This window comes from Saimiri boliviensis, chromosome 17 (genome assembly GCF_048565385.1).
Source record: "Saimiri boliviensis isolate mSaiBol1 chromosome 17, mSaiBol1.pri, whole genome shotgun sequence".
Classification (NCBI taxonomy): domain Eukaryota; kingdom Metazoa; phylum Chordata; class Mammalia; order Primates; family Cebidae; genus Saimiri; species Saimiri boliviensis.
In genome coordinates, this window is record NC_133465.1 from 66,464,337 (window position 1) to 66,605,024 (window position 140,688).

Genomic DNA, 140,688 nt, shown 5'->3' on the forward strand with positions numbered 1-140,688 from the left:
TTGGTGCATTCCACATCTGCCGATTCAACCAACTGAGAATGGAAACCATGAAAAAACAATACTAAAAATACGATATTTAACAATAACACTGGCCAGGCATGGTGGCTCATGCCTGTAATTCCAGGACTTTGGGAGGCTGAGGTGAGTGAATCACTTGAAGTCAGGAGTTCGAGACCAGCCTGGCCAACATGGTGAGACTCTGTCTCCACTAAAATTACGAAAATTAGCCAGGCCTGGTGGTGCCCACCTGTAATTCCAGCTACTTGGGAAGCTGAGGCAGGAGAATCACTTGAACTTGGGAGGCAGAGTTTGCAGTGAGCTGGGTGACAGAGCAAGACTCAGTCTCTTAAATAAATTTTAAAAAATATGATGAACCTTAATCTGACACACACACACAAAAGAAAAAGAAAAAAATAATATACATTTAAAAATGCGGTATAACTATTTACATAGCATTTATGTTGTGTTAGGTATTATAAATCACCTAGAGATCATGTAAAGTACATGGGAGGATGTGTGCAGATAACATGCAAATATGATGTAAGGAAACAGCATCCTTGCACTTTGGTACCCGCATGGGTGCTGAAACCAATCCTGTGTGGATTCTGAGGGATGACTGTACTTAGCACGTCAAAGCACCGTATTCTGGGGTGTCATTTTCTGAGTTCCAGCACTTGGGGTTACATTAGGTCTGGAACAGTGAAAAAGCAAAGAACGAACATCACTCCCTCCATTTTTGTTTAAGAGGCTTTACTCGTTCCTGCACGGCTGCTGGGATAATTTTAGAGCACTGAGACAAAATGCAAAACAGCAATCATGTAGTTTTTTAAACTAACTCTGGGATTAAAGGGGAAGTCTGTAAACAACCAGCTATGTTTTGTTAAAGATTTACAGGTGCACTGTCACCTGACCAAGGACCGAGAAGTTCCCGACCTCTTCCGACCCTCACTGATGTACAGATGTCTTCTGTCCCTTATCACCTCTAGATCCCAACGCCCACCCCTTCCCCGTACCCTCTCCCGTAAAAACTCTCTGGTTGGCCAGGCGCGGTGGCTTACACTTTGGGGGTCCGAGGAGGGCAGAGCACAAGGTCAACAGATCGAGACCATCCTGGCCAACACAGTGAAACCTCGTCTCTACTAAAAACACAAAAATTAGCGGGGCATGGTGGCGGGCACCTGTAATTCTAGATACTTGAGAGGCTGAGGCAGGAGAATCACTTGAACCCAGGAGGCGGAGGTTGCAGTGAGCCGAGAATGCGCCACTGTACTCCAGCCTGGTGACAGAGTGAGACTCCGTTTCAAAAAAAATAATAAAATAAAATATAAAATAAAAAAACCCACGCTTCTGGCTAGCCTAAAAAATTGGAGCTGTTACTTTAGAACACTAGTTCACTGTCTTCCTGGCTTTGCGGGCTTCCTGAATAAAACTGCTTTTCCTCCCTCCGAGCTTACTGCTCATGTCTGGCTTTTGGGTGTTGGGCAGCTGAACCTAGGTTCCGTTGCAGGCCCACTCAGATAATCTAGAATAATCTCTGCTTTTTTTTTTTTTTTTTTTTTTTTTGAGATGGAGTCTTGTTCTGTCGCCCATGCTGGAGTGCAGTGGCATGATCTTGGCTCGCCACAACCTCCACCTCCTGGGTTCAAGCAATTCTCCTGCCTCAAAAGGTACGTACCACCACGCCCAGCTAATTTTGTATTTTTAGTAGAGATGGGATTTCACCATATTGGCCAGGCTGGTCTCAAACTCCTGACCTTGTGATCCACCCACCTCAGCTTTTCACAGTGCTGGGATTACAGGCATGAACCACCACGCCAAGCTGTTTTTTTTTTTTTCTTTTCTTTTTTTGAGATGGAATTTTGCTATTGTTGCCTAGTCTGGAGTATAACGGCACAATCTCGGCTCACCACAACCTCCGCCTCCCAGGTTCAAGCGATTCTCCTGCCTCAGCCTATCGAGTAGCTGGGATTACAGGAATGCACCACCACACATGGTAATTTTGTATTTTTAGTAGAGACAGGGGTTTCTCCATGTTGGTCAGGCTGGTCTCAAACTCCTGACCTCAGGTGATCCACCACCTTGGCCTCCCAGAGTGCTGGGATTACAGGTGTGAGCCACCGTGCCTGGCCTAATCTCTGCATTTTAAACTCAGTTGATTAACAACCTAAATTTCATTTGCATCTTTAATCTGATTTTGTCATGTAAAGTAACATACTCATAGGTTCTGGGGATTAAGAGGTTGACATCTTTGGGACCATGATTCTGCTGATCCCATATTTCTGCAGTGATCTGTGATGCAAACAGAGAAACTATCCAGAAACAAAAGGGAGTCTGTATTAGTCTGTTCCCACATTGCTATAAAGAAACATGAGAGACTGCATAATTTATAAAGAAAAGAGGTTGGCCGGGCGCGGTGGCTCAAGCCTGTAATCCCAGCACTTTGGGAGGCCGAGGCAGGTGGATCACGAGGTCGAGACCATCCTGGTCAACATGGTGAAACCCCATCTCTACTGAAAATACAAAACATTAGCTGGGCATGGTGGCGCGTGCCTGTAATCGCAGCTACTCAGGAGGCTGAGGCAGGAGAACTGCCTGAACCCAGGAGGCGGAGGTTGCAGTGAGCCAAGATCGCGCCATTGCACTCCAGCCTGGGTAACAAGAGCGAAACTCCGTCTCAAAAAAAAAAAAAAAAAAAAAAAGAAAAAAGAAAAAAAAAGAAAAGAGGCTTCATTGGCTCACTAGTCCACAGACTGTATAGGAAGCATGGCTGGGGAGACCTCAGGAATCTTACAATCATGGTGGATGGTCAAAAGGAAGCAGGCTTGGTTTCACGGCAGGAGCAGGAGGAAGGGGTGGGGAGGTGCTATATACTTTTAAACAACTGTACGTTGTGAGAACTCACTCACTAGCAGAAGAACAGCAAGGGGGTTATCTGCCACCTGGTCCAGTCACCTCCCACCAGGCCCCTCCTCCAACAGTGGGGATTGCAATTTGACATGAGATTTAAGTGGGGACACACATCCAAACCATATCATTTAAAAAAAAGTTGCTCTGCCAAAGCAAATCTAAATAAAATAACAATGTGAATATGGTAATACGTTTAGAGTCCCTGGTTCATTTCCTGGTTGCAGCAGTTTGTTTTCACACTGGTATAAAGATACTACCTGAGACTGGGTCTCAGAAAGGGTTTAATTGAATCACAGTTCTGCGTGGTTGGGGAGGCCTCAGCAAACTTACAGTCACGTAGGAAGGGGAGGCAGCCACCTTCTTCACAAGGTGGCAAGAGAGAGAAGAGTGAGGAATGAAGGGGGAAGAGCCCCAGATCCTGTGAGAATGCACTCACTATCTCTAAAACAGCATGGGGGAAACCACCTCCAGGATCCAATCACCTGCCATGGGGTTCCTCCCTCAACACGTGGGGATTATGGGGATTACAATTTGCAATGAGATGGGCTGGGAGGGGGGGACGGGACACAGAGCTGAACCATATCACTGGCATATAGTAGATGCTCAATAAATGGAATCACATGATCATGATAAAGCGTTCACCTGTGTTGCCAGCACTGGGATGGGGTCTATGTGGAGCGGGAGGGCTGCCTGTCTGGTGGGCGCCTGCTTCGCTGGCCACACACACTCCAGACACAGTGGCTACCTTTCCTGCAGAACAGGGCAAGTACAATAGCCCCGCTCCCAGCTCCCACAAGCTATGACGGTAGAATGGCCTTCTATCATAAATAAAAACAAATCCTAGCCTCTGCTTTTCAATCAGAGGATTAGCCTAAATGTTGTGAGACAGAAAGCATAAAATATGCATTGGAGCAGCGGAGCTCCCCACCTCACGGCCTCCATGCTCGAGGCTGCTGGCGTGTGCCAGCCTGTTGTTCCCGCACAGGGCCTCTCCTGCTGATTTGTACAGGGTGTCAGTAAATGCTGTTATGACATTATTAATGCTGCACACTCCGGCAAAGGACAATGGCCTATTGCCTCGTAAGGTGCTGTGTGCCACTGCAGTCGGTGGACATTAAATGGCGTTAGCAAACATGGTAAATGGCTTGTTTCTCTTCTCCCTCTGCACACCCCGGGCCCCATCTGTGAGCTCCAAAAACAACCTTGAACGCTTGAGAAGGCAGGAGTGGCAGTGGAGGCTCTGATGCCCAGTGAGGCTGCAGGGGGCCCAGCAGGGGGTCCAGGAGTCCCTGGGAAGCAGCCCAGCCCTCCCCCTCAGAGTGCACCTAGGAGTGTTGACTTTCCTCCCTGGGGCAGGGAGCTGTCTGGGCAGCTTGGACTGAGGCTTGAGGGTGGGGATCGTTCAGGGAAGCTGGACTTGCTGGGTGGGCGGGCTGGTGGGCTTGCTTCTCTGCCCTCCAGTGACACCCGCAGGGGCCCAGATGGCAGGCGTTCCAATGGATTTTATTGGTCTTGCACGAAGTTCTAAAAATACTGAGCCTACATTTTAAAATTATGCGACTTCACAGGAGAAGCCCAGATTTCTAGCTTTTCTTGAAATAACTGGGTCCACAGTCACACGAAACAATGGGAGTGTGTCCGCTTCAGACGCTGCAGCCCTCGACCATCTTTACCCATGCAGGTCATTTGAACTAGGTCCCTGTAGTGGGTTTAACAGTGTCTTCCCCAATCCACGTCCTCCCAGAACCTCAGACTGCGACCTTACTGGGAAATAAGAGTCTTTGCTGATATGCTTGTTAAGATGAGGTCCTGTTAGATTAGGGTGGACCCTAAATCAATGAGTAGTGTCCTTAGAAGAGGAGGGAGATTCAGGCATGCCGAGATACACACAGAGAGGGTCAGAGGGAGATAAGGCAGAGGCTGGAGTGATATAGCTACAAGCCAAGAACTGCCTGCGGCTGCCAGGAGCTTGGGGGGAAGTCTGGGGTGGTTTATCTTTGGAAGAAACGGATCCTATTAACATCTTGACTTTAGACTTCTGGCTTCAGGAAGCTGAAGCAGGAAGATCACTTGAGCCCAGGAGATCGAGGCTGCACTGAGCTGTGATCGCACCACTGGACTTCAGCCTGTGCGTCAGAGTGATGCCCTGTCTCATAAAATAATAAATAGGGCCAGGCACGGTGGCTCATGCCTGTAATCCTAGCACTTTGGGAGGCCGAGGTGGGCGGATCACCTGAGGTCGGGAGTTCGAGACCAGCCTGACCAACATGGAGAAACCCCGTCTCTACCAAAAATACAAAATTAGCTGGGCATGATGGTGCCCACCTGTAATCCAAGCTATCTAGGAGGCTGAGGCAGGAGAATCACTTGGACTTGGGAGGTAGAGATTGCAGTGGGTTGAGATAGCCCCATTGCACTCCAGCTTGCACAAGAGCGAAACTCCGTCTCAAATAATAATAATAATAATAATAATAATAATAAATAAAAACTGACATCAGGTGTACCCATTTTCCAATCCTATCCCTCTTCACTGTTTCTCTTTTGAAGCTATCAACAGACCCACGACCAGCCAAATGCAGGGCTAAGCAGCACATTCGCCCAGCTGCCCTAAATACAGCACTTCAGCCCCTCCCCTTGGGAGGGGGCGAATGTGAAGAAAGAAATTCCAATTGCTTTAAGCCACACAGATTGTGGTGGCTTGTTCCGATTGCCTGGGAAACACCACACTCCTCTTTCCCTGTTTCCTGGCCTACCCTCTCGGTATTTTGAGTTTGGAACTCTGAATGGAGGGACTACCCCACCGCACCCCGATCCCTTCGCTAAGTCCTCTGCCTTTTTGGACACAGGCCTCCGCTTCCTGGCCGGGGCTTTCTGCTGGCTGTGGGCTTCTTCTGACCCTTCCAGCCAGGCCAGCAGAAACCAAGGGCAGGGGGAGGGGCTGGAGGTGCTCTATTTAGGGCACCTGGGAGAATGTGCATTCTAGCTCTGCATTTGGCTGGGGTGTGTCTGTTGATAGCTTCAGGAGAGAAACAATGAAGAGGGATGGGGTTTGGAAATGGGTTCAACCTGATGTCAGTCCTTATCTGTTTACTATTTTATAAGAGAGAGGGCAGCTGGGCACGGTGGCTCATGCTTGTAATCCCAGCACTTTAGGAGGCCGAGGTGGGCAGATCATGAGGTCAGGAGTTTGAGACCAGCCTGTCAAACACAGTGAAATCCCATTTCTACTAAAAATACAAAGTTAACTGGGTTATTTTAACTGTGGTGCAGGAGCCTGTACTCCCAGCTACTCGGGAGGGTGAGGCAGGAGAATTGCTTGAACCTGGGAGGCAGAGGTTGCAGTGAGCCGAGATCACGCCAGTGCACTCCAGCCTGGGCAACAGAGATAGACTCCACAACTCAAAAAAAAGAAAAAAAAAAAAAAAAGAAAATGGAGAGAGAGCATTGCTCTGTCACGTGGGCTGCAGTGTAGTAGTGAGCTCATAGCCCCGCAGCCTCTGTTCTCCTGGGCTCAAGCGATCCTCCTGCCTCAGCTTCCTGAGTAGCTGGGACTACAGGTGCACGTCACTACACCTGGATAAGTTTTAAAGTGTTTGGTAGAGATGGGGTCTCACTGTGTCGCTCAGGCTGGTCGTCTCAAGCTCCTGACCTCAGCATTCCTCCTGCCTTAGCCTCCTGCAGTGCTGGGATTACAGGCTTGAGCCACCGCGCCTGGCCCACTGTCAGTCCTCGACTGCGCTCTGCAGCAGTGCGGCCATTCCTACTCCCCCGTTCTCCCCTGGCTTGCTTGCAGAGACTCCCCCGCCTCCTCAGGAGGCCACAGGTATTTGTCCAGAACAGCGCTTTCCCACCCTGGCCTGTGTTGGCATAACCTGTGGCATTAAAGCACCAACGTGCCCAGGCCGCACCTCAGCTATTAGATCAGAATAAGGACAATCTTGCTAAATTCTGCAGGTGACTCTGCTGGAAGCCAGTCTGAGAAACATGAGTCGATGAGGCAGGACCTTGGCATCTTGGTGTGGGTCCCCCAGAAACAGATTCTGAGAATAGGATTCCGAAAGTGGTTTATTTGGGAGGTGACCCCAGGAGCATTGACCGCGGAGCGGAATAAGACAGGGGAGAGAAGGGAGTGAACGCAGGTGCATCAGAGGGCTGGTCACACCACAGGCAACTGGAGCTCAGACTTGCTGGGAACCCGGGGAGCCATGGGGTAACGCCATGCAGAGGAAGTACGGGTGTCTGTCCACTGCTTGAGTGCTGCTTCCAGGGTGCTGATGCCCTGTCCGGGGTCCCTCTTTCTTTCTTTCTTTCTTTCTTCTTTCCTTCCTTCCTTCTTTCTTTCTTTTCTTTTTTTTTTGAGATGATGTTTCATTCTTGTTGCCCAGGCTAAAGTGCAATGGCTTGATCCCGGCTCATTGCAATTTCTGCCTCCCAGGTTCCAGTGATTCTCCTGCCTCAGCCTCCCACGTAGCTGGGATGACAGGCATGTGCCACCATGCCCGACTAACTTTGTATTATTATTATTATTATTATTATTATTTTTAATAGAGATGAGGTTTCTCCACGTTGGTCAGGCTGGTCTCGAACTCCTAGGCTCAGGTGACCCACCCACCTTGGCCTCCCAAGGTGCTGGGATTACAGGTGTGAGCCACTGCGTCCGGCCCCAGGGTCCTTCTTTCTTACCCCTTCATGTTCTAGCACATTCCCAAAGCCATTTAAAAAAGTCCTGAGGCAGAGAGCGGAAGGCGTTCTCAGCAATCAGCCTCTTAGCTTGCAGAGGTGACTGCAGCAGGGGGCACCAACCGCATCTGTTCCTGACGGACAGCAGCAACAACCAGCAGAACCACCGTGCTTGGAAGGCTCTGGAGGGCCCAGCAATGGACCACTTGCCTGCCTTAAGTGGCTGGATCCTCGGAACAGCTCTATGAAGCAGGTTATAAGGAGCTTGATTTATGGTTGAGGAGACCGAGGTGCGAAGAGGTTGTATCCAAGACTGCATGATATGGCATTCACAGCTTTTCTCCTAATTCCTACAGCGCCGCAGGGAGCAAGCAGGACTATTTACATGGAACTTTACTGCAGACAAGAGGCCAAGGAAAGGGGACAGACTCCACAAGGGCCAGGCAGCTGGACAGTCTGGCTCGCAAAATGTCACTGGCTGGCCTGGCACGGTGGCTCCTGCCTGTAATCCCAGCACTTTGGGAGGCCGAGGCAGGCGGGTTACCTGAGGTCAGCAGTTTGAGACCAGCCTGGCCAAACATGGCAAAACCCTGTTTCTACTAAAAATACAAAAATTAGCCGGGTATCGTGGCACATGCCTGTAGTCCTAGCTACTCAGGAGGCTGAGGCAGAAGAATCGCTCGAACCCAGGAGGCGGAGGTTGCAGTGAGCCAAGATCATGCCACTGCACTCCAGTCTGGGCTACACAGCGAGACACCATCTCAGCAAATACATTTTTTAAAAGTCCCTGGCTCTCCTCTGCTTGCTTGCCTCCCAGGCCCCAAGCCGGCCATCAAATGGCAGAGGGGTTCCTCCAATCCAACCTCAAAGTCCAGATTTAAGAGAGTAGGACCCAGAGAAAGTGGAAAGCACCCTCCCCTACCTTCTGAATTCTGGCTTTTGTGGAGGGTAGGCCACCTCCCCAGATGGCCTGCTCCAGAAGTGACCATGCCTTCTAGGGAGCCCCATCTCCAGCGCTCAGGAAGGGGCTTCCCCTTTGGCCTAAAATGGCAACCGGGTATAAACGCAACCCGCTGAGCTTACATGAGAGAGACGCCCAATCAGAAGGGCCATTTCGTTTCTTCGTGTAGATACAACTTTGGCCTTGACATCCAGGAAGTAAATTATTGCCAGAGTTTGTGGCAGATGTAGGCACCCAGGCATGAGGTGCGATTTAGAGGCCTGGCAGAGACCTCTGCCCTCCGACATCTCCTTAGCCAACCTGCCATGATGCCCAAATTTCCTGCCGTCATCCGTCACTCTTCTGCACAAAGGCACGGTCAGCATGTCCTTGTTCAATGCAAATTTGTTACCTAGCTGGTGTAACACATCCTTCTGCTAAGACCAATTTATCACCCATTTTCACATTAGCAGGGAGCAAGGCAGTGAGATAATGGAACTCAGGACAGGTCAATTTTGATGAAGAAGGAGCAGGAAAAGCAGAGAGCATGAGTCATGGCCAGTAAAAAATGGCCCAGGAAGGGGACAGGAAGGTGGGCGGGACAGACCACAAGGGGACTGGGCATGGGGGATTGGAGGGGACCAGGACCAGCTGGAGGAAAAGAAAGTCCCCTCCTCGCAGAAGCCAGGCTGCCCCATCAGGGCCTGAGCTGGGAAGAGCCTCAGAGTCATTTGACACATGACCGAGGCTTTGGGCACTTCCCAGGGTGGGGTGGTCAGGTCTGGCCCCGGGAAGCGCTTTTGAAGCCAGAGAGCTTTCTTCAGACTGGCCTTGCGAGCTCCCAAGAGACTCTGTCCATCTCTGCAACTGCAAACACATTTCAAATCCAGGAAGGGCAAGGAGCGGGGAGGGGAGGACGCCTAGATGCTAAGAGACCACACGAGATCCTACATGTTTAGGGTCGTCAGGGGCCTTGGTGAGCTTCTGGTCCGATCATTTCATAGTGGAGACTGTGAGATGTGCACACTTGATAGCCCACTGACTGGTGGGGGATCTGGGACTAGAACTCAGTGCGCTCCTGCGCCTGGCTCTGAGTGGGCCCCGGCGCCACAGGCCGAGTTTATACTCAGATCAGTGAGCAAAGAAGAGCCACGGGAATTTCTGATCAGGGAGGGACAGAAGATGGGCGGGTGTCGCCAAGCGAAATCCCATCGGTGGGAAGCGGCTGGTGCGGAAGCCTGTGGGGGCACCTGGCGGAAGAGAAGTGTCTCCGCTGGGCGCGCATCTCCTCTGTACTCTGCGGGAGCCAAAGCGGCTTTCGGCCCTCGGGGGTGGTGGCGCCCGGGGAAGTTGCTCGGCTCAGGGGGAGGAGCAGGGACCCCCGCCCGCCGGTCCCCAAGCAGGTCCTCCGCGCCCCAGCCCGGCACGGCTCCGGGCAAGGCGCACAGCGAGGCTGCGGCCACGAGGTGGCGCCGGCGCGTCTTGGAAGCGCCGCGGCCGCTCCCGGGCCGCCCCAGCGCCGCTCTGCCGCCGCCTCCGAGGAACAATGCGGCGCCTCCGGGCGTAGCGCGGCGCGGCGCGGGGCCGGACGCCGGACACCCTAGCGCGGGCGGCGGGCGCGGGCTGCCTTCGTCGAGAGCCATGGGCGCGGCGCGGCGCGGGGCCGAGGATCGGCGCGGCCCGAAGGCGCCGGGAGCCGGGGCGCGGGCCCGGGGCCGCCTCTAGCCCGCACCGGGGGCGCAGGGCCGGGGATGAGGGCGCCCGCCGCGGGGAGCCCGTCTGCGCGCCGCGGCACCGTCCCGCCCAGCGAGCGAGCCCGAGCAGGCAGACGCGCGGCCGGTAGTCTGGGGGCGCGCCGCCTCCCGGCCCCCAAAATGTGAAGCTGGGAGGGCGGAAACGCAGAGACGGCCCGGCCGGGCGCCCTTGCCGCCCTCCGGCAGCCGCGCCGCTCCCTCCGCTGCCCGCCCAGGCCCGAACAGCGAGTCCACCCGGCCGCGCGCCCCTAGCTTCGCTCGGAAGCGGCTTCGGCCAGCAGAGGGTTCGCGGCTAGGACGCGGCGGGAGCCGGGCCCAGGACGGTGCGTCCGGCCTCGCCTGTGGCTGTTCGCCCCGACAAGTTTGAACAATGATCACCGTCAACCCCGATGGGAAGATAATGGTCAGAAGATGCCTGGTCACCCTGAGACCCTTTCGGTAAAGTTCCCTCCTGGTTGGTCTTTTCCCCCGGGGGGACGCGGGGTGGAGGCGGGCGAGGTCGGTTCCTGAGAGGGTGCAAGCCCCGGTGGCAGAGGGGGCGGTTCGCCCTTCAACCCTTGGCGATGACCAGTGGGGCTGGGCTGGGGACACGAATGGGGTTGGGGCTCAGGGTGCGAGTGGGGAGGGGTGTGTTATTCTGGGACCTGTCCCGAGTTGGGCAGGGTTGGAGAGGACTCTGGGGCGGAAGTGAGAATGGGGGCAGAAAACACCTGGGTGTTGGTGGTGGTCCTGGGCCCAGAAAGTCGCCCCAGCCTGCGTGCCCCTTCCCAGCCCCTCGGGGTCCGTTCTCACCCCGCGGACCGCCCCATCCGGGCGGCAAAGTTAGTGCGCAGCGCCCCGTAGCTCCCCCTCCGGTCCCTCCCGTCCTGCCCGTCAGCCCCTAGGTCGCTCTCCCCCGCAACCTCCCCGCCTGTGCTCCCTTCTCCCCCGCCTTTGGTGGCACTGCCCTCCTCCCCGCGGGGCTCGGGCCTGGCTCTGACGAGAGGGTCCCGAGATGAGGGCGAGGACCCCCTAATCCCGAGATTCGTCCCCCGACCGCAGGTGTTGGAGAGGCGGGGGCAGGGGCGGCACTGCGGGGCTGGGGGGCGGCGGGCGCTGGGGCTGCGGCGGAGCGCAGCCGCGGGCAGTGGCGAAGGAGACACACTTCGGGCGGCCAACACCTGGGGGCCCAGGCCAGGCAGGTCTGCGGCCGCACGGGACTCACCCAACCCAGCCAGAGACCCCCAGAGCCCAGCGGTGCCGGGCAGCCCCCTCTCCTCCCAGGCACCCGCAGAGCCGGCCTGCAGCGGGGTGGGAAGGGGGCGCTGCCCGGTGGGCGCCCGGCGGGGTCCGAGTGTCACCCCCTGGGTAGCTGGACAGCCAGGACGCTGAGGGAGTGGCGGCCCCGACGCCGGGGCCGGACTCGGGACGCGGCCACAGGTGGGGTCCGGGCGCGGGACGGAGCTCGCGAGGACGGAGCTGGCAGGGAGCCTGAACCCCTCAGGCCGCGGCCGGAGCCCTGTCCCGCCCAGCCCCGCTGTAGTCTCCCCAGAGGGGGATGGGGGCGGGGAGACGGTGGCTCACCTGGCGCCCGCCTCCCAGCACACCGGGCCTGTCTGCTGGGCCGAAGAGGCAGCCCTCAGGGACGGCAGGAGTTAGGCTAGACCGCCGCGGTCCGGGGGTGCGGGAGGCCGGGAGAGCTGGGGCAGGGCCTGGGCGGTGATGGAGGCGTTGGGAGCCCATGAGAAGCAGGCGTCTCTGGAGAGGGCCTTGCTCCTCCAGGGAAGCCCTTGAATCCCTGGCCTGACTGGGAACACTGAAGGATCGTCGCCCCTTTTTCCCCCCACCCCCGACCCCCGACCCCTTGCGGGTCCCGCCCTTGGCGCCGCTGGGTGTTCCTGGAGCGACTGGGAGCAGCCGCGGGACCCCAGCACCACGGACAGCGCTAGCGCCCCGGAGCGGCTTCCCTGTCTGGTCCTGCCCTGGTTTTTTTCAGGCCCTTATCTGAAGGCAGGATTGGGGGTGGAGCTGCATGGGTCCCCAGAGTTGTGTAACTTCACCCCAGGGTGTTCCTGGGCTGCCCAGAGACCCACAGTCATCAGTGAGTCCCTTCAGTTGAGGGAGGTGCAGGCTCCAGTCCCAGCACCCCAGCTTGTTCATCCTCAAAGGCAGGCTGGGGTCCTGTTCCCTCTGGTTTTCCCAGGGCTGCTGGCAGTGTCTTTATTCCATAGGTACCCCTGGAATATTGCTTGAGTGGATACATGGATGGCTGAAACCATTTTAACTTGAGTCCACTCCAAATGGTCCCTAGCTGCCTTGGGGGACACTGAGCCCCAAGATGGGGGTCTGGCAGAGGGAGATGCAGATGAGGTGTGCTGGGGGCTTCAGGTTCTGGGCTGAAGAGGGCAGACACCTTTCTCATAGCAGGGTCGTTGGACCCTGGCAGGCAGCCCAGGTCCCCAGCTCTAAATACAACTCCCTGGCTGGGGAAGAGACCAGGGGAGTGAGGTACTAGAGACAGGAGTGGGGAAGGTCCGTCCTTGTCCTCAGACTGGGAGGACAAATAGCTTATTTCTCCTGGGATCTCCCTGGGCATGGGACAGCACCTCTCTTACTCTGTTGCTGTGGCTGCTGTCTCCAGAACCACCTGACTTCCTCCGAGGGACCCCAAGATCTGAGCCCCAGCCCCAGGTTTGGTGGAATTCAGCAAGGCATCCCTCTGCACCTAGGGAAGTGTCCCTTACGCGATCTCGGCTACTGAATCATGTCTCCTGTCCTCCCTGTTGGGGGTGTGGTCTTCGAGTCTCTCCTTGGGGAAGATCCCAAGGCCCTCTCCGCTTTTGGGTTCTCCTCCTCCCTGCCCAAATCTTTAACAGCTTCCTTTAACTATGGGCTGGGATTTTGTTGTGCTTTTTATTTTCTTCTCCAATTATGTCTTTTCTTTAATGGACCAAATTTTAATTAAATACTGCTCTGCCAGTTTCAGATAATGAAGATTAAAATGCATAAAACAAGCCTTGCGTAAAGATACAAACAAGTGTGGAACTGGAGGGCGGAGAGTGGAGGGGTGAGGCCCAGGGGTCTCTGGTGTGACATGTGGGGCTCTCCCCAGGAAGCCTGGCTCCACACAAGATGGGGTTCCTCGCCCTGATCTGGGGTTGGTGGGAGGGTGCCCCTCTCAGCTCTGCCAGTTCATCAAGTCCTCTGATTGGTTCAAGGTCCCAGAGGAGCCCCAAGGCTGTGCTGCTGAGCTCAGCACTCCTGTTTTGGGCCTAGGATTGACGAGGGAAGCAGCAGGACTCTGGGTCTGGACTTGAGGGAGGGAGGGAGGGTTCTGTGCCTCGTTCCTTCCTGTACTCCTGGGGTTACCCCAGAGCCTGGTTCCTGGTAGATAATCAACAACTACGTGTTGAAGGCATGAAGAAGAGAGTCCTGTTCTGGCCAGCCCTCCCTTCCACCCAGTGTGACAGCACACACACCTGTCACACAGGTGTGAGGTCACAGGTTTGAGGACACCCTGGCCAGTCCATGGTACAGGCTGATGACCCTGTGTGTGCCTGCCTAGGGGAGATGTGTGTTGGGGGGATTGTGGGCACAGGGCCATGTGGCCCTGCCATGGAGATGTTACCATCTAGTAGTGGACATGAATGGGGGTGTTCAAGCGACCTCCTGACTGCTGCAGCAAGGCCTCTGCACAGCGCCCAGGGTGGCCTGGGTGATTGATAGGATCCGGGTGGGCCTTGTCTGGACCAATTCCTTACCCTCTGGCTGGCATCGGGCCCTGCAGTGTCCATCACTGGTTCTCAAACTTCAGCATGCTGTGGAATCTTCAGGAGACTTTGCTTAGACAGCTTGCTTGTCCCACTCCCACAGTGTCTGACTCAGTCATTTGGGGTCTGGATCTGGCACTGGCATTTCCAAGGATTCTCAGGTGATGCCGACGGCTAGTCTGGGGACCACACTTTGAGGACTGCATCTGTTAATGAACCAGCTCTCTCAGGAGGCTAGAGCCCCCCCACCCCACTGCCTCACGCCTGAGTGTGCGTCATTCCGCCTCGTGGTTTTCCGTGTGGCTGTGGGCCAGCTCCCTGTAGTCGAGCTCTTTATCCTATAGTGAGTGGAGCCCTCCTGGGCCTGGGAGCTCAGCCCCCGCCCTTTCATTCTCCCTCGCCTCCTTCACTCATGTACTCACTCATAAAGCATTTGTGCAGCACGTACTTGGTGGAGCGCTGGGGCGTGATGGCGCTGCCTGCCCTTCTGACCCGCCTCCTTCCTCTCCGCAGGCTTTTTGTCCTGGGCATCGGCTTCTTCACTCTCTGCTTCCTGATGACCTCTCTGGGAGGCCAGTTCTCCACGCGGCGCCTGGGAGACTCACCATTCACCATCCGCACAGAAGGTACCTTGGGGGGCAAGGGGAGTGTGAGATGAGGGAGGGTGTTTGTGGGTCAGAGAGGAAGTGCCTCGGAGCCTAGCTCTGTTCCTGGCTTTCTGGCTACCCGGTAGGTGGATGTGAGCAGTGGGGGCCTGGGCTTGGGCTGTATGACCCTCAGTGTGCTTCGGCTCTGGTTTGGCAGTGATGATCAGGCCCCTCCTCTCAGGCTGGGCTGGGGCCTTTAAGCCAGCGTCTCCCAGGGCTCAGAAGAGGCTGCAATGTCGCTTCTATAGTTGGGTGTTGTGGGTAAGAGGTCTCTGGATATGACACCTGTCTCGTTGAGGCATACATATCCTCGCCTTTGGCCCAGCCTGTGGCCACAGTGGGGACAGGCCCAGCCCTGGGCTTAAATCAGGCGTCCCCAAACTACGGCCCCCTGAGGCCATTTATCCGGCCCCCCGCCGCACTTCAGGAAGGGGCACCTCTTTCATTGGTGGTCAGTGAGAGGAGCACAGTATGTGGCGGCCCTCCAACAGTCTGAGGGACAGTGAACTGGCCCCCTGTGTAAAAAGTTTGGGGATGCCTGGCTTAAATGTTTTATCTATGAGTTCTAGGGACACAGCTCCCCCTTCCCGGCCCCATCACTCTCTGCCCACACGATATTTGCAAGGCAATGGAATGGAGATCAGAGCATGGGCTTTTGGGGTCTGGTGGGTCTGGGCTTGCATCCTAGACATCACCTACCAGCTGTGTGCCTTTGGCCGAGTCACCTGCCTTCCCTACAGAGAAGGGCAGCAGTGACCTTCTGCAGAGATTAGATTGAAGGAGCTCACACGTGGACATCACCCAGCATGGTTGGAGCCACGTGGCATGAGAGGGACCAGCTGGGAGCCCTCCTCCTGAAGCTGGGCCTCGCCGTACCTCATCTCACCCAAGGAGGGGTGAGGGTCAGAACTAAGTCCTGACCCCTGTGTCACGGGGATTCTTCTGGTCACTGGTCTAAAGGAGGAACATGGGGTAGTGGGGAAACTGAGGCAAGTGGGTTTCTGGAGCTGTTCCAGGGCTGGCTCTGTGAGATTCCCCTGCCCCTTGGCAAAGTCTCTCCTTGAAGTCCACCTTCTTGAATTTGCAGGGCTTGGCTACCTGGCTCCCCGTTCCTGGCGATGAATATCGTAGACATCCCAAGTTGAATAGGTTGTCATCTGGGGTAGTTGCTGAGGGCCTCTTATTATGCCATCTGTCATCTCATCATTAGATTCATTGCTCTGGTTTCACATGCACTTCTTTAAACTTGCAAAAGCTCTCAGAAGGAATCTCACACTTATTAGTCATTCAAGCCTGAGTGTAAGTTAATTTATCCCGTCTCTGACTTGCAGAGATTTCTCAATCTCTTAGGCTCCAAATTTTCCTCTGGTAAATGGAGATGGTAATACCCACTTCCCAGGCTCATCTCGAGGCTATGCTAAGATAAAGCATGGGAAGGGGCCTCAGCAGCATCTGTCAAATGGCGAGCATTCCATCAATACTTAATGGATGTGTCAAGTCTGAAACGGGGGCACTGCAGCAAAGCGTGTTTACGAAAGAGGACCAGGGAGATGCCGGAATGTCTACGTGTGAGAGGCTGGGGATTGAGGTGGGCGGGGGTGGGATGGGGCAGTTGTGAAGGTGCACTGGAAGGGTGGCTTGGGGGAGGGCTGGTGGGAAAAGTGGTGTATGGGAAGATGGGCTGTAGACAGAGATTCATAAACTACCTGGGTGCCACCCTGGAAAGGGGATGTGCCCATCTGGGTGGGCTGCTACAGAGGCCTTGTGGAAGCTGAACCTCCAGAAAGGTCAAGTGTCTAAGAGGTGGGAGTTGGGTGGGGAGGAGGGATTTTTGATGGGGTTCTGGTTTTTCTGCTCATCTCCCTAAGGAGGTTGGAGAGTCAAGGCAACACACCTACCCCATGGCTCTGGCCCCATCTGGGCAGGATCAGGCTCGGTGGCCCAGAAATGCCAGGGGTGTGGGTGCTCTGTTGTGCTCTGTGCTGTGCAGTTTTGCCTGGGTATGGGGGTGGGGGTCCAACCCCAGCTGCGGGTCCGGGTCTAAAGATGGATGGAGGCACAGAGGCCAAGGTCATGCAGTTGGACTAGAGATGTGTGTGTGTGTGTGTGTGTGTGTGTGTGTGTGTGTGTGTGTGTGGTGAACAATCTATACAACAACCCAGATCAAGGAACAGAACATGATCAGCCCCCAAGTGTCCCCATGCTGCTTCACAGTCATTACTCACCCAAGGATGGTCGCGACCTGACTTCTGATCGCATAGAGGAGTTCTGCCTGTTTTTTGGACTTTATGAGAATGAAATCGTGTTAGGAGCTGATAGGGTTTGGCTGTGTCCCCACCTAGATCTCATCTTGAATCGTAATTACCATAATCTCCACGTCTGGTGGGGTGGACTCTGTGGGAGGTAATTGAATCGTGGGGGTGGTTACCTCCATGCTGTTCTTGTGACAGTGAGTGAGTTCTCACAAGATCTGATTTTTTTTTTCTTTCTCTGAGAGGGAGTCTCGCTCAGTAGCCCAGGTCAGAGTGCAGTGGTGCGATCTCACTGCAGCCTCCACCTCCTGGGTCCTGGTTCAAGTGATTCTCCTGCCTCAGCCTCCCGAATAGCTGGGATTACAGGTGTGTGCCGTCATACCCAGCTAATTTTTGTATCTTTAGTAGAGACGGGGTTTCACCATGTTGGCCAGGCTGGTTTTGAACTCCTGACCTCGTGATCCACCGCCTCGGCCTCCCAAAATGCTAGAATTACAGGCATGATCCACCATGCCTGGCCCTGATCTGAAGGTTTTATAAGGGGCTTTCCCCGTTTTGCTCAGCACTTCTCCTTCCTGCTGCCATGTGAAGAAGAACATGTTTGCTTCCCTTTCCACCATGATTGTAAGTTTCCTACAGCCTCCCCAGCCGTGCTGGACTCTGAGGCAATTAAACCTTTTACCTCTTTAAATTACCCAGTCTTGGGTATGTCTTTAGCAGCAGCATGAGAATGAACTCATACAGGAGTGTTCTTTTGTGTGTGGCTTTCCTCTCAGTAGCACCTGTGTGAGACTCACAGTCTTGTATGTGGTTGTAGTCATTTGCACTTCCTGTTTTCTTCTGCTGTTAGCCTCCCATTGTTTGAGTACACCACCATATTTTTATCCATCCTACCATTGGTGGGCATTTCGTTTCCAGTTTTGGGCTTTTGTGAACAGGGCTGCTATAAATATTTTAGTGCACATCTTTTGGTAAACACATGTAGTTATTTCTGTTGGGTATACCTAAGAGTAGAGAGTCTATGTGTTGTAACATTAGTTCTCAGACCAAGTTTATCCAAGCTGGTCTTTTTACATTTCCCAGGCCTCAAAAGCTGAGTGCCTGGAATACAGAACTAAAGTCTGGGAGAAGGAGGACAGACAAGAAAAGGGGCCGCAGAGAACCCGGGAGAGCTGACCCTGATCCAGTTTAGATCCAGATTCACAGGGTCCCCTGTATTTCTTTCTTTTTTTTTTTTGAGATAGAGTTTCCCTCTTGTTCCCAGGCTGGAGTGTAATGGCACGATCTTGACTCACAGCAACCTCTGTCTTCCAGGTTCAAGTGATTCTCCTGCCTCAGCCTCCCGAGTAGCTGGGATTACAGGCCTGCACCACCATGCCTGGCTAATTTTATATTTTTAGTAGAAATGGGGTTTCTCCATGTTGGCCAGGCTGGTCTCGAACTCCTGATCTCAGATGATCCACCTGCCTTGGCCTCCCAAAGTGCTGGGATCACAGGCCTGGCCAATTTCTTTCATACCCTTGGATGAAGCTAATTTGCTTGGGCAGACCCAAGGCAGGGACTCAGGCCTGAAAAGCAGTTTGCAATGTAGGTTTACCATCCTGACCCTGCAAGAGAAGCCCCTCAAACTCCATCCCCACACAGTGCCTGGGGCAGCCCTAGGAGATGCCCGAGGGAAGGACTGGGGCTGCGAGGGAGGTGCTTGGCAAATGCTTGGCTGAATCAGGCCTGGGGAGGGATCCTGGAATCCTGGGCCAGGGCTGGGTTGTTGGATAATACAGTTTGTTGCGCAAAAGAAATCTGTGGAGTCTAGATGACCCCAGAGTAGAATCAGAAGGAAACCCTCTAAGGCCCTGCTATTAAAAAATAAAAATCACTGGATTGGTCAACAAAACAATCTGCATACAAATGGGAAAAACAGTCTCTCCTCACCTGTCAAACTAGTGACAGAAGTGGGGTCCCACGTGGACAGCGGCTGCGAAGGGGCAGGGAGGAGAAGGCTTTCCTTGAAAAGGAGAGGAGGGCGCCATTCAGCCTCTTGTGGATGGTGGTCTCTGTGCGGGGCCTCCAAATTCTCCTCTGTGCCTGTTTATACTTCATGATAAACTCCGCTTAATTCGGGGATGAAATGTGACTGACATCTCATTCTGTATTCTGCACACTCATCTTTTTTTTTTTGAGTCGGAGTTTCGCTCTTGTTACCCAGGCTGGAGTGCAATGGCGCGATCTCGGCTCACCGCAACCTCCGCCTCCTGGGCTCAGGCAATTCTCCTGCCTCAGCCTCCTGAGTAGCCTCCACGCGCCACCACGCCCAGCTAGTTTTTTTGTATTTTTAGTAGAGACGGGGTTTCACCATGTTGACCAGGATGGTCTCGATCTCTCGACCTCGTGATCCACCCGCCTCGGCCTCCCAAAGTGCTGGGATTACAGGCTTGAGCCACCGCGCCCGGCCTGCACACTCATCTTAAAGATTCAGGAGAGGAGGCTGGATGGGGAATCATGACTCGGAGATCTGACTTCATTCCCTCTTGCTGCATTTGGGCCGGGCCTGGGTCCTGGAAAGGGCTTTCCAGCACTGCCCCCTCCCGGGCAGCTCTGCCCAACTTCCCACCCCAGGCCCTCCTCCTGTCTCCTGCCCTTCCAGCCCTTCTCTCCTCCGAGGGAGGGACTTGCTCTCCTCCTAAATTGACATCTGAGGTCTCCTTTCCCCTGTGGCTGCAGATAGGGCTGTGGGGCTGTTTCCTGCTCTCTGACTTGCCTTGAAGATATAGTGGTAGGAGGCCGGGCGCAGAGGCTCATGCCTGTAATCCCAGCACTTTGGGAGGCCGAGGCGCGTGGATCACCTGAGGTCAGGAGTTCGAGACCAGCCTGGCCAACATGGCAAAACCCCGTCTCTACTAAAAATACAAAAATTAGCTGGGTGTGGTGGCGCACGCCTGTAATCCCAGCTACTTGGGAGGCTGAGGCAGGAGAATTGCTTGAACCTTGGAGGAGGGGGTTGCAGTGAGCCGAGATCAGGGCACTGCACTCCAGCCTGGGCGACTGAGTGAGACTGTCTTGGGTTAAAAAAACAAAAAAGTAGTGGTGGGAACTGTCTTTTGGGAGGGTTCTGTAGGCTGGAGGTCCATGGCACAGCTGCGTGTGTCTACTGCATCCTCCCAGACCTCCCAGGCCTCCGTCAGGAATGAACCCGGGGAAGGCCTCCTGGCTCTGTGGATCGCTCTGGCTCTGGCCCTTGGTGCTAAGAGGCCCTGGGGCTCTTCTCTCAGGGGCGATGGATGGGGTCCAGGGCCCCAAGGGCTGAGGAAGAGCCTCATGTGACCTACCAGCAGTCTCTGCTGCCCGGAGCCCAGAGCTCCCGTGGCCTCAGCTGGTTTCTGTGGTGACCAAGTACAGAGAGACAAATGTACGCGTTTCTCCAGCTGTGCAAACACCAGGTCACAGCTCCCTTCTCAGTGCCAGGGGGGTCTCTGCTTTCTGGAGAGATGGGGGCTCATTCAATTTCCAATGGTAAAGGGTGGGGATGGGGACGCGAAAAGCGGGACGGAGGAGGATGGGAGGGACAGAGCGAGACAAAGAGCGTCTGCGGAGGGGCTGTGCCTCCATGGGTAATAAACACACCCCGTCTGTAAATGAGAGGATCTATTTGTATCTCCCGGCTCCCAGCTTTCCTTATTTATATGGAAATATGAAGGGAACATGTGCCTGCTCTGAGATGTATCACTGGGGCCTCACGTTAAATATATTTCAATTTAGCTGACGCCAAGAGTGGTGAAGTGACTCTGGGGAAGCGGTGTCAGCTTGCTCTGCTGACAGTCCCGGGGCTAATGGTGGCTTTCGGGGGAGTGGGTCACTGGGGGAGGGTCAGCCTGACCTGCTTCCTACCTGGGTACCCTACCCCCATTGTCTTTGGACATTTCTGGAGCAGAAAACGTGCCTGGTGCCCCGAGGACTCATTGGGAAGGGGTGGGGGCTGTCTCCCCAGGTCTCAGGGATTTCTGGGGTTTTCTTCCTTGCCACCTGCAGAAGATGGGAGCAGCTCCTGAGCCCCAGGCACTGGGGGGTGGGACTCTCACTGCCTCAGGTCCAGTCTGATGGGGTGGGGCTTGAACTACAGAACCGGGATCTGCCTCCATCGGGGTGGCCATCATTAAACCCAGGCTGCAATGACCCGTGCCTCTGTAAGTCCTCAGGGCTTTTGTTTGTTTGTTTGAGAGAGGGTCTCGCTCTGTTGCCCAGGCTGGAGTGCAGTGGTGTAATCACAGCTCACTGCAGCCTCAATCTCATGGGCTCCATCAGTCTTCCCACCTCAGCCCCCCAAGTAGCTGGGATTACAGGCACATACTACCCTGCCTGGCTAATTTTTGTATTTTTTATTGAAAGGGTTTTTTTTTTTTTCACGTTGCCCAGGCTGGTCTTGAACTCCTGATCTCAAGCGATCCATTCACCGTGGCCTCCCCAAGTGATGAGATTATAGGTGTGGGCCTCTGCACCCGTCCTGCTGCCAGCTTTTATAGGAGCGATTCTTTCCTTTCTCGTTTCTCTGGAGGCAATTAGGGGAAGACGCAGAAACGGAAGTCAGGGCGATAGAGACTCAGAGCTCAGCGAGTCTGAGCCCCCCGCGTTTAACATGAGGGTAAATTGAGGCCAAGAGAAGGATGGTGACCTGCCCACCCGTCTGGTCCATGGTAGAGTGGGTCTGGAGTCCAGGCTTCTGCCCTGCCCCCCTTGGCAGGGCCCAGGCCACCGTGCTGCTGCTTCGGCTCTGCTTTGTCGACTCTCAGGGGCCCCTGCAGCTTGAGGCCAGACCTCGTAGTCTTCGGCCCGCCAGCTGTTTCCCAGCCTGCGGAATGGGGCTGGGAGCGTGGGGTGTGGGTGGAGAGCTGTGACTGAGAGGTGTCTGGGAGGGGCTCAGGCAATGGGCAGGGGCAGAGGAAGCTTGGGGTGAGCTTGGAGAGTGGGACCAGTAGAGCAGCAGGCAGGGCACCAGGCCCGAGGCGCTCCAGCGAGCACAGAGCCACCCCAAAAGCCGTGCTGTGGGCTCAGCACTGCCAGGGTGCTTCGTCTGCAGGAGCGAGCTGCTTAACAGGCTCTGTGGTCAGTCAGGCCTGAGAGCTCTGGCCAGGGCAGAACCACGATGTTCCAGCTGTGGCCTGCTATTCCATTTTTCATCTCAGTCCTTTGGAGAAGGGGCTACTCCAGCCCGCGCTATGAGCGACAGCCCGCCAGGGCTGTCCAGTGAGGCTGGGCAGGCTGTGCACTGCACAACTCCATGACACCCTTTAGGTGGTCAGGGGACCACTGGTGTCCCCAGGAGTTGTGCAAAGCAGTGACCAGGCAGGTCATCTGGTGTCCTCCTGGTTTTTAGCTAAAATGATGGGAATCTCTTCGTTGACTCCAAGCACTGGTTGCAAGCTCGGCGTTGAATTTGGCTGATGGGCTTGGGCAGGCGTCTCCGAAATAAGAGTGATCTGAAAAAGCAAACCATTGACCCCAACTCTGGGAAGCCCCCTGCTCTGGGAAGCTGAAAGAGAGGGAGCCGTCTGTATCCTGTTTGTTTCATCCCACTCCTTTGGAGAAGGACTCCAGCCCAAGCTATGAGCGATGGCTCACCAGGGCTGCCAGGATTAACCGACTGACTGTGTGAGTGTGTGGGGAGGGCTGGAGAGGCTGGAGAGACCTGGGTTAGTCTCGTTTAATGCTAGAATGAAATTTCTAGCTGATTTTTTGAAAATCCACTCTTTTCTGAGAGGGACTTGTGGGGAAGTCCTTTGCTGCTTCAGCTCTTGGGGTGGGGAGGGAATATGCCCATTTTCTCCAATACCCAACCCTACCTGTGAGCCTTCTCACTGACCCCCGCTTCCATTCATTCGTGTTCTTCAGAGCCAGGAACACTATGTCTTTTTTTTTTTTTTTTTCTTTTTTGAGATGGAGTCTTTTTCTCTCTGTCGCCCAGGCTGGAGTGCAGTGGCACAATCTTGGCTCACTGCAACCTCCGCCTCCCAGGTTCAAGCAATTCCCCTGCCTCAGCCTCCCAAGTAGCTGGGATTACAAGTGCATGCCACCTCGCCTGGCTAATTTTTGTATTTTTTTTTTTTAGTAGAAACAGGGTTTTACCATGTTGGTCAGGCTGGTCTTGAATTCCTGACCTCATGATCTGCCCACCTCAGCCTCCCAAAGTGCTAGGATTACAGGCATGAGCCACCTCACCTGGCCGGAACTCTGTGTCTTTAAAGAAACTGCAGCTTCTCCTCTTTTGCAGCCTGAGCCTGGCTGGTGTTTCCAAGGTGCGTGAGTGGTCCCTCCCCAGCTTCTGTGGGCTCCCTTCTGACCTCAGGCAGGCTCAGCTGTCAGGGGTGCCCAGCCAGTGTGACTTATATCAGGGTGGGACTGCAGCAGCGGTGACTGGGGCTGGCTGCAGCCAGGTAAGAAGGGCGGAAGCAAAGCAGAAGTGTGAGAGCCGCCGTGGTGATGCGGGGGCCGCCGCCCAGCCAGCGCCTCTGCACCCTCTCGCCTCTCCCTGCTCTGCCTCTGCTCAGTGGCCTCTCTCTCTCGTCACCTTCCTGGTGCTGTGACATTGGTCTGCAGACGGGGCCTGGAATTCTTGCCTTGAGTTGGGGATGCTGAGGCTCAGAGCCATCCGACGACTGTGTGCTGGTCACACGAGAGTCAGAGGGCGGAGGCCGGTGAGAGCTCACGCAGTGCCTGCCTCCTAGCCCTGTCTGTCCCTCTGAGCCGGTGTGTCCAGGCTCCTTCTTCCCTGAGAAGTGGATGCTGGTGGTGCTCACACCCTCGGCCCTTACAATTCCGGTGCACACGGACCAGACTTCCAGCTGCCAGCATCTGTGTGGCCTTGCCTGGAAGTTTCCTTTAGCCACCCCATGGTGGGGCGGGGAGGAGGAGTGGGGAAAGTGCCGGAGAAGGTTGGTCTCTGGAACAGAGCAGCCCTCACCCAGAGACTGGTGGGAGAAGGTGTCTGAATGTCCCAGTCCCCTCGACCCCCCCAAGTCGTGGTGACTGCAGCGTGCTCTCCACGGTCTCGGGCCTCCCCTGCAGTGCTGAGCTTGGGCCCCCGGCTGGTAACATGCCTAACATGCTGGGCAGTGCAGCTTTCCCTGCTTCCCTGCTTCCCTGTCTCTCTTCACCACTCTCCTGCTGGGGTTTCCATCAGCTCTTGGTTAAACTACTTAACCGTCAAACCCTTGTCCCAGGTGTGGCTTCTGGGGAGCCCAACCCATGGCATCCTCCACTGGGCCCCTAGACCGGCAGCCTGGGAGCGTGGAAGGTTTGTGTCCCCAGGTGACTTGGCTCATTTTGGGGGAGTGCTTTCAAGCCCGACCCATGGTGGTTTACAAGGAGCCGAGTTGGGGATTTTAGTGCCTAGAGCCCAGCTCCCTATGGACTGTTTGGAGGGGCAATGTGACGCCTTCAGATTTAATTAAAAAGGAAGGCGAGAACTCAGTGCTGCACACTGGCACGTGCGGCACTAATGATCAGAAATGATGAGCAAGGAAGCCGTGGAGGCTTGCAGGCTGCCTAATGGGATCTTGGTCGAAGCGCCTCATTTTCATTTAATTCTGTTCTTCACAAGGTCTCCCCTGCCCAGGCTGGGAGCAGAGGGAAGAGCAGCCGCCTCGGCCCTAGGGAACCTGCCCTTGTCAGTCGACCTTTGGGAACCCAAAGACCAGCTTGAGATTCAGGACACATGCATTATGGTTTCCTACTGGAGGGTCCAGGAAAAGGGGATGGGGAAGAGACGGGGTCAGGGCCCAGAGACTGGACAGGAGGGCCGGGGAAGCCACAGGGCCTTGGGCCCCTGAACACAGGCTTCCAATTGACCCACAGCTCGGATCCATGGGGGGCAAGGAAAGTGCAGATTCCCGGGCCCCGGGCCCCAGAGAGTTGAATTGGCAGATCCAGACCAAGGCCCGGAAATCTGAATTTTAACAGCCTGGCCAGAAGATTCAGATGCTGCTGGGCAATTGGCCACCCTTCTGGGAACCCTGATCTAGAAGTTCCACCTGGGGCTTGTGTTGGGGGTCCCAGGGCTTTTGCCCCAGTGCTGGGCCTTCCCTGCCATCTCACGGACATGAGGGTTGTTGGGGCCCAGGGCACCTCAAAGATGACATCTAAAGCTCCATTTTACAGTTGACAGAATTGAGGCCCAAAGGGCTTAGGAAATGATCCCAATGTCTCATGGCTGGTGGGGAACAGGGCTGCCCAGGGTTCTGCAGTCCACGATGAGAGCCATGATGCTGTTCTCTGCACCACAAAGCAATGCAGCAAAGGGGTCAGAAGTGCCTGGGAAGATGGGGGTGAGGCTGGGGTCTGGGGTTGGTGTTGGTGTTGGGGCTTTGGGGCCAGCTTTGTCTGAGATGCCGCAGCCTGGACACCAGCTGGCCTCAGGCGGCCTCCAGGCTGCTCGGGCCTCCCCTAACCATACCCACACTCTGCCCACAGTGATGGGGGGCCCTGAGTCCCGCGGTGTCCTGCGCAAGATGAGCGACTTGCTGGAGCTGATGGTGAAGCGCATGGATGCACTGGCCAGGCTGGAGAATGGCAGCGAGCTGCACCGAGCCGGCGGCGACCTGCACCTTCCTGCAGACAGGTGAGGGGACGTGGGGAGGAGGTGCCCGGAGCTGGGGATTGGTGGCATCTGCCACTCTGCCCAGGGTGCTGCCCGCCATCTCGTTTTGTGAATCTGGAGAAAATTTTGATCACACGATAATACAGTCCAGAGCGCATTTCTACCACCCAAATTTAATAACCGTTAACATTTTGTTGCATTTGTGGCCTGTTTTCCTCTTTAAATAAAACATCACAGATGAAAACTGAAGGGCCCTTTAACAACTTCTCCCTAGAGACAAGTGCCTCCCTGAAACTGATGTTTTTCCAGTCCGTTCCAAGCACATTTGCACATATGTTTAACACACACACATTATAAATGCACAGTGTGTGATTTTAACAAATCATGTAAGTGGCATCTCACAGTACATATTCTACTGCCTTTTTTTTTTTTTTTTTTTTTTTTTCTGTCACCCAGGCTGGAGTGGCGTGATCTTGGCTCACTGCAACCTCCACCTCCCTGGTTTAAGCAATTCTCCTGCCTCAGCCTCCCGAGTAGCTGGGACTACAGGCATATGCCACCACACCCGGCTAATTTTTATATTTTTAGTAGAGACAGGGTTTCACTATGTTGGCCAGGCTTTCAAACTCCTAATCTTGTGATCCGCCTGCCTTGGCCTCCCAAAGTGCTGAGATTACATCTACTGCCTTTAAAAAATTTTTAAAAATTGTTTTTTGAGACAGTCTTACTCTGGGCTGGAGTGCACTGGCACCATCTTGACTCACTGCAACCTCCGCCTCCCAGGTTCAAGTGATTCTCGTGTCTCAGCCTCCTGAGTAGCTGGGATTACAGGCATGCACCACCACACAGGTTAATTTTTCTGTTTTTCAATAGAGATGGGGCTTCACCATGTTGGTCGGCTGGTCTTGAACCCCAACCTCAGTTGATTCACCTGCCTTAGCCTCCTAAAGTACTGGGATTACAGGCGTGAGCCACCGGGCCTGGCCCTTCCTTTCCTTTTCTTTCTTTTTTTTTTAATGATGATTTTGAGCTCTGTGTTGAGGGGCATGTGTGGATACTAATGTATCCCTGGCCATTTTTGCCAAGTAGAATTTCTGGTTTGTTTATTCTAAATATTCTCCTACTTTGGCCAGGATATCTGAGAGCCCAGAGTGTTGCTGCTCTTCTGTGAGCACCAGCAGCATCTCCAGAGACGCATGTGGTATGCCATCTAAGTCATGTGTCCTAGGTGTATAGGCATCTCCTGGCCCTCAGGGAACAGGAGTGCGTGAGGTCAGGCTGCCCTGACTGGGAAGCCCTGGTCCCTAGAGGTGGGTGTGGAAGGAGGGGGCTTTGACCCCACCCTATTCAAGGGAGAATGAGCTCCGCTTTCCGTCTTTTACGTATTGGGGTTCTTTGTGAGATCGATGTGCTAAATGTATTCTAGCTGCTAAAAATTAAGCTTGAAATGAACTTTTAGACAATTTGCAGAAAAGCTATTTCTCAGCCAACGTGTGTGATGAAAAGCCAAAGCTCCAGGCATTTCTAAAGTACGGAGTTGGGAGAAATAGAGGAAAATGATGACCCACAGGAGGTTGCTGTGCCCACGGGAACTTGGAGGAACGCCTGCCTGAGTCAGGCCTGAAACACGGTGGGCCCATGTGGACTGCTGTGGGATCCTGTGCCACGTGGCCTGTGGTGCTGGGCTGCTGGCTGCCGGGCCAACCTCTAACTGGCCTTGCCGACTGAGCGAACGTCCTGGATGCCTGGCAGGCCAGCCTGGTGTGAGCATCATTACCCTCACATCAGCTGACATTTACTCAACGTGCACCGAGCACCTGGCATGGTTCCTACTGCGTAAGCTCCGTGATTTTACCCATCTCACAACCGTCTTATGGTTTAATCTTTAATGAATGATTTAAATCTTTACTCTCCCAGGGGAGGAAACTTTATTCTCCCAGAGGAGGAAACTGAGGCACAGAGAAGTTCAGAAACTCACCCAAAGTTGCACAGCTGTGAGCGGCTGGACCTGGCTTTGGGTTCAGGCCGACTGGCCTCACAGCCCACTTTTCTAAGCACTGTGCTCTTGATGATTCATTAAACATGTGGTTATGTGTGGTATGGTTTTCGTCCCTTTTTAAGAGGTTTTATTAATTTATTTATTTTGAGACGACGTCTTGCTCTGTTGCCCAAGCTGGAGACCAGCAGTGGCGAGGTCTCAGGTCACTGTAACGTCTGCCTCCTGGGTTCAGAGGATTCTCCTGTTTCACCCTCCTGAGTAGCCGGGATTACAGGTGCCCAGCATCATGCCTGGCTAATTTTTGTATTTTTCGTAGAGACAGTGCTTTGCCATGTTGGCCAGGCTGGTCTTGACCTCCTGACCTCAGGTGATCTGCCCACCTTGGCTTCCCAAAGTGCTGGGATTACAAATGTGAGCCACTGTGCCTGTCCTCTGAGAGTTTTCTTTCTTTCTTCCTTTTTTTCTTTCTTAAGAGTTTTCCTATCAATTATTTCATGAATCAGAAAAAAAAAAATCCTTCGTTAGATCTTGCACTGTCATGTTTTTGGTCTGGAAAATGTAAGCACGAAAATTGCGGTCCGGGAACGGAGGATGTAAAGTGATACCGACGTGAAGTGTCTGGTGCGGTGCTCGGCTCACAGTGGGGTTCGTCGCCCCCAGGAAGCCAGGTCTCCTTGGCAGGCTCCACTGCATCAAGGCGATTTCACCTTCCAGGGATTTAGCACCTGATAGACGGGATGAAAGAGATCTACCCATGCCCTGGGGAGGGTCAGGGCTGCAGGTGCTGGGGGCACAGTGATGAGCCTGAGAGCGCCTTGTCCTCATCTTCTGGAGGGGGAGACAGGGAATCACCAGGAAGAAGCAGCAAACAGGATCATTTCAGATCCGGAGCCATGCTCCAGACACTGGAGAGTGAGTGACTGGGAAAGGGGCTGCCTGTGCTAACGGTGGTCTGGAAGGCCCTCCCGAGTCTGTGATATTTGAGCCTGAATCTGAATGAAGGGGAGGTATCAGTGGCAGGTGAGGAGCTGGGAGCAGAAAACATGAGGTGGAGAGAGCAGCAAGTGCGAAGGCCCCGGGGTAGGAACGAGCTTGTTCTGTTGGAGGGAAAAAACCAACAGGGAGACCGGGCATGGTGAGGGGCGGGAGAGCTCCGTGGGGCCAGGTTATGGGCTTCGTTGGCCATGGGATGCCATTCCAAGAGCCATGGGAAGTTACTGGATTTATTTATTTATTTATTCATTCATTTTTGTTATTATTATATTTTGAGTCTAGCTCTGCCACCAAGGCTGGGGTGCAGTGGCAGGATCTCAGCTCACCGCAGCTTCCGCCTCCCAGGTTCAAGCAATTCTGCCTGTCTCCTGAGTAGCCGGGACTACAGGTGTGTGCCACCATGCCCAGCTAATTTTTGTTTTTGTTTTTTTTTGAGACAGAATTTTGCTCTTGTTGCCCAGGCTAGAGTGCAATGATGCAATTTCGATTCGCCACAACCTCCACCTCCCGGGTTCAACTGCTTCTCCTACCTCAGCCTCCTGAGTTTCTGGGACTACAGGCATGTGCCACCACACCCGGCTTATTTTTTGTGTTTTTAGTAGAGAAGGAGTTTCTCCATGTTGGTCAGGCTGGTTCTGAACTCCTGACCTCAGGTGATATGCCCGCCTCGGCCTCCCAAAGTGCTGGGATTATAGGTGTGAGCTACCGTGCCCGGCCTACTGGATTTATTTTTTAAAAAGATCGCCCTGACTGCTATGTGAAAACTGGATTAACAGGGTGGTAGGAGGGGAAGCATCAAGGCTGTGGTGGGGATGCAGAGTGCCGGCAAAGGGACCTGAGCTTCCCCGGAAACCCCCTGGGGCAGGAGGCCATTTTCCTGTCTGTGTGCACGGATCCCTCTTCTCTGACACTGTGTGCCCTCAGATCCAGCCCCTGTCCCCTGGCTCTGTCTTTCTCCCTTGGGCCCAGCCGCTTGCCCCTCTCATTCTTTCAGCTTTCCTGTCTGTCCCCAGCTGTGCAGCTGATGCAGCCGCTGTCCGCAGGCTGTTCCCCAGGTCAGGAGCAGGCCTTGGTGGTCTCTGCTGAGGATATTGCCACAGGCAGCAGAGCTGAGGGGCCGGTGGACCTCGGGTCCAGGTCTGTCTTCTTAAGCTGGGGATGCTATTGCCGGCACATCCTAGGTCTCTGATTTTTTCCAGTCCTGGCCTGTCCCTCCCTCCCCTGCCCTGCCTTTTGTCTCCTCCTGGGGAAGGAGGGAACTTGTATGGGGAAGGGGGACATGCGCCACCTCCCAGCTCCCTCCTGGGAAATAGCAACCATCCATCACAACCGGCAGAGCCCATCACACCCACAGGCAGAGCCATCAGTTTCAGGGACACTGTGGTTACTGGTTTCAGGGAGAAAAACGGTGGGTGTGTCCAGGGCCTGTGAAAGCTGCTCACTCTCCCCTCCCCTCACGTGCAGACGCTGCTGCCCGCTCCCCACCCTCAACCTGACTCCAGGTTTACCAACCTGCAGCTAGACCAGCAAAAATCCTGCAGGAGTGCCTGCTGCTGTGTTTCCAGAAAACTCTCGGGTACCTGCACTTGGATTCTCCACTTAGAGATTTCCTGTGGCTTAAAAAACACCTCCAGCCGGACGCGGTGGCTCACGCCGTAATCCCAGCACTTTGGGAGGCCGAGGCGGGTGGATCACAAGGTCGAGAGATCGAGACCATCCTGGTCAACATGGTGAAACCCCGTCTCTACTGAAAATACAAAAAATTAGCTGGGCATGGTGGCGTGTGCCTGTAATCCCAGCTACTCAGGAGGCTGAGGCAGGAGAATTGCCTGAACCCAGGAGGCGGAGGTTGCAGTGAGCCGAGATCACGCCATTGCACTCCAGCCTGGGTAACAAGAGCGAAACTCCGTCTCAAAAAAAAAAAAAAAAAAAAAACACCTCCACTGCTCTTCTCCAGCCGTTTCCGGAGCTCCTGGGCTGCCGCCTTCCACTCATGGCTGGTGTGTCCTCGGGGAAAGTGAATTTGCGATTTTAGCCCTAGGAAAACGTAGTTAGGGAGGTGGATTTGCTGCGAACGGCATCCTATTATGTATCCTAAAGCCAAATAGTAATGATCTTTGAATTTTCCATAAGGCCATAACCACTGAAACTTGAGGCTGTCTGGATTGAGGAGGTCAGTCCATATTTGTTGAATGCCTACTGTGTGCAGAATCTGGGCTGGAGGTTTGAGAGCAGGTGGAGGACAGAGAAGAGACAGAATTCTGCTGCGTGCCCGGTGCCCAGCCTGGCCAGTGGCTCATGGGAGTGGGGCAGACACGGGCAGCCTTGAGATCTTTTATGAGCCAAAAGTTCTTCACGTGGGCATTAGAGATAATGATGACGGGAGGCCTGGGCCCTGTGCCCCGTGCTCAGGAGGATGGTTTGTCTTCCTTGCTTTTCTGGTACTGTAAGGGTCCAGAGAAGGGGGTGACCTTGCCACATTGGGGGAGGCTTAGATCACCAAGTCCCCATGGCATAGGGGGTGTTCGGGATGAGTCTTGAAGGCGGGACATTTTGACTGGGGAGACAGAGCCGGTGCTCTGGACAGTGGGAAGGAGCAGATGGTCGGCAGACCCAGAGGTGGCTGAGCCCGAGGGAGGAGGACTAGGGAGGAGGGGCTGCCTGGGAGCGCTGTGGCCGGAGGATCTGGTCAGTGAGGGGCAGTGGTGGGCTTGAACCCTGAACTTTGATGTCTCTAAAAACCACCTTTAGCCCAGGTGCAGTGGCTCACGCCTGTAATCCCAGCACTTTGGGAGGCTGAGGTGGGTGGATCATTTGAGGTCAGGAGTTCGAGACCAGCCTGGCCAAGATGGTAAAACCCTGTTTCTACTAAAAATACAAGAGTTATCCAGGCGTGGTGGCGCATGCCTGTAGTCTTAGCTACTCCCGAGGCTGAGGTAGAAGAATCGCTTGACGCCAAGAGGCGGAGACTGCAGTGAGCCGAGATCATGCCACTGTGCTTCAGCCTGGGTGACAGAGGGAGTCTGTCTCACAAAACAGAAAAATAAAAAAGCACCTTTGTCCTCTAGACTCCGCAGTTTACATCTTAAGCTGGGGCCGTAGCCCTGGATGCTGCTGCTCTCAGAATAAGCACCTGCCGACCCACGTGGGTGTCCAGGGAACACTCAGATGTGGGGTGTCCTGATTGCATCCAGAACCCCCTTCTGCTGCAACCCCCATCTCAGGCTGTATCAGCACCATTATTGCCATGGCTCAGACCCCAACCTTGCAGTCACCTGACTCTTCTCTCTTACACCCTCGCCCAGTCCATCAGCAAATTCTCCCACCTTCAGAGTATACCTAGAAGCCCACCTCTTCTCACCCTGCCGACTGACCCCAGCCAGCTGTTCCCGACTCAGTGGCCACCGGAGTTTCTCTTTCCTTCTTTTCCTTTTTCTTTCTCCTTCCTTCCTTCCTCCCTCCCTCCCTTCCCTTCCCTTCCCTTCCTTTTCTTTCTTTCTTTCTTTTGACAGAATCCTGCTCTGTCACTCAGGCTGGAGTGCAGTGGCACGATCTGGACTCACTGCAACCTCGGCCTCCCGGGTTCAAGCAACTCTCATGTCTCAGCCTCCCTAGTAGCTGAGATTACAGGCGTGCACCACCACGCCTGGCTACTTTTTTTGTATTTTCGGTAGAGATGGGGTTTCGCCATGTTGCCTAGGCCAGTCTCCAACTCCAACTCCAACTCTGCCCGCCTTGGCCTCCCAAAGTGCTGGGCTTACAGGTGTTAACCACCATCTCTGGCACAGTGGGGTCTTTCAAAATCATCAATAAGGCCAGGTCCCTCCTCTGCTCCCTCCCGCCTCTTGCCCCCCAGCTGACTCAGGTAAGAGCCCAAGTCCTTCTGGTGGCCCCACCGCACCTGGCCCCATGTCCCTTTGGCTCCTCCTGGCAGCACTGTCCCTGGAGCACAGTGATTTCAGGCTCTGCTCCCTCAGGCAGGTGGTAATGACGTTGTACACAGCCCAACCCCAGCTCTGCTCCTTTCAACAAAGGGAGCACACGTGTGCACGGGTGTATTTACATGTTTATTTTTTGTTTGGGAGAGAGGAGTCCTCTCTGCTCTCGCTTGGGGAGGGGGCCTCCCCAGCATTGGAGGGGGGACTCTGGATGGGTCAAGGAGGAGCTGAAGCAGAAGAGAGCAGTGTGAATGCAAGCCAGGCTGGAGCTGGGGCGGGGGCTCCACGTCCCGTGTGGTGTGTGAGAGCAACAGAGGTAGACACAGAGACACAGTGACAGAGAGGCTCTGTCTCCCTGGCTGCAGAGCTCATGTGTCTAGCTGTGTGCACTCAGGTCTCCCGGTATGCATGTCTGTGGGCACCTGTGTACGTGAGTCTCTGTGTTTTAAAAGGAAAGTGATCAGTTTCAAATAAAATAACAACCCCAGCAAGCACCTTAGCCAGCGGCAGGGAGATCAATACCCCCGTTAATTGAATGCAACTCTCATAAATCAGGAGAGGAAGTTGGAATTGAACCTCCTTCCTGAGGTGGCCTGGAGAGCTGGTTCTCAGGATAAGCAGTAAGCAGACTGGACCAGAATCAGTGATTACCTTGTGGGGCCAGGAGAAAGGGGCTGAGCCTCAGGGGCCTTGTTAGGGGACCAGCCTGAAGGGAGCTGAGGATTGGGGCCTGTGAGGAAGTAGTGACCTGCCACCAGGCACCTGCAGAGCCAGAGTTCCCCGCTGGCCCTGGCCTGTCGCCCTAGGCCCCAGGTGGTGAAGGGAACAGAGCATCTGGGGCCAGCACGTGGCCTGCAGTGTTGGCTGCCTCTTCTGTCCCCTGGGACAGTGCCCGGAGGCTGGCTGCATCGGGTCAGCCTTGGGAAGAGGGGTGGATGGTGACCAGAGGCCTAGCTTGGCCTTCTTTTACTTTCTGAGTAAGAAACAATGGTTTTGGTGGAATGCCTGGGGCTTAGTGGGTGTGCAGAAAATATATTCAGGCCCAGGTCTCCCATGCCAGGTGCACTGAGCTGTTTTGCAGATGCAGTGAGAAGTAGCGAGGCTGGTGCAGGGTCAATGTTAGTCCTGGGGGCTCGCCGTTTGACCTTGGGAAAGCCAGTATATCTGCTCACGCATCCTGGGACCTTAGGACCCAGGCAGGCTCTTGAGGTCACAGTGGCCACTGGAAGTGACTGAGGCCACAGGAGGTCACTGTGATGGGTTTGGGCCCACCAGGAGGTGGCTCCAGCAGGCAGGGAGGGAAGGGCTCTCAGGGAGTACACTTGATAGCCTGGAAAGTCACTGTCGCCTCTCCTCATCCCTGCCCAGAGCTATATGCAAACCCCTGTGGTCTGAGAAGCTGTCTTAGGCCACCATGGGTCCTTTCACTAGGAGAGAGGCATCCGGTTGGCAGGTCAGGGGCCTCTTTCAGCCAGTGCCACACAAGGGCAGCCCTCGGCCCCCAAGGGCATGTTCTGGATCCCAGTGGACTTTGCTGCTGAGCTGGCTGAAGTAATCATTATTAATCATCATAATAATGAATGATGATAATAATGAATGATGGTAGTAAGTAACAGTAACAGCCACTCTCTACTGGGCACTTATGAACTTTGAACATCCCCAGCAGCTTGGTGAGGAGGATCCCAAGCAGGTCTGAGCCAGGCCCGCACTCTCTTCACAGCCCCGAGGCGCAGAGAGTCAGACCAGCCACGTGGCAGCCAGGTTTATTGGGGATGGGGTGTGACAAAGTCCCCAGATTCCCAGTGCAGTCTCTGCTGGGCTGGGAGGGAGGTGGGACTCTTCAGGCTGCAGCGGTGTCCTCTTAGCCCTGCGGGCTTCCTGATCATGACCAATATCCCAGCTTTTCTGTTGGCGGCAGGGTGGGACCAGAGACCTTCACTCGCTTCTCATTGGCTGTGCCATGGGTGGCCTCCTGGCCTGGCTTGGTAATAACCGGTCACTACAGGATCGTGTGCCAAGGCCTGGACCAGGCTCGCCACTGCCAGGGACGCAGGCCCCACAGAGTGCTGGGTCTGAAGGGGGACAGTGAGTGGTGGATTGCAGGGTCACTCCCTCAGAAGGGGCTGCAGTTCTGTCCTCGGTCCCTCTGAGCCATTTAAACCTCTGGTGGAGCAATTTCAGAGACGGGAGACTCACCGCTTTCTGGTGTGGTCCATTCTGTTGTTGGGCAGATCTAACTGGGACTTCGTCCAGAAGCGGATGAGACCTCACTTTGACTGAATGTCCATTACGAGTAATGATAATAATAGTAATAACACCACCAATCATCATTAAAGCTAGGTATGAGCGCTAGGTATACCTGGAGCTCTGTGTAGGTGTCTTAGGAGTTCAGGCTGCAAGAGCAAAGTTCCATAGCCTGGGGGGCTTGTAGACAACAGGCATTTCTTTTACTTTCTTTTTTTGAGACAGGGCCTCTCTCTGTTGCCCAGGCTGAGTGCAGTGGCATGATTACAGCTCCCTGCAGCCTCTGCCTCTCAGGCTCAGGCAGTCCTCCTGCCCCAGCCTCCTGAATAGCTGAGACTACAGGTGCACACCACCATCCCTGGCTAATTTTTATATTTTTGTAGAGAAGGGTTTCACCATGTTGCCTAGGTTGGTCTTGAACGCTTGAACTCAAGTGATTGGTCCACCTCAGCCTCCCGGAGTACTTGGATTACAGACATGAGCCACCATGCCTGGCCTCAAAACATTTATTTCTCACAGTTCTGGAGGCTGAAGGTCTGAGGCGAGGGTGCCAGCATGCTCAGGTTCAGGGGAGGGCCCTCTTTTGGGTTATAGGTGGTCAACTGCTTGCTGTGTCGTCACATGGTGGGAAGAGGCTGAGAGAGCTCTCTGGGGCCTCTTTTTTTTTTTTTTTTTTTTTTTTTTCCTGATACTGAGTCTCACTCTGTCACCTAGGCTGGAGTGCAGTGGCACTATCTCAGCTCACTGCAACCTCTGCCTCCCAGGTTCAAGCAATTCTCTTGCCTCAGCCTCCTGAGTAGCTGGGATTATAGGCATGAGCCACCATTCCTGGCCAGGTAGGAAGTCTTTAGAAGGAAGCTCCAGGACTGTGCTGAGCCAGCGGTCTGACCCCCATGAAGCCCCAAGTGCCGGGCAAGAAGGAAACTGGCAGACCCTGTGTGGAGAGGGGAAGGTGACCTCAGTCTGGTCCTGGGGCTCCAGACACAGGGCACTGGCACGGAACGTCAGGTCCCTGAGGCCACCCTGAGGTCCAGTGACTTCCTAGGAGGACCTCAGAACTCAGCACAGCCTTGTTCCTCTCGGTGACACCTCAATCCTGTGAAAGGATATGGATGAAAAGCAGCCAAGGGGAGTGGCGCAGGGGCAGGGCAGGTCCCTGGAGACCCGCCTGGAGCACTGGTGTTCCTCTCCCGTGGAGCTGTGGACAGTGCTTGCTGTCCCAGCCATGATGTGGGACCACACATGTGGGTGTTGCCAGCCTTGGTGTCCAGAGATGTGATGGGGGCTTGGTCTCAGAGACATGACTGACCACTCAGGGACTGGGCTCCGTCTCTGGCCCTTACAGAGGTCAAGCTGAGGCAGCGTGGCCCAAGGCCCCCACCACCAATCACAGAGAAGCAGAGACTGTCGGGAGTGGCCTAAGGTCCCAGGTAGACAAGGACACTCTTATCAGGGGGCTGGACACTCCAGGGCTTAGGGGTGAGCTCCCAGAAGTAGGCCCAGGTCAGGCCTTTCTTTGGAATGCGTGAGTGTGGACCTCCCAGAGCTGCCCAGCTCACCTGTTACTGCACGCATAGCATGGATTCTTGGGTACCTGTGTGTTCTTCCCTCTTGCCCTTGAGTGGCTCAGTGATACCCTGTGATACGCCCCAGGGCTACCCCACACAGACACACCCCAGATTGCTTTTCCCTCTGCCCCTTCGCCCTGATAACCCCACTCAGGGTGTTCTTGAGGCTGGGTCTGCATTTGGTACATGTGTGTTGGGTTCCTCTGTGCCCAGAGCCTGGCACCGAGCAGGCGTGTAGTGAATATGTGTGGATGCATGTGGCTGACGGGCCCTCTTCGGGGACACCCCTCCTGAGCGCTCCAGCCTCCCTGTCCCTGCCTCTCCTGACACGGGCTGGGCCTTCACTGCTTACATTCGTGCTGCTCTGCTAGAAGCCACCGGTTCAGGCTCACCTGGGTTAACAGCCTTCCGCTCTGAAAATGCATGTAACAAAGACATGAAAGGAAGGAAAGGAAAATGTACTATGAGCAGGACCAAGGGCCCTTGGGCATTCGCAGCAGTTGGAGAAAGATTGGGTGCATTCGGTGGTGGGAGTAAGCCCAGGGCATTGTCCGCTGTCCTGCTTGCCGGGGTAGATAGAATTCAAGGTCTGTACCCTGGTGATGGAGCCTGCAGGGTCAGGGTGGTTGTTGCCTGGGAAACTCCTTATGCCAGAGCAGTTTCGGCATCGCCTCCTGTGGGGAGTGTTGGCTGTTATCCCAGCGGAAACAGCCCTGAAAGTGCCATCCCCCCGGATGTCACTCTAGACCGGGGGTGGGGTTCTGGCCTTTTGCTGGGTGTTGGCCTTGATCCTGATGTCCTGCCCCGCCCTGTACGTGGACCCCTTCCAAGCGAAACGGCGCATTCCTGCCTGTGTCAGAGCCCACCTGTTGGCACCACCTTCCCAGGGTGTAAGAGGTGGAAAATGGATTTTCTTCCGGCAACCCAGCGTGTCTCCGGGCAGCCTTTTCTGATGTATTGAAGCCAGTGTTCCACTTGCGGCTCCAACCTGCTTCCCTTGCTGAAGACCAAGGCCTGGAGGCCCCTTGTAAGCTTGCAGGCACTGCACTTGTGCCCAGGGATTCACTAGGGCCACCCGGCTCCCTGTTCTCCCCCGGGAGCCTCCTCTCCAGCTGGTGCTCACCAGCTGTGTTGCCTGTTCAGCAGCGTTCTGGGCTGGGTGGGGTGAGCTTTGGGGCCAGGCTGCCTGGTTGGACTGATTTTCTTATTTATTAGCTGTGTGACCCTGAGCAAGTCACTCAACCTTGCTGTGCCTTGTTTCCTTCCTGATCTGTACAATGGGGCATTAAAAGGGACCGAGATGTTGTCATGGGCATTGAACGAGATCATACTATAGAAAGAGCTTGGCAAGCGCCTGCTCAATTCCTGTTGGCTGTGTAACTGCCATTATCATTAGTGGAAAGGTTTTCTCGTGTCCTCCAAAAAGTCTAGGAAAAGTCCCGCCTCCCTGGGCAGCCTTGTGACATGGGGTACCTTCCTCCATAGAAAAGATTTTAAACAGCAGGGCTGGTCTAACAGAGGCACAAACTGATTGTGGTAAACCAGCTGTCCCCAACCCCCTGGCATGGAGCGGTACTGGGCCACGGCGGGTTAGGAAGTGGGGCCCACAGGAGGAAGTGGCGGCAGGGAGAAAGTGAGGCTTCATGTGTATTTACGGCCGCTCCCCATCACTTGTAGCTCCGCCTCCTGTTAGATCAGCTTGGGCTTTAGATTCTCATAAGTGTGAAAACCGTCTTGTGAACTGTGCATGTGCGGGATCTGGGTGGCACGCTCCTGAGAATCTAACGCCTGATGATCTGTCACTGTCGCCCATCACCTCTAAATGGGACCATCTAGTTGCAGGAAAATGAGCTCAGGGCTCCCACTGATTCTACACGACGGTGAGTTGTATAATTATTTCATAATAATAGAAATAAAGTGCACAGTCAACGTAACGCGCTTGAATCATCCTGAAACCATCCCCATGGCCCCTCTCCCCGGGTCCATGGAAAAACTGTCTTCCGGAAAACCGGTCGCTGGTGCTAAAAAGGTTGCGACCACTGGATTAAATGACAGAAATCGATTGTCTTATGGTTCTGGAGGCTGGAAGTGTGAGATCAAGGCGTCAGCAGGCAGGTGCTAGGGAAGGATCTGTTCCAGGCCCCACTCCAGGCTTCTGGGAGTTCCTTGGCTGATGGCCGCACAATCCGAGTCTTCGCATGGTGTTCTCTCTGTGTGCGAGTTTCATATCAAATTTCCCCTTTTGATAAAAACACCAGTCATACTGGATGAGAGCCCCACTTCACTCCAGGATGACCTCGTATCATCACTCATTACATCCGCGAGGACCCTGTTTTCAAGTAAAGTCCCATTCTCAACTATCGGGGGATAGGGCTGCAACATGTCAATTTGAGGGGGTGCAGAATTTAGCCCATCACAAAGATTGTATTTTATAATCTAGGAATATCACATTTTTTTCTTTTGTCCCTACACAAAGAATGTTGTAGAGAATGAATATCACATATTAAAACATTTTCCTTGATCTACAAGGGTTTTGTTGCTCCCTGATTTTTTAAGAAATTCAAACATTTTCGAGGGCCCCTAAAAGCAACATGGGCCCTGGCCTCACCTCCTGGCCCCGGTGGAGAAGTCAGCGCAGTGCTGCCGACCCCACGGTGACAACTCCGGGGCCCCGGGTTCCTCAGACCGCGTCGGCTGAAGGCTGTTGTCCACCGTCTCCCGGGTCCAGCCCCTCCTTTTCTCTTCCAACCAGGCATTTCCCAGTCGTAGATCTGCTGTGGATGGAGGCTTTACGACGTCTACTTTTACTGTCACTTTTAGAAAAACCTCTCAGGGAGAGAAGCCTAATCATATATTATTTGAAAATAGAAAGGGCTGCGCAAATGCTAAGTCCAGTATAATAATAGTGACGCCGAGTAATTCTGTTTTGAACAAGTTGAACTTGTTAAATCAGACAGATGCCATCTGCACTATTTAAAGCCTGTGCTGGCGATAGGTTTTATGCAGACATGCTTATCGTAGGAAAATTGCTGAATCCCCCAAAAAGTAAAGTGCTTTGCTTTGTAGTCAGGCATATGATGCTTCCTCTCAGGAATGGGATGCCTGCTGTCCCTGGGGAGCAAAAGCATCTCAAGCATGTATTGAGCACCTCCAGTGTGCTGAGTACTTTACATTCGAGCATGTATTGAGCACCTCCAGTGTGCTGAGTACTTTACATTCGAGTATGTATTATTGAGCACCTCCAGGGTGCTGAGTACTTTACATTCGAGCATGTATTGAGCACCTCCTGTGTGCTGAGTACTTTACATTCGAGCATGTATTGAGCACCTCCAGTGTGCTGAGTACTTTATATTCCAGCATGTGTTGAGCACCTCCTGTGCGCTGAATGCTTTACATTGGAGCATGTATTGAGCACCTCCTGCTTGCTGAGTACTTTACATTTGGCCTCACAGCGAATCCTCACAATAACCCTGTTACTCGGATTTCATGGGAGTTAAAGCCTGAGTTTAGAGAGGTTACGTAAGTTGCCCACATGCAACTGTGAAGTGCAGCCAGGATTTGAACCCAGGACCTCTGACTCCCAGCCTTTCACTCTTTCCAATATATTCCTGAATAATGTCCCTGAATAATATGAGGAATCACTGACCCAGGGCATCCCTTGATTTCTCTCTTTCCTATGAGAGCGGCAGGAGAATTAAAGCTTGGCCTTCAGCAAGAGGAACATGGTTGGCGAAAAGAACTTCCTGACAGCAGGAGCATCCAGGAGAACCTAGACTCTCTCTCTCTCTCTCTTTTTTTTGAAAGAAAGTCTTGTTCTGTCACCCAGGTTGGAGTGCGGTGGTATGATCATGGCTCACTGCAGTCTTGACCTCACGGGCTCAAACAATCCTCCTGCCTCAGTCTGAATAGCTGGGACCACAGGCGCACACCAGCACGCCTAGCTAATTTAAAGAATTATTTATAGAGATAGAGTGTCACTCTGTTGCTCAGACTGGTCTTGAACTCCTGGGTGCAACTGATCCTCTTGCCTTGCCCTCCCAAAGTCCTGGGACTACAGGCGTGAGCCTCTGGGCCCAGTCCTGGACTCCCTTTTGTGATCGATTAAAAACCATTTCCCCTCAATTCTGCAGATGGTGATTATCTTCGTTTCCTAGGGTTGCCATAAAAAATGACCACAAACCAGATGCCTTAAAACAACAGGACTTTACTCCTTCCCAGTTCTGGAGACAGGAGGTCTGAAAACAGGTTGTCAGCAGGGCCGTGTTCCTTCCAAAGCTCAAGGGAGACTCCTCCCTGCCCTTCCTGGCTCTCCTGGCGGATGCTGGTGGTGCCTGGCATTCTTTGTCCTGCAGATGCTTCACTCTACTCTCTGCTGTCTTTGTCATGCACGTAGCCTTCTCCCCTGGATGTCCTCATGTGGCCTTCTTAGAAGGACCCTAGTCATTGGGCTTAGGGCCGGCCCGATGCAGTAGGACCTCATCTGAACTAATTATACCTGCAAAGACCCTAGTCCCAAGTAATAACACATACTTTTTTTTTTTGGTTTATTAAAAAATAAGTTTATTGGACAGGCATGGTAGCTCATGCCTGTAATCCCAGCACTTTGGAAGGCAAGGGTGGGTGGATCACGTGAGGTCAGGAGTTTGAGACCAGCCTGGCCAACATGGTGAAACCCCATCTCTACCAAAAATACAAAAATTAGCTGGGCATGGTGGCACATACCTATAATCCCAGCTACCTGGGAGGTTGAGGGAAGAGAATCAATTGAACCCAGGAGGCAGAGGTTTGCAGTGAGCAGAGATTGTGCCATTGTACTCCAGCCTGGGTGATGACAGCGAAACTCCGTCCCCCAAAAAGAAAGTTTATTGAAGTATATTTTTCACTAATATTTTCACTAATATTAAGGGTAGAACTTGATGGAGTTTTACATATGGACAGTCACCTACTGAGATTAGATTACATAGAATATTTCTAGTCCACAGGAAGATTTCCTGTGTTCCTTTGGCACAAGTCACTCTTAGCCCCTAAGCCTAACTGCTGCCCTGACTTCTGTCAGCGTTACTTTTGCCTGTTCTTCAACATCATATAAATGGAGTCACAGAGCACATAATCTTTTTTATTTGAGATTGAGTCTTGCTCTGTCGTCCAGGCTGGAGTGCAGTGGTGCAATCTCAGTTTACTGTAACCTCCGCCTCTTGGGTTCAAGCAATTCTATTCTCCTGCCTCGCCTCTCAAGTAGCTGGGATTACAGGTGCATGCCACTACGCCCGGCTAATTTTTTCTTTTCATATTTTTAGTAGAGATGGGTTTCGCCGTTTTGGCCAGGCTGGTCTTGAACTCCTGACCTCAGGTGATCCGCCCACCTCGACCTCCCAAAGTTGTATGAGCCACCATACCTGGCTTATAATCTTTTTGATTTGGCTTGTCAACATTGTGGCTGAGATTCGTCTATGTCGTTGCACGTAGCTATATTTTAAAAATTTCCCTAGGTTATTGGGGAATAGGTGGTGTTCGGTTACATGAGTAAGTTCTTTAGGGGAGATTTGTGAGATTTTGGTGCACCCATCACCTGGACCCTATGAGTAGTCTTTTATCACATAAGGCTATATTCTGAACTTCTGGCGGGACATGAATTTTGGGGCCACTCTTCAGCCTACAGCGATGGAGCCCCTGGGCGTGAGTCCCACATGGGGCAGTGCCCGGCTCCACACAGGAAAGCTGAGTCTCTCCTTGAGGCCCAGGACTCCATTCAGGGTTTCAGGCTGGCCACTCGCAGCCACACCCCACGGCGGGGCAGGGGATTCAGAAAGTGACCTAGTTCTTGCAGGGCGGATGAAGAGCCTTGCTCCAGGGAGAGGTGTCTCTAGGAAGGGCTGAGATGCGTTGGGGTCCATTCCAAGGTCTCTAGCTGACTTGGCACAGCCCGTGGCTTGTCTCGACATAGGTTGTTTGTGCCTTGGGGTCTCTGGTGAGAAGATAGGACAGGCATGTGGTGTTTTCTCCACCTGTGTGCCTCCTGTCATGATGGGAGCCCTAGCACCCGCCCTCACCTGCCCTTGCTGGTCTCCAGTCCTGATCCTGCCTCTGCACTCTGTCTGTGAAATATTCATTCCAGGCCAGGTGCAGCGGCTCATGCCTGTAATCCCAGCACTTTGGGAGATAGAGGTGGGAAGATGGCTTGAGTCCAGGAGTTGGAGACCAGCCTGGGTAACATTTTTCTACAGAAAGTTAAAAAAAAAAAAAAAAAAAAGCTGGGTGTGATGGCTCATGCCTATGGTCCGAGCTAATTGGGAAACTGAGGTGGGATGATTGTTTGAGCCCGGGAGATTGAGGCTGCAGGGAGCTGTGATGGCGCCACTGCACTCCAGCCTCTGTCCAGGGTGGCAGAGTGAGATCCACCCCCCGCCTCTCTAATTTACAAAATATTTATTCCTGTCAAAGGCACATCCATCCTGTCCCTGTAGGCCAGCATGGAAAGTACCTCCGTGGTCTTCATCTGGACCGATTTCAGAGCCTGGCAGACATCACATCGGCGCGTTTCTTCCTGGGGTGGACCCAGGCATTTTTGGTGGGAGCATATCAATGCCAAAAGGGTGAACACTGGTTCTTGAAACAATCTTAGTAGCGGTAAAAACGTCTGAGAAACCTCCTAGATGGGCGATAATGAGAAAAGGTTGATGTGCCCTGGTCTAACCCCAGCCCTTATTGCTGCCGCTTCAGCCACATCAGTATCAGTGCTGATCACGCATGCAAACAGTGCTGATGTCACACAGGTGCCACGGGCCACCCACTTTACCGCTCGCTCCTCATTCAGTCCTCACGATGGTAGCTGCCCTTCTGTCTTAAAAGATGAGAGTGCTGAGCACAGAGAGGCTCAGTGACCTGTCCAGGGCCACATGGCTCATAGGGGGCTGAGCTTCCTCTCATCTCCTCATATGGTACTGGTAATGAACCTTGATGATTTTGGATGGATGAAAAATACTCCTACTTCCTTCTGCCTGAGGACTTTTTGAGCAAAAGAAGCAGCTGGCTTTTAAGTCTCTTCTCTTTCTTCTTTGCAATCTCACTGAAGGCTGTTGCGCGTTGAACTGTGTGCTCCAAAAAGCCATGTCCAAATCCTGATCCCTAGAACCTGTGAACGTGACCTTATTTGGAGATCCGGAGTTTGCAGATATAATCAAATTAAGAGGAGGTGCTACTGGGTTCAGATGGGTCCTGGTATGGTGGCTGGTGTTCTTGTTAAGTGAGGAAACATGGACACAGGCACACACAGGGGAGGAGGCCGTGTGAAGGCAGAGGCAGAGGTCAGGGTGAAGCAGCCACGGGCTGAGGAACTCAGGGCTGCTGGCACCTCTGGGAGCTGGGAGGGGCCTGGAGGAGGCTCCCTCGGAGTCTGAAGGCACTGGCCCTGCTGCCGCCTTGCTATCTGACTTCCAGCCTCCAGAGCTGCCAGAGGAGAAATGAGTGTGGTTTTAAGCCACCTGGTTTGTGGAAATTCATTTCAGTTGCCCGAGGAAACTAACACAAAAGTGATGGTATTTTTTAAGAGTTTTATTTTTGTTTGTTTTTGTCAAAGTTTGCCTTGGGCACTGAACTAAAGAGTGAGAGTATGGGCCAGGCACATGGTGGTTCATGTCTGTAATCCCAGCACTTTGGGAGGCCAAGGGCGGGTAGATCACCTGAGGTCGGGAGTTCGAGACCAGCCTGACTAACATGGAGAAACCCCATCTTTACTCCAAAAACAAAATTAGCAGGGCATGGTGGCACATGCCTGTCATCCCAGCTACTTAGGAGGCTGAGGCACTGAGGCAGGAGAGTAGCTTGAACCCGGGAGGCGGAGGTTGCGGTAGGCTGTTATTGCACCGTTGCACTTCAGCCTGGGCAACAAGAGCAAAACTCTGTCTCAAAAATAAATAAATAAATAAATAAAGAGTGAGAGGATGGACTGGATTGTGCATGCATGTGTGTGTGCATGTGTGTGTGCGTGTGTGTGTGCATGTGTATAGTTGGGGGGCTTGTTCCCCTTTCCTATCATCTGCCTTTTGTCCCCTCCACGTATGTGTCTGCTTTGCCCCCACCTGTCACCCTCACTAGTCCTCCGTTGGGTATGGGGCCACTGCCCTTTCTCTCCTTAGGGAAGGTGGAGGTGGGAGAGGAGGGTGGCTGAGACGGCAGGTGGCTGCTGAGGGTTCACACCATCCCTTCTGTAGTGGGTAGCTCACCAGGCTCAGAAGAGGAGGAGAGTGGGGATGTTGGAAACGTCCTTCATTTAATTCCCATTATGTGCAGCCATAAAGACCAGTACCTTGTATAGGGATAAAGAGAGCTTAAACTGGGCCTGCAAAGCCATGGGGTGAGGTGAGAATCAAAGGAAACGAAATTAATATGTTAAAAAAAGACAAGTAGCTTCCTGGAGAAAGACCCCCAGGGCTGTCCTGTATGAACAGATCTGCCAGCCGAGGGGAATCGATCTCAATAGAAGTTTGCAACAAGATAAATTCTGCATGATGGCTAATAAATGTCCCTGAGAGCTGAGTAGTAATCACACAGGAAATAAATTATCTAAAACTAAAAGCGACACTAGTATTGGTGGTGAGGTGGAGGGCTGTGGTGATGGCAGTCACCTCGTTTAAGATCCTGGGAAGGATTTGTTCTCAGGAAGCCAGTGATAATTTACTGGAGTTTTAATACCTGGCAAGTTCCCAGACTTCTGTGGGTGGAATTTATTTTGGCACAATACGGCCCCTTGGGAGGAAATAGACAGACTCGGAGAGGCCCGGCCGTGCCTGGGAAACGGCCTCTGTCACCTGTGTGGTCCCTGGACAGAACCTAGCCAGGCTCTTGAAGGGAATTCCTCTGCTTGTTTCAGTCCTGGGCACTGCCCTTCAGCACACAGGCAGTAACACACAGACGTGCCTGACCCGTGCAGATACGGTCACATGTGCAGTTGTGGGCAGACATGCAAATATGACCACACATGCAGTTATGGGTGTGTGTGCAGTTGTGGGCACACGCGCAGATGTGGTCACATTTATAGTTGTGGGCACATGAAGATGTGTTCCCTGACTGCTCAGGGAAGGTGGAGATGAAGTCTGGGGCTGAGAGGGCAGGGATTTCCACTCGTGAGGACCTCTCTGCAGATACGATCACACATGCAGATGTGGGCACATGTACAGTTGTGACCACACATGCAGATAGGACCACACATGCAGCTATGACCACATGTGCAGATATGATCACACGTGCAGATATGATCTTGTGTGCAGATATGATCATGCATGCAGTTGTGGGCACACACAAAGTCATGACCAACAGGTGTAGGTATGGCCTTTCCCGTATGTCTGTAATGTGTGTACTGGATGGAGTGGGCTGCCAGCTCCATCTCCTCGCCAGATCTCCTCCCCACCGTTCGGTCTGCTCGGGGTCAGGGTTTGGGAGCCTGGGGCACTGTAGAGCCTGCTGCCTTTGCCTGTGGGCCTTACTAGTGGGGCCCTCCTGGGAAGGTCACCCTTGCCGGTTCTGCTGCTCACCTCTGGCTTCTCCCACCTAGGATGCCCCCTGGGGCCGGCCTCATGGAGCGGATCCAGGCTATTGCCCAGAATGTATCTGACATCGCCGTGAAGGTGGACCAGATCCTGCGACACAGCTTGCTGCTGCACAGCAAGGGTGGGTGCCGGGGGTGGCGTGCCCTCTGCCCCTAGGGGGCCAATGAACTGGGTGCTGGGTGGGTCCTGGGAGGGTGGGACACCTGGGGTGTGGCTGACTTCTGACAGCAGCTCTCCTGGCTCTTCGGGGCCCCAGCTTAGGCTTTCAGCAGGAGGAATGGGGGTTCACTCCCCCCAACCCGGCAGGAGGGCGCAGAGGACAGAGGAGGTCCCTGGAGTCTTAGCCTCTGGGGTCCACAGTTCCAGGAGTGAGGCTACCTGGGGAAAGGTCCCTCGGTGACCCCTCCAGTCCCTGTGATGTGGGGAGCAGCGAGCTGGCGGCTGCAAACCTCATTTCTGCCTCCTCAGAAAACACTGGGGATGCTTTTGGGTGGGTGCTGAGGTCTGCCCATCTAGGCAGCTGCCGGGTGGCTGAGCACACTAGCTCCTCACTGCTTCTGAACCCCCTGAGGAGGCTGGGACAGCCCAGGCCTGGGGGTGACCTTGTGGGTGGGTTGTGTGGCTGGTGAGCTTTAAGGTGGGAAACTGGCAGCGGGTTGTGCGGGAAGCTGCCTCCCACACCCGGGCCTCTCTCCCTGGCCTCCTCCCTGGACCCAGGGCTTCAGCAAGGTGACCTCTCCCTGCAGTGTCGGAAGGCGGGCGGGACCAGTGTGAGGCGCCGAGTGACCCCAAGTTCCCTGACTGCTCAGGGAAGGTGGAGGTGAGGCCTGGGGCTGGGGGGCAGGCATGTCACTATCGAGGGCCTCTCTTCCCGGCCCTGGCCCCTAACCCAGAGGCCAGCTTCAGGGCAACAGCTTCTCTGCTCAGTTCATCTGCCCCACTCACATCCCAAATCCCCCAGGAGGCGTCGCCCTCAGGGGTCAGTGCTTTTTCTCAGCGAGTGATTAAATCTCCACGCGTCACCACCAGCAGGTGGATTCCCCCAGAGACTCAGAGGAGTGGCGCTCGATGCCCTGTCCCCGATCCTCCTGGCCCAGCCAACAGCTGGATGGAGTCTTCCTGCCCTGCCTCTGAGGCCACCGTGGGCTGCATGAAGTCTGTCTCTGTAGGAGCTGTCCACAGCCATGAAGCCAGCTCCCTGCTGGTTCTGAACCCCCTAAGGGGTGGGCGGTGGTGCTGCAGATCCCTCCCTGGGTGACTATCTGGGATCACCACAGGTGGATACTGCCCTGGCCCCAGCACTGGCCACCTTGGAGGCTGTTCCCTGACCTTGACCTCTAGCCCAATCCTGCTCTAGTAGCAGGGAGACAGGGACCAAAGGGAGAGGGAGACAGCCAGGCCTCCCGGCTCTTTGCCACAGACCTTTAAGCCAGCTTTATCTCCCAGGCCCTCCTCTTTCCAGACCTGAGGGCTGGTGGTCTGCCCCTGCCATCTCTGGGGTCCTTTGGGCAGGTCCTTGTTCAATCTCTTCTCTGCCCTGTTGCATAAGTAGGGTGGGCCTTGTGGTCCCCATCCTGGGGGACCTCAGGGCCCCGGGGGGTGCGTGTGCAGGGGAGCCCCTGGGGGTCGGTGGGGCTGGCACAGCCCCCTGCCCAGCCTGGCCCTCTCTGCAGTGGATGCGTGCTCGCTGGACCTCTGACCCCTGCTACGCCTTCTTCGGGGTGGACGGCACCGAGTGTTCCTTCCTCATCTACCTCAGTGAGGTCGAGTGGTTTTGCCCCCCACTGCCCTGGAGGAACCAGACGGCTGCCCAGAGGGCATCCAAGCCCCTTCCCAAAGTCCAGGTGGGCCTGGGAGGTGTGTGGGCCAGTGAGGGGCTGGCGTGGCTGGACATCCTCAGGGACAGCAGGCAGAAACCATTGCCCTGGGGTAACGAGCCTGAGTGGCTGTGCCAGGTGTGCGGGCAGGTGCCAGCCCACCCTGCTGGGCAGACAGGAGGACAGCCTACCGGGGCCTGTCTTCCTTCTTTGAGATGCCAGCAAGCTGGGCCTCTTTTCGGGGCAGGTGGGGAGCCTGGAGGTGCCCCTTTAATGGACTAGAGTAGTAGTAATAGCAGCTGCCACTTATTGAGGGCTTTCTGTGTCTAGACACTTTATTTGCACTTAAAGCTCTGGCTATTCTTGTGTGATCATATTTGACGGACAATGCATCTAGGGTTTAGAGTTGAATTAATGGGTTCAAGGTGCACAGTTGCTGTGGTGGCCGTATCTGTCCCCTGCCATCAAAGTTCTGCTGTGACCACCACCCTCACTGCCTCCCTGTCGTGGCTGGGATCCTGGGAACTACTGTGATCAGCCACCTCCCTGGAAGGGCTGGGGTTTGTGGCCAGAGCTGGGCTGGGGAGGGTATATTGAGGGGGAGGGCAGGACTCCCTGGTTTCCGGGGCCGATGAGCCCCTTAGAAAGTGCAGAAGAAGCTGGAGTAGGCCCTAGGCTCATGGGAGGGTTCCAGGCCCTGTCCCCTGGCCAGTGGGTAATGATGGTGGCCACCTGTCGAGGGGCAGAGAGAGCTGAGGTCTGGACCCCTCCAGGCAGTTTTCCGAAGCAACCTGTCTCATCTCCTGGACCTGATGGGCAGCGGGAAGGAGTCCCTGATCTTCATGAAGAAGCGGACCAAGAGGCTCACAGCCCAGTGGGTGCTGGCTGCCCAGCGGCTGGCCCAGAAGCTGGGAGCCACCTGGAGGGACCAGAAGCAGGTTTGTGGCCCCTGACCCCTCACAGGAGCTGAGAAAGCTCAGGGCGCCCGCTTCTGGGGGTGCACAGAATAGGTCTTCAAACAAGCTATAGTGGGCCTCTGAATTTGATCAGAGGGAGAGAGGGGTGGGGATGGCAGAGTCGGAGTAGCTGTCTGTGGTGGTGGCCGCTGGCCCTTTTCAAATTTGGGACAGAATGACGGGCTCCCAAGGGGTCCTGCATTCTGTGTACATCTGGTTCATGTCAGGCAGAAAAGTCTTGGGATTGGCCTGGAAAGTTGGGAATGTTCTGGGGAGCTTTGTTATTAACGCTCATCCTTCCATTGTTCCTTCCCCCCACCGCCTCCTTTCCTCCCTCCTTCCCTCCTTCCCTCCCTCCCTTCCTTCATCCACCCAGTAGATATTTACATGACTCTCACATTGCCCTTTTATTTCTTTCAGAGTCCTTATCATTTCATGAAATTCTCTCTTGTCTGTGTTCACTGTTGTCTACCTCTTCCATCTGGAACATAAGCTCTGTGAGGGCAAGCACATGACTATCTTGTTCGCTCGTGTCCCCAATGCCTGGTCTGGTCACTCTGGTGCCAGAAAGTACCTGCTGGGGTCCAGCCTGGAGACAGGGTCTGCTGCCGGCTGGTCTCCTGGCTGGTTCCCCAGGGGGCAGGGCTGAGAGCTGCCGCTCCTGCCTGCCGACCCTCTGTGTTCCATCAACCCAGATCCTGGTCCACATCGGCTTCCTGACAGAGGAATCTGGGGACGTGTTCAGCCCTCGGGTCCTGAAGGGCGGGCCCTTGGGGGAGATGGTGCAGTGGGCGGACATTCTGGCTGCGCTCTATGTCCTGGGCCATGGCCTGCGGATCACAGTCTCCCTGAAGGAGCTGCAGAGGTGAGTGCCGGGGAAAGCCACTGGCATGGAGTGGGCAGGCGAGGATGAAGGGGAACCCCTTCCCTGGAAGCTCCGCTCTGCCTGCAGGGCCCATGGTCCTGAGACCCTGGAAGGCATCCTGGTGTTCTGCGGGACATCACTACTCCTGATCCCCCTCCTCCTGCCTGGTCTTGGGGGAGGTAGCAGGGAAGTGTATTTGCATAGCGCTATCTGGCCAGGGCGTGGCTCCTTCTCTGGTGTTTCTGCTCTGGGGCTGGCACATATTGGCTTGTGGAATTGAGCTGTCTCTGCACGTGGGGTCCCCTCTGTCTGCCATCCTGGGAGATTTGGTTTCTCTTCTGGAACTGGGCTTCTTCTTGGGTTTGTTTTAGGATCTGGAGACCAGCAAGATGTGGAGGGTGAGGTGGGTGGTGGATAGGTGGGACCGATCTCTTACCCAGTGCTGGACTTTCTGGGTCCCTCAGATGCTGTGGGAGGTGGAAAGACAGTGATTAGAGGCTCCCCTGGGTGCTTGAGGGCAGGACGGGGGTGAGGCGGAGAATGTGGGATGTCAAGGAGGTAAGAGTGCGTTTATGTGACTGAGTTTATTTTTAACCTCTGTTTCTGTGGGATGCAGGAATACAGGAGATTTTTCTCTCTTTATTAATCGTTGTTATATGATATTTGATGCATACAAAAGTCTATGCAAAGTATGCTGTGAAACACAAGAGTCATCAGCTCCCATGTGTGGCCAACCACTTAATGTCACCAAGGACTCTGCTTCTGCCTGAGAGCGTCCCCTGATCTCTCTGCCTCCTTCCCAGATGAAACCTTAACTTGAACTTTGTGTATATTATTGCTTTTTTTTTTTTAAATGGAATTTCTCTCCATTTCAGGCTGGAGTGCAGTGGTACAATCTCTGCTCACTGCAACCTCCACTTCCCGGGTTCAAGTGATTCTCCTGCCTCAGCCTCCTGAGTAGCTGGGATTACAGGTGTGCGCCACCATGCCCAGCTCATTTTTGTATTTTTTCTAGAGACAGGGTTTCACCATGTTGGCCAGGCTGGTCTTCAACTCCTAGCCTCAGGTGATCCACCCACCTCGGCCTCCCAAAGTGCTAGAATTACAGGCATGAGCCACTGCACCCAGACTGCTTTTTTCATAAAAAGTGTTTTTTGTTTTTTTTTCATGTTAGTGTATCCATAAACAATTTATGGTTTGCTTTTGTTTTGCTCTGGTTTCAAGCTTTGAGAAAATGGCATCTACTATACGTGGTCTCCGAACTTGCTTCCTTCAAACTCTGTTTCAAAGACTCATCCATGTCCTTGCATGTAGCTTTCTTTCATTCATTTTCACTTCTCTCTAATATTCCATTGTGTGAATGTGCCATAATTATGTATCAGTTTTTCCTGACTGTGGATATTTTTTCCTGTTTTTAAAATGGTTTTGAACGTTGCCCGGGTGGACGCTCTTGGACAGGTCACACTGGGCACAGACTTAGATGCATAGTTGTTGGGTCTTGGCATAGTGAAAATTCAGCTTTACGAAATAATGTTGAATTATCCTCCAAGGTGATTGGTACAATTCAGAGGCTCACCAGTGCCTGAGTTTCCACAGGGTCACATTGTCACCTATACTTGGGGCTGTTAGACATTTTGATTGAGGGCGAAGCCTGGCATGATGGTGTTTTGGTATAGTTGCAACTTGCATTTCCTGAAATGTAATGGGCTGAGCATCCTGTCCTGTTTATTTGTGGTTCTTTCACCTTGATGAGTTGCCCATTGAGATGGGCATCATAGGATATGGGTTATCATTTCCATATTGCGTTGTAAGAGCTCTTTATATATTATGGATATAAATTCTGTGTGAGTTACATGTGTTAAAAATCTCCTGATTTGTGGCTTGCCTTTTAAATTTCTTTTGTTTTTTTGGCGGGTAAAAGAAGTTCTTAATTTTAATGTAAAGTTATTCATCTTTTTTTTTATAGTTAATGATTTTGTGTTTGGTAGAATTCTCCTTCCCTCCCTTTGTCCCTCCCTCCCTCCCTCCCTCCTTCCTTCTTTCCTTCCTTCCTTCCTTCCTTCCTTCCTTCCTTCCTTCCTTCCTTCCTTCCTCAGGGCCTTGCTCTGTTGTCCAGGCTGGAGTGCAGGGGCACAATCATGGCTCATGGCAGCCTCCACCTCAAGCAACCCTCCCACCTCAGCCTCCTGAGTATCTGGGATTACAGGTGTGCACCACCACGCCTGGCTAATTTCTGTATTTTTAGTGGAGACAGAGTTTCACTATGTTGCCTAGGCTGGTCTCCAACTCCTAGGCTCAAGAGATTGACCTGCCTAAGCCTCCCAAAGTGCTGGGATTACAGGCGTGAGCCACCATGCTTGGCTTTATTCCTCCTTTTCATTGACTTAAAAATTTTTCTATCGATACATAACGTGTACATATTTATGGGCTATGTGTGATATTTTGTTACATGCATCGAATGTGTAATGATCGAGTCAGGGTATTGGGGTGTCTATCACCTTTAACATTTATTATTTGTATATGTTGGGAACATTTTAAGTCCTCTCTTCAAGCTATTTTGAAATCTACAATTGTTAACTATAGTCGCCCTACTCTGCTATTTTTTCTTTTTTGGGGGGTCAGAGTCTCACTCTCTTGCTCAGGCTGGAGTGTAGTGGCACAATCTTGGCTCACTGCAACATCCATGTCCCGGGTTCAAGCAATTCTCTTGCCTCAGCCTCCTGAGTAGCTGAGACTACAGTTGCATGCCACCATGCCTGCCTAATTTTTGTATTTTTAGTAGAAACGAGGTTTCACCATATTGGTCAGTCTGGTCTTAAACTCCTGACCTCAGGTGATCCACCTGCCTCGGCCTCCCAAAATGCTGGAATTAATAGGCATGAGCCATCACGCCCAGCCTCTGCTATCTTTTTCAAAAATTTTTCTTTATTTTAAAATAGAGATGGGTTTTCACCATGTTGCCTAGGCTGGTCTCAAACTCCTGGGCTCAAGTGATCTGCCTGCCTCAGCCTCCCAAAGTGCTGAGATTATAGGCATAAGCCACATGCCCAGCCTACTATGCTATCATAACAGAACCTATTCCTTCTATCTAATTATATGTTTGTACTCATTAACCAAACCAACCTGTCTTCATCCCCACTCCCAACCACATTTGATGAGATTACTCCTCAGGGCCTTCCTTAAAGGCCCCAGAATTGTTTGCATGTGAATCAACTTTTCTTCATTAGCCCATTAACTTATACTCAGGTGGTTTTCAAGTGGTTTCCTTGTGAGTTCCCGCCAGAGCCTGCCTACTCTCTTGCTGGTCTAATTGGCCTTCTCTCTGCTAATGCTGATGCTCTGTAGCACAGGAGTGTTGGCGAGCAGAGCATGCTGATGAGGATGGAGCCATGACAATCTCAGGTCACTAGGACCCAGCAAGTGCCAGTCTCGGGCAGCTACTCAGTTTCTGTACTACTTCCCTGAAACTCAGAGTCTGCCAGTAACTCAGGTAGGACGTCCGTGGCTCCGATTCTGGACCAGTTATATTGAGTAGTGGGAGAAGGAAGCTGGGTCTGGGTTGTGTTGTGTAGGAGGCTGCTAAATGACCCAGGGCTTGGAAGGTTTTCATTCCCATGGCCTGAAATTCACAGTGCTGGCATCATCCTCTTAGGTGAATGCATGTGTTTCCAATAGGCTCAGGAAAGATGAGCCTTCCCTTTGTGCTCCCTCAAGGGATGGAAAGGCGTTTCCTGTGCATTCATGACAGCCCAACACCACGCACACAAAATCATCTTTCTGTAAGGCAGATATCCGACAAGTCCCCTTGGGAGGTGGAAATGGAACTCCACTGTATCTCAGTCCATGCTGGGTTTCTGCTGTCTGAAACCTGAGCTCTTACCTGCCCAGAGCTCTGCTTACCCTGAGCTCTTACCTGCCCAGAGCTCTGCTTCCTCCTCTGATCTCTCCCCTGGGACCAGCACTGAGCCTGTGCTCAGCCCAGCTGCCAACACCCGTCTCAAGGCCAGGGCAGGGGCAATGGGGCGTCTGCACTTGGGAGGTGCAGAGTGTCTCCAGAAAGGAACAGCACATGTAAGTGAGGATATGGGGCAGAGGCAGGTTGGCGCCAGGGACTGAAGAGGCAGTGCACAGTCCAGGTTGGGGGCGGGCTCTGAAGCCGGAAGTACCCACCTTGAAACAGCAGGACCTGGAGCTGCAGGGAACCCGGCTGGGAGCTGTCCCTGAGTGTTAGTGCTGAACTCACAAACAGACTCCCGGTGCTGCGAGAGGGAAACAGCACGTCCCTCACGTTGGCTCTCACCCTGGTGACATCTTGTTGTCAGATCTAGCTGTCTGCACTGTGCAGGCCACTCCAGAGCCAAGGTGTGGGGCCCACTTGCCCTCCCGCACCCACTGCTGCACACGAAACTGTCCACCCCCGGCTCCCTCTGAACAGAGAGCCTGAAGATGCATCGATGCTGTCTGTGGAGCAGAAGGCTGCAGAGGCAGCTCACATTTGCAAATTATGAAGAAAGGTGATCTTTTCCTGGCTTGGAAACTTCCCACAGGGAAGTCAGAACGGGCAGGGCTGAGGAGGAGGGAGAAGAGAAGGGACCTGGGTTGGGGGAAGCTAAGGAGGTCTTGAGCAACTTGTGAGTGGTACAGCCAGTGACGGTGGCTGACCATGGACCAGACCCGCCTCAGCAGAGTAGCAAATAAGGGTCTAGTGGCCCTTGATGCCTGGTTTGCCAGAGACCCCAGGGTGTACTGGGAAGAGTTCTGGGGTGGGGGCTGTCTGCAGCCTTGCATCTTAGGCTCTGTCACACAGAGTCCCTTGTGAGCATGGCACATACATGCATGCACATGTGTGTGTATGCACTCATGCAGTCTCTGCATGCACATATGCATACATGTGCATATCGAGCACATGTGTGCACATATGTGTCGGGATCACTGACACCTTGCCTCACCTCAAGGTTAGATGAAGTCATGCTTACCACAAGCATTCAGCCCAGGTCCTTCCTTCTGACTGTGCAAGACCTGGGGAGAGGTGAGACATCCTTTCTTTACTGCTCTCAAGGAATGGGAAGGCGTCTCCTATGCATTCACGACAGCCCAACACCACACATACAGAATCATCTTTCCATAAGAAAGGCAGATGTCTGACAAGTCTCCTTGAGAGATGGGAATGGAACTCAATTGTTTTGCATCTCTGCACATGTGGGTTTCCGCTCTCTCACTTTACCTGGAGCTCTTACCTCCCCAGAGCTGTTTCCTCTTCTGGTCTCTCCCCTGGGCCCGGCACTGAGCCTATGGTCAGCACAGTGGCCAACACCCATCTCGGGGCCAGAGCGGGGACAATGGGGGTGGTTGCACTTGGGAGGACCTGAAAGTGAGGCCCTGCTAAAAAGTGACAAGATCAGGAAGTGCCCCTCTGCTGCCTTGTCCTTCACTATTCATATGCCCTCAGACATGCACACATAGAGACCCACATGCACACATACATGAACATCCATTCACATGTGTGCACACATGCATACTCACCCACTCACATACACACTCATGTACACATATTCAGCCTTTGCACCCACGCACGCACGCCCACCCACACACCTGAATCTGCACGCACCCCACATATACGCGTGCAAATGCATGCTCCTGCACGTGCAGACATGGTGTGCCTATACATACACACATGCACACCCTCTTGCACACACATGCTCACACACGCACGTCCACACACCACAGAGATTCACTGTCTTCTACCAAGCAAGACGTCACTTCCTGTCAGGCTCTTGCAGACCAGAAGGTGCTCCGGGGAGAGGGTGCCCCACCTCTGGTTTGCAGTTTGTGAAATGGGCAGGCCCAGGGCTGCGCTTAGATGCCATGGCCCTTGTTCCCCTGTGGGTGTATGTGTGAATTAACAATCCTGCTCAGACAGGGCAGAATGATGTAAACAGCTCAACTACCTCAGGGGATCTCCTTAGGAAGGTGATTTCTAAATCCGTTACCAAATACAATTTAAAAACAACTGAAAGAATAAAAATAAAAACAAAACCGCCTTCCCCAGGAGAATTCCCCAGTTATGCCTACAAAATTCACAGCCTCTGCTGTGGTTGAAGTATATTCAGGGTGGGGGTTCTTAACCCTGGCTGCAGCAAAACCACCCGAAGTGCTTTGGAAACTTACCAGTGTTTGGACCCTGCTCTAGGCATCTCTGACTTCATCCATCTGGGATGGGGGCCCAGGTAACAAGTTTCAGCTCCAGTGACTCTAATAGGCACCAAAGGCCGAGAAGTGGAAAAGCCCGAGGCTGTGGCTTTTCTAAGCCCCTCACCCCGGTACACAGAATGGGTGGCGGTGGGGCTGGGACACTGTGGAATGCATGGCTCCTTCAAAAGGCCTCGCCTGTGTCCCCACTGCAGTCATGGGGGATGGGATTAGGGCCCAGGCCCAGGGCCCTTGAAGAGATGTAGAACGAATGGGAGGACCCTCTGCACCCCTCAGAGCACCCAGGATACTCCTGGTTGCCATAGTGTAGCCTAGTTGGGGCTGGGGTCAGGCCACAGAGGCACCCCGTGGAGGTGGCCCAGATGGTGGGGCCTCTGGCATCCTGCGCAGGGCATCGGGGGTGGGGGCGAGCCTGCTGGCCTGGATTGTACTTTGTGCCACGCCCTTTCTTGGATGTACTTTCTTCCTTCTTCTTTTGTAAAGTGGGGGCATTGCATTGGTTCCCTAGTTGGAGGGGTCAGTGGCAGATGTGAGGCCAGGGTGTAGGCAGAGCTGTGAGCTCCTAAGCACATTCCCTGCCAGGGCCTCTCTGATACATAGATGCAGGCCTTTCCTCACAGCAGAGATGTCGACACAGCTTGAGATGCGCATGAGCCTCCTGAGCTGCCGTAATACACAGCAGGAATAAATGAACTGAATCCCCAGGAGCGAGGTGCTGGCGGGGCTGGGGCCTCCCGAGGCTGCTGGGGAGTCTCTGCCCCAGGCTTCTCTCTGGGCGCCTGGTGGTTTCCTGAACTTGGTGGCCCTTGTCCTGTAGCTGCACTTGTACTATTATCTCTGCCTTTGCCTGGTGGCCTCCCTGGGAGTGTGTCTGTGTCTGAATTTCCCCCTCCTATAAGGATCTATTGGATTAGGGCCCACCCTGATGCCCTCATGTTAACTCAGTTACCTCTGTCAGGACCCCAACTCCAAATAAGGTCATAGCCTGAAGAATTGGGGGTTGGGACTTCAATATGTTAATTTGGGGGTGGAGACAGAATGTAGACCCATAATAAGATGCAAGCGTTGGAGCCTGGACAGGGCCCTGGGCAGAGTTCCCACCGAGTACCCGAGAACCCCTCAGGGAGAGGCAGAAGCACCCAGGTCCTTCTCAGAGCTGGGAGCCGTTCTGTGGGAGCAGCGCCAGGTTAATTTGAAAACAGGTCAACAGGACGTGAAGGTAATCTGAATTCCGAGTGTCTCGGCTTGGCTTCTGCGACAGAAACGTCTCCCTTGGCTGGCGAAACGACCCGTGTGGGAGGCGGTGGGACAAAGACACGGCCTGTACGTTTGTTGTAGTTTATTCACAGATGTTCACGGCAGATGTCCTGGCCACTGACGGAGCACAGGGCTGGACGGATGAGCCGGCCCCGCTCCATACCTCGGGTTTCGGTGTTTTAATTAACCGGCTCACTGGAGTGACGTTTGGGGCCACGGGCAGGATCCACATGTGGCTTTGCTGCTGCAAGATGAGGGAGGTGGCACGAGGGAGCCGTGGGCTCTGTGATGAGACTGCAGCCAGGCAATGTCAGCGGTCCCCGCCCGTGCCCCCGAGGTGGCGGAGGGAAGGGGATGTCAGACCCCGGTGCCCGCCCGGCTGCGGCTTCCTGAGACAACCTGGTGTGTGCGCAGGTCCAGGGTGGGTGTCTGAAAGTTAAGCCTTTCCGTTCCTGCTTTCCCAGAATCAGCTGTGCTCATCAATTTTATTTGCATAATTTCAAGCATCATTAATAGTACATGGCATGAGGAAAAAATGACTGAGCTCTTCCTCCATCCATGAGTGAAATTGGGTTTAGTAGAAAATTAGTTGACTTAACTGGGAAATGATGAAAGCTTGAGAAGAGAATGTTTAAATAAGGAGGACTAGGAGGGACAACTCCTGGCTGTCAAGCACACAGCCAGGCTGGAAAGCCGCCTCCTGCCTGGGGCCTGGGGCCCAGAGGAAAGGCTGGGGAGGGTCCCCAGAGAATGACGAAGGTGGGGACGAAGGTGCTTCCTCTTGCACAGTCCACTGTGACCAGCTGAGGCAGGTCTTAGATCTGGATATGACTGGATATCTGATCCAGAGGTCAGATCTGGGTATGACTGGCACAGACTGGTCTGAACCAATGCAAACTGGGCCCAGCTGCTGGAAACCAGCTTGAAGTGACCAGAACCAGCTGAGCTGGGCAGCTCAAACCAGCTCCAGTGGGAGGCTGCTGCCCTCCTCTGAGGGGGGAGGAGAGAAGAACTGGGTTTGGGGCACACACGTGAAACAGAGGTGCCCCATGGAGGCCACTGGGTGGCAGGCCCAGGGGAGGTGTGGCATGGAGTCAGTCTTGGCCGTCCAGAGTGCTTCAACACGGTGTGGATGAAGTTGCCAAGGGAAGGGAAAACAGGCTTGAGGGCACAGACTTGGGAAATATCAGCACAGAAAGGCCTCTTACAGGCAAAGGAGACTGAGAAGGAGTAGCCAAGAGCAGGCCAGATGTGGAGTCACGGGTGCCCAAGAGAAGATGCTTCTAGAAGGATGGTGTGGCCAGCAACACATGGCTCATTGAAAAGCCAAGTAAGAAGGAGACTGAAAATGTCCAAAGAATTTGGTCACATGGGGCTGGGTGGGGCGGCTCCTTCTGTAATCCCAGCATGGTGGGAGGCCACGGTGGGAGGGGTTCGAGACCCGCCTGGACAAGATAGTGAGACCTGGTCTTGACCAAAAACAGAAAAATTAGCCGAGTGTGCCTGTGGTCCCAGCTACCGGGCGACTGAGGCAGGAGGATCACTTGAGCCTGGGGGTTTGAGGCTGCAGTCAGCCATGATTGTGCTACTGTGCTCCAGCCTGGGTGACAAAGCGGGAGCAGGAGACAAGACTGGAAAACAACCCTCGGGCTCCACCAGGGCTGTGACATGTTATTCCTCAAGACAAAAAGGATTTCAAGCAAATATGGACACACGTTAAGGCTTGACAAGGCTGGGAAGTGGGAGCACTGGAGCATTATATTATTTTCTATAATTCTCTGGATGCTTGAAATATTTTACACCTTGTAAGCACACAGCTTAGACAAAGGGAGGGAAGAACCCCGTGTCGGCACCTAGACGTGAACGGTGGCTGGCCTGCATCCTCCTCCCCGTTCCAGGAGGAGGCACGAGAGGCCAGTGATGACGTCACACTGAAAATCCCCCGGCCCCTCTCAGGTCTCCGTTTTCCTTCCCCTTCCTTCAGTTTCAAAGAGGCATTTTCATCTCCTGGCTGAGCGGGGAGTGAGTGCAGGAACCACGCATCCCAGTTGAGACACTGGCAGCCGGACACCCAACCCAAAGGTGGTCAGAACCTTTCCCCGGGAAATTCAGACCTGGGTGGCAGGAGACCTAGACAGCAGGCAAGGGGACAGAGGGAGCAGGCGCCGGCATGCCAACTGTGGTGGGGTCACATTCAGTCTGGCCAGTTCTTATGGAAGGTTGGGGGCTTCTGCTGCTGGGGTCTGGGGCTGCCCTGACCCCTACCCTTCATCCCTCCTGGAGATCCAGGAGAGCCCCTCCTTGCAAGGGCCTCCTCTCCCCTCACTTTCGACGCTGTGCTGGTGCCACAGGGAGTCTGTTTCTTGCAAGTCGAGGCCCCCGGCCAAGTCTGACATTGACAATAAGCAGGACTAGTGGAGGCAGTGCTGTGTCACGTTTCCCAGCTCTGGCCTGGCCCAATTTGGGAGGGCTGCAAGGGAACACTCATGGGAAGGATGGCGCTGGCTCTCATGAGAGGTCCATGCAACCCAAGCGGAGTGGGGAGAACGTGGGGAGATAAGAAATGAGAAAGGCTGGGCCCTCTGCTCATACCTGTAACCCCAGCACCTTGGGAGGCTGGGATTACAGGTGGATCCCTTGAGCCTAGGAGTTCAAGACCCACCTGGGCGAGTGAAACCTCATCTTTACAAGAAAAAATTCAAAAGAGAAACACAGGAGGAGAAGGGCTGGCGTCTGGGTGCTCCTGAAGGAGGGAAGATTCATCCCTGGGGAGGAGGCACCAGGGCCTCTGTGAATCTCGGTGGGGGCGGGTTCTCGGGAAAGAAGAGGGGGACCAGTGTCCTCCCTCCACCAACGACAGACCAAGAGAGCGTCTTGTCAGATGGTGGCTGGAGAGGAGGAAGGTGGCAGTGGGCGGGCTTTGGGAACTGCCTGTCAGGGAGACTGGGAGGAGCCACCCACAGGAAGGGTCAAACTCAAGTGCTCCTGCCACTTGGAAACGAAGGCCAGGGCTGGTCTGGGGCCTTTTTATTCTGGGTGAAGCTGGCAGAAGCACAGGATGGTACGGATAACCCCCTAGCGCTCCTCCAACTGCAGTGTCAGGTTTGAGTCACCCTAGCGGCGCTGGGTCCAACACCAGGTGGGAGGTTGCACTATGACTCAGCGGCCAATTAAATGCCTCCAGTCTGGGTTTAGTGCGAGGATTTCACACATCAGCCATCATTGCAAGTACACTCAGCACACGCGGGCACGTGGCCCGGGAGTCGAGTGTGCTGACCGATGAGCCAGGCACGTCCGAACATCCCTCGGAAGTCAGTTCCTCTGAAGTCAGTTCCTTTGCCGTGTCTCCGGCCTCTGCAGGGCTGTCCGTGGCCATTTCTCAGCTGCCTCTGGCTTCACTTTCCTGTTGGGTCTTGGGGGTGCCTTTCCACAGCAGGTGTCATCTTGCCATCCCAGTCCAGCATACATCTGTTTATCACTTTGAAGGGTCAGCACTTTCACTGTGGGCTGAGTCACTTGTCATAAGTGACTCCATTAAGAGATATTTAGGATTGCAAAAGCACCATGCTATATCACCGCCTGCCCCTCAAACCGGAGTGGCTTTGATCACAGGAATACATTTTCCTGGGAGCCAGACTGCTTTTTCCTCAGCAGCTCTGGAGCGGAGCTGGGGCCCTCGGTATCGATATCTGAATCAGGGACAAAGCGGTTGCATCTTAGCTTTCGGCCCTCACCTCCCTCAGAGACCGTGATAGTGGGATTGACAGCAGATTCCTACCCCAAGGCCCCTGCATGGGTTGGTTCTCAGCAAAGGTTGGTGGAACCCGATAGGGTAGCAAGAGCCGCTGGCACACAAGAATCACCAGAGGAACTGAATATAATTCCCAACGCCCAGGCCCTAACCCAGAGCAAATAGAGGGACCCTCGGGGTGGCCTGGGCACCGGGAGCTAAAGCCTGGATGAGAAGACCTGGGTTCGGGCTCAGCATTTACAGGCATTTGTTGTATAAACTGAGGCCTGTCTGAAAGGAGGAGGACTGGGAGCAGCCGGAGGGCCGAGTTCCCGTGCCCGTTCGTTCCTCTTCCCGAAGCGGTGCTGGCAGCCGGAGTGGGGGATGAGTGTGCGGCTTCCTTCAGCTCTCCTGGGAGCGCGGCCCTATTCTTAGCCCCGAGTTTGCTTACTAGGAAAGAACGCGGTGGGGAGAAAGTGCCAGCTTTGGACACCAGCCCCACGTTGGGTCTGCAGTGTCGATGATACGCTGTTTCCTTTTCAGAGGCACCCCCGCCAACGCCTTGCGCCCCGCCCCTTGCCCCCATGCTTTGTGGTGGTTTCAGCTAAGGAGCACCCGGACTGTGCCCCCATCTGCCTTTCGACTCCCTTTTCCTCTGAGCCACGGACCCCAAGGGGGCCTGGCAGTTCTCAGCTGTGGCCCTGAACCCTCCAGGGCACAGGGTATGTGCTGGGGAGGTTCAAGAGCATCTGCCTTTTCAGGAGGTGAGAGCTGAGGGCAGGCCCATCCCAACAGCTCCATAAAGCAACTCTGGGCTGCTTCTATGGGTACCGAGAGGTCAGTCCATCCTGGAGAGGAAGAAAATGCTACAGGATGGTATAATTCTTTCCTCATTAGTGATAGTAACCCCTAAAGCAGCTCATTAGATGCCAGTTCAACCTCTGGGCTGCTTCTTTCTGTCCCCTGGCACTCTAGGGACCAGACAGTATCCTGCTCTGGTAATGGGCCATCCTGGGGTGGGGGGCTGCCCATGACGCTCAGGAAATGGCACTAGTCAGGCTTGGAGGATTTCAGGGCTCTGGGAAACAGAAGGTCCCAGGCTGCCCCGACTGTGTGTTCCCCTTGAGAGGCACCCAGTGAGGCTGTCGATCCTGCCTGCACTTCAGCCCCTGGAGCCAAAGATCTCTGAGCACTTCGCAAGGATTCTTTTTAATTAGGTCCCTCCCACACAGAGAAGAGAGAGAATAGTTTGTTCCAGAATGTGAGCACTACCTGGAGAGATTATTTCTAGCCACAGACCAAAGGCACGGAGAGAAATAAAACCAGAGAATTTTTAGCTTAGAAGAGACCGTGGAGATTCGCCCGAGCACGTGTCCCACATGTGGAGGCGGACCCCAGAGCGATGTGGTGGCTTGCGCAAGGCTACCCAGCAAATGCCTGCTGGAGCTCCTGCCCGGGAATATCTTTCCTTGCCCCAGAATCCAGCATTAGAATTCCTAGCTGAGGGTTTCTTCTGTTGAGTGGTTTATTTTTCTCCTCCCTCAGCCCATCTCCCCGTCCTCCTCTTTGATCTTTTAGCAAAGGGTGCCTGAGCCAGGCCTTCCCTGGGTATTTACTAAGACCCTGTGTTGCTAGTGGCCAACTGGGAGTCCCGGGCAGGTGGGGTACGTGACAGCCGGAGAAGATGGGGTCTCAGCCCCTCTGGGAGGCAGCGTGCTTGGCACGGGAGCCAGGAATGTGGATGGGTTGACTTTTAAAAATTATTTTAAAATGATTCTTATTTTTAAGACTGGGTCTCACGCACTCTGTTGCCCAAGCTAGAATACAATGGTGTGATCCTAGCTCATTACAGCCTCAACATCCTGGGTTCAAACGATTCTCCCACCCCAGCCTCCTGAGTAGCTGGAGTGACAGGCACATGCCACCACACCTGGCTGATTTTTTGTATTTTTGGTAGAGAAGGAGTTTTTCCATGTCGTCCGGGCTGGTCTCAAACTGCTGGACTCAAGCAACCCTCCCACCTAGGCCACCCAAAGTGCTGGGATGTGAGGCGTGAGCCACTGTGCCGGGCTGGCTTTTTACAAAATTAGAGTAAGATGCACATAACATAAAATGTGCTGCTGTAACCACTTTTAAGTACACAGTTCAGTGGCAAAGCACATTCACATTATTGTGCAACCATCACTGCCATCCACCTCCAGATCTCTTCTTGCAAAACTGAAGCTCTGCACCCGTGAAGCACTAATTTCCCATTCCTTCCTCCTGGGAGAGGGTAGCTTTTTTGGATGGATTAATTTGTGCACAGTGCAAGGGCCGACTCTAACCAGGCGACCTGCAGAAATGCTCCGGACCACCCTACCCCCACCCCTTTCATCTTGGGATTTAGACTCCTATTCACCTGGCCTGGGGACACGCAGTCATACATTCTCACCAGCCAGTTTGGCAGCTCCATGCAATCTTCCCCGTCCTTCCCAAGCACCGGCTATTGGCTGTGGGCAGACGGGGGTACACAGCAGATATGTTTCAAGTTCCTTCTGCCCCTGAGGTCCTCCCCCGGCACCCTCCATCTGTGGGGGCTGCCAAAGCGTCCTCTGGACCCCGCCGTGGACTGAGAGTCCAAGAGGAATGAGGACTTGACCTCAGAGGTGCGGGAACGTCTGGACAGGAAGGAGCGTTTTGCGGACTCGGCAGAAGAGGTGGAAATGTACAGCCCAGGCTCCCGGGCACCTTTGGTTGAAGGTTGTCAGGGGACAGCGTTTTCAATTCATGTCACTGCTCCAGCCTATCACTTAGCGTAAAATTGCCCATAAAAGTAAACTTAAATGACACGTGATAAAACCACAGCCTCCTCACCCCACAGCTGACCTCTCTGCTCTCCAGGGGGCAAAGCTCAGGTTTCTTCTGACAAGAGTGATGAGGCCGCTGCAGACACCTCCAGGGACGTCCTGCCCTTCAGTGGAAAATCCTTGTTTTCCAGGGCTGGGGTCAGGTGGGCTTCCCCTTAACTGCTCCTGGTAAGGGATGTTGCTGCCGCTGGGCCGATTCGTCTCCCTCCTCTCCTTCCCTGCTGTGATGTCCTTCGAGCCGTGTGGAGGGCCACTGGGCTCGGGTCCAGACCTATAGGCCAGTGACCAAGGCACCTTCACCCTTGAGTCCCTCACTCACCCACATTCTCTCTCCAGAGAGGCTTTTCTTGGCTAGCTGTTAAACATTTAAACCGATTCCTCCTGAGGGGCTCATCTCATTGACGACTTCGTATATTCCTTCATGAACACAGCACACCTTGATTGGGTCAGGTCCTGTCCCTGGTCCTGATTTTTTTTTTTTTTTTGAGATAGAGTCTCACATTGTTGCCAGGCCTAGAGTGCAGTGGTGCGATCTCGGCTCACTGCAACCTCCACCACCCGGGTTCAAGCAATTCTCCTTCCTCAGCCTCCTGAGTAACTGGGATTACAGGCGCCCACCACCACACCTGGCTAATTTTTGTATTTTTATTAGAGACGAGGTTTCACCATCTTGGCCAGGCTGATCTTGAGCTCCTGACCTCGTGATCCACCCGCCTCGGCCTCCCAAAGTTCTGGGATGACAGGCCTGAACCACCATGCCCGGCCCTGGTCCTAAATTTTAAAGATGACCTGACCTGCCCTCAAAGGGGCCTCCAGGTGGGAAGAGGTGACTTGGGACATTCGCTAGGTGTATCCCAGGTGTGAAGGGAGCATAGCGGGAGGGGGTCTCAGGCAAGGCTTCCTGGAGGAGGCGATGTTTGAGTTAAGCATGTGGAGGTGAGAAGAGTCTTCTAGGCCCGGGGAACAGTTTCTGTGAAGGCAGGGCGCTGTCGCAAGACAACCTTGGTCAGATCAGAGGGGAGGGTTTGGCCAGGACCACTTTGAAATTTCTGCGGCACCTGGCCTCACGTGTGACAGGTACAGGACGTGTCTGGTCTCACTTAGTCGCGTGCTGGCGACAGCCACTGTCTCACTGTAGATTCCTTCTCCCCCATCCCTTTACATTCCTCCTTTTTTTCTGGTTTAGTCAAGACTTTGACTTCACATTGAGTGGGGGTGTGCACGGAGGATGCCGTTGCCCAGAAAGGTGCCCCTGCTCCTGCCCGGCTCTGGATCTGGGTGCCAAGATTTAGGGTTGGTGCTTCATGGGGTGAGGCCTAACTGCCCACGTGGTCCCTGCACAAGGTGGGACTCAGCGGGGGTCCACCTTCCGCCCACTCCCCCGCTCCGTCCACAAACACCCAGTGAGCCTGTGCTGGAGAGGCTGCTGCAGACCCTGAGGGGCACCGGGCGTGGTGCAGGCGCTGCAGCAGTTACTAACCCCACAGTGGTTGCGGGGGGGGAAGCGCCCTCGAAGTCCTGGCTCAGAGACAGTGGGAAGCCTCGGAAAGGGTCAAGACCCCGGGGAGACGTGACCAAGTTTCCACTGTAGAAAGACTCTGATCCCAGCTCTGCTCCTTCCTGGCTGTGTGACCTTGGGTAAGTTACTCAGCTTCTCTGTTTCCTAATCTGTAAAGATGGGAACAGAATGAGAATGGGTCCGATCTGGTAGGGTAGTTGCCAAGATGAAAGGAGATGATGATTTTAATAAGTTGAAAGCACGTAGAATGGTACCTGAGTCAAAAATGGTAACCTTGAAGATGGTGAGGATGATGGATTTGCCTTAGAACAGCAGTGTGGGCTGGGCGTGGTGGCTCACGCCTGTAATCCCAGCACTTTGGGAGGCCGAGGTGGGCGGATTACCTGAAGTCAGGAGTTCGAAACCAGCCTGGCCAACATGAAGAAACCCCATCTCTTAAAAAAAAAATTATATATATATATGTATATATATATATATATATATATATATATATATATATATGGACAGCAGCGTGGAGGTCTCCCAGGAGAGGGCTGTGACATGCTCTAACCCCTCTGTCCTCTCAGTGGCCCTGGTGTCTGGGGCTAGGGTTGGGGTGTGGTCAGTAACGAGGTGACAAAAGGAAGCTCCCGGGACAGAGAGAGAAGATGCTGCCTCCAGACAACCCGAGGTCCATAGGGAAGGCAGCCAGGTTCCTAGCGCAGGTAGCAGCTTCTAGACCCACCTACGGTTTGTATTCTCAGGATTGTCTTAATTTTACTAGACCCAGATTCCATGTGGGAGGAGCAGCCACCCCCTTCCTGGTTTCTGCAAGGAAGGGGATAGAGGGAGCATCTTTCTGTCCTTTTGTGTGTGGTTCTCAATTGGGTCGGGGAGGTGAGGAAGAGAGGACTTCTGGAGCCCCAGGGCAAAAAAGTAAAGCTGCTTTCTGGGGCATCCGTTTTACTGGAGGCGTTTTGGGAGTGAGAAAGTCCATGCTTCAAAGAAAACAACGGGGTAGAATGCAGAATTTGTTGGACACTTGAACGTATCACCAAATATTTCATGAAGTCTCCAGGTTGTGGGAGCTTCTCCCTGGGAAGGCTCCAGACCCCTGGGGTCTGTGCTCCTTCTCCTTTGCTTTCTGGGTATTTCCACAAAAAAGCTGAAGAGGCAGGCTCTGCTTTAGAAGCCCTGGATCAGAGTCCCGTGTGGCGTGCTGTCTGGGTTGGAAAGGAAGGTTAGAGGGATGGGGGAGGAGCCATGGGCCATTTTTAAGTTTGTAAATAAGAAATGGGGAGGAAACAGTTATTAAGTTTTTGAACCACCCTCTCACACTCAGCAGCAAGGGTTCTGTCATGGTGGGGAAGCCAGTGGGGGAACAGCTCAGGAGGCTGGTGGGGGCAGCAGCTGGAGTGGGGAGCAAGGCCCAGAGAAAGCCCCTCCCCTCTTGCCGCCCTTCTCTGCAGGGCAAGGCTGACCTCTGATGGCTTAGTCCCTGTGCTGGCCGCTACTCCCCACCTCTTTCCATCACAGCGCTGCCGGCAGGTGACCAGAAACATCATTGACAGGGCACCACGTTGGACGGTGTGCTAATGGGGTGGGGTGCACAGTGCCCTCCCTGAGCTTCTGAGCAGGCACGAAGTGAGCATGAGCCTTTGGGGCCAGTACTTTTCCACCTGGCCTGAATGGTTTCAAGGAGCCCAGGCAAAGCCTAGGAAACTGATCAATCCTGGCCCCTTGCCGTTAATGAGCAGGTGACCTTGTTAAAGCTCATCACCTCCCCGGCCTGACTCTGCTTATCACGTGGGTCCCCGAAGGTGCCCCTTAGGTGTCTTGGGCCTCTTGCAGAGCTGGCAGCTGAACCCCAAATCCTGGGTAGGTGGGTGTCCCCGGGAGATGGGGCTCCACAGCCTGACTGCTTCACCATCTGGGTCGGGAGCAAAGGATGCTCACATCCAGCCCCATGAGGTGTCATGCCCACCAAGAGCTGTTGAGAGAGGAAAAGGAAGACAGGGCACGTGGTCTTCTCTGCTTGGGCAACCCCCTCTGCCTGTCCCTCCACCGATGGGCCCCTCCTCAGGACGCCTCCCCTGGGCCTCAGCACATGCTGTTCAGATCTCTGCTCCAGCACCCCCAGGTATACATGCCTCACATGGCTCATGCTCCTGGGGCTGGGGCCAGGTCCTACATTGTCTCTGATGTGGACACAGGGCCTGGCACCTGACATGCGCTCGAGAAACATTTGTTAAAGAGAATTATCCTGAGGACACTGTGGGGAGGGGGTGTTTGGGGAGCTGGCACCTGACTGGGTTCTGCAAGCATACGGAGCCCCCGGCTGTCGTCCTCTGGTGGAGTGGGGAAGGGAATGTGGAGGGACCATCTCTGCAGAGGACGGCGTGTCCCCCCTGACTCAGGGGCTCAGCACAGACCTAACTGAACAAACGAGAGCGAATGCCTTGTCATCCCCTGCAGGGGAGGAGCCGAGGTTGTGGGGTTGGAATAAACAGGGGCTCCTGGTGGGAGGAGCTGACTTGTATGGACGCTGGCAGGGGGTTTGTGGGGAGAGGAGTTTAAGTTGGCAGCTGTGGTTGCTGGGACAGGGTCTTCGAGCCCTTCTCCAGGGAGGTGGGCTGAGCAGATGTAGTGATTCTGGAGGAAGCCATGGGGTGTGGTCACGCCCTTCCACATCCCTGTTCATGCCCCTGGAACCGGGGGCCTGGGGAGGTCCAGCAGAGGGAGATGACCCAGCAGCTCCAGCCGGACGGGGTGCCAGATGGCAGAAGGGCACCACCCGTCCTCTGGCTGAGCTGCTGCTTCCAGGTTACCAGAGGCAACCTTGTCCCAGATGAAAACCTGTGTGTAAGGGACCCGGCAGGAAGGGGCAGGCAGATCCCCTGGTCCAGTCCAAGACTCCGAGCCTGTGCGGTCCCCAGAGTGGGGAACAGGTGACCAGTGGCTTGGAGGAGCTCGTGGCCTCAGCTGGCCCTGGGTGCCAGGAGCTCAGTCAGCACTGTAAGACTGCACTCTTCTGAGGCGGGAGGTTTGGGGCCCTTCGGTCCAGGCAAACGTGGAGCCACACTGAGGACTGCAGCAGCATCCACGGCCTTTGTGAAAGTTAGAGAAAAGCTCCCTCTCCAGGCAGCCACAGCCCTGTGGGAGCACATCTGTGGCTACATGACAAAAGTTGCCCCTTCCTCCTGGCAGGTCACCCAGGCTGGGTTCATGGGAGCCCATGCTGACCTCAGCCCTACCTGCCCCTCCCTGGATTGCCTTGTGCAGTGAGAAACCTACACCACTGTCCAGGGCCATCCTGCTCACTTCCTTTCTGAGAGTCTGTGCTCAGCTCTCTGTACTTTTACAGTTCATCCTGGGCTATAAGGAACTGGGGCAGTTGGTTGGGCAGGTGGGTTTCTTGGAGCCCAGACTCTGAAGGGCTCTTCTCTCAGTAACTTAGGGGTGCCGCCAGGCCGGGGGAGCTGCCCTCTCACCATACCCCTGCCCTTTGACCTCATCTACACCGACTACCATGGCCTGCAGCAGATGAAGCAGCACATGGGACTCTCCTTCAAGAAGTACCGGTGAGAGCGTGGCCGGAGGGTGGTAACGTGGTCCGCATGCCAGGGAGAAGGCTCCTCCTTCATGCCTGCCCCCACGTCCCCACTCTGCCAGCTGGGCCCAAGGGGGAGAACATACTGTCCTGCATTCTGCCCTCTGCCCTTCCCCTCCCCTGCCACTTCCATGTCTGCCTCCCAGCCCAGGGAGGTGCTCCATCGAGCCTCTGCTGCATGGAGGTAGGGGGCAGGGGTCCAGGGTAATCCACGTGGAGTGGGGCCGAGGAACTGGAGAGAGGGGTATAAGGGAACAGGACAGTAACCAGGGCTGTGACCCTGCTGTGGGGACCGCGGGGTGGGGAGGGTTGCCCAGCACTCCCCTCCCCTCCTCCATCCCACCCCATCTCCGTCTGGAGGAAGGCCAGGGCCATTGCTCCCTGTCTCACTGCAGCCAGCGGGATGTGGGGCTTCATTTGGCACAGAGAGCCCTGCTATTTATTACGTGTGCTCCAGTCCCACTGACGATCCCACATGATTTTATTAGGGAAGAAAGTGACAGGCAGTGTTATTGCTTTTATTATTAATGCGAGTTCTCTATGCACTCGGCACTCTCTCTCCCACCCGGGCCCTTCCCCTAGGGGAACAGTGCCGACCTCAGCACTCTGCAGACAATTCTGCATCACCAGGAAGGACGCTGGGGTGAGGAGCTCCTTGCAGGGCCTCTGAGTCTTAGTGCCTTTTTCCGGGTGCCTCTTCCAGGGCGTAGAGTGGGCGGAGGCAGAGGGCTCTGGCGTTCTAGCCCATTTAGAGTGGCCTTGGAGTTCGTCTGGCCCTGTGGTTGGCTGATCCACAGGGACAAGGCCTCTCTGGGTTTTGAACTTGGGCCTCCAACCCTGGAGGCAGCAGAGGGAGAAGGACGCTGTGGGGCACAGCCTCTGCCCAGCTGCACGGTCTACCCCTGCAGGGACGAGCCTTGCAGAGGAGGCTCAGAGGCGCTGCCCTCCCAAAGACAGCCCGTGCACAGTGGGGGGACCCTGCCTGTTGCATCCTGGCCCTCTAGGCCGGGCACATCCAGGGCTGTCAGGCTCCCGAGGAGAGGGGCTATGGACTCCCTACCCAGGCAGGGGCAAATTGTATAGATGACCCTGGGCACTACAGAGGGGGACCCCCCTCTCCAAGCAGTGCCTCCCTTCTGGGTGGCAGTAACGGCTACAGTTCCTGAGTACTAACCCGGACCATGGGCCAGGAGCTTCCCTACAACCCTGAGACAACTGGGCTGTTGTTTTTCCCACCTGACAGATGGGGCAGCGCAGAGAGGAGAAGGCACTTGCCTGTGGTCACACAGCGAGGCGGTGTCTGAGCCCAAGTGCTAATACACACTGCGCTACTCTGACCCAGCCACTGGCTGGCGGCAGCGCTCGTGGCTGGGGCAGCTCCAGCCCAGGGACACGCAGGGAGGTTGCCGACCCTGGTTCTTGGTCCCCGGGGTGGGGCAGGTGCCGAATCAGGGTCATCGATACCTTCGGGACGGAACCCGCTTACAACCACGAGGCGTACGCCACGCTGCACGGCTACCGGACCAACTGGGGCTACTGGAACCTCAACCCCAAGCAGTTCATGACCATGTTCCGTGAGTGCCCACAGGGCGGGGCTGGGGTCGGGGTCAAGGGGTCCTCCTCGTGGTTCTCAGAGGTGACACGAGAGGCGGTCAGGGTCTTGCTTCTCCCTCTCTTTCCTTCTCCGGCCAGTGGGGTTGGTGGGACCCACGAAGCATCGCCTTCTCCCGCTCTGCAAGCGTGTGAACCTGGCAGGAAGCCTCTGGTGCTATTTGGGGAGCAGGAAGCATGGAGCAGGTGTCTGGGGTGGGGTGACCTCCCCAACTCCAATGGGTGTCGCCTTCACCCTCCAGGAGGGTGGTTGAGCACACAGTTCCAGAACGCAGGGGGCTCCGCAGCCTTCCAGAAAGACAGGCATTCCAGATTAGGCTGGAGAACTTCCCTGGATGGAAAGAACAGGCAGGCAGAGGGAACAGATGCAGTAAGAGGGATGCAGAAGGAACTGGAAGGTTCTGGAAATGCAGGAGCGGGCTTGGCTCCCAGGGCTCCAGGCAAGGAACGTGAGTGGAGCTGGGCTTCAGCTGTTTGTTCGTTTGAGACAGGTCTCGCTCTGTTGCCCAGGATGGAGTGCAGTGATGTGATCCCCTCGGCTCACTGCAGCCTCGACCTCCTGGGCTCAAGTGATCCTTCTGCCTCAGCCTCCCGAGTAGCTGGCATTACAGCCATCCACCACCACCCCTGGCTAATTTTTATATTTTTTTGTAGAGACAGGGTTTCACCATGTTGCCTGGGCTGGCCTCGAATTCCAGAGCTCAAGCAAGCTGCCCTTGTAGGCCTCCCAAAGTGCCGGGATTATGGGCATGAGCCACCGCGCCCGGGGCTTCAGCTGTTTTTAATGAGACTCTGAAATGTATACACACACTGACCTACCCTATGAAACACAGCTCCCTGAAAACAGTTTCACTTTTTCTTGACAATCGGGGGTCAGTTCTCTGCCCCCCGGGCGTGTGGGCCTGCTCTTCCCCACGCAGAGGTGTGCGGAGCTGTGTCTCCTCCTCGTGCCTGGCCGCGCCGTGCTCTTCCACCTTGTCGGGAGGCTCCCGGCTGTCACTTTTAATTGTTGTCAGCACATCTGCCTCCAGCAGCATCTCGAGGGTGGCTCTTTGAAGGCTCCGGGCCAGAAAGCTAGATAAGCACCCTTGTTAGGATTGCATCTATTAAATTAAGAGCAACGTAGACTCTGAGCGGAGTCCTGAGGGACTTGCTTGTGAGTAAAGCGTATGGTTTTTATTTAGCCTGTCAAATTCGTGGCATCTCTTTTGGGTGCTTGGCATATTCTTTTTTCTGATTCTCCAGACTCTGGGATGTATTAGGGACAGATGCGATTTTTGAATAAATAAGCAACGGCTTCATTGAATCCCAGAAGGTTGGGAAAGTGAGAAGGCCCCTGGGGCTCATGCAGTCCAGATGAGAAAACTGAGGCTCAGAGAGGGAGAACGTGTAGCCTGAGGTCACACAGCTCAGTGGGGACCAGACTCCTTCCGCAGGGCCCCTTTCAAGATTGTATGAGACTTCTCAGCTTGGGGTAGAGTGAACACAGGGAGCAGATTTCCGGAGAGAAAGGAAATGGGGAGTGGAAATAGAGGTGGGGAGGAAATGGTGGTGCTCAAAGCTGTGGAAGTGGAAAAGCTATGGAGTTGAGAGGCTTGGGTAATTAGTTCACTTAGAAGGGAAGCAGTGAGGCCAGGCACAGTGGCTCACACCTGTAATCCCAACACTTTGGGAGGCTGAGGCGAGCGGATCATGAGGTCAGGAGTTCGAGACCAGCCTGGCCAACATGGTGAAACCCCCATCTCTACTAAAAATACAAAAATTAGCCAGACATGGTGGTGCACACCATAATCTCAGCTACTCGGGAGACTGAGGCAGGACAATAGCTTGAATCCAGGAGGCGGAGGTTGCAGTGAGCCGAGATTGAGCCGCTGCACTCCAGCCTGGCACCTGGTGACAGAGCAAGACTGTGTCTCAAAAAAAAGAAAGAAAGGAAAAGAAAAAAAAGAGGTTTCTGCAATAACCTGCTCTGAGAAAATTAGGACTTGTCTCAGGTTGCAGACCACTGGATGTCGATTTCCAGACCTGGCGAACTCCTACTCATCCTCCAAAACCCCAGGTCAGATGTCTCCTCTTTTTGCCATCACTTTCACTGATCCCCCTCATCTCCTAGTCCGGGCAGAATGTATTGCCTCTTTGCCTCTATTTTTATAATTTTTAAACTGAACTCTGTTAAAGCATATGTTGAAGTGTGCTAGAGTTGTTTGCTTATACATTTATTTCCCCTGATAGATTACGAGCCACTTAAAAAGGGGCTGCTAATTGGTTTATCTTAATCTCTCTGGAGCCAACCTAGGTCCTCAGAGAACATTAAATTGATTGAATAAATCAAAGAAAGTGAGGACAAAAGGGAAGAGGGTGGCTGGCCGGTTTTAATGACACTGAGTGCAGGAAGGAAGTCACCAGCCGGCCTGTTCCCATCTAGCTGGCTGATTTCCCCAGGGAGCTTACCTGGGGGGCTGCCACCTCTCCTGGCCTTACCCTCTCTCTGCCCCCAGGAGCTCTTGGCTTAATGGTCCTGTTATTTTAATTGGTTGCAATACTTCCCTGTCCCCTCCTACTGGTTTAGCTAATTGTGTTCTAAATCTGTCCCTTCTGGTAGAGTTGGAGTGAAGGCAGTTTAGTGAAGGATTCTTCAGCTGCAAAGTGTGGTGGAACAGGAGAGAGGGCTGGGGGGCAGCCTCAGAGGAGCCGGAGGGAAGGGGGAGGGTGGATGCTGGATGGGTAAACAGGTCGGGCAGGGGCTGCTTTGCCTGATGTGGGCAGAGCCTCCTGAGGCGGGGGAGCTGTCCTGGCCCTGACCACCCACAGAAAGAACTCCAGGCCTCCGGGGCTCCTCCTGACCCTCCTGAAGCTCTAGAGAGATCATTTTGTTCCGTAGCTGGATTTTCAGGCCCAAGAATCTGTGAGCTTTGGGGGCACTTACACAGGAAACCGTCATCTCTTCTAAGCTGTCCCAGATGCCGATTACTACGTCTTGTGGGCCTTGAGGGGTGGGTGGAAATACTACATTAGATCTACACATTTGATTAAAACATGCATCCCAACTGGAGAAACATTCAAACGTGGGAAATGTGTATTCGAAATGAAGAGACAGGATATTTAGAATCAAGGCTGTTGCAGGAATCAAGGCTGGGTGGCTGCTCCCAGCCTCCTCACTCGCCACAGCCCCTCCCATGCAGGCAGGTAGATTAAATATAATTGGATTCAATACATGGCTTCTTCGGGATCCTGGTGCGCAGAAGGCAGGGCTCCTGTGGCTTGCAGATTCTCAGCTCTCATGCTTCTCTCCTCCCCTCCCTGGCGGATGGAGCTTAGCAGTCACTGCGCTGCACAGACGGCCATGGCATTGGAACACGAGATCAAACAGGTTCCCTAGCCCTGGTGGGTGGGGTCCTGGGGACAAATGAGTCAAATGGCAAGGAAGTCCCAGAGCCATCCCTGCTTTAACAGAGACCTAACCGCCGCAGATGGGGCCACAAAGGGAGGCACAGTGCACCCCAGAGAAGGCTTCTGGGAGGAGTTGTCATGTGAGAGGGGCCCCGAAGGCTGAGTAGGATTTCCTCATCCAAGACCAGGGAGGAGGGCAGTGCAGGCTGAGGCTCGGAGCTGGGAGAGGGAGGCTGCCTCCTCCATCTCATCCGTCTTTGTCCAGCATTCATTCAACCAGCCCAGGCTCTGTTTCAGGTGCTGGGGGCACACAAGTGAACAAAACAGAACCATTGCCCACAGGGGGCTTATATTCTGACAATTATTATTATTATTATTTTTGGAGATGGAGTCTTGCTCTGTCGCCCAGGCTGGAGTGTAGTGGCGTGTTCTCGGCTCACTGAAACCTCCACCTCCCGGGTTCAAGCGATTCTTGTGCCTCAGCCTCCTGAGCAGCTGGGATTACAGCTGTGTGCCGCCACACCTGGCTAATGTTTGTATTTTTAGTAGAGACGGGGTTTCGCCATGTTGGTCAGGCTGGTCTTGAACTCCTGACCTCAGGCGATCCACCCACCTCAGCCTCCCGAAGTGCTGGGATTACAGGTGTGAGTCACTGTGCCCTCCTATTCTGACAATTATACATGAACAGATAAGTGTATAATCTAACGTCTGGTCGGTAAGTGCTGTGATGAAAAATAAAGCTGTTGAGGAGACAGCGAGTGACCAGGGTCCGGACAGACCTCTCGCCGGCTCATGGGCACAGGTCTGTCGGGGGAGGGGCTGCGTCCGGCAGGGCTCTGGGTGGGCTGGATGGTCACAGATGCAGTGGAAGGGGAAAGAAGGCAGAGCCTGGAGATTGTCGGGCGGACTTTGGCGTGTGGGGTTTTGTGTGGAGGAGGAAGCTGATAGGGCCTAGATTCCAAAGGATCATTTCAGAGAAAAGATTGTCCTGAGAGAGCCACCGGAACGGGGAGGCAGCTGTCAGGGTGGTCCCAGCGAGAGCCGACGTGGCCTGGGCCGGGGTGCAGTCATGGAGAAGGCAGGGAAAGTTCCTCCTGGGATGACGGACGCTGCCGATGGGCGCAGGAGTCAGAGGCGCAGCCAAAGCTTGGGGCTCCAGGGACTGAGGAGGGCAGAGTCTCTGCTGTGTCGCCCAGAGCCTCGGCCTCAGTTTCCTTACCTGAAAACAAACAGGGGGACTTGATGACCTCTTAGGTTGCTGCTGCTCCTTCCTTCTTTCTTCTTCCTCCTCCTCCTCCCCTCCCTCCTCCTTCTCTTCTTTTTCATCTTGTCTTCTCCTTCTCCGTCTTTTCCTTCCTCTTATCCCTCCTCCTCTTCTTTCTTTCTCTCCTCCTCCCCCTCCCCTTCCCCTCCCCATCTTCCTCTTCCTCCTCCTCCCCTTCCTCCTCCTCCCCTTCCTCCTCCTCCCCTTCCTCCTCCTCCTCCCCTTCTTCCTCCTCCCCTTCCTCCTCCTCCCCTCCTCCTCCCCTTCCTCCTCCCCTTCCTCCTCCCCTTCCTCCTCCTCCTCCCCTTCCTCCTCCTCCCCTTCCTCCTCCTCCTCCCCTTCCTCCTCCTCCCCTTCCTCCTCCTCCTCCCCTTCCTCCTCCTCCCCTTCCTCCTCCTCCTCCCCTTCCTCCTCCCCTTCCTCCTCCCCTTCCTCCTCCCCTTCCTCCTCCTCCTCCCCTTCCTCCTCCTCCCCTTCCTCCTCCTCCTCCCCTTCCTCCTCCCCTTCCTCCTCCTCCTCCCCTTCCTCCTCCTCCTCCCCTTCCTCCTCCTCCCCTTCCTCCTCCTCCTCCCCTTCCTCCTCCCCTTCCTCCTCCTCCTCCCCTTCCTCCTCCTCCCCTTCCTCCTCCTCCTCCCCTTCCTCCTCCTCCTCCCCTTCCTCCTCCCCTTCCTCCTCCCCTTCCTCCTCCCCTTCCTCCTCCTCCTCCCCTTCCTCCTCCTCCTCCCCTTCCTCCTCCTCCTCCCCTTCCTCCTCCCCTTCCTCCTCCTCCTCCCCTTCCTCCTCCTCCTCCCCTTCCTCCTCCTCCCCTTCCTCCTCCTCCTCCCCTTCCTCCTCCTCCCCTTCCTCCTCCTCCCCTTCCTCCTCCTCCCCTTCCTCCTCCTCCTCCCCTTCCTCCTCCCCTTCCTCCTCCTCCCCTCCCTCCTTCTTTTCTTCTTTTTCATCTTCTTTGTCTTCTCCTTCTCCGTCTTCTCCTTCCTCTTATCCCTCCTCCTCCTCTTCTTTCTCTCCTCCTCCCCCTCTCCTTCTCCTCCCCCATCTTCCTCCTCCTCTTCCTCTTCTTCTTCATCATCATCATCTTCTTCCTTCTCCTTCTTTTTTCTTCTTGCACAGGGTCTCACTCTGTGCCCAGGCTGGAGCACACTGGTGCCGTCATAGCTCACGGCAGCCTTGAACTGGTGTGCTCAGGCGATTCTCCCACCTGGGCTTCTCAAGTTTCTGGCACTACAGGAGCATGCCACTACGCCTGGCTAATTTTTGCATTTTTAAATAGAGACAGGGTCTCACTATGTTGCCGGGCTGACCTCAAACTCCTGGGCTCAAGGGATCCTCCCACCTCAGCCTCCCAAAGTGCTGGAATTATAGGCATGAGTCACCATGCCAGGCCTCGGTTTCCTTCTGCTCTGAGCTTTGTGGCAGTCTCTGGGAAGGGGCCACCCAGGCCAGGGCACTGATTACACTCTCCCCAGCCTACTCCTAAGGCCCGCCCCCTTTCCCACCCTTGCCAGAAGAGGACGGATCTCTTGGGCAGCGCAGTCCAGGGGGCCAGGGGCGGCCATTGCTTGTTTGGTGACCCAGTTCCTTTTGCGCGGTTGGGCTTAGCTCACACCCCCGACAACTCCTTCATGGGCTTCGTGTCCGAGGAGCTCAACGAGACGGAGAAGCAGCTCATCAAAGGCGGCAAAGCCAGCAACATGGCCGTGGTGTACGGCAAGGAGGCGAGCATCTGGAAGGTGAGCCCCGCCCCTGCTCGCAGGAAGCACCCGCCCGCCCAGCACAGCACGCCCGCTCCTCCCCGGGTCCCTCCTCCTTCCAGGATGCGGCACCCACCTCCCGCCCCTGCATGCTGGAAATGTCTCCCAGGAACAGTTCACGACAAAACGTTCCTGCCATTTAAAGACACCCAGCCTGGAGGCTGACAGCTTGTCCTCCTGTAATAAATGATTCCTTCATTGAGGACTGTGACTAAATCTTCCACCCTCCCAAGGAACAGATCAATAAACAATGTAAACCCAGCAAGGGTGTGGTCGGTTGGCGGGGCCGTGGGGGCAGGTCAGGCTAGACTTGGGGGTTCTGTGGGATGAGAGGCAGAGAGAAGCAGGAGAGGCTTAGAGACTAGAACCCCATCTTCAGGGTTGGGAGTCCCCAGAGAGGAGCTGCCTGCGTGTGGTGTTGTCTGCGAATCGTCACTAACCTCTCTTTCTCTCTGTTCCCTGTGCTCCCCCTGGCCACGAGGCAGCTCCAGGTATGGAAACCGCTTGCCGCCTGCCCCCTCTGCCTTCTGCTGCCTTCCCCTCTCCAGCAGCTGCTCCAGGGGTCTCTCCTCACGATATTCCCCTGACTCAGGCTCTCTGGAGCTGTGGCTCCTGTGGATGGGCCAAGGTGGGGAGGAGGGTGACGGGGACAGCAGAGTCCAGGAGCCATCTTCCCTGGCTCCTCTGAGGGGAGGCAGGTCCCTGGAGGTCAAGGTCCGGCTTGGCATGGCCACCGGGTGGCTCCTGGGGAGTGAGAAGGACCAGCGTTGGATGGGTCATCGCAGCAGGCAGGTGGCATGAGGTCAAGGTTAATAATGAGGAGACGGTCAGGGGAAGCCCCTTCACCTTACATCAGGCCTGTTAAGCGATCGCTGTATTTAACCACTCTCACAACTGCAGTGGTGAGGATTAGATCCAGCTGTCGCAGGAAAACTCCAAAGGTAATTGTGGTTTAAACAAGTTGGAAGTATATTTTCTTTCCTGCTTGCAAATTCCAGAGGTTGGGAAGGCTGGTGTGGCGTTCCCCAGGGTCTTCTTACCTTGACCCGCTGTGTTTAGTTTCCACCCCAGCCTTGCCTCAGGGTTCAAGTGGGCCACAGCCATTCAAGTCATTCCCTCTGCATCCCAGCCAGCAAGGAGAAGGAAGGGGCAGTGCAGGACACCATGTTTAGGGTCATTCTTTCCCATGCTGCTTGTCAGCTCCATCTTGGCACAGGGCCATACCGACTTCCGGGGGACGCTGGGTGGCTTTATTTCCAGGCAGCTCAGTTCAGTGTGCCCACCCCAGTTCCGGGTTCTATGACTGAGGAGGGAGGAGAGGATGAAGACTCGGGGAGGGGGCGGGGAATCTCACAGTCTGGGCTGCATCCACCCAAGAGGCTACTGTTCACTGAGGGCTTGCTGTGTGCCAGGCATTGTGTGAAGGGCTCACATGCGCCTCTTATTTAACCTTCACACCATGAGGTGTGTACTGCGAGTGATCACGCCCACTCTGCACATGAGGACCCCAGGGCGCAGTGAGTTGGAAGGTGACCCATAGCTGGTAAGCGCAGAGCTCATGTTCCAGCCTGCATCAATCTAAGTCCAGAGCCAGAGTGCTTGACCTTAACTCTACACTCTCCCCAGCGTTACGAAGCCTTGGAGAATGGCAGAGAGAAGGCTTAGGAGCAGGAATCAAGGTCCAAGACCTCTGCTGAGATATCAGAGCTCTCTGTGGGGTGTGAGGGAGCACTGGGAGGCAAGGCTCCCCATGCTGATCGCCACAGCTGCAGAGAAGCCTGGGAGGATGTAGGCACTGGGTGTTGGGGAAGAGGGCAGAGTCGGAGGGTCGTGGAACGCACGGAATCTACTTTTATCAGAAAATGCTATTAAGAAACTGGCCCAAGAGTATGAGAGTTATGAAGTCTGGGAAGAGAAAGGTTTTATCTCTAGCGCTGGAACTTCTGTGATAGCCCGAGGCAACCCTGTTCAGCTAGAGACCTCAAAGAAGCTGCTTCCAAAAAAAGACATCTTTGCTCTGGTATTTGTAACCAAAGGAAGTCAGAGGTGGCTGGATGAAGAGAAAAATGAAAGTAGCATCCTGGGAGAGATGCTGTCCAGAGTTCAGGGGACCAGGTGGCTGAGAAGCAGAGGAGGAAGGAGGGAAGATGGGAGGTGATTTATCATCCTTACGGGGAGAGGGAGCTGGGGACCCAGGGTGAGGTGTTGGGTGATTTTTGTGCTAAGCAGGTCTGTCTTACTCTGCATTCCCCAGAAAGTGGAGCCTGAGGCTAAGGCTTGGGTGCTATTTTAGTAGATTGTAGTCCCAGGAAGCGGGGAGGGGTGGGGGTGAGGGACCAAGGGAATCAAGCAGGAAGGAGGGAAAGGCAGCTGGTTCAGGCCCAGGGCAAACCCACCCTCATCCCTGGAGGAAATGTTCCAGACTCTCAGAGAGTCATCTGAGTGAGCTAGGGTGGAACTTTTCAATCTGTAGGTGGCAACCCATGGGAAAGTTGTGAAAGCAACTCAGGGAGTCTTGACTAGCCTTTTTGGTGCGTGTACAATTTTTTGTAGAAGCATATGCTTTCATTTCTCCTTGGGTAAATGCCTAAGAATATAATGGCTGTTTAATACTGTAGAAGAATGTTTAACTTATTTTTTAAGTTGTCATGCCATTTTATAGTCCTACCAGCAATGTAGGAGGCTTTAAATTCTTTCACAAATTCATCAGTGCTTGGCATGGTCAGCCTTGTAAATTTCAGCCATTCTAACAGGCATGGAATGGTGTCTTCTTGTGGTTTAAGTTGACATTTTCCTAATGACTCACGATGAAGACATTTTTGTGTGTTTCTCTGTCTTCCATATATCTTTTCTGGTGATGTGTCGTTTTAAAAACTTTTGCCTGTTGGAAATAGTAGGTTGTTTATTTTCTTACTATGGAGTTTTTAGAGTTCTTTATATATTCTGGATCTAGGTCTTGTATCAAATATATGCTTTATAAATATTTTCTTCCAGTCTGTGGCTTGTCTCTCTCTGTCTCTCTACATATACGTACACACGTGTGTGTGTGTGTGTGTGTGTGTGTGTGTGTGTATGAAGAGAGAGAGAGAGAGAGAGAGAGAGAGAGGGAGAAATGGTCTCCCTATGTTGCCTACTCTGGTCACAAACTCCTGGGCTCAAGCGGTCCTCCCGCCTCAGCCTCTCAAAGTGCTGGGATTACAGGCATGAGCCACTGCACCCGGCCTTCTCTTTCTCTTAACAGTGTCTTTCAAAGAGCAAAAGTTCTTAATTTTAATGAAGTCCAGTGTTTTCTTTTATGGATTGTGCTTTTGGTATTGCATTCAAGAAATCTTAATCTAACACAAGGTCACAAAGATTTTTTCCTATTTTTTTGTATAAGTTTTATAGTTTTATAAAGTTTTATATAGTTTTATAAGTATTTAAGTCTGTGATCCATTTTGCATTAACTTCTACTTATAAGTGTAAGGTTCTTCCACATTTTTGTGTATAGATATCGTGTTTCATGACCATTTATTGATGAAACTATCCTTCCTCCACTGAAATGTTTTGCACCTTTGTCGAAAATCAATTGACCATACTGTGTGTGGGTCTATTTTGGGAGTCTTTATTCTGTTCCATTGATCTGCGTGTCTATCTTGATGTCAATACCACACTGTCTGGTCTACTGTAGCTTTATAATAAGTCTTGACATCAGTAATAGAAGTCTGCTAACTGTGTTCTTTTTCAAAGTTGTTTGTCTATTCTAGCTCCTTCTCATTTCCAAATGAGTTTTAGAATCAGCTTGTCAATTTCTACCAAAAAAAAAAGTCTACTGGGGTTTGATTGGGATTTCAATGGTTTTTTTTTTTTTTTTTTTGAGTTCTGGAAAATGAATGTGGAAAATCGTAGAATAATTTAAGGTCCAGGATGACCCTATTTCATTCCAGACAGAATTTACTTTTACTATCGGCTTGCAGCTGGGGACCCTAGCAATCTCGGATCACCTTAATCCATATAGTGATTGAGATAAAATGGATTCAGCCCCTGCAAGGACTGGTCTAGCTCTGTTTCTTCCTTTTTTCCAGGGTAGAATTCCTCCAAGTTCTAATCCCAAAGATGGAGCTTCCATCAGAGGTCCCCCACCTTCGATGAAAGAAGGGATGCAGATAAGGTGTATGCATGGGTAGATGGATGAATGGATGGGTGAGTGGAAGGATGTGTGAGAGGGATAGATGGGTGAATGGATGGATGGGTAGATGATGGGCAGATGGATGAATGGATGGGTGAGTGGGTGAGTGGAGGGATGTGTGAGAAGGACAGATGGGTGAATGGACGGATGGGTAGATGATGGGTAGGATGGGTGTGTGAGAGAGAGATGGATGAATGACCTGGACTACAGGGAGCTCCACAGCTCCTCTGAGGAGCTTAGAGGTCATTAGGGGTTCAGGGGAGGCCAAGTGGCCCGACCTGAATCAATTTAAGTATTGGTCTCCGTAGGGTTCCTTTGGAAAGAAAACAGTTCCGTGGCTAAAAGTAATCTGGAAGACTCCGCTCTAGTTCAATCTCTGCAACGCACAGATTTTGAGAGCCAGAGAGGGGAGGGGCCTTTTCCAGAGTCCCACAACCAGTTAATGGCCAACCTGACACAGGGCCCACGTCTTCTGACTTCCAGACCGAGGCGTCTCCTCCACTGACTTTGCCTCCTGTGGTTCTCATGAGGTTCCCATCTCCCTCTCTTCTTTTTCCAGGGGAAGGAGAAGTTCCTGGGCATCTTGAACAAATACATGGAGATTCATGGCACCGTGTACTACGAGAGCCAGCGGCCCCCCGAGGTGCCAGCCTTCGTGAAGAACCACGGCCTCTTACCGCAGCCCGAATTTCAGCAGCTGCTGCGCAAGGCCAAGGTGAGCTCCCATCCCCCACACCATCCTCACACCTGCCGGCTGCAGACACTGAGATCACCACCCATGCCTGCCACCCCCACTCAGGCCCCTTCCACATGTGGACACACCCCAGCATGCTCTGCTGCCCTGAGCCCCACATCTGGCCAGAGCCCAGGGGCAGAGATGAGGGTGCCCACCAGGCAGGAGATGCCCTGTAGAGCAGGGGACCTGGGCAGGGCCAGCAGAGCAGCAGAGCCGTGGCTCAGTGCTGGGGAAGTGGAGTTGGGCTCCCCCCCATCCCCTTTCAGTACCAGTCCAGCCAAATGGACTCCCGGGTCAGGCCTAGCTTTTGGAGACACTGAGCCGGGGTGGTTAGGTGGGTGGAGAGAGGGCTCCTGGCCAGAGTGCCCTTGAGCCATTACTCCTGAGTGACTGCTTCAGGGGCCCCTGACCTGTACTCCTGGAGCAGCAATTGGCACAGTAGGCAAAACGCTGACTGGGCGCTGGAGAGTCTCCAGCCAGCTTCTAGGCACTCCCCACCCTCTTTTTTATGAGACAGCTATGTCACCCACACTGGAGTGCAGTGGTGCAATCAGGGCTCACTGCAACGTTGTACTCCTAGGCTCACGCGCTCCCCTCACCTCAGCCTGCTGAGTAGCTGGAACCACTGGCATACACCACCACACCTGGCTAGTTTTTAACTTTTTTGTAGAGATGGTGTCTTCCTACTCTGTCCAGGCTAGTGTTGAGCTCCTGGGCTCAAGTGACCCTACCACCTCGGCCTCTCAAAGTGTTGGGATTACAGACCTGAGCCACTGCACCTGGCCCCAGGCCCTCTTTTGATCTCATCATAGCTTCTTTCCCAGGGGATCTTTGTGTGTGTGTGTGTGTGTGTGTGTGTCTGCGTGTGTGTGTGCCTGTGTGTATATGTGTGTATGCGTGTGTCTCTGTGTGTTTCTGTTTATATGTGCGCCTGTGTGTCTGTATCTGTGTCTGTGTGTCTGTGTATGTGTGTGTGTCTGTGTGTGTGTGTATCTGTGTGTGTGTCTGTGTGTGTCTGTGTGTGTATCTGTGTGTGTGTCTGTGTCTGTGTGTGTGTGTCTGTGTGTCTGTGTGTGTGTGTCTGTGTGTGTGTGTGTCTGTGGTGTGTGTATCTGTGTGTGTGTGTGTCTGTGTGTGTGTGTGTATGTGTGTGTTGGGGGGCAGTAGAGATGCTCACGTGCAGTGAATAACCTGAACGACCTCACAGAACAGCCCTGGATTCAGAGTCATTTATTAACTGCCTTCCAGCCCAGCCCTGTGCACTCCTAGCATAAGTTACTTGAAAAAAAAATCATTTCGGCTGGGTGAGGTGGTTCACACCTGTAATCCCAGCACTTTGGGAGGCCGAGGCAGGTGAATTACCTGAGGTCAGGAGTTTGAGAACCAGCCTGGTCAACATGGAGATCCTGTCTCTACTAAAATGCAAAATTTAGCTGGGTGTGGTGGTGGGTGCCTGTAGAACTAGCTACTCGGGAGGCTGAGGCAGGAGAATCGCTTGAATCCCCGGAGGCGGAGGTTGCAGGGAGCTGAGATCACGCCACTGCACTCCAGCCTGGGCGACAGACTGAGACTTTGTCTCAAAAAAAAAGAAAATAAAAATTTTAAAAATTTCAACTTTTATTTTCGGTTCAAGGGGTACACACGCAGGCGTGTTAACCAGGTCTATTACATAATGCTGAGGTTTGGGATATGAAGGCTCTTGTCACCCAGGTAGTGAGCACAGCACCCAACAGTTAGCTCTTCAGTCTTGGTCCCTCCCTCCTCCCCACCCCAGTGGTCCTCAGGGTCTACTGTTGCCATCTTTATGCCCACGAGTAGCCAGTGTTTAGCTCTCACTTTTAAGTGAAAATGTGCAGTGTTTGGTTTCTGTTCCTGCTTTAATTCACTGACGATATCGGCCTCCAGCTGTATCCACATTGCTGAAAAGGACGTGGTTCTGTTCTTTTTTATGTCTGCATAGGATTTTATGGTGTCGATGTACCATAGTTTCTTTATCCAATTCACCGGTGATGGGCACCTCTGTTAGTTCCTTGTCTTTGCTATTGTGAACCACCTCGCACAAGTTAGGTGCTGAATAAATGTTTTGGGGATGAGTGAGTGAAGGTTCTTGGAGGTCTCTTACAGGTACGAGCCTGGAACTTTCTTGGCTTGAAACCCTTACTCTTCTCTTCCCCGCTCCAGAATCATAAATCATAGCCTGATAGAGCAAGAAGAGACCATTGATAACACCTAATTGGACCCCCTTGTTTCACAAATGGGGACACTGAGGCCCAGAGAGCAGAAGGCCCAGAGAGCTTACCTGTAGCACAAGATGGCCTGGGCTGGCTTTTCTGGCCCAGCTGCCTCCTGTGAATATCCCGAAGACTAACCTCGTCCCGGCATCCTGGGGCTCCAGGGCTGTGGCAGCCCAGCCCTCCCTAATACCATGCCCCTTGACTCTGCAGCTCTTCATCGGGTTTGGCTTCCCCTACGAGGGCCCCGCCCCCCTGGAGGCCATCGCCAACGGCTGCATCTTCCTGCAGTCCCGCTTCAGCCCGCCCCACAGCTCCCTCAACCACGAGTTCTTCCGAGGCAAGCCCACCTCCAGAGAGGTGAGTGGAACGCACCCTGGTCCCCAATCAGGAGGGGCTGGGACAGAGACCCCTGCAGGTCCTGGAAGAGGCAGATGAGATGTAGGGCAAAGGGAGAGAGGGGACAGTTGGATGGGGCGCCTTCCTTTGTCCCTGCCCCGTTGGCAGGCGCAGGGGGCAGCTGCGTGCGGTCTCTGCCCTGGCCAGGTGTTCTCCCAGCATCCCTATGCGGAGAACTTCATCGGCAAGCCCCACGTGTGGACAGTCGACTACAACAACTCAGAGGAGTTTGAAGCAGCCATCAAGGCCATCATGACAACTCAGGTGAGAGCAGCCATATACAGTCAGGACCACCACTAGCCCACACTGATTATCTTCACTCTGATTAGAAAACGGTGCCTCTCTGGGTGAATTCAGGCCTGGATTGGCAAACGTGTCCGTCCCTCCCCTGGTCAGACACAGCCCTGAGCCATGGCATGTGGATTGGAGAGTGGAATGGGGGCCCCACGTATCTACTCAGGTGTGATGAGTGGGGAATGCCTTCGTGCAGTGAGCAACCTGCACAACCTTCCATGGCAGCCCTGGATCTTGAATTGTTTGTGGAGCACTTTTGAGGGCCAGGTGCTAAGGGAATGTTTTCACGATGAATGTGCGGAGGTTCTTTAAACACTGCTGCAGGTGTGGGTTTGTAGCCTACCCACAGCACATTTCGAAATGTAATGTGCACACAGACCATCTGTTAAATGCAGGTTCTGACTCAGCAAGTCTGGGTGGGACTAAGCTCCTGCCTTTCTAGGACAGGGGTGGTGCTGATGGTGCTGCCCTGGGGCAACGCTTTGAGTAGTGAGCGTGGGTGCTGGTGTGTGTAGGTGCACGTGTGTGGGTTGGGCGAGAGGAGGAGGGGCTGTGCCTGATGCTTATCTCCATGGCAGGCTCCTTGGTGGCTTTTGATCGTTCCTTGTGCTTGGCTGGCTGCTTCACTCTGGGGAGGCTCCGATCTGGTGAACGAGAGACCTTCCTCTCACTGTGGTCCTCCCGGATCCCCTTCTTACTGTAGTTCAGATAACAGGCTGAGCAAAAACAATCACTCCAGGCCAGGTGCAGTGGCTCATGCCTGTAATCCAGCACTTTTGGAGGCCAAGCAGGTGGATCGTTTGAGGCCAGGAGTTTGAGGCCAGCCTGGCCAACATGGCAGGTTTCTCAGGGCCATGGACTGCCTCAGGTTGGATTCCTCCAGGAAGTATCATGAAAAGAGGGATTTCAGCAGTAGTTTATTTTGGAAGCAACCCCAGGAAGCAGGCACTGAGGTGCCAGGTGAGTCAGGATGTGTATCAGCAGGTGGCATCTGGAGCTTGTCACCACGGGGCCTCTGGGAGATGAGGTGGGTCACATTCCAGAGCTGTCCTGAATGAGCAGAAGGCTAGGGTAGGTATCCTCCTCCTCCCATCTGTCCGTGGCTGAGGGCGGCGCCTGGGATGCCAATTCCTGACACTTTTGTGCTGCACACAGATGGGCTCAGCAGGCCAGAGAGCCCTGGGGTGGAGTCACAGGTGACTGAGGGTGGGGTGCCAGCATCCGTGCTGCATGCAGGGAGAGGCTGTGTGACCTGGCAATCTTGGGTCCTAGCAAAGCACCGGCCTAGACAGAGTGGGGAGGGTAGGGGATAAAAAGCTCCCTTGCCAGCTCTCAACCCAGTGTTGTCCCTGTCCTGGCTGGTGGCTTCAGTTCTGGCAAGACCTTGTAGAGCAAAAACAAATTGAGGCCAGGCACAATGGCTCACACCTGTAATCCCCGCACTTTGGGAGGCTGAAGTGGGTGGATCACTTGAGGCTGGGAGTTCAAGACCAGCCTGGCCAACTTGGTGAAACTCCATCCCTACTAAAAATTAAAAAATAATAATAATAAAATTAGCTAGGCATGGTTGGCCTGTGATCCCAACTACTCAGGAGGCTAAGGCAGGAGAATCACGTGAATCAGGAGTTGGAGGTTACAGTGAGCCAAGATGGTGCCACCACACTCCAGCCTGGAACAGATCAAGACTCCGTCTCAAAAAATTAAAAACAAAAACAAAAACAGATAGGAACTTGGCCCCCTGGCCACGCCCTAAGAAGGAGGCCAGGTGTTTGGCACCAGTTTACAGGATTAAATGGGGCTAGAAGCACCAGTGCCAGGAAGGAGGCCTTAGGGAGCTCAGCGCATAGAAAAGAAGAGTGAAGGGGGCTAACAGGTTAATTTCACTGCTGGAAACTGACCAATCCCAGCCCACTGCATGGGGACGCTGGCAGCAAGGCACACAGCTAGGGAAGGGGGCTCCTCCCACCCCAGTCTCCTCCGGCTCCTTCTCCCCACTTCTCCACCCACCTCCCTCTGCTCTCCTCCCTCCTCCCTGCCTTACAAAGCAGTCCTCCAAGGCTTCTCCTGCAGAGGGGCTGGGGAGGGGGACAGCATGCACCTTTCCAATGTGGGGAGCAGGGTTTGGCCCAACCTCCAAGACGCGTTGAATGAGTGAGACACTCCACCCTGTGGTTCCCCTGAGAGGACCAGAAACCAGAGTCGGGGGAGGGCTGTGTGCGTGAAGGTGCTGGGATAGTCTCTGGTATTTCTGGTTGGACGCACAAGAAATTGGTAACCCGGGGAAGGACTGATTGTCTGGGGTGGAAGGACACTTCCTTTTCACTGCTTTCCTGTTTGATTTTTCTTTTTACATGAACATCTATTTAATTTTGTCAATTAGTTAATTAAAAAATAACAATTATAAAAGGATTAAGGAACCAAGGTATTGCAAATCCGACCAGCTGAGACTTGTGCTGTGCCTCAAACCAACTGAGGCCCCTCTGCCCTCAGGCCCCTCCCTTCTGTGGGCCCCACCCCTCCTCATAACAGTTCACTCCTTCTTAGCTCACAGCAGCTCAAAAACATTCATGTGCCCGGGCCGGGCGCTGTGGCTCATGCCTATAATCCCAGGACTTTGGGAGGCTGAGGTGGGCGGATCATGAAGTCAGGAGTTTGAGACCATCCTGGCCAAAATGGTGAAACCCTGTCTCTACTAAAAATACAAAAATGAGCTGGGCATGGTGGCAGGTGCCTGTAATCCCAGCTACTCAGGAGGCTGAGGCAGGAGAGTCACTTGAACCAGGAAGTTGCAGGTTGCAGTGAGCCGAGTGGCACTACTGCACTCCAGCCTGGCAACAGAGCAGGACTTCGCCTCAAAGAAAGAATTCATGTGCCCAAGAGTCACCTGGGGGAGGGTCTTAAATGCAGATTCTCGAGCCCATCCCACCCCTTCCCATTTAACAGGACCCAGCTTCACCTGGAAATCTGCAGTTTAAACAAGAACTCTGAGTAATTCTAATAATTCTATTTTTTATTTATTTTAATTTTCTTTTTATATTATTTGAATAGAGGTGGAAGGGGGGTTCTCACTTTGTTGCTCAGGCTGGTCTTGAACTCCTGGGCACAAGCAATCCTTCTGTCTCGGCTTCCAAAAGTGCTGTGATTACAAGCATGAGCCTCCGGGCCCAGCCTAATATTTCTATTTTAGAAAACAGATTTAGGGACAGCTGGTGAAGGTTGATAGCAAATGAGGGCCGCCATCAGGGGGAGTGGCGTGTTCTGCAAGTCACATGGCCTTTTACAGGGCGAGGGAGGGAGGAGAGCCCAGGAGGGGGAGTAAGAGGTGAGGAGAGGAGGTGGGGAGAGCGAGGCCTGACCCAGCCCAGCCGCCCCGACCTGACAGCCCAGCGCCCCGTCTACGTCTCTGCACCTCCCCGGATTTGCCTGTGGGCATCTCTGGTTCCAGAGCAAGGCCATTCAAGGTGATGCCAATGCCTCCCTGCTGTCAGTCCCGCGGCCAGCAGTTCCCAGGCAGCACCAGCACCTGTCACTCTGTCAAGACTGATTAGGGGCGCACACCTGTAATTAGACCTAATGGGGGTAATTTCCAGGCCAGGCAGGCTGGTTCCTCAGGCAGGAGATACGTGGCAGGCAGAACATCGTCCCTGGCTGTGAGCGTTCGCTTCACACGGGGACCTTTGAATTACCTTGTGACAAGGGCTTCAGACACAGGAGCGAGAGTAACTCAGATTTGCTGTCACGGAGCGGGGAGGCGGTGTTCGGAGGGGAAAACTCTTCCCTGGGGAGTTTTATTTATAACCTTGGGAGTGAAGCCTTGTCCCCGCAAGACCCCCAGCGGCGTGTGGGGCTCAGAGGCTTTCGGGACTTTGTCATGAGTGTCTGGGGGACCGGCTGGGGCAGCAGCCAGGGGCTGCTTGGGCCATCGGCTCGGGAACGAGGGCAGGTCGGGACAGGGCTGTGCAGAGCACGGGGCTCGAAGGCCGAGCTGAGGATGGGAATTGCGGATTCTCTGGGACTTCGAAGTTGCCCCAGTGTGAAGAATACCCATGCAGAGTGCCGGGGGAAGTCAGCGCTGGGGGAAGTTCCGACTTCAAGGGTATCAGTGGCGGCTGCTTCCCCGGGACCCTTGAGTGTCCTGATGTCCCCTTGGCCAGAGGCCCCAGGACAGGTCTCCTGAGAAGTGGGTACACTGGAAGCAGGACCAAGTGTGGTACAATTGGACTTTCTCGTACTACGCAGTTCTGATGAGGAAGAAAGGAGGCGGTTGCAGGCTTGAACCAAACGGTTAGATTTTACCCGCTGGCTAAAGACAGGAAGGCGCCATCGTTGCTAAGAGGTGGGCTGGGCCAGGGCAGGTGCCACCAGGTGTGCTGGGTGGGGAGGTTGAAGGCTGAAACAGACCTTTCTCCGAGTCTGAGATGGCTCCTCGCCGGGTCCTTACTGCTGCCCCTGCTCGTCCAGGTCAGTGGTTTCCTCTACGGTGGCTCCGCACTGGGCCTGAGAAAGTTAATGGAACAAGAAGGGGTTGGTTAAGAAGTGGGGAGGAGGCGGGGGTGCCCCCTTACCCCTCTATCCCCTCTTCCCTCTGTTCCCCTGGCTTCCTGGACCCCAGCTACTTCGTGCATATGCCCACAGGGCAGGTTGCTACGTGACTATTAGATATTTATGTATTTATTTATTTTTGAGACAGAGTCTCACTCTGTTGCCAGGCTGGAGTGCAGTGGCACAGTCTCGGCTCCCTACAACCTCCGCTTCCCAGGATCCACCGATTCTCCTGCCTCAGCCTCCTAAGTAGCTGGGATTACAGGCACCTGCCACCATGCCTAGCAGATTTTTTTGTATTTTTAGTAGAGACAGGGTTTCACCATGTTGATCAGGCTGGTCTGGAACTCCTGACCTCAGGCGATCCGTCCACCTCCGCCTCCCAAAGTGCTAGGATTACAGGCATGAGCCACCATGCCCAGCCAACTATTAGATATTTAGACAGACAGCCTGTGGCCTCTGTTCGGAGATTTGTGCCTGGTGGGGGCAGGATACTTTACAAAAGTCATCGAATTTCTGAGGACTGGGGGATGCTCCTGTGTTCCTCTGTGTGAATGTCGCATGTCTTGGGCAGGATACAGGCAGAGCTGGGGTGCCTTTTCATTCATGGTTATTTCCTGAGCACCCACTGTATGCCACGCACTGTGCCAGGCACCGGGGATTCAATGTGAACAAGCCACAGTCCCCACCCTCAGCGGGTCTATGAGTTCATGAGCGAGATGAGGAATGAACAGGAGATGGTAACGCAGGGGCCATTCTGTGCTGGGGGAAGTCTGGGGTGCTGGAGCCATCAAGGGAAGTGGGTCTGTAACAGGAGTGGGGTGGAGCTCAGGGACAGCTCCCTGGAGTAGGTGATGCCTAAGAGGGTGGGTGGGCTGTGGGAAGAGGAGGTGTCATAGCCCAGGAGGGGACAGAGCGATGAGCTTTATGCTCAGTGGAGTCGGGACCAGGACCTGGGAGGGAGAGGGGAGGGATGAGGCTGGGCCTCGTGGGTCCTGAGCCTGAGTCCCTGAGGGCCTCTGGAGGGTGTGCCGGGGAACAGGGACTCTGAACTGGGTGGAAGCGCCAGGTGGATGGGGTGGTTGGCTCCCTAGGCATGGTACAGGATGTGAGAGCCCACCAGACCTGCACCCCCAATGCTATGTGTGGCAGGGCCCCCCGCAGCTGGGCCTCCTCCCACCCCGTGTGTCTGCGTCCCTCCCACAGGTAGACCCCTACCTACCCTACGAGTATACCTGCGAGGGGATGCTGGAGCGGATCCACGCCTACATCCAGCACCAGGTCGGTGAGCGCTCTCTCTGCCCCAGACCCCTCAGACCAGAGGAGGGGGCTGAGCGAGCTTCGTGATCTGCCCCGGGCCCTGCACTCTGAGACCCTCCTGCTCCCTGCTCCCTCCTCCAGCCTGTCCGGGCTCTTTTCCCAGAGATCCCTCAGGGCTGGAGACAGGCCGGACCATGGACGGGCGTGTTAAGCGCCCCTGCCCTGGGCCCAGCTCTAGAGCCCAGCTGCATGGCACTCACAAACACAAAGACTTTCATTCGTAGAAAACAGTGGTTCAAAAGTCTGGTAACTGATTGGGATTTGGTAACTGAATGGGAAGTGAAGATCCCCCGCCCACCCGCTAAGGATGACAGTGAGACTAAAATGGGAAGTGAAGATCTCTGCCCTGAGAAACCAGAGAAGAGCCCCACTATTTCAAAAGCTCGGCCACCCCTAGCCCCTGAGGGAGCATCCAGGCAGGCAGCTGTCCCAGGAGGACACTCCCTTCTCCTCCCATGGGTGCTCAGAGTGCCTGGAAGTCGTGGGTGAGGAGGAGGGCGTGCCCTATTCTGGCCCCTGCTGCATGCCCGTGGATCTAAGCCACCATGAGGGCTGCAGGTATCCCAGATGGAGCACGGCTCTGCAGGCTCTGGGTCTCCAGTCTCTACTAAAAATACACACACACACACACACACACACACACACACACACACCCCACACTAGCCAGGCATGGTGGCACACGCCTGTAGTCCCAGCTACTTGGGAGGCTGAGGCAGGAGAATCGCTTGACCCGGGAGGTGGTGGTTGCAGTGAGCCAAGATTGTGCCATTACACTCCGGCCTGGGTGACAGAGTGAGACTCTGACTCAAAAGAAAAAAAAAAAAAAAAAAAAAATTTCTGTGGGCGTGTGGCCTCTCCACCTTGTCCTTGGCCCCACCAATATTAGGAGCCTAGAGAGTCCGGTTCTCCCTTGTCCCTTTACAGATGGGAATACTGAGGCCCCCAGAAGGGAGGGCATGCTGAGGTCACGGGGTGAGGGTCCAAGGCCGTGGCCAGAACCCAGGACTGTACCCAGACAGCTGTGGCGGCATCCTGCAGGAAGCTCAGAAAAGCGTCCGTGGGGCCCTCCAGCCCCTGGAGTTGAATGCTGGAGGGAGACCTCACAGCCAGCCTGGGTCCCTGTCCCCATGGTGGGCAGGGCTCGTGGGCCCCAGGGTAGAAACCAGAGCCTGACCTGAGCATCAAGACAGCTCCAGGGCAGACAGGATGCAGAGAGCCCTGAATCCGAGTTTTGCTCTGCCGTCCAGCCCCGAAGCCCTGGGCAGGCGCTGTGACCTTTCAGCCTCCATTCTCCCTGTAAGTGATGTGGAGACACGAGTGTCCATTGGAAGTCAATGAAATAATGCAGGTAAAGCTACCTGGTATTCAGTAAGTGCCCATTAGTGGTGGCTGGTACTGTGGCTTGTACTGGCAGGGCTACACCTTCAGGTGCCCCCAGGTGTACCTGGCTGGCATTTCCCCACCTAACGCTGTTCCCCTCCTCGCAGGACTTCTGCACAGCTCCAGGCCCTGCCCCGCCAGGGGCCCATGCCCTGCAGAGCCCTTTTGTCCTGGCCCCAAATGCCACCCACCTCGAATGGGCTCAGAATGCCAGCTTGACCCCAGGGGCCTGGCCCCCTATGAACTCCCTGCGGGCCTGGCTGGCCGTGCCTGGGAGGGCCTGCACCGACACCTGCCTGGACCACGGGCTGATCTGCGAGCCCTCCTTCTTTCCCTTCCTCAACAGCCAGGACGCCTTCCTCAAGTGAGTGTGGGCCCCCACCCCCCAGCCCCCATCCTTGCTGGCCCAGCGGGCTCACTGTGAGCTCTCACACCCAGAACTGGCCCTCAGCCCTGCCAGCGGTGGGGGATTTAATGCCTTAAACTACAGGGGAGGCTCCTTCCAGTCCCTGCTCTCCTTCACCCACTCAGCCCCCCACCCCACCTATTTGGGCATTTGTCTAGCCCAGACCATGAAAGCTGTCCCGGGTGTAACAGTAGGGAGTGTAACACATCTCCTTACCCAGTCTGGGATGGGGATGGGCCAGAGAAGGGGAGCAGGGAGTGCTGGGCCCGGGGAGCCCCTACCCTGGCCCAGTCCTTCAGCCCAAGCAACCAACACTGAGTTCGGTGCGTGCCAGGCTGCAGGTGCCCTGTGACAGCACCGAGTCGGAGATGAACCACCTGTACCCAGCCTTCGCCCAGCCCGGCCAGGAGTGCTACCTGCAGAAGGAGTCCCTGCTCTTCAGCTGTGCCGGCTCCAACACCAAGTACCGCCGGCTCTGCCCCTGCCGTGACTTCCGCAAAGGCCAGGTGGCCTTGTGCCAGGGCTGTCTGTGAGGCCACCTCTGCCGCCCTGGCTGGCACCCACGGCTGGCTCTCCCCTGCCACAGGAGAGAGTGCCAGCAGGTCCTGGGCTCCGGCTGCTTGTCCTCCTCCCAGCTCCCCCAGGCCAGAGCTTCCTTCCTTCGCCTGGAAGTGTCCAGAGGAGAGCCGTGCCGAGGAATAGGAGGCGGCGGCACCCCGAGCCCCTGGGACCTCCCAGGCAGGCTCCTGGTTCTCTCCTGGGAACTCATAGCAGCATCAAGGCCAAGCAGATGTGGGGCTGCTCAGAGAGTCTGCATGGCCCAGGAACAGGTGGTCGAGGGCCCTTGCTTTGTGCAAGGCCGGATCTGGGCCAGGTGGAGAAGGGGGCCCAGTCATTTCTTGGGCCCAGGATGTGGCCTCTAGACTTGCAAGGGAGGGGAGCAGGGACTAGGCTGCCCCGTGGTCCCTGAAGGGTCCAAGGAGGGCCCCTCCCCATGGACCTAGATGGTACCTGCTCTGGGCAGGGGAAAAAGGGGCTTGCCCTCCTCCTGTGAGGGGAGCCAGGCACACAGGGCCCGCTGGCATTTGGGTTGTGGGTGCAGGGGCAGGGGGTGGGTGGAAGGCTAAGCCAAGGGGCCCCGTTTGTGCCTCCCCTTAGCCCCTTTCCTCCCGCCACCCTCCCTCTACACTTGGGGACCACAGTTGGGGGTGCAGGAACCACCCAGGCCCTGATTGAATTGTTTCTCTCTCTTGCTTGTTCCAACCCCTTTCACTCTGGGCTTCTCCCAAAACCCATCCTGGCATGACCTGCCACTCCAGACGGTGGATTTGTTCCAAAGCCTCAAGCCCTGCCCCTTCCAAGGGGAGGTTTCCACCCCAGCCTCAGAGAACAGGCTCTGGGACCCCCGCCCGGGGGTGGCCTTTGTGCACCAGGCACGCCCACAGATGCCGACTCCTTACCCGCCAGCATCTTTTGCAGACAAGGGCTTGGGATGGAGCCTCAGCCCCATGGCACGCCGTGCCTAGTTTCCAGTTGCCCTGTCTGCTTACCCAGGCAGCCCCTAACCCCACCCGTGTCAAGTCCTTGTCCCTACCTCCAGCCTCAAACCGCCTCCCGATCCAGCGGTCCTTCTCCGAGTGGCATGCCTGCCGCAGGATGCCCCCTTCCCCTCTCCGCATGGCCAGAGCCCCGCCTGCCTCAGCGGGTCAGGCCTTCAGAACACTGCCACCCACCCAGTTTTATAATCCTGCCCCCTCTCCCGGCAACCCCACCCACCAACCCAGGCCTGCTCCTCCACCCTTCCCAGGAGGCAGCCCCAGGACGCTTGAGAGTTGGTGGAGGGGCCAGGCTGGACACTTCCCACAGGAGTCCCCTGCAGACCCGGCTGGCCCCTGCAGCCGCAGAAACCATGATGGCAAGAAACTCATTGGTTCCCAAGGACTGACCTGTGGGGGAAAGCAATAGAGACACTCTTTTTCTCTTTTTTTAAAGATTTATTTCTTGAAATAATAAATATTTTATTGGGATGTGAGATGCAGAAGAGGAACTGTGCTGGTTCCTGTCTTTTCCTGCGGCATCCAGAGCTCGCCCAGGGTGGAGGGGCAGAGAGCTGGGGTCCTCAGGTTCTGTTCCATGTCACGTGGGGCACATGGGGTGCTCAGGTCTGCAGAGCTGGGCGCTGTCTGCTTCAGGCCACCCAAAAAGAAGTCCCTGCTGGTGGCAGAGACTAGGGTCATCTCCTGGCTGTTCCCGAGCTGTGGCTGCAGGCACCCTGACAAGCAGCGGCATACACAGTCATGTCCACCTTGGGCTGGCCTCTGCCCGCCTCCCGCTGGCTGTGACAGTGGCAGTGTGGGGTCAGAGAACACAAATCCATTTTGATAAGAGCCTGAGCCGGATAATGAGAAAATGAGCCAGTGTTTACCACCTCGGGCACTGGGCGGAGTTTGTCGCTTGCTTCAGTAGTCATTTGTGCACTCAGCTGCCCTAGCAGGTAAGTACTATTACGTGAATCTTCCCATGTTACATCAAGAGGCACAGAGTTGAAATAACTTTCCCAAGGTCGCACAGCTTGTAAGCAGGGAGGTGGAATTTTCTATAAAACGGGGATCACAGCCGGGCATGAAGGCTCACACCTGTAATCCCAGCACTTTGGGAGGCCGAGGCGGGCAGATCACGAGGTCAAGAGATCGAGACCATCCTGGCCAACACGGTGAACCACCGTCTCTACTAAAAATACAAAAAAATTAGCTGGGTGTGGTGGTGGATGCCTGTGGTCCCAGCTACCCGGGAGGCTGAGGCCAGAGAATGGCTTGAACCCAGGAGGCAGAGGTTGCAGTGAGCCGAGATCACTCTGCACTCCAGCCTGGCGACAGAGCGAGACTCCGTCTTGAAAAAAAAATCGGGGGGATTATTTTCAAGTTGCAGTGAGGAGCCGATGGCTGGCCAGAGTGACAGCCTGGCGTGGGGACTGCGCCTGCACCGTCTGGGCTTCAGGTTTATGTGATCCTGTATTTCAGTCACTGCAAAATCAGGGCCTTCCTTCCAGCCAAGGGTTCTCTGCTGGGACAGTTTTGCTCCCAGGAGGACAGCTGGCACTGTGTGGCGTTGGGTCGTCGTGACCTGCCATTGGGGTGGGGTCCGAGGAGGCTGGCAGCATCCTCCAGTGCACAGGACAGCGCCTCCCCGCCCCGCCCCACAGGATGATCTGGCCTGAGGCGTCAGCAGTGACAAGCTCAACACACCCTGTTCCAGGCCAGTGGTTCTCAAATTTTGGCATGTCTCAGAATCATCTGATTCGTGAGCTTACTAAAATGCAGGTTGCTGGGCCCCACCCCTAGAGTTCCTGATTCAGCAGGTCTGGGGTTGGGCCCTGGGATTTGAGTCTTTAATAAGCTCCAGGTGGGCAGGAGGATTGCTTGAGCCCAGGAGTTTGAGACCAGTCTCGGCAACATAATAAGACCTTGTCTCTACAAAAGAAAAAGAGGCCGGGCCCGGTGGCTCATGCCTATAATCCCAGCGGTTTGGGAGGCCAAGGCGGGCAGATCACCTGAGGTCGGGAATTCGAGACCACCCTGACATGGAGAAATCCCATCTCTACTGAAAATGCAAAATTAGCTGGGCATGGTGGTGCATGCCTATAATCCCAGCTACTGGGGATGCTGAGATAGGAGAATTGCTTGAACCTGGGAGGCAGAGATTTTGGTGAGCCGAGATCATGCCATTGAACTCTAGCCTAGGCAACAGTGCAAGACTCTGTCTCAAGAAAAAAAAGAAAAGAAAAAGCCCAGCTTGGTGGGAGGCTGAGCGGGGAAGATGGCTTGAGCCTAGGATTTTGAGGCTGCAGTGAGCCATGATTGGGCCACTGCATTGCAGCCTGGGCAACAGAGCAAGACTTTGTCTCAGGAAAAAAAAAAAAAAAAAAAAAAAAAAAAAAAAAAAAAAAGGCCGGGCTTGGTAGCTCACACCTGTAATCCCAGCACTTAGGAGGCCAAGGCTTGAGTTGTAGACCAGCCTGGGTAACATAGACCTCATCTCGTCAAAACAAAACAAAACAAAACAAAAACAAAATAAACAACCTCAGGTGCTGCTGCTGCTGCTGCAGGGGGGCCGGGGCCCACACTTTGAGAACAGCTGGTCTAGACCAAGCAGATACTAGTAGGTATTTCAAACATGAGAGTACCAACGACACGACACCAGTTTTTAATTGATTACATTCACAGGTAACAGTGACTGTGGCCATTTTCTTCTGTTCCAGCATGTCATGCCAGGTGAGAGACCTCATAAAAGCAAATCTGTTCACAGAGATCAAAGCCACAGGCCATCAGAATTCCTCCTGTCCCTTCATTTTACAGAGGGAGGCCGGAAGAGTCCAGGGGCCTGATCCATATCGTGTAGCTGGAGGAAGAGCCTAGATCTTTTTTTTGTGTGTCCTGAGACTGGGTCTTGCTCTGTCCCCCCAGGCTGGAGTGCAGTGGTGCGATCTCAGCTCACCGAAACCTCTGCCTCCCGGGTTCAAGTGATTCTCCTGCCTCTGCCTCCCGAGCAGCTGGGATTTCAGATGTGCACCACCACGCCCGGCCACAGCCCTGATCTCAGTTCCTCTCTGCAGTGCTGCTTAAAAGAGGCTGAGAAAGAATAGCTGAACCAGGCATTTTCTATGGTCTTGTGCAGCAGGAGGGAGAGTGGGGCTCAGAAACCTGGCCAAAGCCTTCTTTCAGAAACTGCACTTAGTTTAAAAAAAAAAAAAAAGGCCAGGTATGGTACCTCACGCCTGTTGTCTCAATGTTTTTGGGGGGCCAAGGTGGGAGAATCTCAGGTAAAAGGATCACTTAAGGGCAGGAGTTCAAGCAATATGGCAAGATCCCATCTCTATACAAATTATTTCTATTTTTTTGAGATGGGGTCTTACTCTGTTGCCCAGGCTGGAGTGCAGTGACGTGATCTCGGCTCACTGCAACCTCTGCCTTCCGGGTTCAAGTGATTCTCCTGCTTCGGCCTCCTGAGTAGCTAGAATTACAGGTACCTGCTACCACACCCGGCTAATTTTTGAATTTTTAGTAGAGACGGGGTTTTACCACATTGACCAGGCTGGTTTCAAACTCCTGACCTTAGGTGATACACCTGCCTCGGCCTCTCAAAGTGCTGGGATTACAGGTGTGAGCTACCAGGCCCAGCCTACAAAAATTACTTTAAAATTAGCCGAGTGTGGTGTCAGGTGCCTGTGGTCCCAGCTACTCGGGAGGCTGAGGTGGGAGGATCGCCTGATCACTTGAGCCCAGGAGGCCCACGCGGCAGTGAGCTGTTATTACGCCACAGCACTGCACTCTAGCCTGAGTGACAGAGTGATACCCTGTCTCCAAAAAACAAACAAACAAAAAAGACTATTTTTTGAGCAGTTTTATGTTCATAGCAAAGTTGGGCGGAAGATACAGAGATTTCCCGTGTGCCACCTCACCCACATACACAGGTCCGCCGTCCAGTCCTCCACATCCCCTACCAGAGTGGGCCATGTGTTCCAATCTACGAGCCTATACTGACGTATCATCATCAGCCAAACACAGTTCATATTAGGCTTCACTCCTGGTGCTGTATATTCTAAGTGTTTTCACAAACCTTTAATAAGATGTATCCACTGTTACTGTACCATACAGAGTGGTTCCGTTGCCCAGAAAATCCTCTGTGCTCCTCCTCACCCTGGAAAACCACTGCTCTTATGACCGTCTCCGTAGTTTTACCTTTTCCAGATCATCACGTCGTTGGAGCTTTAAGTCTGGAGCCTCTCAGATTGGCTCCTTTCTCCTGGTAACATGCATCTAAGGTTCCTCCACATCTCATGGCTTGATGCCTCATTTCTATTTCGCACTGAATAATACTCCATTGTCTGGATGTATCACAGTTTGTTTACAAATTCACCTGCCAAAGGACATCTTGGTTGCCTCCATGTTTTGGCAGTTATGAATAAAGCTGTTATAAACGTTCACGGCCAAGTTTTTGAGCGGAATCCATTTTCTTTTTTGCTTATAACAATCACAGTCATTTATTTTGCTCCCAGAGCCGCAATTTGGGCAGGGCTTGATGGGGGTAGTTGGTCTCTGCTTCACGTGGCATCAGCTGAGGTGGCTCGCCTGGAGGCTGTAGAATCACTCGTGGCTGGCAAGTTGGTGCTGTCTGTCAGCTGGGAGCTCAGCAGGGGATTTGGGCTGGGGGCTGTGGTTCCCCTCTGTTCGGGCCTTTCCAAGGTCTGATTGTGCTTCCTCCCAGCATGGCGGCTGGGTTCCAAGAGTGAACATCCCAGGAGAACAAGGTGGAAGTGAAAGGCATTTTTTTTTTTTTTAACTGGCCTTGGAAGCCACACAGTCAAGGCTGGCATACTCTATTGGTCAAGAGAGTCACAAAGGCCCTCCTGCTGCAGCTCATGGGGAGGAGACATAGATGCCACCTCTCAACAGGAGGAGTGTCAAAGTCACAGAAGTGTTGGTGGAATGGGACATAGTGTGGCCTCTATCTTTGGAAAATATAATCTGCCAAAGATGCATCTTGGTCTTCCAGCATTTCAGGATGGTCGCCCTCATCCGGTCCAAGATGGCTCCCTTCTAAGGCCTCATTCCATCCAATGAAAGAGAAAAAGGAGAGGGAGCGTCATCTTGTACCGATTCTGATCGTGCTCCATTGGCCAGCACTGAGTCACGTGGGCATACCAAGGTTTACCCGTTTATGGTAAAGGTCTTTGCTAAGGATTCAGATGAAGAGATGCAGAGGGCGAGGTATGGAGGAGGGGACACAGAACTTCCGTGCCCTTCCTGGGCGGCCACCTTCCAGGAACCTCCACATGTTCTGCCATCCAGAAGTTCCTGGACAGTTTCCAACTGATTCAGGTAAATGCCAAGGAGTACAATTGCTGGATCATATGGTAAAAGTATATTCAGCTTTGTAAGAAACTGCCAAGCTGTTGGCTGTAGCATTTCGAATTACCAGCCCAGAATGAGAATCCCTGCTCCACAGTCTCACCAGCATTTGCGGCTGTCGGTGTTTCGGATTTGGGCCATTCTGATAGATGTGCAGCGGTATCTCATTGCTGTTTTAATTTGCATTTCCCTGATGACATTTGATGTGACACATATATTTATTTGCCATCTGTGTATCATCTTTGGTGAGGTGTCTGTTCAGGTCTTTTGCCCATTTTTTAATTGAGTTGTTTTCTTACTGTTGAGTTTTAATAGGTCTTTATGTATCAGACTACTTTTGAATCCTGTCTGAACTTTTTTTTTTTTTTTTTTTTGAGATGGAGTCTCACTCTGTCACCCAGCCTGGAGTATAGTAGTGTGATCTCGGTTCACTACAATCTCTGCCTCCTGGATTCAAGTGATTCTCCTGCCTCAGCCTCCTGAGTAGCTGGGATTACAGGGGCACACCGCCACGCCTGGCTAATTTTTGTATTTTTAGTAGAGACGGGGTTTCACCATATTGGTCAGGCTGGTCTTGAACTCCAGACCTTGTGATCCACCCACCTCAGCCTCCTAAAGTGCTGGGATTATAGGCGTGAGCCACTGCACCCGGCCTGAACTTTTAAATGAAGCTGGAGGGGCAGGCTGGCTGGCAGCAGGGCGAGAAAAGTGGGGATTAGAAAGAATTTGCAGCCCAGATGCAAGACCAGATGTCAGTGCCAGGCAGAGCTGCAACTCCCAGGCCTCCCTCCAAAGCTGGCCATGCCTCCTTCAGCCCTGGTCCAGCCCTAAACAGTAGGTGGAAGGGCAGGCACAGCCGGCCTCGCCACCACCCTGCCAGATGGCCGCCCCTTGCCACTCACAGGGGAGGAAACAGGTGTGATGAAGCCCCTCAGCCCATGGACTCATCTGAGGAGCCAATTAAACCCAAAACCAAAATATCTAGGTAGGGCCAGGTAAAGTGGCTCACACCTGTAATCTCAGCACTTTGGGAGGCCAAGGTGGGCAGATCACTTGAGGTCAGGAGTTCAAGACCAGCCTGACCAACATAGAGAAACCCTACTCTACTAAAAATACAAAAATTAGCTGAGTGTGGTGGCACATGCCTGTAATCCCAGCTACTGGGGAGGCTAAGGCAGGAGAATCACTTAAATCCAGGAGGCGGAGGTTGTGGTGAGCCGAGATCTTACCATTGTATTTCAGCCTGGGCAACAAGAGCGAAACTCCATCTAAAAAAAGGGGGCTCCCAGAGACCCCATGTGTTCCCTAACCCCACTTTCCACCTTCCCACACCCTCCCCTGGGGAAGATCTGATCTCCAGGGGGAAAGGGCCTGGGGCAGTTTGGGGGTCTCATAAAAGAGGTCTGCAGGGTTTACTCACCCCTTTCTGCCACACCGGCTCCTCCATGTCCCGTCTTAGCGCTCTCTAAAAGGGAATCGACATATTCCCTTAAAGTGGGGAGTCTCCTGTCAGGACTCTGCTGGGAGAGGCTGCCCCGCTCCTCCGTGGCTATGCAGGGCACAGTCCCCATCGCCCCATCCCGACAAGCCCGGCTTGGAAGGGAAGACGGGATCAAAGCCCTGTCACAGTTCTTGCAAGAGCACCGAGTTCCTGGCCGAGCTGGCACCCAGCACCCCACCCTGCCGCTGCGAGACTTCCTCTTAGTTTGCACTTCCGCTTCCTCCTCTGTAAAATAAGGGACGTCATCCTGGGTCACAGGTGTTTTGAGGAGTAAAGGGGCAAGGCAGCTGAGCCTCCAGGTGCTGCCCCTGAGAGGAGGTGGGTGTTGATGACTGCAGGACACTCAGCTGCTCTCAGGAGCCTCCTGGCAGGAAGGCACAGTAAGGTTCAAGTTGGCCTCGGCTCCCAGCCTGCTGCCACCCAAGATTGGAAAGCCCAAACCTGGGGAGCCTTCTCCTCACTGCAGCTTCTGGGGGTGGCTGTCCTTGGGCAGAAGAACACAGAAGATGCTGTGGGTAGGCTGAGCGAGGTGGCTCACACCTGTAATGCCAGCACTTTGGGAGGCCGAGGCGGGCAGATCACCTGAGGCTGGGAGTTTGAGACCAGGCTGACCAACACAGAGAAACCCCATCTCTACTAAAAATACAGAAAATTAGCCGGGTGTGGTGGTGTGTGCCTGTAATTCCAGCTACTCTGAAGGCTGAGGCAGGAGAATCCCTTGAACCCAGGAGGTGGAGGTTGCAATGAGCTGAGATCACGCCACGGTTCTCCAGCCTGGGCGACAGTGCGAGACTCTGTCTCAAAAAAAAAAAAAAAAAGAAGATGCTGTGGGTTGTTTTCCCCCGAAGATGTACTGAAGGCACCCCTGGCGCCTGTGAGTAGGACCTCACCTGGAAACAGGGTGTTTGCAGACGCTCAGCAATTTGAGAAGAGGTCACACTGGGTCAGCATGGGCCCTGAGTCCAATGACAGGTGTCCTCATGAGGAGAGGACCAGAGACACAGGGAGGAAATCCCTGTGAAGACAGAGGCAGAGGTCGGAGCCATGTCAGCTGCCCCAAGACACACTAAGGACTGCTGGTGACCACCAGAAACTGGGAGGGCAAAGCAGGGCGCTTCTCCAGCGCCTTCGGAGGGAGCACACCCCGCTGGCGCCCTGATGCCGGACTTCCGACCTCCAGAACTGTGAGGAAATAGCTTCTGTGGGCTTAAGCCACAGCTCGTGGTAACTTTATAACAGCCACAGGAAGCGCATTCAGAAGGGGTCAGACTTCCGCCACCTTTCAAGATAATAGCAGAGGCCGGGCCCTGCGTCCTGAGTCAGGAGTCAAATGGCCCCCCCCGCCAGGCCGCTGGCTCCAGCGTGCAGCCCATGTTATCATATCACAGAAAAGCAAAGTGTTTGCTAAAAGAAAAAAAAAAAGCCTCAAAGAAAAAAGATCAGTCCCACCCCCCCCAAATAAACACCCACAACACAGACCTTCAGGGCAGCTGGGGTGCAGAATCCAGGCAATCACAGCAGGGAAAGGGGGCGGTCCCCAACCCTGACTTTTCAGGTGGGTTCTGTGCTCCTCTGAGACCAGCCCCTCCCACTCCGAGTCAGCCTGAGATCATCTCCCTCTGAGTTTCTGCTAAAAATGTCCATGCTCCGACATCTGCATAGATTTGAATATTGGGCTCAAGAGACCATGATTCAGGGGAACGGTGCAGCTGGTTCCCCTTGATGTTGGGGCATGAAGCCAACAGAGCATGTTCTCCCCATCAACTCTCAGCTCCCACAGCTGGCCCTGGCTGCCCGGGCCTGACCACCAGCCGCTTCTTCCTTAGAGACCCTTTTGGGGGGTCTTCTCCAGCCTGGGGCCCTGTGGAGCAGCCCAGGGCTGGGTGGTATTGGACTTGCGGAGTGCTGGGAGAGTTTCGGGCTGGGGGCTGAGCCGTGGGAGGGCTCCTTGGGCCCACAGGAGATACCCCTGGACCCCGTGGCTCCCCCAGCCCCGTGCCGGTGCCCACCCCGTCCTTCGGCCCTGGTAGAGGTGGAAAGTGGGTGGAGATTGGGAATTCCTCAGCCTTGTCTCAAGCTGGATTTAGACACCCTCACTTTCCCGTCTCTTTTTCCTCTCCCCATCACCATCCATTCAGCAAACATTTCCCCAGCAGCAGTGCTGGGTGAGGCACCAGGCCTGGAAGGTACAGTCTCCTGTCTGGTGACTGTGTCCTGAGCCCCCACGTCCAGGGCCGGGGCCTGCTGGGGACTCAGTGGGGCTTCTGAATCTGATGGTGCCTGGTATTTGTATTTTTAATAGAGATGGGGTTTCACCATGTTGTCCAGGCTGGTCTCCAGCTCCTGACCTCAAGTGCTCTACCTACCTCCGCCTCCCAAAGTGCTGGCCTTGGGGTATAATTTATCACCATTCTTCCTGATGTTAATTAAGTAATGTGCATCACAGCTTTAAAAACACATGTCCTTTGAGCAGGAAATTTCACCTTTAGAAATGTCACCTAGGTAAGTGAATGAGGATATGGGTAGATACCTGTGCAAAAGCCTGTTCATCATATTTGTTTAGAATAATGGAAATGGCCCTAGTGCTCAATACTAAGGGACTGATAAGTTAGGGGACCTGTATGCCCCCACAGTGGAATATTACAAAATGAAATGGTAGGCCAGGTGCAGTGGCTCATATCTGTAATCGCAGCAGTTTGGGAGACCGAGGTGGGAGGATCAGTTGAGTTCAGAAGTTCAAGGCCTGCTTGGGCAACATAGAGAAACCCAATCTCTACATAAAAATACAAAAAGGAGGCAGGCGTGCTGGTGTGCGCCTACAGCCCCAGGTACTTGGAGGGCTGAGGTGGGAAGATCACTTGAGCCTGGGAGGTGGAGGTTGCAGTGAGCCATGATCACACCACTGCACTCCAGCCTGGGTGACAGAGCAAGACCCTGTCTCAAAAACAAACAAACAAAAAAAACAGAGAAATGTTAGATGATTTCTTTTTTCCCCCCAGAGATCCAGTCCACCAGTCCACCAGCTCACCAGTCCACCAGTCCACCAGTTCACCAGTTCACCACTGACTGAACGGGTCTTAGGCCTTGGCTGGTGGTAACAGTAACTCTCTTCTCTTCCCTACTTTGCTGAAGACAAAAAGTCTTCATTATCCAGTGAAGGAACTTCTTGAAGGTGAAGTGCCACCCTGCTGGAAGGAGTTATTTTTGTCTGGTGCCCTTGGCTCCTTCCAGGCCCTTCCCCCCGCTTTGCCCCCTCTCTGTCCTGAATGCTCCTGTGCCCCAGCCCGGCCCAGGCAGCTCCTCAGAGCGCCTCGTCGAGGGGTTCACAGTCAACGTGCGACTTGCTGTCTGAGTTGGGCCCTGCCTCCCCTTGCCACTGCTTAAGAAAATAATTAATAATAATTAATGAATAAACTGGGTTTATTGAAAGACATTTACCACAAAAGGCCTCAGGGCACACTGCACTCAAGCATAATTAAAAGTGGCATCTTTGAAAACTTCGATTTGAAATGGAAAACCGGCTCGGTTGCCCATTGCAGTCTGGGCAAGAGAGGTAGTCATTGGGGTTGGAAGGGTATCCACACCTACGAGAGCAACCTCCTGGCCGTCCCAAGGGGCCAGGCTGTAGGCTGCAGACCACACCTTTCTGCTTCCTCTGATCAGTCAGCCTGCTCCAGACCCAGAACAGATGCCATGTTTGAGGAATCCCACCTTTCGGGCAAGGCTGGATGCAGGGCACACAATACCTGGATGTGAGGTGGCCTGACACTGGGTAGGAATACAGGAAAAGCAAAGGCCAGGCGTGGTGGCTCACACCTGTAATCCCAGCACTTGGGAGGCCAAGGCGGGTGGATCACTTGAGGTCAGGAGATTGAGACCAGCCTGGCTGACATGGTAAAATCCCATCTCTACTTTAAAAAAAAAAAAAAAAAAAAAAAAAATTAGCCAGGTGTGGTGGCATACCTCTGTAATCCCAGCACTTTGGGAGGCCAAGGCAGGCAGATCATTTGAGGTTAGGTGTTTGAGACCAACCTGACCAACATGGTGAAACCCCGTCTCTACTAAAAATACAAAAAAAAAAAAAAAAAAAGAAAAGAAAAAAAAATTAGCTGGATATGGTGGCATGTGCCTGTAATCCCAGCTACTCGGGAGGCTGAGGCAGGAGAATTGCTTGAACCTGGGAGACGGAGGTTGCAGTGACCTGAGATTGAGCCACTGCAGTCCAGCTTGGGCGACAGAGTGAGACTGTCTCAATAGTAATAATAATAATAATAATAATAATAATTGGGGAAGGCAGTTGCATTCTTCTCTGGCAGGTCTGGTTTCTGGGTCGATAAGGAAACTTCAGAGAACAGCTTCATTCCATGCCCTGAGAGAGACAGAGGACTGAGGGGTGGTCAGAGAGACCTTGAGGCCACCTCATATCAAATCACCATGCTTCGGAGTATCGGTTTCTGGGTCCTGAAAAGGTCTTTGTTTCCACCCACGCATGTATCCATCCATCCATTAAAAAGTAGTTACTTCGTGCCTATCCTGAGCCAAACCCTGGGTTTAAGCCCCCAGGACATAGCTCTTCATCCCCTCTGCCCCTCAAGAGGGATGGCTCACTTGAATGTTTAATGCTCCGGTGGAATTATAATTATGAAAAACACACACACTGCAATTCAAGTTTAGGATGAAAGTATTAATTTCCTGGTTTTAATTATTCAATAGAAATTAATGAAAATTCAAGAGAAATCTCCAAGGAGTCTCTCTCACCAGCAGGGGTGGGGTGGACCGAGGAGAGGAGATTGGCGTGGCGTGGAGCAGAGTGGGATGAGCCAGAGGCCAAGGGTGCTGCCCCTCTGCCCAGCCCTGCTCATCTGGGAGCTTTCTGGGGGCGAAGGCAAGAGTCTGCTGCAGGAACCAAGACTCAGGGTTTGCTCATTCATTTGGGGGACTGGAGCTGGGGCATGTGTTGAATTCCATCCCTGCTAGGATGATGCCAGACAGTGGAGAGATGAAGACCCGGCCCTGCCCTCCGGGAGCTGCTGGGCCATTGCAGGGGAACAGACCACACCTGGAGGACCTGAGCTAAGCTTGGGAGTTCTGGCCACGTGGAGCCGGGCTGCTGGGACGAGGTGGCGGGTGAGGACAGAAAAGGCTTGCCTGAGAAGATGACTGGCAGCGTTCTGAAGGTCTCTCCCTCCTGGGTGAACTGAGAAGCCCCCCTCTGAACAGCGGCAAGGCAACATTTTAATGTGGTGGTGACCATTTGGGACAGGATAATGTCCCTGCATGGTTATGTGTCGTTTGTGCTCACCATAAAAGGATGCGAATTCAGAGCACTTTCTCTCTCTCTCTTTGGTCCACCCCTAAGGGCTAGGAGGGTGGAGGCTTTGAGCCCAGAAGATAAAAGTCTGAGCGTGGGACAGTTCTGAGGCTTGGAGAATGGGAGACAGTGTCACTAAATGTCACTTCCTCAGAAAGGAAGAGGATTGGAGCTTTGAGGGCAGATGATTCGGAAGGTGGGGGAACCTGTGTCCCAGTCCTAGGAGGCTCCCTACAAGGTGACAGGTCCTTGAAAGGGATGGCTGCAGAGGCCGTGATGACCCCAGGAGCTGTGGCCTCAGCAGCCCTGGCAAGGAGTTCCCGTGCCCAAGCTCAGTGCCAAGGAGGAGGCTTTGATGGAATGCAATTGATTCCTGCCTCGTGGCCAGTGTTGCATCTGTTACTTCAGTTCTGCATTCCTGACTGCCTACTTATTTATATACGTTCTTTGAATTCTTTTTTGAACTTGGTTGTAGCACCTTGCAGGCTCCCTCATGAATTGACGAGTTAAATAAAAGCATGGACATTTGTTCATTATATTTGATCGAGCCATGACATTCCTTTATAGAAAGTATTCTCTAGCAATGCCTTATACTCTAGTAGTGAGAACTACCACACACCCTCATGCTAAGAGGAAGAACGGGGCACAGAGACTTTAAGTAGTTTGCCCAAGGTCACACAGCTAGGTGGGATGGGGCAAGGATTTGGATGCAGCGTTCTGGGTCAAGGTCCCTGAGGAGCACTTGAGCTCTGTTATCTGTCAGTCCCACAAAATGGGTACTTTATTTACTTTTAGAGACAGGATCTCACTCTGTTGCCCTGGCTGTATACAGTGGCCCAATCACAGCTCACTGCAGCCTCAACAAGGAGGTTGAGGAGCTCAAGTGACCACCCCCTTCCCACCCGCAGCCCATCTCAGCCTCCTGAGCAGCTGGGACTACAGGTGTGCACTACTAGGCCCAGCTAATTTTTTTTTTTACTTTTTGTAGAGTCGGGATCTTGCTGTATTGCTCAGGCTGGTCTCAAACTCCTGGCCTCAAGTGACCCTCCTGCCTTTGCCTCCCACAGTGCTGGGGTTACAGGCATGAGCCACCCCACCAGGCAAAATAAGTACATTATTTACACTCAAGAACCACAGCACAGAGAGGTTAAGTAATTGATCCACACTCTCAAGGTTAGTAAGTGGCTGTTTCTACAGCAGGATCACTGTACACTGTGTGGTGGGTTTGATGTCTGCACAGGGCAAAGCAGTGATAGAACATTAACAAAAATCGTGGCTAGCATCTGTTGAGCACTTTCTTCTTGTTTTTGTTTTCTGAGACAGAATTTTGCTCTTGTCGCCCAAACTGGAGTGCAATGGCGCGATCTCGGCTCACTGCAACCTCTGCCTCCTGGCTTCAAGTGTTTCTCCTGCCTCAGCCTCCCGAATAGCTGGGACTACGGGTACGCATCACCAGGTCAGGCTAATTTTGTATTTTTAGTAGAGACGGGGTTTCGCCATGTTGGTCAGTCTGGTCTCGAACTCCTGACCTAAGGTGATCTGCCCACCTTGGACTCCCAAAGTGCTGGAATTACAGGCGTGAGCCACCGCACCTGGAGGCTAATGAGCAGTTTCTCAGTTCCAGATACTGCGGCTATACCCAGATCGTCTCATTTGCTCCTAATTCCCTACCAGGTAGATAATTTCATTAGCCTGTTGCAGATGGAAAGACTCTGAGGCACCCAGAGGGTGAGCGGCTTGAGTTTTTCTTCTCTGGGCTTTTCTGGAGCTGAGCTCTGCCGGCGGATGTGGCCTGTAGCCATCTAGACGCCTTAAGAACTAGCCAGGACTCCCCAAACACCACCCTTCCTCTCCCGATGCCCCCAGTTCCACTTACATGCTGACGGCGGATTCCTTGACTCCTGAGAGGCTGGCGGTGGAGAGCGCGGCGGGCCCGCGGGGCTGAGCTCTCCGGCTGGTCTGGGCTTGGGGGACACCGGCCTTGAAAACCTCCTAATTACCGGTGGGGTCGCAGCCGCGTCTTCAGGGTCTCGGGGTGGCGTCGGGGGTCAGGGTCTGCAGGTGCCCGCAGCCGGCCTCGCTGTTTACCAGGGACGCGTCGCGCTAATTGAAATGTGCCAAACAGCTGGCAGAGTGGAGCAGCGGGCTCCGGGTCGCCTGCTGGGTGGATGAGGTATTAAAGAGGAAAAGGCAGCGGAGCGGCAGCTTCATTTGCAAAGGAAATGACGGGGCCAGTCCTTCGGCCCAGAGGTTCTAATGAGCTGCGGAGGAAAAGCCCCCCTGGTTTATGCATGAGGAGCTCGGCCTGGGGACCCTCGGCTGCGCACCCGCCCCAGCCTTGCCTTCTCCTCCTCCCACGTCGGGAAGGAGGACAGGGGTCCCCAGAGGGCAGGATCTGAGGCTCAACACCAACCCTTGGCGGTGAAAATAGAAATTTCTTGCAGCAAGGCTCCTAAAGTGGAGTGAGACTCATCGGGAAGGGGGAGACTGTGCAGCTCCATCCGGAGTCTTAAGGCCAGTTGTGTGAGCTGAGCCTGCTGAGAGCCTGGCAGGCAGCAGGAGCTCCTCTAGCGTTCCAGCCACTCCGCCCAATGGCTCTGGGCAGCTCTTCTCCACCCCTTGCCCCTCACCGAGAACCCACTGCCCCCTTCCAGGCCCTCCTGGTGTGTCCCCCACCCCCCCCCCCCCCCGCCACCAACCCCCTCCCTACCTTCTTGGTCTCTGATACTGGCTTCTTCTGGGAAGGGGTAGACGTTGGGTTCGATGCTTTTGTAAAAATTTTCTCTGCAATCTCCAGTCTTTGTGGCAATTATCCTTAAAAGGTGAACCTTACATCCTGTTCCTTTCCTGTCGTTCTCACCCCCCTTCCCTGGACTCCCCAAGTTTTTTTTACCACCCCCACCCCCACCCCAATTCTCCGCAGCTGCATCGGCCAGGCTGCCAGCCTGTGGGACAGCTGTCAATGCGGTAATGCTGAAGGAAGCCCTGCTGGCCGCAAGGACGCATCCCTGGCTGTGGCACAGCTCTGGGCCAAGTGGCCAGCTTGGGCCAGGCTGGTGAAGGATGAATCCAGAGTCTTGACCAACAATCAGGTAGCTGTTTGTCCCAGACAGAGAGTCTGAAGGGGGCAGTGCCCGAGGTTACCCTTGAAAATTCCCAAGGGTGGCAACCCAGTGGCGTTAGGAGTGCCTTGGCTAGGGGCCTCTTGAGCCTGAGCCCAACCTTTGGGGCCTGGCTGTCCCTTAGGGCCATGCCAGGCTGTAGTGGAAATGGAAGTTTTGTCGCTGTCTCTAGGGCACACTGCCATGAGCACGTTTCAGACCCAGTTAAAGTCTGGCTCTGCTGCTGACCAGCTGGGTGGTTTGGGCAAGTTCCTTAACCACTGAGCCTGTTTTCTTATCAGAAGAATGGGGATGAAAGTCCCTCTATGGAGAATTGGAGCTGATGTGTTTGACCATGGTAGGCCTTCAGTAGCAGCGGCTGTCACTTCAAATACTCTTCATGATACTGATGGGCTGGGGGAGGTCCCCGAATGCCGGTGGGACCTCAACCCAGCTCTTGACACCATCTCGAGAAGGATTTCAAGGATGAGTCAGGAAACAGTGAAAGCATGGAGATATATTGCAAAGTGAAAAGTACACAGGAAAGGGGAATTCAGCATTCTCAAGAGAGGATCGCACAGTGGGGTTTGGAGTTTCATCTTTCTGGGTTTATTTGACCAAGGGGTGGGATATTCATGAACATTTCTGGAGAAAGGTGGGCATTTCTCAGAATTGTGGTGCCACTCATTTTTACACCAAATATGGGTGGTCTTGGAACTGTCCTGGCACTGGCGGGTGTGTAATTTAGGATGTTAATGAGTGTATAATAAGGTCCTAGGTGGAGCCTGGGTCAAATCCAGCTACTATGTTGGGTCCAGCTTGGTCCACACCCTGGTTTTCAGGGTTTTATCAGCCTGTAACCTCTAGTCATGTGAAACTTACAGGAAAGGGATCCCAATCTAGACTCCAAGTTTCTCATGCAAGAAAGAATTCAGGGCAAGTCTGTAAAGTGAAAGCAAGTTTATTGTGAAAGCAAAGGAATGATAGAATGGTTACTCTATAGACAGAGCAGCCCCGCCCATTTTTATGGTTATTTCTTGATTATATATGTTAAACAAGGGGTGGGTTATTCATGCCTCCCTTTTTTAGACCATGCAGGGTCACTTCCGGATGTTGCCATGGTGTTTGTAAGCTGTCATGGCGCTGGTGGGAGCGTAGCGGTGAGGACGGCCAGAGGTTGCCCTCGCCGCCATCTTGGTTTTGGTGGGTTTTGGAAGGCTCCTTGACTGCCTGTTTTATCAGCAAGGTCTTTATGACCCGTATCTTGTGCTGACCTCCTGTTTCATTCTGTGACTAGCCCAGTAGGTCTCAGCCTGTTTTTACCCAGCCCCTGTTCAAGATGGAATTGCTCTCGTTCCAATGCCTCTGACAAAACTGTTGCCTGGAATTTTTTAATTCTCCTGTGACCCACCCTGTATTCATTCCTGTCTCCTGCAGGTGCTGCTACCTGCAGCCCAGGGGGAGGGAATGCTTGGAACAGCTCTGCCTTAGGCTTAGCTTGAAGGAAGTCTCATCTCCCTCCTCCTCCCTGCAGCTGTCAGAGCAGGAGGTGGCCCCAAGGCGAGGCTCTAGCTGAGGCCCATTAATGACAAGGAAGAGAGGAAGGAGCAGGATGCAGCCCCTTGCCTGCCCAGGCTGGGTCAGAGGGCTCCCAAGGCTGCCTCTCTTGGGGGAGGCTCCTGGAGGAAACCTGGTGTGTGCAGTCTTCCTGTAACATAAATGTGGGTGGGGATTCTGGAAGCCGCCCCATGGAAACATCTCCCCAGCTGCTTGGCAGGTACTTGGCTAATTTCACTTTGAGTGGGTGGGGGTTAGAATTCTGCCTCCACTTTTTACCTGTCATGTGATTTGGAGCAAGTTACTTAATTTTTATACATCTCAGTTTTAAGTTGTAAAATGGGGATAAAAACTATGAGAAGTAAATGAGAGAAAGCATGTGAACTACAGAGCCTCATATTACAAGCGTCCATAAATGTCCAATTTTCTTTGTGTTATGGGAGCCTCTATTTCATGGCAAGCTCCAATTCAATCTTGAGATGAAGCTTCCTTCCCTCCCCCCCGCCCCCAGATGGAGTCTAGCTCTGTTGCCTGGCCTGGTGTGCAGTGGCACAATCTTGGCTCACTGCAACCTCTGCCTCCCGGGTCCAAGCGATTCTCCTACCTCAGCCTCCCGAGTAGCTGGGATTGCAGGTGCATGCCACCACACCTAGCTAATTTTTGTATTTTTAGTAGAGTCTGGGTTTCACCATGTTGGCCAGGATGGTCTCGATCTTTTGACCACGTGATCCACCCGCCTTGGCCTCCCAAAGTGCTGGGATTACAGGCGCGAGCTGCTGCACCCTGCGAAGCTTCCATTTTGAAGGCTGTGCATATGAGCATCTTCCAAGCTCCCCTCTGCACCCTGGCCCCGAGATGCAAATGTAAGAGACTAAAAGGAATAAACCCGCAACACTGAGACAGGGGTGGGGGTGGTCACCGATTCCTGGGAGGGAGACAGTGCATGGAAGGTGTTGCCTGCTACACAGGTGGGGTGGGTGCTGCAGCTCAGGACGGAACTGCAGAGAGAAGAGGCAGTGACCAGCCACAGACATAGCCCCCGGGACTCGGGGCTCCGGGGCAAGAGATTCTGTAGCGCAAAACGTGTTTCCTGAGGACAGGGCGTCACTGACCGTCTGTTTATGAAACGCCTGCACAAGTAGCAGCTCACCCTCTCCCGGCCTCTGTGCGTGTCACTCAGCAACACCCTAGAAGGCTCCTCGCCAAAGGAGTTCAACTGCTGGGGAAGCTAAGGCCTCCGAACAGCAAGGCTGCCAAATATGACTGTGTACCTGTGAAGGTATTGATGCCCACAGAAAATCCCTGCCCATCCCACCTGTAGGACCCCCCCCCCCCCCCGCAGCCTACACAGGAGGGAATGGGGAGGCTGATTTACTCCCCAGCAGAGGAAACACCCACCTGCCACCCTGTCCTTCCCTCTTATATGTGAACGAGCCCTGAAGGATCCCCAGGCATTTGAAGAAAACCATCCGTGTGAAGGAGGAAGAGCAAGAAAGCAACAAAAACACCAGCCCAGAGGAAACAGAAATAATTTCCGAACAGAAGATAGCGTTTAAGCCCTCTAATGAATGTATTCAGGGAGAACTGCAGAATATATTCCATCTGTAAGAGAGCTCCGTGTTCTCAGGAGAAGAAATACCCAGAGAACCATCAAAGAGCTCTTGAGATGAGCTGAAATGAGAAGTTCAATAGGAGGACTGGAAAACACACAATCTCAACATGTAAAAGCTAAAGAAAACAGAGCTGGGGAACCCAGGAGAAAGAGACGTGGGCTCTGTACAGAGGAGAGCAGACTAGGGCCACATCGCCTACCAGTAACACGGGGTGCCGGAAGGGAATGGAGGCAGTATGGCTTCACGTTAGAAGGGAAATTATTTTCAACCTGGAATTGCATATCTAGCTACGTTATCTACCAAAAACCTTATGGCAGAATAAAGACATGTCAAACATGGAAGGACACAGATTATCTTCAACACGACCACTTAAACATTTTTGTTTTTTTTTAGTAGAGATGGGGTTTTCACCATATTGGCCAGGCTGGTCTCAAACTCCCGACCTCAGGTGATCCACTTGCCTTGGCCTCCCAAAGTGCTGGGATTATAGGCAGGAGCCAACGCACCCGACTGAGTTTCTTATGAAGTTAAGCCTGCATTTACCGTCCAACTGAGCAGTCCTACCTGATGTGGTTTGCATCTGTGACCCACCCAAATCTCCTGTCGAATTGTAATCCCCAGTGTTGGAGGTAGTTGGATGCTGGGGCTGGATTCTCATGCATGGGTTGGCACCATCCCCCCGGTGCTGTTCGGTGATGGTAAGATCTGGTTATGTAAAGTGTGTGGCACCTCCCATTCTCTGTCTCCATCCTGTTCCTGCCACGTAAGACACCTACTCCCCCTCTGCCCTCCACTACGAATAAAAGTTCCCTAAGCTCCCTGAGGCCTCCCAGAAGCTGATGCCACCATGCTTTCTGCGTAGCCTGTGGAACTGCGAGCCAATTAAACCTCTTTTCTTTAGAAATGACCCAGTCTCAGGTACTTCCTTATAGCAGTGTGAGGACTGACTAATAGATCTCCCTTCGTTATTTATCTATGAACAGTGAAAACCTGGGTTCACACAGAGACCTGTGTGAGAATGTGTATAGCAGCCTTTGTTCATAGTCACCCAAAGCTGGAAACAACTCAGATGCCCATCGACTGAGTGGGAGATTCACATCACAAGGCTGATTAGGGAGCATTCTTGGGGGTCACGGCTATGGGAGGGGTGGAAAAGAGCACGTGGGGCCTAAAGAGAAGCTGAGCTGTGTTGGTGGCCCATGGAGGGCGTTCTGAAGACATGGCCCTTCTGGGCCATCCTGAGCCGGGAGGAGAAGGCCGGGACCCCATATCCCTGCTTTGGGCAGTCCTTGGTGAGGGGCCATCCTGGGAAGGGGACATTGTCCAGAAAGGTAGCTGTCTCAGCTGAAGCAGTCCCTGAAGGGGCTGACACTGGATGGTGAGTGTCAGCGTACTTTCAGCAGCTAGGGTTCTGTCCTTCAGTCCTGCACAAGAATTTGGGTGGCTATGGCACCCGGCACACAGAAACTCAATAAATATTTGTCAGAGTACTGAGTGGAACACAGTAGGGGCACCGAAAAAGGAGTAAGGATGGGACAGGGCGTCCAGAGACGTAACGGCTGTTGCCACCGGATGGTCAGTTTGCACTGGTTTCCCCACTGGATCCCCTGAGACTCGGTAAGTTCTCTCACCCGCCCCATTTTACAGATGAGGATACTAGGGCTAAGAGAGGTTAAGTAACTTGCCCAGGATTGCCCAGCTAGGACTTGGGGGCTGCAGCCAGACCCCAAACTGAGGTGCCCTGACCCATCCAATTTCCCCTCTTTTAGGTGGACAGAAGGGGGCAGAACTTCTGGGCAAGGGGGCAGCAGGCCAGATGGGCAGAGGCCGCCGAGGACAGGTGTGTCTCACTGTGATCAAAGGCTTCCCAGGCGGGCATTTAATGCCTGTGCACACATCCCAGACACTCATATCTCATTGGCTAAAGCAAGTCAGCCGAGGCTGACATCTCGGGTGGGGAAGTTCATGCCTCTCATAAGAAGCCATGGTCAAGGTAGGGAGGGAAGAATTGTGAGCAAATCATCCATCTACAAGGGTCACATGCCCACGTGGTAACAGCCCGTGGGAGCTGGGTAGTGGCTGCCCCATTGAGAAGGGTCGCATGCTCTCCAGTTTCCACAGGCTCCACCATGCCCCATGGTTCTCCCACCCACTGCCATCACCGACGTGGCCCTGTAGCTGGATGTGTGCAGCCAGGGTCTCGTGGTTTCTCCAGGCCTTTCTAGTACTCACAGTTTTTTGTTTTTTTTTTGAGTTGGAGTCTTGCTGTGTCATCCAAGCTGGAGTGCCATGGCACGATCTCAGCTCACTGCAACCTCCACCTCCCGGGTTCAAGCAATTCTCCTGCCTCAGCCTCCCAAGTAGTAGCTGGGATTACAGGTGCGTACCACCACACCCAGTGAATTTATATATATATATATATATATATATATATATATATATACACACACACACATATATATATATATACACACACACATATATATATATATATATATATATACACATATATATATATATTTTTTTTGAGACGGAGTTTCGCTCTTGTTACCCAGGCTGGAGTGCAATGGCACGATCTCAGCTCACCGCAACCTCCGCCTCCTGGGTTCAGGCAATTCTCCTGCCTCAGCCTCCTGAGTAGCTGGGATTACAGGCACGCACCACCATGCCCAGCTAATTTTTTGTATTTTTAATAGAGACGGGGTTTCACCATGTTGACCAGGATGGTCTCGACCTCGTGATCCACCCGCCTCAGCCTCCCAAAGTGCTGGGATTGCAGGCTTGAGCCACCGCGCCTGGCTGAATTTTTATATTTTTTAGTAAAGACAGGGTTTCACCATGTTGACCAGGCTGGTCTCAAACTCTTGACCTCGGCTAATCCATCCACCTCAGCCTCCCAAAGTGCTGGGATTGCAGGCGTGAGCCACCACACCCTGCCAAGTACGCATCTTTTCTGTGGCTAATCACACCACTTGATAGGGATGGGAAGACAGCCCTATTAGGCTCATCTTACTCACATTTGTAAATCTGGCCAGCTGAGCCCACGGGCTAGACTTCTGGACGTCTGCTGCTGGAGCCTGTCCAGGAGGCTGGCACCCCAGGCCTAAGAGTCACCCTGTGGAGCCATCTGGGGACACATACCACTCGAATGGATTAAAACCATGTCTCCTGGAAAAAGGCAAGATGCCATTTAGGGAACACCCTGGCAGGGAGTGAGGTGCCTTGACTAGCCCCCACAGACATTTTCTCCAGCTGAGAGCCGGCCCCTGAAAGAATGGATCCCTGGCCAGATGTGGTGGCTCACGCCTGTAATCCTAGCACTTTGGGAGGCTGACGGGGGAGGAGCATTTGAATGAGCATAAAGTGTCTCCTTGAAATTTAGCTGTGGGGATGAGATTGGGAAAAGAAAGTGTTCCGGAGCTGAGAGGGGCTTGCCAGCTGGCAGACTAGGCAGAGAATTCAGAAAGAGAAATGGGGAAGCTGCCCACAACCAAAGGCTGCTCTCTCACCAGCCCTGGGCTCCCGCACCCTGAGTGGCGTCAGCCCACAGCCTGCCCACTTGTCACCCACCCCCTGCCCCCGCCCCGGCAGGGCTTTCGCTGCCAGACTGTTTGACATCCACGAGCCCTGCTCTGCCAGGACCATGCTTGGTACCTTACAGCAGCTTTCTCAGTGACTGCTGAAACAGCCTTTTAATCCCCATTCTAGGGATGTGGAAACTGAGGCTTAGAGAAGTAAAGAAGGTGATGAATTTGGGATAAAGGTCGATCGATGTCTGGATGGTTTCCATACCATGATGCAGTTTTGTGACAATACTACACCCAGTTCAGACAAGACCCTCGCCAGGAGCAGGGCGGCAGCCACCTCCTAACCAGCTCTGTAGCATCAGATCTCTGATCCCTGATCCCGTTGCCATAGAAACAGCTTTAGACCTCACAGTCTCTTCAGGGCTCAGTAGGGAGGTACTAGAGGGAATAATCCACCATTTGCTAGCAAATTTGGGGAATTGTGGCTCATGCTTGACAGAGAGACAGCTGAAAAGGATGGAGAAAGGCAGCTCGGTGTAATGTGAGCATCTGTTTCCTGTCCTGGGAGACCCCGAATCTGCAGGGAGAGGCCTGAGGCTGACTCCCTGGGATCACCGGGTCGAGGCACACAACCTTCTTGGATCAGCATCTGCAAACTGCTGCTTCTCTGCCAGGCGCTATTCTGGAGATGCAGAAGTGGACACGTCCGAGAAGGATCCTGCCCTTAAGGAGCTTACATTCTGGCAGGGGAAGCAGAGAGTGAACGGTAGACATAGGGCATGCATGATAAGTAGTGTGGAAGGTGCTATGGAAAAAGAAACCTGCGGCCCCGGATACTGGGGATCAGAGAAGCAGGGGTTTGCAGTGTTAAGGACTGCTCACTTAACTGCTGCTCCTTGTACCCTCAGTCCTAGCTGCCTGTCCACCCTGCCCTGCGTCAGCCTGGGGCCACCTCCTCGTGCCACCTCGGTCTGCAGAGCCCCTGGAAGCGCACCTCCCTGGAGGCAGCCACGTACCTGCCCCACTCTCCGGGACCTTCTCGGCGCTGCTTGGCCACAGCAAGGCTCCCAAACCCCACCCCGCTCCCCTTCCTCTTAGCAGATGACCGAGGAGCCTACTTCCTGGGGAAGAGCGGAGGCTTCCAGGCTTGCTTCCCTCTGCTTCTAGCCCATCGCCCTAGCCCTGCACCTGCTGCCTTCCTCCCTTCTCCTCCAGCCTGGAAGAGGCTGCTCAGGCGCAGCTCCCGACCTGGACCCTTGACCCATGCATGCCTCCCGCCGACCCCGCCAGCTGTGGGGTTTGTAGAGACCCTGGGCCAAGTCTTCCCTTGAGGCGGTCAAGGTGGCTCACATCACCTCTCTGTAGACAGGCAGAGACAGCAGCTTCCTTTCCAGTCTCTAATCCTCCTTAGAGCCCTGCTCACACCTCCTGGGAACCTGGGAGAGATTTCACCTTGAACTTGACATTTGATGGCGTTTCGGGCTCAGCTGGTTTTGTCATCTCTCACCAATTCTGACTGGCGTCTGACCAGAGGCAGCGTGGGGCCCTTGATCAGATGCTGCCGCAGGAAAAAGACCTCGGAGGAGAAACGGGCGAGATTCTAATCAAGTCTGTAGTTTAGCTCATAGCCTGGAACAAATGCCCATTTCTTAGTTTTGACAAATGTATGCACCCTGGTTAGGTAGGATGTTAAAATCAGGGGAAGCTGAGTGAAATGGAGATGGGAACGGTAATTAATTTGCATTTTCAGCAAATCTAAAATTACTCAAAAATAAAATTTTATTTTTTAAAACATGATGAGTCTGGGTAAATGATACACAGGAGTTTTTTGGTACTGTTCTTCCAACTTTTTAAAATGAGTTTGAAAATATTACCAAATGAAAGTTCCTGGGTGGGTGCAGCGGATCACGTCTGTAATCTCAGTGCTTTGGGAGGCCGAAGTGGGCAGATCACTTGAGGTCAAGAGCTGGAGACCAGCCTGGCCAACATGGTGAAACCTCATCTCTACTTAAAAACAAATACAAAAATTACCCAGGTAGGGGGGTGCATGCTTGCAACCCAGGCTACTCAGGAGGCTGAAGCGGGAGAATTGCTTGAATCTGGGAGGCAGAGGCTGCAGTGAGCTGAGATCGTGCCACTGCACTCCAGCCTGGAGGAAGAAATCCAAGCATCTATCTATGGATGAATGGATAAACAAGATGTGGCTCATCCATACAATGAAATATTCCGCCTTACAAAGGAAGGAATTTTTTTTTTTTTTTTTTTTTTTTTTTTTTTTTTTTGAGGCAGAGTCTCACTCTGTTGTCCAGGCTGGGAGTGCAGTAGCCCTGTCTCAGCTTGCTGCAGCCTCCCTCCGCCTCCCCGGTTCAAGCGATTCTCTTGCCTCAGTCTCTCAAGAAGCTGGGATTACAAGTGCACACTACCACACCCGGCTAATTTTTGTATTTTTAGTAAAGGTGGGGTTTCACCACGTTGACCAGGCTGGTCTTGAACTCCTGACCTCAGATGATCTGCCCACCTCAGCCTCCGAAAGTACTGGGATTAGACATGAGCCACTGCGCCCAGCCTGGAATCTTTTTTTTTTTTCTTTCTTTTTTGAGAGAGTTTTGCTCTGTCACCCAGGCTGGAGTGCAGTGGCACCATCATGGCTCACTGCAGCCTCATCCTCCTAGGCTCAAGAGATCCTCCCACCTCAGCCTCCTGAGTAGCAAGGACTACAGGTATGAGCCACCACACCCTGCTAAGTTTTTTATTATTTGTAGAGATAAGGTCTCATCATGTTGCCCAGGCTGGTCTTGAACTCCTGGCTTCAAGCGATCTTCCCATCTCAGCCTCCCCAGGTGCTGGGATTACAGGCATGAGCCACTGAGCCTGGCCAAAGAAGGAATTTTTTTTTTTTGAGACAGTTTCCCTCTGTCACCCAGGCTGAAGTGCAATGGCACTATCTTGGCTCACTGCAATCTCTGCCTCCCAAGCCTGATTCTCGTGCCTCAGCCTCCTGAGTAGCTAGGATTACAGGCATGCGCCACCACACCGGTCTAATTTTTGTATTTTTAGTAGAGACAGGGTTTTACCACGTTGGTCAGTAAAATCCTGACTTCAAGTGATCCATCCACCTGCTTTGACCTCCCAAAGTGCTGGGATTACAGACATGAGCCACCATGCCCAGCCCCAAGGAAGGAACTTTTGATACATGCTGTAATACCAGTGAACCTAGAAGACATTATGCTAAATAAATTAAGCTAGTCACAAAAGGGCAAATACTGTGTGATTCCACTTATATGAGACACTTGGAGCAGTCAAAATCAGAGACAGAAAGTAGAATGGTGGTTGCCAGGAGCTGGAGGGAGGAGGATGGGGAGTTATTTAATGGGGACAGAGTTTCAGTTTTGCGAGATAAAGGGTCCTGGAGCCAGGCTGCATCACAACGTGAACGTACTTAACGCTACTGAAGGGGACACTTAAAAATGGGTAAGATGGTGATTTTATGTATGTGGTTTTTATTACCACAATTAAAAAAAAATGGCAGGGCGCAGTGATTCATACCTGTAATTCCAGCACTTTGGAAGGCTGAGGTGAGTAGATCAGCTGAGGTCAGGAGTTCAAGGCCAGCCTGTCCAATATGGTGAGATCACGTCTCTACTAAAAATGGAAAAATTAGCCAGGACTGGTGGTGAGTGCCTGTGGTTCCAGCTACTTGGGAGGCTGAAGCAGGAGAATTGTGTGAACCCGGGAGGCAGAGGTTGCAGTGAGCTGAGATTGAGCCACTGCACTCCAGCCTGGGTGACAGAGTGAGACTCTGTCTCAAAGACAAAAAAAAAGTCAATAAAGTTCCTAGAAAACAATTCCATCTGAGTATACGAAAGGCTGTAGGGCCTTGGTGGTCCCCAGACCCTTGCCCTTGAGGTGAGGTCTAGTCAGATAGGGCCCTCTCCAGTGTGGGGCCCAAGCGGGGCCTGGGTGCAGGGACCCTCCTGGTCACAGCGTCTCCCGTGGTCACTGGACTAGACCTTCCGTTCTGCTTGGCCCCCAGCAGGCAGAGCCCTTTACTGCTCCTCCCCTGGCCCAAGCCCCTAGAAGAGAGGAGGGAAGGCCATGTGGAACCTGAAACAACTCTGAGAATCCAGCGCAAGGCCTGCTGCAAGTCCCAGGGACACTTCCGGGCCCCGCTACTGAACACTCCTCCATCTGCAGTGCATCATGAGGTCCCCCGCCCCTGACTGCCTGCTGTCAGCCTGAGAGGTTACCAGAGCCTGGGCTCCCTCCAACTTCCCCAGCCTGCTGTAGCCTGCCGGCCAGAGAGCTTCCTGGGAGTCCAGCGGCTGACAGCAATCCTGCCCCAAAGCCTTCCAGGACCCTTGGCAGGGGACAAAGGGCTGGAGGCTTCCCTGGGGAAGCCGCACACGTCAATCTGCTCCTGAGCCTGCCCCAAGGAGCCAGTGACAGCTCCTTTGCTGGATTCCGCAACAGATAGCCATTATTATTGTTGTTGGCCTTGAGTGTCCCCCGATAAATATGAGCCCTGTTAGGACAGAATTCTGAAGCAAGAAAGGGCTGCCTATCTGGTCTCCACCTCTGGGCATCAGAAGCTGGGCTTTGAGATTATGTCTGGGGCCCCAGGTTCAGATACATCCCCGTCCCTTACCCTGAGTCTCGACGAGGGACAAAGAGATTGTTGGGACTGCTTCGTCCACACCCTGGGAGGGAGCTCACAGGCAGCATTGATTTGCACTTTTCTATCCACTGACCACAGCTTGCAGGACTCTAGTACCTCTAATTCCTTTGCACAGAAGATCCTGTGATAACCCTTCCCCAGCAGGCTAGAGAGAGTGTCCAGTCTGCAGCTTCTTTTCCCAGGGACTGTAGCTCCGGGGGGACATGGCCACCTCGAGCCCATGAGTCCTCTTAATGCACCCTCCTGGCTGGGAGGGCAGACCCCACCCCTGCTGCCACCAGAATGGCAGAGCCTCTGAGCCGGCCTATGGACACTCACAGGAATCAGGACTCAAGGCCACCATAAACTGTGTCAGATGACAGATCAGCCTGCGGGAGTCCATGTGGGGCCACTCTCTGATGAAGAATGAAGGAGGGAGGCAGGGCTGGGGTAAAGGGCTTGGCCTGCATCCTTGGCAAAGAATCTCTGTTGTGGGCACCCAGGGGCTGCTGAGAAGACACACCAGGTGGGACTCCATCGAAACAGTCTGCCCGTTGTCCCTGGAACATGTGGCATAGTGCGCACCGATGTGAGTGTGCTCCTCTGTGTAGCCCCCGCAGGGGACGTGTGTGGGGGCCGTGGCGCTCGTGCTCACAGGCTGGGCAGGTGTCTGAGCATACACACATGTGGGTGCCCACAGGTCGCAGGCGCTGCCTGGAGATGCTGCCTGGGGTGCCTGCCGCTCCTCACTTGCTGGTCCCTACCTCATATCACACTGTTACTCAGCCCTGTGTCTCAAAAGCCTCAGAGACAAACTCCCGCCCACATCAGCTCAAAGACCTCAGCCCAAATTAGGAGTGACAGCTCTAACCTGAGCTCAGCCGTGTCCGCACCACACTCTCAGATGGCCTGGGACCCCCGCCCTCTCCAGAGGGGATTCTTTTTTTTTGAGACGGAGTTTCACTCTTGTTACCCAGGCTGGAGTGCAATGGCACGATCTCGGCTCACCACAACATCCGCCTCCTGGGTTCAGGCAATTCTCCTGCCTCAGCCTCCTGAGTAGCTGGGATTACAGGCACGTGCCACCATGCCCAGCTAATGTTTTGTATTTTTTAGTAGAGATGGGGTTTCACCATGTTGACCAGGATGGTCTCGATCTCTTGACCTCGTGATCCACCCGCCTCGGCCTCCCAAAGTGCTGGGATTACAGGCTTAAGCCACCGCGCCCGGCTCAGAGGGGATTCTTAACTTGGGTGTGTGCAGATTTTTGACACATGCTCAACTTTGACATGCGCTCACAGCTAAATTGCCAGAAAAGGTTTTCTTCTTGAAGAGTTTCTTGTTTTTTTGTTATTGTTTTGTTATGTTTTAGACAGGCTCCCACTCCGTCACACCCAGGCTACAGGGTCGTGCTGGGATCTGGGTTCACTGCAGCCTTGAACTTGAACTCCTGGGCTCAAGCATCTGCCCCCACCTCTTGTTAAAGAAGCCCCAGGCAAGCTTTTGCAAACAGCCAAGGCTTTCCTGTAGAGGTAGAGAAAGAGGCCCTAGCCCACCCTGCCACAGTCGGTGGGAGAGGTAGCGGTGAGGAGAGTGGGTCCCTGCAGTGACCAGGTAGCTGGAGGACAGTGTCTGAACCCTCAAGAGCATATTAAGGGGCAATAGCAACTGGGATCCCCGGATGTAGTAGAGGAATGACTAATTCCTGCTGCAGCAGCTGTTAAGAGAAGTCCAGTTCATCATGGGGAAGGCAGGGGAAAAGAAAACTAAAGGAAAAACTACGTGAGCCAAAAATTATAGCCCTGGATTCCCTCCTTCAACTTGAGAATGCATTTAGGTAAAAATGCGGTAGTCCAGATTCTTGTCATCTTTTTTTACCTAAATGCGTTCTCAAGTTGAAGGAGGGAATCCAGGGCCATAATTTTTTGGCTCAGAAAATTAAAATCCTAGCAGTGTAACCCTAGCACTTTGGAAGGCCAAGGTGGGAGGATCATCTGAGGTCAGGAGTTCGAGCCCAGCCTGGCCACCACGGCAAAACCCCGTCTCTGCTAAAAATACCAAAATAAGCCAGACGTGGTGGTGTGCGCCTGTAATCCCAGCTGCTCGGGAGGCTGAGGCAGGAGAATCACTTGAACCCAGGAGGCGGAGGTGGCAGTGAGCCAGAATAGTGCCACTGTACTCCAACCTGGGCACCGGAGAGAGACTCCGTCTCAAAACCAAAAAGAAAAAGATGGCAAGAGCCAGGTCTGCACCATGCCTGCCTCACTGCGGCTCACCCCCGCCTGGGGCTTCAGCTGTTCCTGGTTCCTCTGCAGACACGAGATTCCTCCTAATAACTAGAACTCCCCCTCCCGCCACCATGACTGAAACCACCACAGTGCATCCCGGGAGCGTCACCAAAACAGCCGTAAACTTGAAGTCACTTTCTCTTAGGCGTTGAGCAACAATCCTTTATTAAAAAGAATACAATCGCATCAGCATAAATAGAATCTCTTGCAAAAATATTTATCTGTTACTGTAATAGCCAAAATCGCAAGGGTTTAGGAGACCTGGGAAGAATGATGTCCCTCTTTCTGCGGGCGCTGCCTCGGAGTTGCTATCTGATGGGACATGCAAGCGGCTTCCTCCTCCGCCCTCCAAAATATGATCTTCAGAGACCAGGTTGGCTTTACCCAGTGTAGTAAAGGGGTCCCTAAAATAGGAGCGTGAGCACTGAATTTGTAAGCTGAATTCCATTTCCACTGCCCCCAGGGGTGCTTGCTATTTAAAAGGGAAATTTTAGCTGTAGCAAAAAAAAAAAAAAGAAGAAATCATAATGCAAATCAGCTTTCTCCTCCAGCCTTTCCTGGTAAATCTCATTTTCAATTTTTCTCTATGCTTGGGGCTGGGAAGAGTGTCTAGAATCCAGGCAGGAGAAAAATCCCTGGGAAGTTCCAGTAAGCTATGGCCCAGCTGAACGCTCCAGTGCTCCGGGCAGTACCGCAGGGGACTTTGGAGCGCTCGGCCCTATTTGTACTTCTCCGGGGCTTTGCTATCCCTTAAGCGCTCAGGTCCAGGGAACAACTGGCTACTTGGTTGAAGCATGTGGGGTGGCCCCAGGTCACCTGTGTGAGGCTCAGCAGAGCCTAGGAGCTCCCCTCTTCCTGTCCTCACCATCCTTGAGACCCTTACAAGCCACCTGGACCAGCTTGCTTCTACCAATTACTCCCCAGCCCTTCCCAGAGCCTGTTATCCCAAAATGCAGCTGTCCCTTAAAGCTGGGACCACCCTTCCACCTAAGCAGGTGGGACCCCTGCCCTGAGCTCCAGGCTGCAGAAGGCCCCGCTCTGGCCACCTGTGGGAGGGAGTCACTGTAATTTGGGTCACACGACCCAGGTGAATGACAGAAAACTGTGTTCCCTTTAGCTGCAAGTTTGGAGTCCCCAGTCAGCTCACTTCTGATCAGCTGGCTGGACATTCAGGGGCTTCCGTTACCCGCTAAGTTTCAATCATTCACTAGAATGACTCGCAGAACTCAGGAACAATTTAGGATTTCAGTTTTATTTAATTAATTAATTTTTTTTGAGACGGATTTTTGCTTGGTTGCCCAGGCTGGAGTGCAGTGACATGATCTCGGCTCACTACAACCTCCGCCTCCTGGGTTCAAGCAATTCCCCTGCCTCCGCCTCTGGAGTAGGTGGGTTTACAGGCATGTGCCACCACTCCTGGCTAATTTTTTTTTGTATTTTGAGTAGGGACAGGGTTTCACCATATTGGTCAGGATGGTCTTGAACTCCTGACTTTGTAATCTGCCCACCTCGGCCTCCCAAAGTGCTGGGATTACAGGTGTGAGCCACCACACCCAGCCTTAGTTTTATTTTAACAAAGGGTACAAATCAACCAGCCACAGGGAGAGGCACATGGGGTGGGGTCTCAGAGGGTCCCACATGTAAAGCCTCCATCGTGCTCAGGACCCGTGACCTCCCGGCACACAGATGTGTGACAAGATGCCAAATGTCACCATCATTTCTCCTCCTCCTTCCCCTTTGAGCCGCCACGTGCTGAGATTGGGCCACCTGGGTAGTCCAGGACACTCTCCACACCCCAGCGTCACAACTTAGCTCCATCTGCAAAGGCTCTTTCACCGTGTAAGTAACATGGTCACAGGTTCCAGGGCCTAGGACTTGGGCACCTGTGGGGGCCATGATTCTGCAGTCACCCTGTGACTGGTGCCCTGGCCTTTCCTGACTCGGGAGGGAATTTGATTCCAGTTTTGTGGAGTCTGTGGAGGGCGTGGCCACACATACCAGGCGCTCTGTGGGCACTGAGCCCCAAGCCCCGGGACTTGGCCTGGGTGGGCTACATACCATGAAGTGGGAGGTTGAGAGCTGACATGGATCTGTGTCTCCACCCAAATCTCATGTTCAATTGTAACCCCCAGTGTTGGATGCAGATGGGGCCTGGGGGAGGTGACTGGATTATGAGGGCAGCTTCTGGTGGATAGTGTAGCGCCATTGCCTGATGCTGGCCTCAGGAGAGTGAGAGTGAGTTCTCCTGAGATCTGCTCGTTTAAAAGTGTGTAGCAGGCCGGGCGTAGTGGCTCACATCTGTCATCCCAACCAACACTTTGGGAGGCCAAGGTGGGCGGATCACCTGAGGTCAGGAGTTTGAGACCGGCCTGGCCAACATGGTGAAATCTCATCTCTACTAAAAATACAAAATACTAGCCGAGTGTCGTGGTACACACCTGTGACCCCAGCTACTGGGGAGACTGAGGCGGGAGAATTGCTTGGACCTGGGAGGCAGAGGTTGCAGTGAGCTGAGATCGTGCCACTGTACTCCAGTCTGGCAACAGAGCAAGACTCTGTCTCAAAAATAAATGAATAAATAATAATAATAATAATAATAATAAAAGTGTGTAGCCCTTCCCTGCCCAGCCTCTGCTTTCCCCATGTGAGGCGTCTACTCCTCCTTCCCCTTCTGCCATGATTGTTTCCTGAGGCCTCCCCAGAAGCTGAGCAGATGCCAGCACCAGGCTTCCTCTGCAGCCTGCAGAACCGTGAGCCAATTAAACTTCTTTTCTTTATAAATTACCCAGTCTCAAGGCATTTTTTTTTTTAATAGGAATGTGAGAACAGACGAATACAAGGGCTTTTTGCATTCTGTGACCACAGCCCTTCCTCAGTGGAGGTGGGAGGGAGGAGGCGGGCAGAGCCGGCTACACACAGCTGGTTGGTCTAACTCTCCAGCTCGGCTCTGGGCTCCCATCATGGGAACTGGGTCCCTTCTCCCAAGTCTGTTCTCGTCCTTACCCAGGAGCGGCTCTTATGTGGATTGGAAATGTGGAGACCAGCGTGGCCCTGGAACCCTAGCTCAAGCTCCGGCCGTCAAAGCTGCTCTGCTCAAGGCATCGCTTCTTGTTTTCACTGCCATTCATTGCATTGCTGCACAAGACATTTTGCACATATGACCAAGCAAGGGTTCAGGCCCTTGTCTTCTATTTCAAAGCTTGTTTTTCACTGCGTCCAAGACCCTCTGCAGCTCCCAAGACCGCGCTGTACAGTTGCGCATGTTTTCACTGCACAGGAGCAAAAGGCCAAACGCTGAGCGGTGCTGAAATCCAGCCGGGGCTCCATGTGCCCAACTGGGAGCCCACACACAGGCTGCAATCACCCAGAGGGAAGTCTTATTCAGATTTGCCCAAAGGTACCATATGATAGCCACCCTGACGCCTTCATTTTAGAAATGAAGACACACAGAGAGGTTAAGTAACATATCTAAGATCACACAGCTCGTCAGTGATCCTTGGGATCCAAGCCCGGTCTTTGCATTCTGCGGCATTGCCCAAAGCAAGGTTCTGCTGAGCCTCAACAGATGCTGTGTTTAAAGGGAAATGTCCAGACACTGGGGACTCTGTTAGGTGGGGCATCAGCAACAAACACGGTGGGAAATACAAGCCTAGTAATCAAAGACGAGGGGCAGGTGCAGTGGCCCACACCTGTAATCCCAGCATGTTGGGAGGCCGAGGTGGGTGGATCACGAGGTCAGGAGTTCGAGACCAGCCTGGCTGAGATGGTGAAACCCCATCTCTACTAAAAATGTAAAAATTAGACCTGCGCCATGGCAGGTGCCTGTAATCCCAGCTACTCAGGAGGCTGAGGCAGGAGAATCGCTTGAATCTAGGAGGTGGAGGTCGCGGTAAGCCGAGACTGTCCCCACTGCACTCTAGCTTGGGCGACAGAGCAAGACTCAGTCTTAAAAAAAAAAAAAAAAGGCATCAAAGATGAGGTCCAAAGCCTTGCTTCGTCACCTCTTGGCTGTGTAACTCTGGCAGATTCTTCGCCTTGCCAAGCCTCGGTTTCCTCACCTGTTAAAGGGAAAGCCCTGGCTTGAATCCCAGTGACCACTGGCCAACTGTGTGGTCTGTATATGTTACCTAACCTCTCTGAGTTTCTTCCTGTCTAAAGTGGAGGCTGCTGGGGTAGCTGTTGGCTTCATATGGTGCTCTTGGGTAAATCTGAAAAAGACCCCCTCTGGGCAGTTGCAGTCCTAACCCATAGGACTGTTGTGAAGATTAAGAAAGTGCTGTGGTACCTGTTTATAGTTACATTTTTCTGGCTGAAGACCAGTATCTCCAGCGTCGAGGGTTGAGTGCATGGCTCTGGTCTGCCTGGGAAAGTGCCAGAAAAGAGAGGCCAAGTTGGAACCGGGGCCAGGGAGGTGGCCTTGCCACTGCACCGGCACCTCTTGTCCAAGGCACACCATGCTCCTTCAGTCTCTGTTGGCCTCAGCTCTGCAGGCAGAGGGGAGGCTGTGGACTTTGTATTGAATCAAGCACGGGAGCGCCTATGGAAGGTTCTGCAGATGAGAGGAGCAATCGCTGGCTCCCCTCACTCTTCTCTAGTTTAGTATTTTACAGGAAGGGATTCCAGTCTTCCTGGGCTTCTCCTTCCAGCTTTTCTTTTATTTTCTTTTCTTTTTTGAGACAGAGTCTCACTCTTTAGCCCAGGCTGGAGTGGGATGATGCAATCTTGGCTCACTGCAGCCTCCGTCTCCCGGGTCCTTGTTTAAGCAATTCTCCTGCCTCAGCCTCCCAAGTAGTTGGGATTACAGGTGTGTACCACCATGTCTGGTTAATTTTTGTATTTTTAGTAAAGACAGCGTTTCACCATGTTGGCCAGCCTAGTCTTGAACTCCTGACTTCGTGATCCGCCCACCACAGCCTTCCAAAGTGCTGGGATTACAGGTGTGAGCCACCATGCCCGGCCTCTCCTTCCGGCTCTTAGCACAGCCTCAGGCAAGGTTTTCCTGAGCATTAATCCTACACCCCCTGCCTTTCCTTCATCCTTAGATAAAATGAAAGTCAACATTAAGTTTTGTAGGACTAGGGACTGGGTGCGGTGGTTCACCCCTGTAATCCCAGCACTTTGGGAAGCTGAGGCAGGAGGATTGCTTGAGCCCAGGAGTTGAGACCAGCCTGGGCAACATCGTAAGATCCCATCTCTATTATAAATTTTTTTTTTTTTTTTTTTTTGAGACAGAGTTTCACTCTTGTTGCCCAGGCTGGAGTGTAATGGCGCGATCTCGGCTCACCGCAACCTCCGCCTCCTGGGTTCAAGCAATTCTCCTGTCTCAACCTCCCAAGTAGCTGGGATTACAGGCATGTGCCACCACGTCCGGCTAATTTTTTGCATTTTTAGTAGAGACGGGGTTTCACCATGTTGGCCAAGATGGTCTCGATCTCTTGACCTCGTGATCCACCCTCCACGGCCTCCCAAAGTGCTGGGATTACAGGTGTGAGCCACCGCGTCGGGCCCTAAATATTTTTTTTTAACTAGCCAGGCTGGATGGTGCACACTTGTATTTCCGGCTACTCGGGAGGCTGAGGTGGGAGGATCACCTGAGCCTGGGAGGTCAAGGCTGAGGTGAACATTGGTCGCGCCACTGCACTCCAGCCTGGGCAACAGAGTGAGACCTTGTTAGAAAACAGCAAAACAAAACAAAAAAAGTTTTGCAAGACTGTGAAGGCAGGCAGGTGGATACTGAGAAGTCCCTCGGAGGCCTCCCAGCCCACCCTCCCCCAAGGCCTTGCCCTGGGAAGCTGTTTTCTTTACCAGGCATCTCCCGATTTGTCCTTTGGGTGTTGATGGAGATTTATTTATTTGAACACACAGCTGACACTTGTTCCCCTTGTCGTCGGAGAGTCAGGAACAGGATATAAACATATTTGCAAAGAAGCTGGAGCAGGGGGCATGGATGAACCAGGGGCCTCAGAGGTTCTGAGTGATTCTCTTATTATGGTCCCGTGCTGACCACGCAGTCCATTTCGCCCTTGCTCAGAGATGACAGGAGGAGAATCAGAGAAACAATGGTCATGCCAACCTCAGGCTGCCTGTGAGGGTCAGGACATCCATCATTGTTCTACTACAAATTAATAGACTGGCCCATCCCTGGTTGCTATGGCAACCACCCCCAGCGCTTTTGTGATGGTGAAATGGAATTCATTGCAAGTGCTTTTCAAGTGAACTCTCCTCCAGACAAACGGATTGAGGAAGGAAATTACCAGAAGACCCGGCACCTCTGAATGGGTCTTTATTTCCAGGAGATGGGCCTGATGAGATGCTGAGAAGCCAGTCCAGGAAAGGACAACTATTAATTTCAGAGTATTCCAGAAGTCACCCTGGTCACAGGGGAGTAGTAGGCTCTGTGGTTCCCACACACGGTTCCCGGCACTGCAATTAACCCAGAGCCTTCCAGAAATGTCAAAGACAATGAGGTTTGATTTTTCTCCTACTCTCCTACCACGCTGGGCTCCTTACTTCAAATTGCCTTTGCCCTGTTCTGATCTCTGTGAGGGATGCCATGTTCGGGGGAAAGAAATGCCAGCTCAAAGGCAGAAAATCCCAGAGTGCCCACACCAGAGGCCACCTTGAGGGGTTCTGGGGGAAGCGTCCTGAGCAGGCCAGACGGTAGACCGGCTTTGTGTGTTTCATCCCAAGACTTCAGAATTCGGCTTCAAAGGAAAACTCCCAATTCTGCGTACCTTTCTTTTTATACAAAAAACAAAAACAGAGGCCTGGCAAGGTGGCTCACGCCTGTAATCCCAGCACTTTGGGAGGCCAAGGCAGGTGGATCGCTTGAGGCCAGAAGTTCACGACCAGCCTGGCCAACATGGTGAAACCCCATCTCTACTAAAAATACAAAAAATTAGCTGGGCACGGTGGCGGGCACCTGTAGTCCTAGCTACTCAGGAGACTTAGGTAGGAGAATTGTTTGAATCCAGGAGGTGGAAGTTGCAGTGAGCCGAGATCATGCCACTGCCATCCAGCCTGGGTGACAGAGTGAGACCCTGTCTCAAAAAAAATTAAAAAATAAAAATAAAAATAAACAAAACCAAAAATACCCACCATTTCTCCCCAGTTACGTAAGTCTTTCACATCCACAGTAGAAAGATGAGAAAATAGAGAAAATCACATGTGTGGGAAGTCGGGAAGTTCCTTTTTTTTTTTTTGAGATGGAGTTTCACTCTTGTTACCCAGGTCGGAGTGCAATGGCGCAATCTTGGCTCACCACAACGTCCGCCTCCTGGGTTCAGGCAATTCTCCTGCCTCAGCCTCCTGAGTAGCTGGGATTGCAGGCACGCGCCACCATGCCCAGCTAATTTTTTGTATTTTTAGTAGAGACGGGGTTTCACCATGTTGACCAGGATGGTCTCGATCTCTTGACCTTGTGATCCACCCGCCTCGGCCTCCCAAAGTGCTGGGATTACAGGTGTGAGCCACCGCGCCTGGCCGGGAAGTTCCTTTTTAAAGTTTCCTTTCTTGTTAAAGAATAAGTGTACTAATAACTTTGTGAAGTCCTATCCTATGTAGCTGTTCGACATACTGTGCTTACAGGCACGCAGTACATTCCATGTCCTTGCACGTTAACCAAGATAACTGTACTGGACGTGCTCCCAGGCATGTCCCAGCTCTCCATTGGTTTTATCTGTTTGGAAAAGTTTTAAATTGTTAGCCAATCGGGTTTTAGTTTATATTGTGAGGTCTGATTCCAGCCAACGGAGATCAGACACAGCAGTAAGGACGACCCCAAATGTGTCAGGAATACATTTGACTGTTTTCCTTTGCTCATTTTACTTTTGTGGCAAGCTGGCTAACGAGGGTACTCTTCCTGCAGCCCAGGAAGTGAAACTTGCATTGCTGAAAGATTATTTGTCTCAGTGCTGATTTTTCTTGGCAGCACTTAGCAGCTATTTCCAACAACACGGAATAAGATAAAGCCAATTATAATCCACCCCAAATACCCACCGCTAGCACTTGGCGGTAAACCTCTCTGTCTCTCTGGGTAACGGCCTTGTTGGCTCCCAACGTCACTGCTTTATTTTTGTCTCCCCTGCCCTTTCATGTGTCGGTGGGAGGAGGTCCATCGTCCCTCACCCCTGGATGCAAACACTAGTAAATGCACGGTCCCTCAGCTCCTTCTCTCTGGTAATAACTCATGGCTACACTGGGCTGCAAACACAGTCTTCATTTGGTCCTCAAGATATTCAGGCTGTGGGAGATCAGAAACATGCCACCCAAAATATGCATCTTTTGGCATAAGGCTTGTTGAGCTGCGGGCAGTTAAGAAGAAACAGGTGCAGGAAGCTCCGTGCTCCCCTGTTTGCCTAAAAGCAGGACATAGATTTACAGAGACAGAAGCTGCCCTGCTCCTCTTTCTCCCACGGAGCAAAGCTGAGCCACTGAAGATCTCTTTGCGCCCTTGTGGGCCTGGGGCCGGCTTCAGAGGCATCCACAGGAACAGGCTTCCCCAGCCAGCCTGTGCCCGCCAGCTCTGTGCCTCCCAAAGGGGCTGCTCCTCCACACCCAGAACCCTCTCCCTTTGGCTGGTGGCTTCTCTAAAGATGTACTGTTCTCTGTAGAAGACGTGACATGGGCTGGGATTCAAAGCCATCTCTTTGAGAATCAGAAACTTCCTGGGTGTTTCCTGTGCACATAGGTAATGTGCATGCCAGCCAGGTGCCACAGCTCACACCTATAATCCCAGCATTTTGGGAGACTGAGGCAGGCAGATCACCTGAGGTCAGGAGTTCAAGACCAACCGGGCCAACATGGCAAAAACCCATCTCTACTAAAAATACATAAATTAGCTCGGCACGGCAGCTCACACCTGTAATCCCAACACTTTGGGAGGCTGAGGCATGTGGATCACTTGAGGTCAGGAGTTCGAGACCAGCCTGGCCAACATGGTGAAACTCGGTCTCTACTAAGAACACAAAAATTAGCTGGGTGTGGTGGTGCGTGCCTGTAATCCCAGCTGCTCAGGAGGCTGAGGCAGGAGAATCACTTGAACTCGGGAGGCCGAGGTTGCAGAGAGTTGAGATTGTACCACTGTACTCCAGCCTGGGAGACAGACAGAGTGAGACTCCGTATAACAAAAAAAAGCAAAGAGAAGGAAAAAGAAACACGCACGCTGTGGCACGTGCGTCCGTCTCGTGCTGATCCGTCCTTTTGTGCCAGCTGAGAACTCACCAGTGTTGAAGGAACAAATGAGTTTTCCACCCTGACAAACCTGTGATATTAACCACGTCTCTCAAGGGAACTAGGAGTTGAATCTTCTCCCTTCCTCAGCTCAGCCTGCTCCAGTCCAGGGGCTGCAACGGAAAGGGGATGGTCCCCCACTCACCTGGACGGCTTCCTCTCTTGGCTTCCATGGGCTCCTGGAAAGTTCCCTGCTGGGCTCTGGGTCCCTGTGACTCTGGGGGATGCTCCTCAAATCCTGGGTAGTCCCACCTGACACCCAGCAGAAGACCCCCTGAGCATCCTCAGGGGAGGAGTCCCGTGAGTTTTCCTGATACAGAGACAGAGCAGGGACCCACCTAGGGGCCTGCCTGCACCCCCTGCCCCACCCCAACCAAAGCGTGGAAATAAAGGAAGGATCTTGAGTTCCTTCATGGGAGATTCCAGGCACTAGCTAGCCCTGGAAAATAAATGAGTAGCCGGATGAGCAGGAAGACAGCAACAAAGGAGAAGACGACGAGCGCAGCAGTAGCCTCCCAAGGAGGCCAGAGGCACAAGGTGTTTTGGTTCCTGAAGAAACTAAAGATAACATCGTAACATATGTTCCCGAGTTGGTTTTCCGAACCCCCACTGCCAGCCTCTATCCCATAGACCTCAGATGCGGGGGAACCGAGGGCGGCTCTCTGAGCATCGATCTCTGTTCAAGAGTTTCTTCCTGAGAGGCCTGGAGAGTCATGCCCGGGGCCACTGCTGTACGACCTCCACGTACGGCTTTGCCTGAAATGCACCCCTCGCTTTCCTGAAATGCACCCCTGCCTTTAAAAACCCTTGCTTGTGCTCACGCCTCTAACCTCAGCACTTTGGGAGGCCAAGGCAGGTGGATCACTTGAGGTCAGGAGTTCACGACCAGCCTGGCCAACATGGTGAAATCCTGTCTCTCCTAAAAAAAAATACAAAATTAGCCAGGCATGGTGGTGGGTCCCTGTAACCCCAGCTACTCGAAAGGCTGAGGCAGGAGAATCCCCTGAACCTGGAGGCGGAGGTTGCAGTGAGCTGAGATCGAGCCACGGCACTCCAGCCTGGGTGACAAGGGTGAAATTCCATCTCAAAAATAAACGGACAAAAAACAAAACAAAAAAAGCCCTCGCTTGTGATCTGTCGGGAGTTCGGGTCTTCAGCCTTAGCTGCCGTTCCCTTCGCGTGGTGTCCTGCCCCAAGTGCCCTTTTTGAGACAGCTGGAGAAAGCAGGACAGGGAGAGGGGAAGGGTCCCTGTTTTCCTAACACACCCTGCTGATGGCAGCTATACTTAGCTTTGCAGCCCTGTAACCACAAACGCTTCCTTTCACAAAAATAGGCCAATTAAATCTAAAACAGAGCGCAGAAACCACAAGCATCCTGGCTGTTAACAGTAGGGACTTTCCACAGTCCCCAAATGCACAGCCCAGCAAGGTCCCAGCCCACCCCGATGCACCTTCGATTCATTTTAATGGTAAACATCACAGCCCGGGTGGAGATTCGAGTTGCTAATGAGATGTGCGTCGCAGGAAGCAGCGTGACGGGAGATTGTGCAGTCGTGATGGACAGACCGCCCCGAACATGCAATGACATCATCTGGAGGAGGCTGGAAGGAAAATAAAACCGCAGTCTGACCTGCTCTGGGGAGCCAGCTGCAGGTCTCTTCCGGTACTGTCCCCCTTGCTGCCCGAGCTGAAAGCCCTGATGAACTGCCTTGCTACAGCCCGTCTTAGAATCTCGGTCAGTTTCTATTTTCTGAGGGTCCACTGACCGGGAACACTGTGCTCTTGGAAATTCTCCCTCCTAAGGTTCTGGGAGAGGGCAAGGGGGCTCAGGAGACCAGGGGCGATGCTCCTTCCTCCCGCTGTAAGTGCTGCACGTGGCGGAGCAGCGGCCCTGGTACCCATAGCATTGTCTCTCCAGCCAAAACTCACGCCCCGCGCTAACAGCCTGAGACAGCGTCCTTTCTAAAGACAGAGCTGTGACATGATGGCAACTCATGTGTATCAGGCACTCAGCCAACACTTTGCAGGGATTAGCTCACAGAACCCTCACAGCCCTAGGAGCTAGATACTGCATGCAGGAGAGGTAACTGACCCCAAGAGAGCCTGGCCTTTCCCTCTGGCTACTGGGATGGCGGTGATCTCTAGGCCCCGCCATGTTCTGCTTGACAGGAGTGTCTTTGCTGCCTGAGGGATTTGGTCCCTGGAGTGTCCAGCAATGTGGTTTATGATGGGGGCCTCAGGACATTCCCTATTAGTGCCAACCTCCAGAGGGACTGAAGATGGCAGGTGAGTCACATGGTTATCGTGTGATGGAGCTCCAGTAAAACGGACCCCAAAGCCCCGGGCGAGCTTATGCGGCTGGCAGCACTCTTGAGTGTTGTCAGACGTCAGGGCCAGGAGGTGGGAAGGCCAGCCAGGGCTCCCTGGGCAGAGGACGGCCAGAGGCTCAGCGTTTGGATCCCACAAGACGTGTCCCTGTTCATCTCAGCCTGGGGCTTGTCCTAATCTGTCACCTATTTATTTATTATTTTTCTGAGACAGAGTCTTGCTCTGTCACCCAGGCTGGAGTGCAGTGGTGTGATCTCAGCTCTCGGCAACCTCCGCCTCCCAGGTTCGAGCAATTCTCCTGCCTCAGCCTCCCGAATAGCTGGGATGACAGGCGTGTGCTACCATGCCCGGCTAATTTTTGTATTTTTAGTAGAAGTGGGGTTTCACCATGTTGGCCAGGCTGGTTTCGAACTCCTGACCTCATGATCCACCCACCTCAGCCTCCCGAAGTGCTGGGATTACAGGCATGAGCCACCGCGCCCGGCCATTTGTTTGTTACCTTTTGCTGTAACTGTACTTGTTAAGTATAGCACTTTCCTGAGTGCTGTAGGTCGTTCTAGAAAATCATCAAATGAGAGGGTGGTTATGGGGGCCCCCGAATTTATAGCCAGCTGGTCTGAAGTGAGGGTGTTTTTGGGAACCTCATAGTTGTGGCTGGGGTCTGAGGTGGGGGCCGCCTTGTGGGACCTGTGCCTTGTGGGACTGTAGAGTTTCCAGAATTCACCACAAATGCCGTCATGAACTCTGCTTCGCAGATGGGGAAGTGGATGGACACTGACGTGGTTTCGTGACCTGCCCAAGGCCGGATGTGCAGATGCTGCATAAACTGTTACATAATTTGAAAATTTAAAAAAACCTTAATCCACGCCAGGCATGGTGGCTCACGCCTGTAATCTCAGCACTTTGGGAGGCTGCGGTGGGAGGATCACTTGAGGTCAGGTGTTGGAGACCAGCCTGGCAACATGGTGAAACCCTGTCTCTACTTAAAAAAAAAAAAGCCCTCGTGGTGGCGGGCGCCTATAATCACAACTACTCAGGAAGCTGAGGCAGGAGACTTGCTTGAACCTGGGAGGTGGAAGTTGCAGTGAGCAGAGATCATGCCACTGCACTCCAGACTGGGCGACAGAGCAAGACTCTGTCTCAAAAAAAAAAAAAATAATAATAATAATAATAAGTAAATAAATAAATAATAATAAAATGTTTTAAATAACTTAATCCTAAGTGAATTAATGCAGGAACAGAAAACCATGTTCTTACTTATGGGTGGGAGCTAAAGATTGAGTACACCTGGACGCAAAGACAAGCACAACAGACGCCAGGGCCTCTTTGAAGGTGCAGGGTGGGAGGATGGTGAGAACTGAAAAACGACATCTTGGCCGGGCTCAGTGGCTCTCTCACGCCTGTAATCTCAGCACTTTGGGAGGCTGAGGCAGGTGGATCACAAGGGCAGGAGTTTGAGACTAGCCTGACCAACATAGTGAAACCCTCCCGTCTCTACTAAAAATTCAAAAATTAACCAGGCATGGTGGTGCACGCCTGTAGTCCCAGCTACTCAGGCTGAGGCAGGAGAATCAAAACCAGGAGGCGGAGGTTTTGGTGAGCTGAGATTGCGCCACTGCACTCCAGCCTGGACAACAGAGCAAGACTCTGTCTCAAGAAAAGAAAAGAGGCTGGGCGCGGTGGCTCATGCCTATAATCCCAGCACTTTGGGAGGCCGAGATGGGCGGATCATGAGGTCAAGAGATCGAGACCATCCTGGCCAACATGGTGAAACCCTGTCTCTACTAAAAAATACAAAAATTAGCTGGGCGTGGTGGTGCGTGCCTGTAGTCCCAGCTGCTTGGGAGGCTGAGGCAGGAGAATTGCTTGAACCCGGGAGGTGGAGGTTGCAGTGAACCGAGAATGTGCCACTGCATGCCAGCCTGGTGCCTGGCGACAGAGCAAGACTGTCTCAAAAAAAAAAAAAAAAAAAGAAAGAAAGAAAGAAAGAAAAGGAAAATGACCTATGGGTACCCCAGAGATATGCAATTTACTTATGTAAGAAAGCTGCACAGGGAACTCCTGATCTTAAAATGAATGTTGGAAAGGAAAAAAATATACCCAACAAAACAAGATAAAACAAGGGCAGCCATGGTGGCATATGCCTGTAATCCCAGCACTTTGGGAGGGAGATGGGAGAATCCTCTGAGTCCAGGAGTTCGAGAGCGGCCTGGGCAACATAGTGAAACCCTGAGACCCCATCTCTACAAAAAAATGTAAGATTTGTCTGGGCTTGGTGGCACGTATCTATGGTCCTGGCTACTTGGGAGGCTGAGGTGGGAGGATCTTTTGAGCCTGGGAGATAGAGGCTGCAGTGAGCCATGGTCCTGGCCACTGCACTCCAGCCTGGGCAATGCGGCAAGATACTGTCTCGAACAAAACAAAGTACATGAGAACCCGCCCCTTAAGAAACCTAACCATCTATCCCTGGCCCACAGCGATCCCAAGTTGCATGTCCTACAAGTCTAGACCTAATCCAGAGAGAATAGAGAGGGGAGCAGGGCTCTGCACCTGCAAGGCGGGGTGCCTTCCATGTCTCCTCTGTCAGATCCTTATAGGTCTTTCGGGGTGACCACTGTCCACACCCCACATCCTCCAAAAACCAGTATCAGTTCTCAGAGATGGGCTAGCTCAGTGATGTGGAAGGGGTGTTAAGTGTTGCTCAGATGGGTCCCTGGCCTGTAAGATGACTTATTAGACGGAGCGGTGCCCCCACCCTGATAGGCACACTGGCATTGGCCTCAGGCTGTTCCCCGAGGCAGGCACAGAACCCCGGGGCAGCCCTGGTCTCGGTGCTCCCTGAGGAGCAGATCCCATTACTAAGGAGGCCACCCCACACTGCATCTCCTTTGCTTCCAGAATTGCGCCCAGGCGGACTCTGCACCCGCTTCGGCATTCTCTCCATGCCCAGGGGCCACAGTTGAGTTACACAAGGAACTTAGGCTTTATCCTGTCCCAACCTGTGAAAGAACAAAGACAAGAGCGTCATGACTCACCATGACCTCCCTCTCCCGGAGACCTCACAGTTTGGGGGCGCTTGACATGGGTTCATTCATCCGTTCGGCAAATATTTATCAGATGCTTATGATGTGTCTGGCCCTGTTCGTGGCCCTGGAGACGGAGCAGTGACCAAAGAGATTAATAATCTCTTTTGTGGAGCTGACATTCTCCCTAGAGGTAGAAAATAAACCCAGTGGGCGAATCATACAATACAATGGTCCTCAGCCCTGGGCCCAGCATCCCACCGATGGCAGGCCCTTTCCAGGTGAGCTGCCAAGTGCTGGCCCCTGTAACATGTTCAGCCGAGGATTCATCCTGAGCCAGGAACATGGGTGCAAGAGAGTGGGGTGTAGGGCCAGGAGATGCATGGAGGAGGGGTGGTTGGTTTCTAAAAATGGCCCCAGCAATATTTCTTTCTTTCTTTCTTTCTTTTTTTTTTTTTGAGACGGAGTCTTACTCTGTTGCCAGGCTGGAGTGCAGTGGCGCAATCTCGGCTCACTGCAACCTCCGCCTCCCCGGTTCAAGTGATTCTCCTGCCTCTGGTTCCTGAGTAGCTGGGATTACAGGCATGCACTACCATGCCCGGCTAATTTTTGTATTTTTAGTAGAGACGGGGTTTTACCATCTTGGCCAGGCTGGTCTCAAACTCCTGGCCCCAGGTGATCTGCCCGCTTCAGCCTCCCAAAGTGCTGGGATTCCAGGTGTCACCCAATGCACCTGGCCTGCCCCAGCAATATTTCTATGTCCACATGCTCTTCCTTCAAGAGGTGGCATCTGTTTTCCCTCCTCTTGAACCTGGTTGGGCTTGTGACTGACAAACAGAACAAGGTCAAAATGATGCTGTGTGACTTCCAGGCTAGGTCATAAAAGGCGATAAGGCTTCCACTTGGCGCTCTCTCTCTCTCTCTCTCTCTCTCGTACATAGCCACTAGCTGCATGTGACCACCTAGCACTTAAAATGTGGCTAGTGCAGCTTAGCAGCTTAGCAACTGAATTTTTAGTTTTATTCAATTTTAATACTTCTGCCCCCTCCCCTCCCCTCCCCTCCCCTCCCCTCCCCTCCTCTTTCCTCTTTCCTCTTTCTTTTTTGAGACAGGGTCTCATTCTGTCACCCAGGCTGGAGTGCAGAGGTGCGATCTTGGCTCACTGCAACCTCCGCCTCCCGGGTTCAAGCAATTCCCATGCCTCAACCTCCCAAGTAGCTGGGATTACAGGCACCCGCCGCCACACCTGTCTAATTTTTATATTTTTAGTAGAGACACATTTTCGCCATGTTTGCCAGGCAGGTCTCAAACTCCTGGCCTCAAGTGATCCGCCCGCCTCAGCCTCCCAAAGTGCTGGGATTACAGGCGTGAGCCACCGCACCCGGCCAATGTTAATACATTTTCATTGAAACTGCAATAGCAACATATGGCAGCAGCTCAGTCTCTCTCGCCACCCACGTATGGAACCAACAAGTAAGAGGTGCCACGCTGCAGAAACCATGCGGAGAGGCCCCACAAAGACAGGGCAGTGTGGGGAGCCCCAGCTTCCGGCCCCCACTGGTTTGGGTGTTGTCAGTCAAGGCTCCAGACACGCGCATGAGCCAGACTTGAGCTGCTTCTCGCCATAGCCTGTGTCTAACAGTGATCCCGAGAAAGACACCAGTTAGAGCCGCCCGAGCCCAGTCTACCCCTGGAGCTGTGAGAGACAGGCTAAATATGGCTGCTGTTTTAAGACACTACCTTTTGGGGTGATTCCCCAGGCAGCAATAAACAACTGGAAGAGGAGATGAGGAACACCAAGCGAGGCTGCCCGCTCCCCACCCATATCCACCACCGCTTCCAGGAGAGCAGGGTCAGTGGGACGTGGCCCACGGGCCAAATCAGCCCACTGCCTGGTTTTATAAATAAAGTTTTATTGGAACACACATATGCTTACATATTATCTGTGGATGCTTTCTCATAAAAAACAGCACAGCTAAGTAGCTGTGACAGAAACCATGCAGCCTGCAAAGTCTAAAATATTTACCACGTAGCCCTTACAGAAGCTTGCTGTCCTCTGCAACAGAGAATCAGATTTCCTGTTTTGAACTCAGAGATGTCCAGGTGACCTGCTTCAACCCATCAACTGTGAGCCAAGGGGTCACCTTCGTGTGGCAGCTTTAGGAGCCAGCTTGTACTTTGTGCCCTGTTTTCTGTTCCTTCTAGAAAGAGCCCCAGTGATCCACAGAGAGCTGCTCCTTCAGCCTAGGTCCCGGAAGGCAGACAAAATCCGCACACGTGCACCTCAACTGATGAGGGGTCACATTCCAATAAATCCACCCTAAGTTGAAAATACTGTAAGTTGAAAAGGCATTTAATACACCTAACCTACCAAACGTCATAGCTTAGCCTAGCCTACCTTAAACATACACCACTTATATGAGTCTACAGTTGAGCAAAGCCATCTAACCTAAAGCCTGTTTTATAATAAAGTGTTGACTATCCCATGCAATTTGTTGACTGTACTGAAGGTAAAAAATAGAATCATTGCATGGTGTTCAAAGTATGCTTGGTTGTTTGTCTGTTTGTTTATTTGAGATGGAGTCTTCCTCTGTCACCCAGGCTGGAGTGCTGTGGCCCAATCTCGGCTCACTGCAACCTTCACCTCCCAGGTTCAAGTGATTCTCCTGGCTCAGCCTCCCGAGTAGCTGGGACTACAGGCATGTACCACCACACCCCGCTAAATTTTTTGTATTTTTAGTACAGACTGAGTTTCACCATGTTGGCCAGGCTGGTCTGGAACTTCGGACTTCAGGTGATCTGCCTGCCTCAGCCTCCCACAGTTCTGGGATTACAGGCATGAACCACTGTGCCCAGCCTCAAAATATGGTTTTTAATGAATACATGTCACTTTCACACCATTGTAAAGTAAAAAAAACTGTAAGTCAAACCAAACCATTGTAAGCTGGAGACTGTATCAGTGTCCTAGGGGTACATGTGAAAATAAGTAATTCAAAAGTCTGGCCAGGTGCGATGGCTCAAGCCTGTAATCCCAGTACTTTGGGAGGCTGAGAGAGTTGGATCACCTAAGGTCAGGTGTTTGAAACCAGCCCGGCCAACATAGTGAAACCCTGTCTCTACTAAAAATGCAAAAATTAGCCGGGTATAGTGGCAGCCACTTGTGATCCCAGCTACTATGGAGGCTGAGGTGGAAGAATTCCTTGAACCCGGGAGGTAGAGGCTGCAGTGAGCCGAGATTGCGCCACTGTATTCCAGCCTGGGCCACAAAGTGAGGAAAAAAAAAAAATCTAAGCTGTTGGAACATCAAAATATTTTGAGCCCTAAGGGATTGCGATTCTAGAACCCGAGTCACATAAACAGGCAGCTGTAACCTTTGTTTCTCTGATTATAGCTTAGCCTTTTTCCTTACCTGCACTGTTTTGAAAATGTAAGTGACTGGCGTGCACCGGGGAAGACCCCTTCCCCCTTCCCTCGTCACTGTTGATCTCCATCACAGATTTACCCCCCGCTTTCCTCTCTCATACAAAGACTTCATGACTATCACATTGTCTAAGACTGTCAA

The 140,688-nt window shown here is 53.5% G+C and overlaps 1 protein-coding gene and 1 long non-coding RNA gene across 3 annotated transcripts; one reads left to right on the top strand and one right to left on the bottom strand.

Moving 5' to 3' along the window:
- The first annotated feature begins 10,059 nt into the window (after positions 1-10,059).
- Positions 10,060-94,125, top strand: MGAT5B (alpha-1,6-mannosylglycoprotein 6-beta-N-acetylglucosaminyltransferase B). Of its 2 annotated transcripts, XM_074389005.1 has the most exons (17): positions 10,060-10,719; positions 14,544-14,656; positions 25,390-25,537; positions 45,809-45,924; positions 46,550-46,623; positions 47,477-47,647; positions 48,394-48,558; positions 49,272-49,441; positions 68,432-68,563; positions 70,033-70,166; positions 76,457-76,587; positions 81,336-81,491; positions 83,957-84,103; positions 84,290-84,406; positions 90,185-90,259; positions 91,786-92,042; positions 92,419-94,125. In XM_074389005.1, the coding sequence occupies exons 1-17, from the start codon at positions 10,652-10,654 to the stop codon at positions 92,615-92,617; spliced, it is 2,373 nt and encodes a 790-aa protein (XP_074245106.1). In that variant the 5' UTR covers positions 10,060-10,651; the 3' UTR covers positions 92,618-94,125. The 2 variants fall into 2 exon arrangements, with proteins under 2 accessions (XP_074245106.1, XP_074245105.1); XM_074389004.1 differs by lacking the exon at positions 10,060-10,719 and having other exon boundaries at positions 14,405-14,656.
- Positions 94,126-96,081: 1,956 nt separating this feature from the next.
- LOC141581905 (uncharacterized) lies at positions 96,082-107,670 on the bottom strand. Its single transcript, XR_012514725.1, has 2 exons — positions 101,384-107,670; positions 96,082-101,287 (listed from the first exon to the last, which is right to left on the bottom strand). It is a non-coding gene; the product is annotated as an uncharacterized LOC141581905 (long non-coding RNA).
- Positions 107,671-140,688: the final 33,018 nt, after the last annotated feature.

What these genes read in the sequence shown, in the direction of transcription:
- MGAT5B (XM_074389004.1), top strand. Translation starts at nt 14,443, where the DNA reads ATGTACTCACTCATAAAGCATTTGTGCAGCACGTACTTGGTGGAGCGC. An exon ending in GCAGTTCATGACCATGTTCC is followed by an intron (nt 70,167 to 76,456) that starts GTGAGTGCCCAC and finishes GGTTGGGCTTAG; the next exon opens with CTCACACCCCCGACAACTCC. An exon ending in AGGCCATCATGACAACTCAG is followed by an intron (nt 84,407 to 90,184) that starts GTGAGAGCAGCC and finishes TCCCTCCCACAG; the next exon opens with GTAGACCCCTACCTACCCTA.